The 114,261-nt window shown below is 43.3% G+C and overlaps 4 protein-coding genes across 8 annotated transcripts; 3 read left to right on the forward strand and 1 right to left on the reverse strand.

Moving 5' to 3' along the window:
* The first annotated feature begins 10,907 nt into the window (after nucleotides 1-10,907).
* Nucleotides 10,908-39,647, forward strand: zbtb4 (zinc finger and BTB domain containing 4). 4 transcript variants are annotated; one of them, XM_047385423.1, is made up of 2 exons: nucleotides 10,908-11,027; nucleotides 29,830-39,647. In XM_047385423.1, the coding sequence occupies exon 2, from the start codon at nucleotides 29,846-29,848 to the stop codon at nucleotides 35,264-35,266; it is 5,421 nt and encodes a 1,806-aa protein (XP_047241379.1). In that variant the 5' UTR covers nucleotides 10,908-11,027; nucleotides 29,830-29,845; the 3' UTR covers nucleotides 35,267-39,647. The 4 variants fall into 4 exon arrangements, with proteins under 4 accessions (XP_047241379.1, XP_047241380.1, XP_047241378.1 ...); XM_047385424.1 differs by lacking the exon at nucleotides 10,908-11,027 and adding an exon at nucleotides 11,109-11,133; XM_047385422.1 differs by lacking the exon at nucleotides 10,908-11,027 and adding an exon at nucleotides 17,798-17,915.
* A 2,821-nt stretch (nucleotides 39,648-42,468) lies between these two features.
* shbg (sex hormone-binding globulin) lies at nucleotides 42,469-51,370 on the forward strand. Its single transcript, XM_047385182.1, has 8 exons — nucleotides 42,469-42,632; nucleotides 47,037-47,134; nucleotides 47,270-47,459; nucleotides 47,541-47,702; nucleotides 49,181-49,337; nucleotides 49,535-49,671; nucleotides 49,808-50,012; nucleotides 50,223-51,370. The coding sequence occupies exons 1-8, from the start codon at nucleotides 42,543-42,545 to the stop codon at nucleotides 50,354-50,356; spliced, it is 1,173 nt and encodes a 390-aa protein (XP_047241138.1). The 5' UTR covers nucleotides 42,469-42,542; the 3' UTR covers nucleotides 50,357-51,370.
* A 1,477-nt stretch (nucleotides 51,371-52,847) lies between these two features.
* Nucleotides 52,848-74,222, forward strand: neurl4 (neuralized E3 ubiquitin protein ligase 4). 2 transcript variants are annotated; one of them, XM_047386936.1, is made up of 29 exons: nucleotides 52,848-53,129; nucleotides 60,462-60,975; nucleotides 61,058-61,123; nucleotides 61,208-61,677; nucleotides 61,749-61,860; nucleotides 61,942-62,030; nucleotides 64,472-64,544; nucleotides 64,626-64,899; nucleotides 64,984-65,165; nucleotides 65,397-65,482; nucleotides 65,581-65,743; nucleotides 65,852-66,062; nucleotides 66,766-66,842; nucleotides 66,930-67,008; nucleotides 67,112-67,281; nucleotides 67,364-67,492; nucleotides 67,576-67,718; nucleotides 67,811-68,029; nucleotides 68,223-68,321; nucleotides 68,406-68,558; nucleotides 68,654-68,821; nucleotides 68,905-69,063; nucleotides 69,166-69,345; nucleotides 70,293-70,386; nucleotides 70,469-70,576; nucleotides 70,671-70,815; nucleotides 72,142-72,254; nucleotides 72,399-72,558; nucleotides 72,652-74,222. In XM_047386936.1, exons 1-29 carry the CDS (start codon nucleotides 52,965-52,967, stop codon nucleotides 72,854-72,856), a joined length of 4,806 nt encoding a protein of 1,601 aa, XP_047242892.1. In that variant the 5' UTR covers nucleotides 52,848-52,964; the 3' UTR covers nucleotides 72,857-74,222. The 2 variants fall into 2 exon arrangements, with proteins under 2 accessions (XP_047242892.1, XP_047242891.1); XM_047386935.1 differs by having other exon boundaries at nucleotides 52,849-53,129; nucleotides 67,573-67,718.
* Nucleotides 74,223-74,308: 86 nt separating this feature from the next.
* On the reverse strand, nucleotides 74,309-113,436 carry hdlbpb (high density lipoprotein binding protein b). The gene is made up of 28 exons (XM_047386937.1): nucleotides 113,325-113,436; nucleotides 106,988-107,067; nucleotides 105,914-106,007; nucleotides 105,617-105,768; nucleotides 105,306-105,521; nucleotides 103,068-103,274; nucleotides 100,955-101,170; nucleotides 100,306-100,512; nucleotides 99,083-99,190; nucleotides 98,792-98,896; nucleotides 98,452-98,530; nucleotides 95,868-96,007; nucleotides 95,679-95,783; nucleotides 95,488-95,601; nucleotides 95,325-95,411; nucleotides 95,113-95,244; nucleotides 93,038-93,256; nucleotides 92,721-92,942; nucleotides 92,164-92,382; nucleotides 91,296-91,437; nucleotides 91,031-91,158; nucleotides 90,784-90,888; nucleotides 90,574-90,708; nucleotides 80,348-80,491; nucleotides 80,059-80,238; nucleotides 79,858-79,974; nucleotides 79,361-79,513; nucleotides 74,309-78,202 (listed from the first exon to the last, which is right to left on the reverse strand). The coding sequence occupies exons 3-28, from the start codon at nucleotides 105,987-105,989 to the stop codon at nucleotides 78,110-78,112; spliced, it is 3,801 nt and encodes a 1,266-aa protein (XP_047242893.1). The 5' UTR covers nucleotides 105,990-106,007; nucleotides 106,988-107,067; nucleotides 113,325-113,436; the 3' UTR covers nucleotides 74,309-78,109.
* Between the last annotated feature and the right edge of the window lie 825 nt (nucleotides 113,437-114,261).

Raw genomic sequence — 114,261 nt, forward strand, 5'->3', positions numbered from 1 at the left:
GCCACCATGCGGTAGGATGGATGAGGGCCCAGTCTAGCGCATGTTGCCCCCATGCAGTAGGATGGATGAGGGCCCAGTCTAGCGCATGTTGCCCCCATGCAGTAGGATGGATGAGGGCCCAGTCTAGCGCATGTTGCCCCCATGCAGTAGGATGGATGAGGGCCCAGTCTAGCACATGTTGCTATTATGCAGAAGGATGGATGAGGGCCCAGTCTAGCGCATGTTGCCACCATGCAGAAGGATGGATGAGGGCCCAGTCTAGCACATGTTGCTATTATGCAGAAGGATGGATGAGGGCCCAGTCTAGCGCATGTTGCCACCATGCAGTAGGATGGATGAGGGCCCAGTCTAGCACATGTTTCTATTATGCAGAAGGATGGATGAGGGCCCAGTCTAGCGCATGTTGCCACCATGCAGTAGGATGGATGAGGGCCCAGTCTAGCTCATGTTGCCCCCATGCAGTAGGATGGATGAGGGCCCAGTCTAGCACATGTTGCTATTATGCAGAAGGATGGATGAGGGCCCAGTCTAGCGCATGTTGCCACCATGCAGTAGGATGGATGAGGGCCCAGTCTAGCGCATGTTGCCACCATGCAGTAGGATGGATGAGGGCCCAGTCTAGCGCATGATGCTCCCATGCAGTAGGATGGATGAGGGCCCAGTCTAGCGCATGTTGCTATTATGCAGAAGGATGGATGAGGGCCCAGTCTAGCGCATGTTGCCCCCATGCAGTAGGATGGATGAGGGCCCAGTCTAGCTCATGTTGCCACCATGCAGTAGGATGGATGAGGGCCCAGTCTAGCGCATGTTGCCGCCATGCAGTAGGATGGATGAGGGCCCAGTCTAGCGCATGTTGCTATTATGCAGAAGGATGGATGAGGGCCCAGTCTAGCTCATGTTGCCCCCATGCAGTAGGATGGATGAGGGCCCAGTCTAGCGCATGTTGCTATTATGCAGAAGGATGGATGAGGACCCAGTCTAGCACATGTTGCCACCATGCAGTAGGATGGATGAGGGCCCAGTCTAGCGCATGTTGCCACCATGCAATAGGATGGATGAGGGCCCAGTCTAGCACATGTTGCCACCATGCAGTAGGATGGATGAGGGCCCAGTCTAGCGCATGTTGCCACCATGCAGTAGGATGGATGAGGGCCCAGTCTAGCGCATGTTGCCCCCATGCAGTAGGATGGATGAGGGCCCAGTCTAGCGCATGTTGCCACCATGCAAAAGGATGGATGAGGTCCCAGTCTAGCGCATGTTGCCACCATGCAGTAGGATGGATGAGGGCCCAGTCTACTGCATGTTGCCACCATGCAATAGGATGGATGAGGGCCCAGTCTAGCGCATGTTGCTATTATGCAGTAGGCTGGATGAGGGCCCAGTCTACTGCCTGTCTCCACCATGCAGTAGACTTGATGAGGGCCCAGTCTAGCGCATGTTGCCACCATGCAATAGGATGGATGAGGTCCCAGTCTAGCGCATGTTGCCACCATGCAATAGGATGGATGAGGGCCCAGTCTACTGCATGTTGCCACCATGCAATAGGATGGATGAGGGCCCAGTCTACTGCATGTTGCCACCATGCAATAGGATGGATGAGGGCCCAGTCTACTGCATGTTGCCACCATGCAATAGGATGGATGAGGGCCCAGTCTAGCGCATGTTGCCCCCATGCAGTAGGATGGATGAGGGTCCAGTCTAGCGCATGTTGCCACCATGCAGTAGGATGGATGAGGGCCCAGTCTAGCGCATGTTGCTATTATGCAGTAGGCTGGATGAGGGCCCAGTCTAGTGCATGTTGCCCCCATGCAGTAGGATGGATGAGGGCCCAGTCTAGCGCATGTTGCTATTATGCAATAGGATGGATGAGGGCCCAGTCTAGCGCTTGTTGCCCCCATGCAGTAGGATGGATGAGGGCCCAGTCTAGTGCATGTTGCTATTATGCAATAGGATGGATGAGGGCCCAGTCTAGCGCATGTTGCTATTATGCAATAGGATGGATGAGGGCCCAGTCTAGCGCATGTTGCCCCCATGCAGTAGGATGGATGAGGGCCCAGTCTAGCGCATGTTGCCCCCATGCAGTAGGATGGATGAGGGCCCAGTCTAGCGCATGTTGCCACCATGCAGTATGATGGATTAGGGCCCAGTCTAGCGCATGTTGCCACCATGCAGTAGGATGGATGAGGGCCCAGTCTAGCGCATGTTTCCCCCATGCAGTAGGATGGATGAGGGCCCAGTCTAGCGCATGTTGCCCCCATGCAGAAGGATGGATGAGGACCCAGTCTAGTGCATGTTTCTATTATGCAGAAGGATGGATGAGGGCCCAGTCTAGTGCATGTTGCCACCATGCAGTAGGATGGATGAGGGCCCAGTCTAGCACATGTTGCCACCATGCAGTAGGATGGATGAGGGCCCAGTCTAGCACATGTTGCCACCATGCAGTAGGATGGATGAGGGCCCAGTCTAGCGCATGTTGCTATTATGCAGAAGGATGGATGAGGACCCAGTCTAGCGTATGTTGCCACCATGCAGTAGGATGGATGAGGGCCCAGTCTAGCGCATGTTGCCACCATGCAGTAGGATGGATGAGGGCCCAGTCTAGTGCATGTTGCTCCCATGCAGTAGGATGGACGAGGGCCCAGTCTAGTGCATGTTGCCACCATGCAGTAGGATGGATGAGGGCCCAGTCTAGCGCATGTTGCCCCCATGCAGTAGGATGGATGAGGGCCCAGTCTAGCGCATGTTGCTCCCATGCAGTAGGATGGACGAGGGCCCAGTCTAGCGCATGTTGCCACCATGCGGTAGGATGGATGAGGGCCCAGTCTAGCGCATGTTGCCCCCATGCAGTAGGATGGATGAGGGCCAAGTCTAGCGCATGTTGCCCCCATGCAGTAGGATGGATGAGGGCCCAGTCTAGCGCATGTTGCCCCCATGCAGTAGGATGGATGAAGGCCCAGTCTAGCACATGTTGCTATTATGCAGAAGGATGGATGAGGGCCCAGTCTAGCGCATGTTGCCACCATGCAGAAGGATGGATGAGGGCCCAGTCTAGCACATGTTGCTATTATGCAGAAGGATGGATGAGGGCCCAGTCTAGCGCATGTTGCCACCATGCAGTAGGATGGATGAGGGCCCAGTCTAGCACATGTTGCTATTATGCAGAAGGATGGATGAGGGCCCAGTCTAGCGCATGTTGCCACCATGCAGTAGGATGGATGAGGGCCCAGTCTAGCGCATGTTGCCCCCATGCAGTAGGATGGATGAGGGCCCAGTCTAGCACATGTTGCTATTATGCAGAAGGATGGATGAGGGCCCTGTCTAGCGCATGTTGCCACCATGCAGTAGGATGGATGAGGGCCCAGTCTAGCTCATGTTGCCACCATGCAGAAGGATGGATGAGGGCCCAGTCTAGCGCATGTTGCCACCATGCAGTAGGATGGATGAGGGCCCAGTCTAGCGCATGTTGCTATTATGCAGAAGGATGGATGAGGGCCCAGTCTAGCGCATGTTGCCACCATGCAGTAGGATGGATGAGGGCCCAGTCTAGCTCATGTTGCCACCAAGCAGAAGGATGGATGAGGGCCCAGTCTAGCGCATGTTGCCGCCATGCAGTAGGATGGATGAGGGCCCAGTCTAGCGCATGTTGCTATTATGCAGAAGGATGGATGAGGGCCCAGTCTAGCGCATGTTGCCCCCATGCAGTAGGATGGATGAGGGCCCAGTCTAGCGCATGTTGCTATTATGCAGAAGGATGGATGAGGACCCAGTCTAGCACATGTTGCCACCATGCAGTAGGATGGATGAGGGCCCAGTCTAGCGCATGTTGCCACCATGCAGTAGGATGGATGAGGGCCCAGTCTAGCACATGTTGCCACCATGCAGTAGGATGGATGAGGGCCCAGTCTAGCGCATGTTACCACCATGCAGTAGGATGGATGAGGGCCCAGTCTAGCGCATGTTGCCCCCATGCAGTAGGATGGATGAGGGCCCAGTCTAGCGCATGTTGCCACCATGCAAAAGGATGGATGAGGTCCCAGTCTAGCGCATGTTGCCACCATGCAGTAGGATGGATGAGGGCCCAGTCTACTGCATGTTGCCACCATGCAATAGGATGGATGAGGGCCCAGTCTAGCGCATGTTGCTATTATGCAGTAGGCTGGATGAGGGCCCAATCTACTGCCTGTCTCCACCATGCAGTAGACTTGATGAGGGCCCAGTCTAGCGCATGTTGCCACCATGCAATAGGATGGATGAGGTCCCAGTCTAGCGCATGTTGCCACCATGCAATAGGATGGATGAGGGCCCAGTCTACTGCATGTTGCCACCATGCAATAGGATGGATGAGGGCCCAGTCTACTGCATGTTGCCACCATGCAATAGGATGGATGAGGGCCCAGTCTAGTGCATGTTGCCACCATGCAATAGGATGGATGAGGGCCCAGTCTAGCGCATGTTGCCCCCATGCAGTAGGATGGATGAGGGCCCAGTCTAGCGCATGTTGCCACCATGCAGTAGGATGGATGAGGGCCCAGTCTAGCGCATGTTGCCACCATGCAGTAGGATGGATGAGGGCCCAGTCTAGCGCATGTTGCCCCCATGCAGTAGGATGGACGAGGGCCCAGTCTAGCGCATGTTGCTCCCATGCAGTAGGATGGACGAGGGCCCAGTCTAGCGCATGTTGCCCCCATGCAGTAGGATGGATGAGGGCCCAGTCTAGCGCATGTTGCCCCCATGCAGTAGGATGGATGAGGGCCCAGTCTAGCACATGTTGCTATTATGCAGAAGGATGGATGAGGGCCCTGTCTAGCGCATGTTGCCACCATGCAGTAGGATGAACGAGGGCCCAGTCTAGCGCATGTTGCTATTATGCAGTAGGATGGATGAGGGCCCAGTCTAGCGCATGTTGCCCCCATGCAGTAGGATGGATGAAGGCCCAGTCTAGCACATGTTGCTATTATGCAGAAGGATGGATGAGGGCCCAGTCTAGCGCATGTTGCCACCATGCAGAAGGATGGATGAGGGCCCAGTCTAGCACATGTTGCTATTATGCAGAAGGATGGATGAGGGCCCAGTCTAGCGCATGTTGCCACCATGCAGTAGGATGGATGAGGGCCCAGTCTAGCACATGTTGCTATTATGCAGAAGGATGGATGAGGGCCCAGTCTAGCGCATGTTGCCACCATGCAGTAGGATGGATGAGGGCCCAGTCTAGCTCATGTTGCCCCCATGCAGTAGGATGGATGAGGGCCCAGTCTAGCACATGTTGCTATTATGCAGAAGGATGGATGAGGGCCCAGTCTAGCGCATGTTGCCACCATGCAGTAGGATGGATGAGGGCCCAGTCTAGCTCATGTTGCCACCAAGCAGAAGGATGGATGAGGGCCCAGTCTAGCGCATGTTGCCGCCATGCAGTAGGATGGATGAGGGCCCAGTCTAGCGCATGTTGCTATTATGCAGAAGGATGGATGAGGGCCCAGTCTAGCGCATGTTGCCACCATGCAGTAGGATGGATGAGGGCCCAGTCTAGCTCATGTTGCCACCATGCAGTAGGATGGATGAGGGCCCAGTCTAGCGCATGTTGCCCCCATGCAGTAGGATGGATGAGGGCCCAGTCTAGCGCATGTTGCTATTATGCAGAAGGATGGATGAGGGCCCAGTCTAGCGCATGTTGCCCCCATGCAGTAGGATGGATGAGGGCCCAGTCTAGCGCATGTTGCTATTATGCAGAAGGATGGATGAGGACCCAGTCTAGCACATGTTGCCACCATGCAGTAGGATGGATGAGGGCCCAGTCTAGCGCATGTTGCCACCATGCAATAGGATGGATGAGGGCCCAGTCTAGCACATGTTGCCACCATGCAGTAGGATGGATGAGGGCCCAGTCTAGCGCATGTTACCACCATGCAGTAGGATGGATGAGGGCCCAGTCTAGCGCATGTTGCCCCCATGCAGTAGGATGGATGAGGGCCCAGTCTAGCGCATGTTGCCACCATGCAATAGGATGGATGAGGGCCCAGTCTAGCGCATGTTGCCACCATGCAGTAGGATGGATGAGGGCCCAGTCTACTGCATGTTGCCACCATGCAATAGGATGGATGAGGGCCCAGTCTAGCGCATGTTGCTATTATGCAGTAGGCTGGATGAGGGCCCAGTCTACTGCCTGTCTCCACCATGCAGTAGACTTGATGAGGGCCCAGTCTAGCGCATGTTGCCACCATGCAATAGGATGGATGAGGTCCCAGTCTAGCGCATGTTGCCACCATGCAATAGGATGGATGAGGGCCCAGTCTACTGCATGTTGCCACCATGCAATAGGATGGATGAGGGCCCAGTCTACTGCATGTTGCCACCATGCAATAGGATGGATGAGGGCCCAGTCTACTGCATGTTGCCACCATGCAATAGGATGGATGAGGGCCCAGTCTAGCGCATGTTGCCCCCATGCAGTAGGATGGATGAGGGTCCAGTCTAGCGCATGTTGCCACCATGCAGTAGGATGGATGAGGGCCCAGTCTAGCGCATGTTGCCACCATGCAGTAGGATGGATGAGGGCCCAGTCTAGCGCATGTTGCCCCCATGCAGTAGGATGGACGAGGGCCCAGTCTAGCGCATGTTGCTCCCATGCAGTAGGATGGACGAGGGCCCAGTCTAGCGCATGTTGCCCCCATGCAGTAGGATGGATGAGGGCCCAGTCTAGCGCATGTTGCCCCCATGCAGTAGGATGGATGAGGGCCCAGTCTAGCACATGTTGCTATTATGCAGAAGGATGGATGAGGGCCCAGTCTAGCGCATGTTGCCACCATGCAGTAGGATGAACGAGGGCCCAGTCTAGCGCATGTTGCTATTATGCAGTAGGATGGATGAGGGCCCAGTCTAGCGCATGTTGCCCCCATGCAGTAGGATGGATGAGGGCCCGGTCTAGCGAATGTTGCCACCATGCAAAAGGATGGATGAGGTCCCAGTCTAGTGCATGTTGCTATTATGCAGAAGGATGGATGAGGGCCCAGTCTAGTGCATGTTGCCACCATGCAGTAGGATGGATGAGGGCCCAGTCTAGCACATGTTGCCACCATGCAGTAGGATGGATGAGGGCCCAGTCTAGCGCATGTTGCTATTATGCAGAAGGATGGATGAGGACCCAGTCTAGCGTATGTTGCCACCATGCAGTAGGATGGATGAGGGCCCAGTCTAGCGCATGTTGCCACCATGCAGTAGGATGGATGAGGGCCCAGTCTAGTGCATGTTGCTATTATGCAGTAGGCTGGATGAGGGCCCAGTCTAGCGCATGTTGCTATTATGCAGTAGGCTGGATGAGGGCCCAGTCTAGCGCATGTTGCTATTATGCAATAGGCTGGATGAGGGCCCAGTCTAGCGCATGTTGCTATTATGCAATAGGATGGATGAGGTCCCAGTCTACTGCATGTTGCTATTATGCAGTAGGCTGGATGAGGGCCTAGTCTAGCGCATGTTGCTATTATGCAATAGGCTGGATGAGGGCCCAGTCTAGCGCATGTTGCTATTATGCAATAGGATGGATGAGGGCCCAGTCTAGTGCATGTTGCTATTATGCAGTAGACTGGATGAGGTCACAGTCTACTGCATGTTGCCACAATGCAATAGGATGGATGATGGGCCAGTCTAGCGCATGTTGCTATTATGCAATAGGATGGATGAGGGCCCAGTCTAGCGCATGTTGCTATTATGCAGTAGACTGGATGAGGGCCCAGTCTAGCGCATGTTGCTATTATGCAATAGGCTGGATGAGGTCCCAGTCTAGCGCATGTTGCTATTATGCAGTAGGCTGGATGAGGGCCCAGTCTAGCGCATGTTGCTATTATGCAATAGGCTGGATGAGAGCCCAGTCTAGCGCATGTTGCTATTATGCAGTAGGCTGGATGAGGGCCCAGTCTAGTGCATGTTGCTATTATGCAGTAGACTGGATGAGGGCCCAGTCTAGCGCATGTTGCCACCATGCAATAGGATGGATGAGGTCCCAGTCTAGCGCATGTTGCTATTATGCAGTAGGCTGGATGAGGGCCCAGTCTAGCGCATGTTGCTATTATGCAATAGGATGGATGAGGGCCCAGTCTAGTGCATGTTGCTATTATGCAGTAGACTGGATGAGGTCACAGTCTACTGCATGTTGCCACAATGCAATAGGATGGATGATGGGCCAGTCTAGCGCATGTTGCTATTATGCAATAGGATGGATGAGGTCCCAGTCTACTGCATGTTGCTATTATGCAGTAGGCTGGATGAGGGCCTAGTCTAGCGCATGTTGCTATTATGCAATAGGCTGGATGAGGGCCCAGTCTAGCGCATGTTGCTATTATGCAATAGGATGGATGAGGGCCCAGTCTAGTGCATGTTGCTATTATGCAGTAGACTGGATGAGGTCACAGTCTACTGCATGTTGCCACAATGCAATAGGATGGATGATGGGCCAGTCTAGCGCATGTTGCTATTATGCCATAGGATGGATGAGGGCCCAGTCTAGCGCATGTTGCTATTATGCAGTAGACTGGATGAGGGCCCAGTCTAGCGCATGTTGCTATTATGCAATAGGCTGGATGAGGTCCCAGTCTAGCGCATGTTGCTATTATGCAGTAGGCTGGATGAGGGCCCAGTCTAGCGCATGTTGCTATTATGCAATAGGCTGGATGAGAGCCCAGTCTAGCGCATGTTGCTATTATGCAGTAGGCTGGATGAGGGCCCAGTCTAGTGCATGTTGCTATTATGCAGTAGACTGGATGAGGGCCCAGTCTAGCGCATGTTGCCACCATGCAATAGGATGGATGAGGTCCCAGTCTAGCGCATGTTGCTATTATGCAGTAGGCTGGATGAGGGCCCAGTCTAGCGCATGTTGCTATTATGCAGTAGGCTGGATGAGGGCCCAGTCTAGTGCATGTTGCTATTATGCAGTAGACTGGATGAGGGCCCAGTCTAGCGCATGTTGCCACCATGCAATAGGATGGATGAGGTCCCAGTCTAGCGCATGTTGCTATTATGCAGTAGGCTGGATGAGGGCCCAGTCTAGTGCATGTTGCTATTATGCAGTAGGCTGGATGAGGGCCCAGTCTAGCGCATGTTGCTATTATGCAGTAGGCTGGATGAGGGCCCAGTCTAGCGCATGTTGCTATTATGCAGTAGGCTGGATGAGGGCCCAGTCTAGTGCATGTTGCTATTATGCAGTAGACTGGATGAGGGCCCAGTCTAGCGCATGTTGCCACCATGCAATAGGATGGATGAGGTCCCAGTCTACTGCATGTTGCCACCATGCAATAGGATGGATGAGGGCCCAGTCTAGTGCATGTTGCTATTATGCAGTAGACTGGATGAGGTCCCAGTCTACTGCATGTTGCCACCATGCAATAGGATGGATGATGGGCCAGTCTAGCGCATGTTGCTATTATGTACTGTGAGGAGGATGGGAGGTAAAGAAAACATCTGAAAAAACCCTGTTGGAAACCTTCAAATATAATCTTTTGGACATTTCTAAACTCTACGGGGCTGCGTGGTGGAGCAGTGGTTAGCTTTGTTAACTTGCAGCAAGAAGGTTCCAGGTTTAATTCCTGGCCCGGGATCTTTCTGCAGGGAATTTTCGTTTTCTCATCGGCTCCAAAGACATGTCTGTAAAAGAATAGTTACATTATACTGTCTGAATTTCTCTCAAGTATAAATATGTGTTGATAATCATTTCTCCTGTGTGTCTCTTTGTTACTGATCTGTTCAGGGTGTACCCCATATCCCGTTCAATTGACGCTGGAGACATGCAGCGAACCACCCCCTTTTTGTGCCTTTTGTAAAGTATGGCGGAGGATCTATGATGCTTCGTGGCTGTTTCTCTTTCATTGGTCTTGGGGACCTTTTTAGAGTGCATGAAGTCATAAATTATTTTAAATACCATTATAAATAAAAACAAACAGTATGGAAAACTGAAAATGAGATTTAGTAGTATAAAGATTTGCAACACATAGCCAAATCACTACAGAGAAGGATAACAAGAGCATAAGAAGATCTAGGGAGACCATGTTTACTCCAACTTTGTGAAATGTTATAGATGAAGAGCAACTGGTGTTTTACTGGCAAAATTACAATAAACAAAGTAACAGCAGGGGTGCCAATACTTGCCCTACTAGTGATTTTGTCAAAAACAAACAATTTTTAACATGGGATTTTCCCCCTGGAGTAAATTTTCTCAGATAAAAGGTTGGATTTTACAGATATTTTGGTCAGTGATTACACTACTGCAAGAAACTGCTAAATAATTCAAGGCTTTAACACAAAGGGTGCCAAAAAGTGTAGCTGGTGCTATACACGCAGATAATATCCAAGTGGTTTTAATCAAATAATGTGATCTACAATAAATACATTATGTTCAGGTTTAACCATTAATGAGTTGTTGACTGTTAAATATAACATTTTAATGAACATTAAATCCTTAATCTGCTCTTTATGCATGTTGTGATGTAAAAATACTTTCATATCCATGTTTCAATCAGATTTATCTCCTGTGCTCTGAGGTAAATCCATGTACTAGTTCATAAAAACACTTCATCTTTATTTGAAATGTGGATTCTGCACAGAGAGTCCTTCCTGGTGGAGCTGTTGCACAGCTTTTCTGGTTATGTTGCTGCCCTGATTTAAGCTTCTATAAACAGGGAAGTATTAGCAGAAGGCATGCTCCGGCATGCTTGTCTCTCTCTCCTTCTGTCTGCTAAGGGTTGGTTGCTCTGCACACCTCCTCTGTGTCTGTAGGACAATGCTGTGGGATCAAACAACACTCCGCCTTAGTTTATGCAAGCCTCCAAAAGTAAACAACCCTGATGCTGTGTCTGTACGACCAGAAAATAGCCGTGCCTTGGTTTCATTATTGCATTACTGTGCTTGCGTTTCTCTGTGCAGAGGCAGAGTTGGCTGCTTTGTAAAGCCGCAGCTTCCTCTTTAAGAAGCCAGTGACATCTGAACTCCTCGGAACGTTGTTTGACTTCCCACTTTGATCTCATTCCAAGTCAGCTGGGGAGCAGGTTAGTCATCCCTTCCTGCAGATGACTAGAGATGTTTACTAACATTTGAACATGTCTCGGGATTTCTTCACACTGGTATCCATGACAGGAGGAACACAAGCTGAAAGTAAGAAGAGCACATATATACCACAGATTTGTGTAATGTTTCTGATTGTGATGCAGCTTCCACCAATACTGCTGCTTTTATGCTTGCATTCAAACATCAAGTTGAAGGTCTGACATAAAACAGCTCAGGAAATGCCAGGTTTTTTGTTGCACTGCAACAAAAAAAACAGTCTAACATCAGGTGTGACCGTGCATTCTGGGAGCTGACTGAGTGGTTGAACTTTAGCTTTCTCATCTACAGCAAGACATCTGACTCACGCAGCTGTTTTCTGGAAGCGCTAAGCCCAATTTGCTGGTCAGTTTAGGCCACACTTCAGACCTGAATCATAACATCAGATGGGGTCTTGTTTTACGTGCAAATGTCAAGAACGAGACAATAAAAATCTTGCCTTAAACGTTGTCCCTTCAGATGCTAGACATCCATGAAGATTTTCTTTGTAGCTACTTCAGTTTAGCTGGTTATTGTCCCGATTCAGCCCATCAACATTTGTTTTAAAGGTATATGCAAATATAGTGCAGCTTTATTTTAAAGAGAAAAAGCTGTCAAACAACATTGCAACTTTAAACATCAACAGACGTCTTTTTGTGAACGTCTTCTCACATCTCACAAGTTAAAGATGTCTTTTCTGTGTTTTATTGCTCAGGCTTTCATGTCTGTTTGTTAATACAATTTTTATGTTTTTTGTCAAAGCAATGATTACAAGTATTTCCAAATAAATGTAATTTTCTTTTAGCATTTTTACCTATCAAAGAGGTGAAATAAACAGAAGGCAATTGTAAATTATGCCTCACTGAACAATTTAGTTGCTGGCAATATTTTCTAAAGGTTATTTTCTGTAGCAGCTAGTAATATTTTTACCATCACTTTCCTCGTCCAGCATTGTTAGTCACAGCTTCAGTTGTTTTTAAAACTTTTTAATAATTAATTTAAACTTAAATATTGGCTCGCGTAGGCAAGCAGCTATTTCCCTGTTGCCATTTACTGCTTTATGAGAATCAACACACATGTGCCTTGCCTAAATGGTGTGTTCTCTTGCCATTCCCATTTTTGACAGTGTGTTAGAGAAACAGGGTTCTGTCCAATGTCTTATTTGTATCCTGGGGAAGAAGGAAGCTATTTATTAGTAATTAAAAGTTCCTAGATACAGGAAAGTATTGTTGAAAAAAATGTTTCTATCACATTTATTTTGCAGGATTTTGTGGGGGTGCCAAAATGGTTTATTTTGGAAATAAATATATATTTTTTGTAATATGAGATGTTTTTTGTTCCCAGTGAATTCATGTACTCAAATTAATAGTTAGTTATTAGGTATTATGCCAATGTAATTAAATATACATTTTCTGAGGCTTTTACCATTTTTTTACCGGGATTAGCTAACATAAAATTGATAGAGATATAATTTTGGAGTTTAGGTCTTATTGTGCAAGTGTTTACTTATTTATTGTGCAATTGCTTTAAAAAATGAATACTGACTACCATTAAAAAGGCAGCAGTTTGCATTTAAAACTGCATGCTCCTAATTGATTATTTTGCTTAAAGGCTGAGAAATAATGGTTTTGGTTGAGAGCTTTATAGTATTTATTTATTTATTTGTTTTGCTTTCAGGTTTTAAAATAACACGAGTCGGATAATTTAAAATAAATCTTGAAAGTATCTTTAAAATGAAAGAGAAATAAACCGATGGATGTTGAACAGTCTTACAGCTAAATCTGTAGTTAGTTTGTCACACTTTACCTCATGGATACCATCTGCTCCAGCTATCTGTCTGCCTCAGTCCCTGCTCTGCTCCTTCAGTAATCACAGAAATCCACCACAGATGTTGCAATGAAAAGTATTACAGAGAGGCTCAGTTTGGTAAACTTTAAACTCAGAGTCCTGTTAGGCTGTAATTTATCCAGCCATCGTAATCTAAATAATTCTACTTGATGAGAAGGTGTGAAAGGTGAAAATAAACCAACTCACTAAATGACACGGCTCAGGCTGAGTACCACCTACTACAGCTCACTGCGCTGTAGAGACAAAACCGGTGTCTGTGTCATTGCATGAAAAATTTATAAAACTGCAGATTACTTAATACTTGGGTAATTTAAGTAGTCTGTAATGAAAAAAATACAATATTTTTGAATTTTATCCACCTATACATGCTGGGACTTGGGGTAGCTGGTGTCTATCTCCAGGGGTCATTGGGTTGCCAGTCTATCACAGGACGAATATGTTTTTTATTTTTGGTCCTTGGATAAGCATCTTCCTCATTTATGAGCTAGTAAACCTAGTCCAGTCTGAAAAGTTATTTTAAGTGCTTAATGGAACTGGTAATGTTTGTGTGCCTCTGTAAGAAGTTGTGCTGGTCCATTAAAACCAACCCGCACTGATTTAATGCCGGTTTTTTTTTGCTCAAAGGGAATACCTCAAATAAACCTTAATGAGATAAATGCTCAGAATTTGCACCAAGATGACTTCCTTAGTTGTTACATATTTGCATATTCAGTCGTCTCGCTTTTTATCGCAGCGTGAAAAGCTGTGATCACATTCGGCCGCACAGCCATGAATAGGCATAGATGGACGACGGGGGTGTCTCTGAATAAGAAGCTTGCGACCGGCTGCGGCCACAGAACAATGCTGGAACACATGCGTGGACTGAGCGCCTGCCTTGGTCTAACACACACACACCACACACACATTGTTTTTGCCAACGGGCAGTTTGTGTCTCACACAGAAGACCTATCTTTGCTTTGTCTTTCCATTATTTCACATCTAGTTTTCATGTTTTCTCTCTCTCACACACACACACACCCTGGAAATGCTTTGAAGATGTGCAGGAGTGCTTGAGAGAGGATGGAAGTAGTGGGGGGAGTCGAAGAGAGGAAAAAAAGTTTGTCCAACTCCATGAGCCAGAGAGGTCACAGGAACAACACCCAGTCCCTGAGCGGTTCCCATGGAGACAAGTGTGGCAGCCTACAAAGAGGCTAGGATAGAGTGATGAAAGAGAGGGAGAGAGGGAAAGGCCACGGAGGGGAGGGGGGTAGAGGAGGAGCAGGGCGGGTTGTTGGCGTCATAGTTCACTTGGTGTGTACTTGAGTGAGAGTTGCTGCTGGAGGAAGGGGAGGGGGTGTCTCCACTTGGACGGACAGTGGGAAGTATGATGGTGCCGTAGCAAAACAGGACTTTTTATGAACTTTTATGGCCTCTTCATGCGGCTGAGACAAAATCTAATGCCCCAGAGTGGTCCATAGCGGACAGAGGAAGAACATTTAAATTTCTACCGACCGCAACATGGATTTTTACAGATTAATTCCAAATGACACCTGGTTAAACAAGCCCGGACGGTGTTTGAGTGGCGGTGTTAAATTTGTGCCACAAAGCATAATGGTATCTCGTTCCCAGTAGTTCCGGTCTAGCCCCAGGTAGCTCTAAAAGCAGTTAATTGGCCAGCTTTGTCTCTGGCAACACTTGAACCCTTTTAGCTGAGAGCATGGACTGTCAATGAGTGCCCCAGTTTCTGTTCATGTCAGTCCAACTTTTCCCCACCTCTCTTTTAAACAGGCATTCCACTGATTTTACACTTGAAAACTGGCTGCCCTGGATACTGCTACTAATGCTTTGATGGAGATGTTAAATATGTTGTGGGGGGAGGCTTCAAAAGTCTTAGAAAACATAAAGTTCTGGTCACTGTTTTGATGCATGTTAGCAAAAACGCACGAGTGTTGAGGAAAGACACGAGCCTGGAGCCCGTTTGACCTAGTTTTGCAACCTGAGCTAATTTCTTCCCTGATGGACTGAATTTATTTTAAACTTTTTTCACTGTAACCTGCCAGTTGCCAGGACGCCCTGTGGTTTTTCTTTATCTAACATACTGTGTTAGACAAACACATACAAATATACCAGATAACCACCTTGCAAAAATACCTGGTTAACTTTTTCGCATGTGGTCACATTAGAGCAACAAATTTCAATGTATTTTATTAGGAGTTTTTTGTGATAAATCAGAACAAAGGTGTGTGTAACTGTAAAGTAGAAGAAAATTATGTGCATTTTTCAAAACCTTTTACAAATAAAAATCTCAAGTGTATTGTGCATTTGTATTCAGCCCCCTGTATTTTGATACCCCTAATTACAGTCTAGAGCAACCAATCCCGCACATAAATCACTTTATTAGTAACTAGAGTCCACCTGTGTGTAATTTCATCTCAGCATATTCCGTCGGATATGCGAGGTCATCAGAGGTTTGTTAGAGAACATTAGAGAACAAACAGCACCATGAAGACCAAAGAACATAGCAGGCAGGTCAGGGAGAAAGCTGTAGAGAACTTTAAAGCGGGGTTAGGTTATAAAATTAAATCCCAATATTACAACATCTCACAGAGTCCTTCCATATCTGAAAATGAAGAGTATGGCACAACTCCAGATCTATTAAGACATGGTCATTTAGCTAAACGTACAAGCCCAGCAATGACAGTAATAATTAGAGAAGTAGCCAGAATGCCCATGGTGACTTTGGAGGAGCTGCAGAGTCCAATTGAGTACAGTGATGGTCATTAAACCTGATATTGGTACTTTTATCAGTGTGTTCAGGTTCCAGATCCTGCTGGAAAATGAAATAAAATTCAGTCAACTTTCCTGTTCAACAGCTGTGCTGACATTGACCTCGAAATTGCACAGTGGACAAGCATCAGCAGATGACATAGCTCTCCAAATCATCACTGACTGTGTGGACGTCACTCAGGACCTCCAGTAGTTTGGATGCTGTTCCTCTTCCACCTGAGTCTGGGACCAAATAAAATGTGACACTGAACAACCGTCCAGTCCCTTTTCTTTATAGCCCAGATTAAAGCCCTACCCTAACTAAACCTAACCCTTCTGATGTTGTCTCTGCTTCACGATTGCCTTAAGACAGGGAATGTGTTAGTTGTTGCCCATATCATGGGTACATTTGTGTTGTGGCTCTTGAAGCTCTGGCTTCAGCTGCAGACCACACAATGTGAATCTCTCTAAAACTCTTGAGTGGGCTTTGTGTCACAATCCTCTTAAAGATGCATTTAACACTGTTGCTTCTGCAACAGACTTTTTCCTTCCACTCAACTTTTCATTAACTTGCTTGGATACAGCACTGTGAACAGCCAGCTCCTTTAACAATTAGCTTTTGTGACTTACCCTCCTTGTGAGGGTGTAAATGATCTGTCAGCTGAGCAGCAGTGAAGTCAGCAGGCTTCCCTATGCTTATATAGTCCATAATATGGGTAGGCAAACATTTCTGTATTCTGCATTTTATCATTCTTGTGGAATATTTGTATTTTCTGACAAGCTGGGTTTTTAGGATTTAATCAGCTATAAGCTATAATCATCGAAATTAATAGAAATAAACACTTGGAATAATAAATCTATACAATATAACAGTTAATTTTTTTTTTTTTTTTGAATTAGTGAATTAGTGAAATAAATAAACTTTTCAATGATGCTCTATTTCATTCTAATATAATTAAAGTTGATCTGCACATAATTCACGTTTTTTTATTTGTAGTTCATCTGTACTCCCATGAATTTCTGTGGGAGAAAGGGTTTGATTTTCCTCGGTCGGTTACTGAACACTAGAACATCTACCTGAACTGAATGTGTTATTAACTTGCAACGGATGTGCAGCTGTTCCAGCTTTCACATCCTGGTGTGGACTGTGAGCACTGTATCCTATTAGCAGCCTGACAGCTTGACAGCAGAGTTAGTCCCTCCCATTTTCTGACTGACTTGTCATTGGTCGTCCAAAGTTGCTTATTAAAATAGTTTTTCTTTGACACATTGAAAGGTTTTTGCCTGTAAAGTTATTGCAAATGTCTTACCAGGCATTATTTTATGGTATTTGATCCCTCCCAGCAGGGACCTTGAGTTCCAGCATTGATTTTCACCATTCTTTTAGTTACAAGACTATAAAGGTCCCTAAACTTTATTGAAGCGTGGTGCTAGACGGCAGGAGTGGCCCTTTAACACCTCCATTTTCCCTCAACTTTACTTGTTTTGCTCCCTTCTACCATTTGACTGCGGCCAGTTTGTCCTCTCTCCCCTGTCTCACTTTCCTGCTGTCCCTCCAGCTCACTCCTCTCTCACTCCCCTCTCCGTCCTCTCATCCCTCCATCCGTCTGTCCTTGGTGCCCAGGTTTTTTGGAGTTGGCATGGTTCCTGTTTGTTTTCAGCCATTTTGGGGACTTGCAGTGCTCGTAACAAACTGCTTAAATGGCGTCCTCTTGCTTGCCTGCTCTCCCAGTCTGTCTCCCTCTGCCTCTCCCTCTCCCTCCCTCTCCCTATCGCTGGGCTTTGTGTATATAAAGTATCTGTGTGTGTTGGAGAGAGTGAACAACACTTCCAAATAAAAAGAAGATTGGATTCAGGAGGGGGGGGGAGTCAGTTGAGGGTGTTTAGATGTGTGGAGGATTCACTTGCTGGATAATTTAAAAAAGACCAAAACCAGATAGAATTCCTCTTTTTAAGGAGGCAAGAACTGATGTGAGAGAGGAGGAAAAAGACAGAAAGCAAGAAAAGGGGAGTGAAGGAGAGCAAGCAAGTTCGAGTGTGAGAATCGCTCCTGCCCTCTGTCTTCACACACTGCTGCCTGTATGTGTGTGTGCACCGCCTCTCCCTGCACTCTCCCTCTCTCTCAACACACACACACAGTAGCTCACTCACACACACACACGCACTGAGGCAGGCGTGCGCACTCAGAAACCGAGGGGGAGAGAGGGAGTGTAAGGGGAGAGAACACATCGCAGCAGAGATGCAGCAGGAGGTTTTCCGAGGTACGTTCTCTTCTATGCTCGCCTTCCTGAGAGACAGACAGGGAGAATAAGAGGAAGAGAGGCTGAATTTTGTTGTTTTCCTGCTTGTTTTTTTCTGCTTCACTCCGCTGCTGCTGCTGCTGTGCTGGCGGCTCTGATCCGTGCATGAAGAGGAGGAAAAGGTTTTTATTTTACTCTGCGTGTGTCGGGGTGTGAGGGCTGGTGGGTGTGCGTATTTATGCAGTGTGTTTGTGGAAGACTATTTATGAGTGTGTGTGTGTGTGTGTCTATGCTGGGTCTGTCCTTGTGTGTGTGTGTGTGTGTGTGTGCGTGCGTGCGTGCGTGCGTGTGTGTGTGTGTGCCAGTAACAGGCCTCGTCTCCCTCATCCTCCCCTCTGGTTGCTGACGCACCACGCAGTTCTTTTTCAAGAGCGATGACTCGTTTACAGACGCTGATGAAACTTTTCATTTATTGAAGCCCCTGCGTGTTTGTGATTCAGGTGGGAGATGAGGGGTGACATCGGCTGTATACACCAGAAGGGGCGTTAAACATGATGGGAGGTTTGTTTTGGGGCTCTAAATATCGGTCTCCCACATCTGTCTGTAAACTCAACAACATCATATGAAGTGCTTTGGACATTATATGTAAATAATATGAAACATCAGCCGCTCAGCCGACCAGAACTGTCTCTGGGTTCAGTTCTGGGCCGCCCAGTTAGTCCTCCATTTTGACCAGCCTCGTGTTTTCGCTGGTTGGTTTTCTTTCACGTAGAGCAGCAGAGGGCACATTGATGTCCCTGACTCTGCTGCTGCAGCCCCGAGCCTTGCTTCTTTTCCAAAACAACACAGCATCTGCTGCCAGCTACTCCACATTCCAGGTTTCCATGGATGCCAAGTCAAGCCCCAGTGCTCAATGTATGGAAAATGTGATGCACGCTGCCATAGAGCTGGGAGGGTCACAGGTCGCGCAATAGGAAGAGTTGTTTCTCACTGCTTTGAAGTGTCAAAAAAGATGATGTCTGTTTTTTTATTATTAATTCAAGGGTGACACATCAAAAAAATCATCTGTCTTTGAGCTGTTAAAGTGGCTCGGATGCAATGTTCCCCAACTCTAAAAGTTGTTTTTTTCAATACGAGAAACATGAAGGATTTGGACCCATTCAGGAAGCTGCAGCAGCGCTTTGCTTCACTTTCCTACAACAGTAGAAGTTGCAGTTCCTGGTGATCCCTGCAACCCTCAGCTTTGCTAATTTTGGAAACCCGAGATGCACGGAATAGGTTTTCCCTGACCGATACCGTTTTCTCTAAGGTTTGAGCTACCTTTTTGACTGATTCATAGTTTGTTTCTAAGGAATGCAACACCTACATGTTACAAGGTCCTTAATAAAGGTATTAGTTTTGAAGCTAACAGATAATAAAGAAATCACGAGATTATTCACATTCATGCATCAAAGCATACAGTGAAGCCCAGAATTATACGTACACTTTACAGATTTATGTTTAAAGTCATCTTTTAATTTTACCAACATGTTTTCTCTTACTGGAGGTAACATTAACATTTCAGAGTGGCCCAGCCAGAATCCTGACTTGAATCTGATAGCCAATCTGTGGAGGGAGCTGAAGATTAGGGTGATGGCAAGGAGGCCTTCAAACCTCAAACAATATAAGCTCATTAGCCAAGAGAAATCGTCAGAATACCAGTAAAACATGCGAAAAGGTGGTCAGCAAATATAGAAAGGATTTGATTGCTATAATGCCAGTAGAGGTCTTTAATTATTGAGAAGGGTACAAATAATTTGCAACAATCAATTTTTTAATTATAACATTTTTATTTCTAAATTGATACCTCTTTTACATTGCCTTTGAAAGATCCCTGTCTCATTTTCTATCAGAAATAATAAAGATGATTTTGAATCTAAATCTGCCTGGAGTATGAATAATTCTGGGCCTAACCTTTATCTGATTTTTACAAAATAAAAAAAAGTAAATGTTGCTGGTTGTTGCATTTTTATCCGAAATGTTGAAAGTTCTTAGTTCAGATGCTTTTATGAATAACCAAAATAAACCAGATTTTTCAGTTTTTGAAAATTGGCCAAAATCAATTTCCAATTTTCTTTGAGGTCTGACGTGACAAATCCGACTTTGAATGATTCTGATCGTTTTTTTTTTTTTGTCAGGATAAGTACAAATAAAGAAGAAAAAAATGTGTTTCAGGTTTTTTCTTATATAAGTTTTTGAATCCAACAGAGAAGTAAGAAATTGTTATTATTAACTATTAATGCATTGAAGCAGAAGACCCCTACCTTTACATAAACTTTTACAAACTCGAGAAAGTGCATCAAAGGTCATGCAGCAGGTCAATGCATTTATATCCCCAGAATAGTGGCAGTGTTTAGTTAGGACTTTAATTAATAGGAACCGTTTTCCTGTTTACTAATCAAAGCCGATCAAAGGTGAATTGACTCTAATCTCCTGGCGGTTGATTGGTGCATCTCTACTAAAACATTTCTCGGCCACCTTCAGGAGACATTGCATGTGCAAAGATTATGTAGAGGGAACTTGCCTGAAAAAGGTCACCAGTGTTGTGCCACTGCTCACAAGGAGAACGTTTCTTTTTTGCTTTATGTGTCCCAATGCCTCCCATGATTCTGTTACAGCAAGATGAATTATGAGAGTTACACACTGAGCTAAGAGCTAGCAGAGTGTGGTGAGTGCACCTCTTCGTACATGGGCATGTGTGCTGTTACATAGCATGGCATATGAGGTGGGGGCGCAGCCGCTCATGCTGAGGGGGATGTGAAAGACAAGGAAATCATGAGATAGATGTGTTTGAATTTACCCCAGTGAGCCCCCTGACTCGTGCCCCCTCAACCGCTCCATGAGCCACATCAACTTTCCTTCACCTGCTCCCTCCCCTTCGTCCCATCTGGCTGGCTACACAAGCTATATTGGCCGGGGGGTTGTGCAGAGTTCAGTAGCTGTTGTTACTAACAATGCACCCCCCAACCCCCACCCCCATCTCACACACCAACTGCTGCTTCGATGGTTGGGCCCTTCTGGCTGACCCTCAGTAGGGAGAAAGCCCAGCCAGCTCCTCCCTTCTCCATGACGCTCATCACCGGCTGGAACACCGAGGCCCCCCACATGCCACCTTTTTGGCACTCCACTAACAACTTACCACTTAACCAGATGTCACTGTCAGTCCTTTATCAGTAATAACATTTTAGCTTTTTAGAGTCTTACAACAGAGGTAACAGTAAAAACAAGGTGGGAAAGAGAGTTCTGAGTCCTGACCTGCAGCAGTGTTTTCCTGTAGGTTTGGTTCCTTCACTGACTGACGCTTATTTGACATTTCAGGTGTGTTCACAATCTGGTTGTTTTCACACATGATGTCAAGAGAATCAAGGTCAGAGACTGTCTGAGGTTGTGCTTCTTTTCACATGAAGCTCATAGCAGGTGATTGTCTGTGTCAGACATGTTCTCACAACTGGAAACACTCTGTTTGTGTTAGACGAGGGTGTTGCCTGGTTTAGAGGGTTCAGGAGGCAGAGCGTGGTGCCCACATGTTGGCCACTCTAATCTAAAAACAAAAAAACCTAGACATATTAACCAGTAAACTAGTTGGATAAAATTAAATTCATTGTCCAATCATACATTCCTACATACACTTTTGTTAGGTCATTATTTCCTAGATCTTAGCCCGTCTGTTGCTGAGAGGAATGATGGTTTAAACTTACAAGAGACGTAGTTGTATTGCAAAGTGGTGAGAAATAGTAGGTACACCGTAGACAAATAGATACCTTCATAATCATAGCAATACAATCTTTGAGATATAGATGCAAATGTCAGCTATAAGCATCGTGCACCACATTAGAATGTTCTAGATCAGGGGTCAGCAACCTTCTCAATTCGAAGAGCCACTTTTGCTGCCCCCCCCACACACACACAAGATAAAATTTGTCAAGAGCCGCTAAAAAGATTGATTTTTAACTAGGTACTAACAGAAATGTTTTAATTTAAAAGTTAAGCAAATAAACCAATTTTTTGTTCTATTTTCAGATTCTAGAACAAAATAAATTGTCTAACTTTTACAAGCGGAAAAACAACTTTATTTTGTTGAACGAGGCTAGCTGAGTGAGCGCTTTCCACTAATATGGAAAACAAAGAAAGATAGAAAATATAGAAATATAAAGAAGATAGTTTTGGGTCTGTGTGTCTGTGTGTGTGTGTGTGTGTGTGTGTATGTGTGTGTGTGTGTGTGTGTGTGTGTACAAAAGTTATGGTACCAAAGCCATTACAGCATATTTTATTTGTTAAAATTTCGTTTTAGCCAACTTTAGGTTCACAGTGAGGCACCTGACTTCATTCCTCTACTCTGTTTTAGATGGTTTCTACAAAAAAAATTCATATAACTCTAATCGGCTGAAACCTGAAGAGTTGAGGTTAGAGTTTTTCATGGTTGCAGAGAATAGCAAACTGGGCACGTACTGAAACTGATAAAGAGCAACGTTTTACATTTACATTTTTTGTTTCTGCTGATTCATTTTGGATACAGGGTCACCATGCAACTTTTATGTGGATTTTTAGAAGATGTCATGTGATCCATTTCGCACCTGATTAGGGTGCTAAAAATCTGCCAGAACCTGGATGGTCTTTGGAGGGTCTTGAAGAGGTCTTCTGGCGCACATTAGAAGCATAGTGGGTTTCCATTATGAGTGATAAAGTGTGTTAGAGTTCCCTGGTTGTTTTGAGAACTTACAGAACTTCTGTAGGGAGGCCCTGGTTGTTTATTATTTTAGCTGCAGCATAATTCTGGGTCTTGACTGAAGCATAAGGAAGTGTGGCAACAGTAGAACCAGTATATCCATTCAGTGACACCGCTCTTGTGGGTTATACATCAGAGAATTTAGAGCAGGACTGGTCCTGCTGGCCACAAGATTGCAACGTCATCACACCCACAGCACACAGTAAGCTATTGTATTGCTCTGCTATGAAAATTGTGTCTCGTCAATCCTCTTGCTGCTACCAAACGGATCCAATTGGAGAAGTCGCTATGAACAATCAATTTTTTCTAAGCACACGAAGACACTGTTACAATAAGGTCCCTTGCACGCAAAAATTGGTATGCACTCCCTTCTGTAGTAAGCCTGGGAGAAGTGCCCACACCTCCAAATTGCACCCAGGCTCAGCTGTGGTTGCTGCTCAGAGACTGAAGAAAGTTCTAAGTTTTCTGTCTGCAGTTTAAAGGCAAAGTATACCTGTCAGGTTGTCGAAGATAAGGCCCTAATAGTTTTACAACAGTTCATTAGCAACTCACAAACTAACCACAGGATTTAAATCCTCAGGGTGGCAGAGTCAGGATGATCAGTGAAAAACTACACTCTGCTTAATGCCTTCAGTCTGCCCTTACTAAGGTTTCCTCACAGAGCCCGGCCTTGGATTGGCTTATTGTGCAAGATGGTCGGTAGAGCACTGGGCTTTGTACAAAAAGCTTTCAGAAAAACTGCATCTTCTCATGCTGCTGATAAACCGATGAACGTCCTGTTGCCGTTCTGTCCTTGACAGCGAGGCTGAAACTGACACCAAACTGTACGCAATACTTAGAAAATTCACACATTGTTAGAGGATCAAAGACGCATCCTAGTGCAGGCATAACACCCCTGGCAGTAGCACTGTTGTTGGACAGCAGAGAAAGCAGCAGGAAAAATTTATTTGGAGAGTACTAAGAATGTAGCGGTATCCTGATTACTGGCACACTGAAATTAGGTTTTCCATAATTTGCCGGGATCCACCCACATTCAAAGAGTCATGGAGGTCACAGAGGTCATTGGCACTGCATGGAAATCTTAATCCAGTGTGAAGTTGATCTACCTGACTAAGTCTGGCAAAGCTTTATAAACCATGAACTGTTCTGCAAGTCTAGTTCTCAAAGTTTCTTTAAACTTTACAAGCTAATGTCAAAGCTGCCGGCTAATGTGCTAACCTTAAAGAAAGATAGTGGGTTGTATGTCTTTTTGGCTTCATTTAATAATGCTTCCTTTAACAAATAAAAAAGTATTGCCTTTGTTACTGCAGCTAGAGAAGAAAATCTACAAAGATGGTGTGAATCCAGCATTTTTTCCAGCATTTTTTATGAATGAAAGTTGCTTTGAAAGCAGGATTTCTTCTACTCTTAAGATGAACCTTGACATACTTTTCCCCTGCAAGTCTGAACCACTCACTGGATAAAATATTTCCAAACACAGGCAAACTAAAAAAACTGAAAGGGTTGTTTTTTCCCCTAAACGTTTTGACTTGGTACTGGATCCACACATCATTTCATATGTCACTGTTATCCTATTCACTCTTTAAAATCACATTTTCTGCAATCAAACCATTGCATTACTCCTTAAAGTCTAAAAAAAATCACATTGCTTGTGGAAGCTTTGCAGGGTTTCCTTTAACATGAAGGAAGGGGGTGTGGGGAGAGCACGGCTGCTGGATTCTAACATCTATTTGTCTATCAACACAACTACGAGTTTCAGTGAGGAATAAACAGATTGCTCAACGTCTGGTTCAAGGCCTTGAGTTGATGTAGCAGCCAAGCTCCTATGCCGCCCAGCCTTCTGTTATGCAAGAACAGCAATGAGTGAGGACGCTCCTGGTGACAGGCTGTTTAAATGATAGTTTCCACCATGGAATTATAAAGTCTTTGCTTTGAATTAACCCCAAAACTAAAGCAGGATTTGTGACAAAAATTTAGTTTGAAGTAGATTGTACTTGTTTGTTATTTGGTCTGAATCAGATCGAGCTAAAAGTGCGGCTGTGTTCCTTCTGGCTGTCAGCGATGAGTCTCTATCATACTAAACCTGCATGATGTGCTAAGAGTCTTGTTTATAATTTGTCCTGCACACTCTTAGCACCTACTTTTGCTCTGCGGTTCTGCACTACCACAAGCTGAAATAGATGAACTCTTCATAGACCAACCGCCGTGTTTATTTGTGCAGAACATCCTGTTGCAGTGAGGTTTGGAACCACGGTAGCTGTTTTTTTTGCTTTTTGTGTTCCTTTTTTGCAGACATTATACATTGCTTCAGAGTTCTCATGGTCGCATGGTTTGTCATGGCCTCATGGTTTGTCCATGAGGTGAATAGGCGAATTAGTGCACCTCAATGTCTGTGCCTGCTCGTTGTCACAGATGAAGCAGAGGTTGGAAAAATTTGTTTCCAGCATGTTCTATGCTCTGTTCACATTTCTATGTGTACATGCATAAACTCAGGACATCCAAAAGCTCCCTCTCAAAGTGAGACAGCGTGTCGTGCACCCTCTGCCTCTACAGTGGCTATGTGCGTCACAAGAAGATAAAGGGGGAAAAAAGAGGGGGCGTCATACGCATTTTCCTGTCCACGGCACATGCATCAGATGAGATGGAGAAATTTTTAGCATCAGCTCTGTCTCGCAGTGTGTCCGCCTACTTGTAGCAGCCTGGCGCTTGCCATAAGGGATTTCCTGCACGACATCTATTCCACAGCAAATGTGAGTGACAATAAAGGCTTTTATCAAAACAGAGCGACAAAATGTGGCAGCAGGCCTGGACAAACAGGATTGGGCGTCTGTTCTATTTCAGGCACAGATCTTGGAAAGACATGACTCGGTTTAGGCACTTATTATATTAAAAGACATTTTTTTTTTTTTTGTCCCCCTTTGTTGACATCACTTCAGTGTCCAGCAGCAGGTCAAGCTGCATTCAGATTCACTTTTAAGTTTTGAATGTTATTTATAAAAGGGCCTGTCCATGTGGAGCTACTTTGGTTAAGCCTTTGTACTGCGCCTCAAACCCCATTGTTTTTTTTAATATCATTTTTACATTATTAAGCTTTTATGTGATAATACAACACAAAAATACATAATTATAGCATGCAAAGAAGTTATGACATGGTTTTTGTTGCGCTTTTGTTTTCAGCCCCTTTGACTCAGATTCCCTTAAATAAAATTCAGTACAACTAGTTGCCGTTTGAGTTAATAGTAAATAGAGGTGAGCGGTTTGCAATTTAATTAAAATATAAATACAACTGTTCTGTGAATTCTTCAGAGATCCAAAGCAATAAGATATCCTGTAGCAATTTAGGGGACACAGCAAACATGTAAAAGAAGGTGCTCTGATCAGATGAGAACATAGATGAGTGTTTCTGCCTACTTGCAAAATTGTATCTGTAGTAGAAAGCATAACTCTGAACAGTGAAACATGGTGGTGGCAGCATCATGCTTTGGGCAATCTATTCTTCCAGCTGGAACAGGGAACCTGGTCAGAGTTGATGGGAAGTTTAAACTAAATACAAGTCAATAGTGGAAGAAAACCTGTTAGAAGCTCTTGAGACATTGAACTCTTAATCAGGATAGAAATAATCCTTGAATGATCATTAACTTAAAAAAAATTATTAATATGAAAACTAATTTTGATCATATTTAACAGGCTTTCTGAAAAATGTATATCTGAATATTTTCAAGAAGTATCAATAGAAATGTTTAAAGATGCAAATTTAACGTTAAAGTTCTTGAAATATGTTTCCCCTGGTTACAGTTCATCACTGAGTCATGCTTTTATTCTGAAAGCGCGTCCGTAAACGTGAATGCCTCTTAGTATTTCAGCAAACTGCAGTATTCTCTCAGTTAGAGTCAACAGGAGACAGTAAACTATCCCAACTAACACACTATCTACCACCAAATCCACAACACTCCTGACTTCTTCAGCAAAAACATGACAGAAGTTAGCCACTGGTAGCAATTAAAAGGACAGTAAAATATATATATATTGAAAAATAATACATTTTTGAGGAAGAAAACCTGTTTTAAATATATTTAGGTAATAAATATGAAAGAAATAAAAGGATTTGGAAAAGTAAAACTGCAAAATCTCTCGCAAAACCTTTTATCAAAACACAAAGAAAAAATAGAATGTTCAAGAAAAAAGTATGATTGAAAATTAGTGGTTTAAAAAAAAAAAACTTGAGTTAAAGATTAAAATACAAATACATATTTGTACCTGATTGATCAATTTTTGAATAAATCTCTTCTTTTTATTATTTTGTTGCATTTAATGGCACACTAATTTATATGTCTAGCTACGTTTTGGCCGTGTAAATATTTTATTAAGTCATTAATGTGTTTCTGAATGTATTCTTAATTATGGCAGGATTGGTCCCCTGTATTCGAAGTCCAGAGCTAAATAAATTAAGAATCTTTGCCAAGACTTGAAAGTTGCTGTTCACAGAGGCCCTTCATCCAATCTGACTGAACTCAAGCAGTTTTGCAAATAAGAATAGGGAAGGCTTTCAGTGTCTAGATGTACTCAGCTGGTAGAGACACTCCCCCAAATACTTGCAGTCGTAACGCCGGCAAAAGGTGGGTTCACAATTTGTTGACTCAGCAGGCTGAACATAATTCACACTCCTTTTCAGATTTAATAGAGGAGTGGCAAGATTTTTATTTGAGAAAACGTTTAGTTTTTAATCATGTATTATCTTACTTCCACTTCACAGTGATGCTCTACTTTGTGTTAGTCTATCACAGGGGTGTCCAAAGTGCGGCCCTGGGGGCCATTGCGGCTCCTGGACAGATTTTGTGCAGCCCCCAACTGCAATTCAAGAAAAATACAAATTTGATGCAGATTGACCCATTAAAATTTTTTGCATTCTCTTTTGTTTCATACTAAATAGGACCACATCTATCCAGTGACTTCTTAACAGTAGATTTAGGTGCACTCAAATCTACGTTTCATTTATTTATTGAACTGAAATACAGCACGCGTTTTCAAAGAAAGTGTGACCTAAATTGTGTTGCTGAGAGTAGTTTCTTTAATCTTTTTCAATCAACCCTAAAATAATTGGTAAACTAGATGCCTTTCTTTTTAATAAGGCAAATTATTTTTTAAGTGGTGGATCTACAAGGATTATAACACATTCCTTTGGAACAAAAAATTTGCTACTTTATTTCTTTAATTCAAAAATTGAAAGCTTAGTTTATTCTTAAATTCTAATAAATTGTTGGGCAATTTAGTTTTTGAAAAAATTCTATTTTTGAGGCCCACAAATACGTTTGACTCAATGATTTTGGCCTGTATGACAAAATATTTGGACAACACTTGTCTATCAGATAAAATTGCAACACAAGACACTGACGTTTGTGGCTGTAATGACAGAAAATGTGATAAACAGTTTAAGGCATATGAATACTTTTGAAAGTCACTGTATGTAAGAGTGTATGTACAAAGCATGTATGTGCAGCTCAGGTCAGTGTTTGCCTGGGCTCCTGTGTGTCTGAGGGTGTGTGCTGAGTCTGAGTGTTCCTGTTTCAATGGCCCCGGTCTCCTGTTCTCTCTCACCCACACACTCCTTCTTTCTGTCACCATTGCACTCTCCCTCATCCTCACCCTGTCTCTCCCCACAGTTCTCTGCTCGCTCTCTGTCTCTCTCTCCCCTCTCTCCTCTGCAATAACAGTGCTGACCTAGTTTCTGCCTGTTCAGGGCTGCCTGTGGAATTTTACAGCGGCCTGCCTTCCTGGCAGATTGGCTGCTTCAAAATGAAGGCTCAAAAGCATGACTGTGGATTTTTATTCTAGTCGCATCATAATAGGCCTTATATTGTCTGTTTTCTCCCCGATCCGCTCACCCCAAAGTATGCCCGCTTTTCAGATAACAATCGCAGCCTGTATGTGTGTCTGTAGCTTCTTTTGGAAAACTGTAGCAAATCTGTTGTCTGTTTAAAGTCGCATTTGGATAAGAAAAGAGATGATGGCAGACTGGTGTGAATTTAGATTGGTACCAGCCACTAAGCGTCTTTTCTTTCGCCTCTTCCCTTCTGTCCTTCTCTCCACCTTCACAAATAAATTTTTAGAATCGTGCCTAGCACAATTAAGCCTCTGCTAACAAGACATGTGTTTCGACAAACAGGGAGCAGAGCTATTTTTATGACTGTTAATGTCCCAGATCTATGTCAGCACACTATTCTGGGGGAATCTTGATTAAATCTAACCTTCTTCCAATTGGGCACGGGGAATGTTGTGTCACAGCCCGAGAAAGATGCATCTCTGGAATGCGTTTCTGAAAGCTTGGCTTTGGCACGCTGAAATCTAAACCAGCACTGCCGCACATTCATTCCTTCCCCCTACCCTCTGCCTCTTTTCACTCACCAATCCTGGCCGAGCATTCGGAGTTCAGTATTCATGGATCATTATGTTTGTCTTCCCAAAAAAAGGCTTCATCAGGGTCAGGACTGTTTGTGCAAATTTCTTGGCTTTGGTCTTTGCAGGTTTCCAATGTAGTCTTAAAATGTCTGGAGTAAAAAGTATGGAATTTGATTTTAACATTTTTCAAGTTTGAGCAAGTATGGAAATGAAAATATACGAGTTTGAAAAAAATGTTTCAGTTTCCAGACATTGTTGGTAAATACTGCATTGATATTAGCTGTGATGAATCCACACTCCTCTCTTTCTCATCTATGTTTCCAACACCCTCTGTGACCTTTAGCATATTGGCCAATGTAATCTGTGTCAGGTGTGGGTATCTACTACAGTGAAACTCCATCCAACATGCTGAATATTATATTGCCATCCAAAATGTATGCTTCTGCAAGATATTAAAATTGTCCACATTGATATTGCGACATATTGGGTAACGCTAACGGTCATCCAGATATCCAAAACAACATCCAATCAAAAGTTTTGCATATGACAAATGTCTGCATTTAGTGTGAAAAAGCTAATGGTTTTGTTTTTAAATGTTCACAATGTTATAAAAACAGCAGAAAAAACATCTAAAAATCATGTTCTGGAAAAGTATATAATTTTGAAATATAACATTTGCTTGAACTCTATCTTAGTTGTTTTACTTCTTGCTGATGCAAATGTCCATGTGGTTCATTTATTTTAATATTACTTTTGCTTTGGTATTTCTTTTAGATTTCGGGGACTGGTCATGGTGTCCAGTGCGAAGGTATGGGACCCCCCCCATGTGGGTCTTACTCAGCCACATCTGAGAGAGCAACGCCTGGCTCCTGGTCTTACTCCCCTCTGCAACTCCTCAGATACTGCTGCTAAGGATACTGAACTCCACGAAAGTCGGGAGTTGTCACCTTTGTCTTCCCCTCCTCCGCCGCTGGTGACCCTCAGTACAAGTCACCCAATTCAACATCCACCTGTCAGTTTGTACATTGTGAGTAAGACTGAACCACTAATTAAACCTGCCCACAGTCTTGGTGTGGTCTCTCAATCTGAGGAAGAGGAAGCTGAGCAGTTGAACATGAAGGGAAAAAGACTAGGATATCGTGTAGAGGCCACACTGGACGACAAGCTGGAGGACATGGGTGATGGACCTAAAAATGCAAAAATCACCCTAAGCTTCCCGCTTGGTGCCGCTCCACTCCCAACGTCTCTGACCTCACCTGACCACTGTCACAGCTCTTCTTCAACCTCTCCTTCCCCCCAACGGCGGCGCCTATCATCCAAGAGCTCAGACAGGGGGGCCTTGTGGAAACTGGACGCCACCATGGATGTAAAGCACAGACCCTTTAAGCCGTCAAGACATGACAGCTCCCCGTCCTCCTCGCCCTCCTCCTCCTCCTCTCCCATGGCTACTTTTATCAGGAAGGATCTAAAATCTCCGCCTCCTCTGAAGTGCTCCAAACTCAGTTCAGAGACTCAGATTCACAGGTCACCCCCAAGAGCTTCCAGCGGGCCTTTAGGAGGCTGTTTTGGTGGAGATGGGTGGGATGAAAGGCACAAAGTGGCCAATGGAACAGCCTCACCCTCTCAGACTGCTCAGATCCTCTTCAGTCTGGGCACGTCAGCCTATCAGAGAGGTGTGGATACAGACAGGAAAGAGAAACTGACAGGGAGGCCAGTTGGAAAAACAGGGAGTCCCCACAGACCAAGTCTTCACCCACCCACCCTGGACCTCCCTCCACCTTTACCTCCTCCACCTCCCCCGCCTTCTGAGGGTCTTACTGCACCCCCCCACTCGTCCTCCTACCCCCCTCCTGACGGCATGAAGCCAGAGCTGATTTGTGGTGTGTGCCATCGGCTTTTCAGCTCAGCCTCTTCCCTCACGGTCCACATGCGGCTGCATCGTGGCAGCCGTGCTCTCAGCTGCCGCTACTGTGGCAAAGTATTCATCCACAGCAAGAGACTTCAATCCCATGAGACCTCCTGCGGGGCGCCAGGCCTGCGTCCTCCCGCCCTGACCGTACAGCCAAAGGAGGAGCTGAAGGAGGAGCCGCTGGAGGATGGTGAGGTGAGAGTGGAGGGGGGAGTGATTGTGGGACAAACAGACATCAGCAAAGGGCGGCCCGGAAAGAAAGTGCGGAGCCTCCTGGCGCGCATCCAAGCCGGTGACCCAGCAGCCACAGAGCTGCTGGCGGGTGATGAGAACCATTTTGTGAAGGTGGTGGATGGCAACGTCATCTACTTCTGCTCTGTGTGCGAGCGATCCTACATGACCCTGTCCAGCCTGAAGCGTCATTCTAACGTGCACTCATGGCGGCGCAAATATCCCTGCCATTACTGCGACAAAGTCTTTGCCCTGGCAGAGTACCGCACAAAGCACGAGGTGTGGCACACGGGAGAGCGCCGATACCAGTGCATCTTCTGCTGGGACGCCTTTGCCACCTACTACAATCTCAAGACACATCAGAAGACCATCCACGGAATTAATCCGAGCCTGATCTCCAGTGAAAAGACAGCTAATGGGGGTTATAAACAGAAAGCGAATGCCCTCAAGCTCTACCGCCTTCTCCCCATGCGCTCCCAGAAGAGACCCTACAAGACCTACAGTGACAGCTTACATAATGGCCTTCTTCTTCCACCAGCTGATACCCCCTCCCTCTCCCTGCCTGGCCTTGGCTGTGCTTTGGGCTCGGGGGACCTGCAGAGCATCATCGCAGGAGCCCCCTCTCAGAGTCTAAAGCCTGATCCAGATGCATTTTCCGATGGCTTCCCAATTTCTCTTGCTGCTGAGCACAGAGACTTATCTGAGCTTGCCCTTGAGAGCCAACTTAGAACACATGAAAGTGAGGCCCTAGAGTTAGAGCAGGAGGGAGGTAGTTTCAAAATGTCCCATAACAGCAAACACAAAACTTTAAAAGCAGGGAGAGGCACAGAAACAGGTATGCCCTCTGTTATAACATATGGACATACAAAACCCTCTGTTATAGTTCACGGAGCAGCTGTGTCATCCTCAGTCATTGTGCATAGCAATCAGGTTACTTCTGGAAGTGAGAAAAGCCCAGTAACCAGCCCATCCCCCGAAACTAGTAATAGCCAGATTTCAATCAAGGGCAGTCCTAAAGCAATCAAAAAGCAAAGAGATAATACAGATAATCACAGAAAGAGGTCCAGGGACAGTTTAGATACAGCAAACAAGGGCTCAAAAGGAAGACACAACACTGAGACAGGCAGAGGACTTCACAAATCCCGCAAGTCCCACAATAAGACTACAATCACAATCTCAAAAGGGGTATCAGCATCTGGAAGCTCACAGGCCAAAGAATCAGGGCCACTGTGCCAGATAACTGTTCGCATTGGCGAGGAGGCCATAGTGAAGCGCAGCATCTCTGAGACAGACCTTAAACGAGACAAAAGCCTTTCTCCTCAAAAAATCAAACGAAGTGAAACACCATCTGTAAAGGAGCCACGCCATACCCACTCACACCACCATCACCATAAACACCGCCCACTAAGCAGAGCCAGCATGGATGAAGACGGGGGAAAGGAAGCAGGAGATGATGAGGAGGAGCAGGAAGAGATGGAGGAGCAAGACGGCAGGGATAAAAGCTCCAAATCCCCTGATCAGGTGAGGGAGTACTTCTTTCGTAAGGGGGTGCGGGAGCAGGACAGTGACAATGACATAGAGGATAATCTTTGGCGACCTTACTACACCTACAAGCCTAAGAAAAAGGCCCAAGCACATCTACAGAGAGTTAAGAACTGGCAAAGGAAACTCAAGTACAAGCGCTCCATCCGACTCAAGAGGAGGGCAGAAAGATTGAAGAGGCTTCTGAATAAACAAACTGAGAAATCACAAGATGAGGAGGAGGACAGGACAACTGTAGAGGCTGAGAAACCTAACAAGGATGTTAGACAGGAAAGAAAGAAGGATAATCTCTCTTCCCCTTTAAAGGAGAAAAAACAGGATGTAGAGGAACAGGTTAAAGAGGCCTGTCATGAGGTTTCCACCCCCCCTGTCCGCTCTCCAAAGCCCCCTCTGTCTACCTCAATGGCTCCCACAGGAATAAAGAGGAGGCCTTGGACTAATGGGAATGCAGCAGAGTGTGGCACATGTGGCCGCTGGTTCTCAAGCCCCAGGAAGCGAGACAAACACGAGCTGAGCCATCTGCTAGAGTTTGTATGCCTCTTCTGTCGGGCCACTTTCCCCTCAAGGGAAAAGTTGGAAGACCACCAGAAAGCCCAGCATCCTAAGCCCACTGAGGCACCCTCTGTGGCCACTAAATGTGGTGAACAAACGGCAGGCGTTGGTATCAAATCCGTGCCTGAGATCTCAAAGCATGATGAAGATAAAGAGGGACTGCTTGGACTGGGAGGTAGTAATTCTAGTCCGAGTCGTTTAAGTAGAAGAGCCTTATCAAGACACACTTGTCCACAGTGTCATAAGGTTTGCAAGACATCATCAGCGCTAACTCGCCATATCCGACGTCATGATTTAAGTAGTTCTCCAGAAAGAGAAAAAGAAGATAACAACTCAGAAGCAAAACCCCCTCAAACAGTTAGCGAACCTCTTTGCACAGATCCTGAGACTGATAAAGGACAAACTCCCAGTGCTCTCTCTGTTTCAGTTATCAGTTATTCACCGGCAGAGCTGCCCAGCGGTGGCGACTGTTTGGCATCACAGCAGCATGATGACCATTCAAGTGAACTTATAGACAAACACCTGAAATTAGACTCCAGTGAAGAACCTGAACTCACACAGCTTGCACTTTTTGCTCCAGAGATAGAGCCCATACCACAACCTGTAGATCTTCCATTAGAAAGTCCAGTTAACCTCACACCCACCAAACCTGAAGTTCCACCTGCCACACCCTCCTCTCTCCAGAGTGTGCTCGTCATGAATGAATCCGAATGTCTCGACTACCGCACGACAATTAAAAAGAGCCTAGATGGTCAGAGCCACAGAAAAGCCAGCCCTTTGCACTTTGTGACATCCATCAACACCTCCCTGAATGTGCCCATGACATCACAGACCAGAATAACCCCTGCTGCTCCTCCTGTTTCCATGACAACAGCTCCCAGCTCTGAGGGGGGATTCACGAGATGGGATGGGGTCATTATTGACAGAGAGAGGCAGAGTGGGAGCGGTACAATTTTACACACAGGTTACAAAGAATTGCCTCTGCTCCAAGGTCTCAGAGTCCAGGCCCTATCCCGGAGTCCCTCTCCCAACGAAGCACAAGACCTGACCATGTCCTCTATTTTAGCTCGGGAGAGGGAGATAGAGAGGCAAAGAGAGGCAGAGGTAGAGCTGGACAGACAGAGGGAACGGAGGAGGAACAAGGAAATTGAGAAAGAGAAAATCAGTAGAGTTGCTTATCCTCCACAGGAGCAAACTTCTCTCATTGTCCCTAAAGAGGAGCCTTTGAGCCCTGTAGCATCTCCCCAACATATGTCTACCCAAACCACTATAAATGGACCCTGTTTGCGCAGGCACACTCCCAAGTCCCCCTGCCGGCCCCCTTCAACTACTGGACTGATGGCTCAGGCCAGCCGGCAGGTTCATTTAAGTTCACAAGGACTTGACAGGCTGACGCTGCCCACTGGAGCAGTTGGTGCCACTGACCGCCCCTCTGCACACGCTCTGCTTCTTCCTCGAGCCTCCCAGCCACCTGGGCTGGACCACCAGGACACTTTTTCTGGCATAGATTCACAGCAGGGGGACACCACCCCAGCTGACTACCCCTCCCAGGATTATCCCCTACCCCTCATTGTGCCAGACAGCTACAGATCTGTTAAGAAGCACGAAGAAAACCTGCTCATGTCCACTTATCCACCTGGAGCACTGCCCTTTGGCCCGCTGGGGAAAGTCATAGTACCGGATGGAGGGGACTTAGGCAAGCTGCCGTTCTACCCGGACCCTTACCAGCTGCTCTATGGGCCCCAGCTCTTAGCCTACCCCTATAACTTGGCAGCACTTCCTGTGGCTCTGAACATGATGGCACCAGGAGGGGATAAGGTGGAGCCTCTGCCGTACCTCCCCACCATTTTCAACTACGCAGCCACTGCTGGACCCTACATGGGAGCAGCACCTCACCCGCTTATGGCAAATCCCGGCCTCTACAGCAGCGGCGGCAGTGGCAAAAAGCAGCGAGATGGCAGCAGCAGTAAACAGTAGGACATAGATGCACTATAAGAAGTATAACTCAAAAAGGACAGCCTTATGTGCTCTACCTGGGAGGGGCAGGGTTACCATGCTGACTGGCCCACTTTATTCTACAGAAATCAGAGCTAAGCATTATACAAGTTTGTGTGAAAGGGTGGAGGTGGAGTAAAGAAACAGGGAGGAGAAGTCCATATTAAGGTGACGTATCACTCCTCCACCATTTTTACTCCTGCTCCTCTCCCTCTCCTGTTCCCTTGTAGTTGTTCTGGAGCTTAATTAATTTCCCTCTCTGACTCGTTATTATATCTATAATATAAAAAATACAAACTGTTAACAGGGTGTTTGTTGCTTGGAGAATTAGTCCAGTCTACTTCCCTTTATAGTTGCCACATAACGACGATCTTCAGGGAAGGCGTTGTTTGGGTCCGGATAGGGCATGGAACTCAACACAGTTGGAGCACTAACCGGCTCTGCATATTTTTGTACGAGGGAGTGGGAATGCAGGGTTATCCTGTTGTCATACTGTCCATGAAAGCTGTACTCGAGCACGTACATGCATATATGCGTAGGGCAGTTTGTGCATGCAGTGTTTGGCTGAAGCAGATATGAGTGTATTTCTGAGTACTTATGGATGAATGAATCTAGACCATTCCATGTGTGATTCTCACAGCATTCCTACTCTTGTTGGGATAGCTACTGTAGGTCAGTATGTAGAATTGCTTTTAGAAGAGATCCCTCATATCCAAATCCTTAGAAAGTCAAAACTTTGGTTGGATGGGAGTGGATGACAGTGATGGAGCTTTTCAAAGGGATAGTTTGAGATTTTTGAAACAGGGCTCTGTTAAAAGGTTATAAGCGGTTAATAAATTACCTGCATTCGATTCCTTCTAGGTATCTCCATTTTGCATAAATGTAAATTAGTTGAACCCAGAAGCTGAAACTAAAGCAGCTATTTGTAGAGGGGCAAGACCAAAGCATTATTTTACAATCTAATAAGAGCCTCAAAAATGACATAGCGGTTTATGGGAACACTGTTTTATGAACCTTTAACTCAGCAGTTCTCCAACTTTTCAGTGCGAGTCCCCCTTATTAAGGAAGAAAATTTTCCTGGTCTCCCCACCTCGTTAATACTTGAAAATAAATCGATCAAGTTTAATGTCAGTTTAAGAAAAAACTGTTCTATATTTTTATATGTCAACATGTGAACATGTTTCCGCCTCATTTTTCCATTCATATTTAGACTTTTTTCAAATAAAGATGCGGTCAAATTGTACCCTGGTTAAATAACATAAAACAGTGTAGACACTATTCGTTGGCTGTTTTTATTTATTAACAATGATAAATAAAAGGTAACAATTAGAACTAAAACAAAATGTGTTACCTTTTGATAATCATCAGCCTTTCACCTAAAAACTATGTGGCTTACATGAGGTGTAATAATTCAGTAAATCTTATTTATTTAGTTTTTTAGCTATATGCTGTCACACACAACACACAGACAGTCCCCATCATACCGGCATGAACGATGATAATAATTGATGGTTAGGCTCAAGCCCTGAGCATCACAACTAACAGGTTAAGTCCTGTGATTTGTTGTTTGTTGATTGTGTGGAAACAATTTTGGTTCACAATATTGGAAGACTAAATTATTAGTTCTGTGTGAGATCGAATAAATACCCAGAGGGATCTGATTGTGATACTGGTAGAAGGGCACATTTAACTCCTTTCATGTTTTCATTGGGTCATTATTTATAGCTTATGCTAATTTACATGGGAAATGGAGTGTGGAGGGTGGAGGCTGCAGGGTGGAGGCTGCGCAACATCAGTGATCTTCCTGTGTGAAACTCTTATTGAAAGCAGAAAATGTAAAGTCGTTCCGGTAGCTACCAAATAGCAAGCTAAGGCAGTGTAAAAATCGGCAAAATGGCATTCTCTGAAACCACTTAAATATATTTCTAGACCAGTTTACTCTCACATCAAGCATTTTCTCTCCCCGGAAAGACTTTACATGTTTTGTTCTTAGAACACGTTTCACACAGGAAGATCACTGATAGTGTTCACAACAACAGCTATCACGTTTCTGCGACTTGAGTTGTTTTGACACAGTAGAAGTCTGCTTTGGCCTGGGCCTTCTCAATCTAGCCATTAGCATCAGCCTCTGGGACCAACTAATCTGGATTTATACTAAATGAGGACAACAAGAGAGTCATCCGCTCCATAAGATAATACCTGCTTATAACCTTTTAGAAAATGTTCATTAAAAAAATCCTGAACTATCATTTTAGGTGTCAACAAACCTGGTGACCTTGTGACAGGTTGGCACTGTAGGATCTGTATAGCATTTACAATAGTTTATATTTTATGTGCACAAAATAGACAAGTAGTGGTCACTTAAAGGAGACATATGTAGCTGCTTTGGAAATGTAGCTGGCCACTGGGTAAAACAAAACAAAGGCTGGTAGACCATTGCACTTCCATTTTCATCTCATTTCTTTGAAAATAGGTATTAAAAAGGAAAAGAATAAAGACCAGTCAGCCTTTGTATTGTGTAGTTTTTTTTCCTCTTGCTTGAAAGAGGAAAAGGCCCAATTTTCAAAACCAGAAAGGATTTAGAGTATCGTATTATTTCTTTATAGGAAGACAAATATATAGGGGCACAAAACTGTTGGGCTCTGAATCAGAAGGATAAACAAGAAATGATGCTGAGGAATCAAAAAACAAAACAAAACAAATCCTCAATATTGTAGGGCAGATTGGGAAAAGGTCTGATCTATATCCTGTGTCATTTACTAAGAGGTAGGAAAAGGCTGAGCTTAGCAGCCAAAGGGGTGGACCGAAACTCTCCCGACGCCCTCCTGGGGCCTTTTTGTTACGTGTAAAGTTCTCTATGTGTTGGTTTTGTTAAACTATGTTGTTTTTGTTGTTTAGCCCTCTTACCAGATGGAAGTGGCTTCAGTAAAAAGGAGGGGGGGGGGGGGGGGGGGGGGGTGAACTTAAAAACATGAATGTAAATTTAGTCACGAGGTTAATGAAGTACAGCTGCATTAATGGTAGAGTTGGTTTCAGTTCCTTTTTTTGTTTGTTTTGACACAAGTAACCTGTTGAAGAACCATATAACGTCTGGTATGCATATATACAGTAGTCCTAGGAACATGTCAGTAAACTTGGGTTCGTTATCCACAAAGCATGAGCAACACTCGCTTCCTAACTGTTTATATCCTCAGCAAATTGACTTTGTGCGCACAGCTTTTCTTTACTTTATTTTTTCCTACATTCTGGGTTTTTGTTAATCTTCCATATCTCTGTCGAACTTTAAACCACACTTTAAAAAAAGAAAAATAGCCTGTTAAGAAGTTTTTTATTTAATTGCCCCACCCTGTTTTTGAGCACCTTCTGGCTCGCTGCACCTCCTCTGAATGAAGTACACGTACTTCAGTGTGTGTGCATGTATGCATTTATTGGTTCCTATTAAAAGTGTTAAATAACACAATGTGGCCGACTGCAGGGGAGCATCACAGATCCCCTCCAGTGTGGTTACAAGCCTTTTTTTATGAGTTTGTGAGAGCGTGTGACTGTGCAAATAAGAAAACCAAAATAAATCTGCCTAAGCAGTTTATCGGCCACCTGTTTCTGTTTTTTTGTTATTATTATCATTTCTTTTGGACTCTTCTGTGAGTTAGTTTCATTGTAAAAAAAAAAACAACCTAAAATAATAGTAAAAAGCCTTGCTGTCTCCAATACACTGTCTCAAGCCATTCCTGTAGATGGATACGTTTGTGTTTTTTGGACCATTTCTTATGCCATAGTTTGCCATCATGGTTATCAAACAGACCAAAAGCATGCAAATTGACGTATCGTGGTGACTGGACTGGAATCTGGTGGTAATATACAACTATTTACTGTATGTTTTAGTTCAAATGAATGTGCCTCTGCTGATATTTAAATAACTATCTATAGTAAGACGTGGATCTGCCAGATTTCAACTGCTAAGGTGCCTTGTTATGGCATAAGAAATTTGAATGGTAAATGAGAGTTTTCTTAATATGGTTTGGAGATAGAGTTCATGGCTTTGTTTGCTATGAAGCTGTTCATAGATGTAGGAGTGTGGCTAAACTGTTTCAGTATCGTGTACATGTCTAGGGTAATACTGTGCCATATAGAGCCCACAGAATATGTTAATGTTATTTTTAAAAGCTGTTTTAATGTTGCCTGATGACTTTGTCTTTAGATTTGATACAAAGGCTTGTAGCCACAGCTCTCCCAAAGTCTGTAGTTTCCTTTTTCTGACATTCTTCTTGTCCTTCCTCCCCCCTCCCCTTGTTTTTTGTCTCCCTTTCCTTTCTCTTTGCTGCAATCAAACAAAATAAAGTATTAACCTGATGACCCAATAAAATGTCTGGACTTGTTTTTTTTTTATAGCTTAATCAAGATTTCTTCCATTGAATGCTAGTTTGTTCAGAGTTTTCTTATGATTCTTTTATGGTTTTTATTGTATCCCTCTGTAGTTGTCAGCATTACTGGTAAGATGTGTAAAAGCTCTGAAATAAATAAAACTTTTAGCATAATCTCATAGTACTTCTTCAACTTTATTTTTAAGTACACTTATTCTAAGCTATACTAAGAAATCTTTCTTTCCTTTTTTTAAATTGCACCCCTAAAAACTCCTATAAAATAAATGTAACTAAGGGAATTTTCTGAATGGTTTACCTTTTGACCAGATTGTTTAGAAGCATTTATTAGTAAATCATCACTTCCCGTTTCTTTGGGGTGTGAATACAACGCATCACAGAGGTCTGTTTCTTGTAGCCACTCTTCAAAACGGGAAGGATGGGAGAACATGCCACTTTGAAGGGAAATGATATTGAGAAAATAACTACCAGCCTAAAATTGAACATATTTACTGTCAATAATAAGAAAAGTTGAAACCATTGGAGCTGTGACCAATAAGAGCTGGACAAGCTTACCTTGCCACAGAGCAGTGAGGATGTCAATGAAGGTAGAAAAACCTCCAAAGCTCAATGTTGGAGAACTCTTTCAATTTGAGATTTTCTTCAAATAAAGAATGAGTTTATTTTGAGGCTTTTTTAACACCTCTTTAGTCGCAGTACCAATATCTGGAGGGGGATGGATCTGTGTTGATTAATAATTGCCAGGATTTAGCAGTTTCTTGAGGTAAATATAGTTTTAAATAGTCTGTTTACATATCCTGATGAACTTTGCATGTCTGTGAAAGTTTTTTAATGGTTCTGATTCCCCATGTTCGGTATTTTTGTCTGCTTGTGTTTTTTGTCTGTCCTTTTTTTTAAGTTTTACATTTGTGATTTTTTCCAGAGTAACTCCTCTTCTGATTTTTTTAAAAAATAGACCAAATTCATTTTAAGCAAGACTACCCTTGTTTGCAATAACTATTAATATGGAGCTTTATTCATTATATAAAAGTAACTTTTGGGTTTTAACAATTTAAAGTTATCACTTTATTCTTTCCTACATAGTCTTAATAAATTTTGAAACAAAGAGAATTTACTTATAGTATTTTTCCATATCTATTTAAGTATGGGAAAAAGAAAAACAGATTTTATTCCCTAAATCATTCCTAATAGGTGAAAATCTGGATTTCTAAAACTAAATGTCTTAAACTATTTTCATAGTACTGTTAATTTCATAACAACAAAATGATTTTGCTGTTTTTATAAAGAACAGTCCTTTAGAAATGTGCTATGTGCTAATAAAATACATAAAGTGCTGTAATTTTTTTCAGTTCTCTTGTACAACCTAAATTCACTGCAGTAACACGATGTAAATATTTACAGTACAGAACAGGTGAGAATACGGTAGATTTACTGGGGAAACCACTAAATATACAGCGACCAGCATACATTGCTTCAACGGTATGTGCTATAAAAACCATAATTTTACTTTTAAAACAACATAAATAGTTTATAACATAGGTTTGACTGTGCTGAGTTTTTATTAGAACGGTTATCATAAAGTGAGGTTTTATAATGTGTATATGCTGTAAAATAGGTGCTGTTCCTTTGTAGGAGACTATTGTTTGTTGGCATTAAAGATGGCACCATAAAATCTAAAAGGCTTACGTCTGGAAATGAAGGTAATTCTCAATGAAAGAAATGTAGGAACTCTGTAGTCTGTAATTTGTTTAAAACAGTATTTATCGGGACTAATAAGCATAAGGCAGATAAAACAGTTTGTTCCTTGCAGGATCTTCTGATGTCTGGTTTCCACAAAATGATCTTTCCCACTAGTGACACTCCGTGGTTTTATCAGGAATAGTCAGTCTGGTGAGTCACCAGCTTTACACTCAAAAACGCTGGATTAAAGTCGGAAATATGACTAAATATGTTCACCTTCAGATGTTACGAATACAAATACTGGTGCACTTAAGGTCCTCATTTACTAATTAGAAAAGCTGGAAAACAGTGCAACCATCAGTAATGGTGTTATTTATACCCGTGTTGTCACCCACTGTTACTTTTATCAACATAAGATCAGTGAAGGGGCGTCACGCTATGAAAGCAACCAAGGGAAGGAACAATTTCATGTTCTGCTTTGATTTGACATTTTCAGATCAGCTCCTAATCCTCAACAGCTGAGTAGCAGACTGCATCTCTTTGTGTGTATGTGTGTGTCAGTTGCTCTTTTCCCAGTACTTTCCAGTTATCACAGGCTTCCTGGAAGGAGATGGTATCGGGGGGGTGTTACAGCAAGCAGAACGGAGACAGTAAAGCTTTGTGGCTTGAAGCACAATTTCAATCTCACGTGTACATAGCTGCGGTGTGGGTAAACACACACCAGTGGTTGGTCTGAGGTCGCTGACCCCAACTGGCAGTTGGAGGCTGATTTTAGTTCCTGTAATTACCCTGAATTCAACACTTTTAGGTTAATTTCTATTGATTTGGCTGATAAACATGCCCACCTTAATGTATGTTTTCTTCCAAGGCTGGGTTAGGAAAAGCAATCTTCATTGACCAGTTTTTCTTTTGTCCATACCATGTGTAACAGCTCTTTACTCCATTTCTACCACCCACAAACCTTTTCACCAAACATCCTATTAGTCACAGTCGAAACTTTTCCTCCAGGGGATCGATCGGCTGCAGTACCCGTGCTCTGTTTGCCCTCTGGACCCCATGACAGTGTGCCAAAGCTCACCTACGCTCCACCCACACATACTGTGGCCGAGTCTCTCTGCTCTTTATCCCACAAGAAAGCTCAGAGTGCCAAGACAACCCTAGGGCTTTAGGGAGTGCATACTGGGTGGACCCACTGAAGGATGGCCGTGCTTTGGAAAGCAGTGGCAGGTGGACTGCTCTTCACTGTCTGCCTCATGGGATGGCGAGTTGAAGGGCAGGGGAACAATAAAGTATGTAATGCTTTAGTGTAAGGATTATGTGTATCCAATGCTTGGTGTAAGAATGATGTCTTTAAATATTTGCCGTTGTATTTTTAGCTGTAATATGTCTTAATTTTACTTGCTGTTGATGTTCATAAAAGTTGTTAGATTTAAAGGTTAAAATCGGCTTTTGATGGTCAAAGCATCCAGCAGAGATTTTTGTGTGAAGTATCATATATAAAACGGGCACGTAGGCCTAAAAACGCTTGAATCGACTCATACTGCAGTTCCTGAGCTAGTTAACGAGAGGGGAGTCAGACATTTGTTTAGACTTAGGACTTTGGTCAACAGCGCACTCAAAACATGTTCACTTCAAAAAACTTGTTCGACTCAAAAAATGTGAGAAAAAAACAGTCCACAACATTCTTTAAAGTGCAACTATAAAGATTTATAACAACACAATTTTCAGTCATTTTCTATCGCTTCTTTCATAGTGGGTCACGGAGAAGCTGGTGACTATCTCCAGCAGTCTATGGGCAGGAGGCAGGGTAGACCATGGACGGTCGCCAGTCCATCGCAGGGCAACGCAGACACATACAGGACAAACAATCACGCACACACCCATTCATACCTAAGGGCAATGTAGAGAGACCAATTAACATAGCAGTTATGTTTTTGGACTGTGGGAGGAAGTCAGAGTTCCCGGACAGAACCCACACATGCACGGGGAGAACAAGCAAAATGCATGCAGAAAGACAAACCCAGGACTTTCATGCTGCAAGACAACAGTGCTAACAACTGCGCCATGGTGCAGCCCTTTAATCATTTAATGTCAACTGGAAAGAGGCTTTCTAAACCAAGAATGAACAGCTGACTACAGCAAATTGTTGAAATTCCTTTAACCTGAGCAAGCATGTACAGACAGTGGAGAGCAACCACTCCCTTTAAAAATGAAGAATCCACCAGCAGATTCAGATCGGGCGAGGCCATTCCTCTCGATCACGTCTCTCCAGGTGTCACTGTCGTTTCCCACGTGGGCGTTGAAGTCCCCCTGCAGAATAATGGAGTCCTCAGGAGGGGCACTATCCAACACCCCCGACAGGGACGCCAAGAAGGCCGGTTACTCCGCCCCACTGCCCGGCCCGTAGGCCGAAATGACACTCAGAGACCTGTCCCCAACCCGAAGGCGCAGGGATGCGACCTTCTCATCCACTGAGGTAAACCCCAACACGAGACGGCTGAGCTGGGGGGCAACAAGCAAACCCACCCCAGCCCACTGCTTCTCCCCACAGGCCACTCCAGAGTAAAAGAGGGTCCAGCCCCTCTTGAGGAGATGGGTTCCTGAGCCCACGCTGTGCATGGTGGTGAGCCCGTCTATTTCTTGTCGATATCTCTCGACCTCCCGCACCAGCTCAGGCTCCTTCCCCCCAATGAGGTGACATTCCACATCTCTAGAGCCAGCCTAAGCATGCGGGGATCAGGCCGCCGAGGTCTCCACCTTCGTCTGCCGCGTAAACCTCTTTGCATCGGTCCCTCACGGTTCCCCCTGCAGGTGGTTGGCCCACTGGAGGATGGCCTCGCATCTCTCCTTCGGGCTTGGCCCAGCCGGGTCCTGGCTCCAGGGTGGGACCCCGGCTCCGCCGTACCGGGCGACGTCACGTGCCTCGTTTGTGTAGTCCTCATGAGGGTGTCTTGAACCACTCTTTGTCTGACCCGTCACCTAGAGCCTGTTTGCCATGGGAGACTCTACCAGGGGCATTTAAGCCCCAGACAACATAGCCTCTAGGATCATTCGGGCACTCAAACTCCTCCACCACGTTAAGGTAGCGGTTCAAGGAGGGGCTGCCGCATATTTTGGACACTCGGGTGAAAGGAGGGGCTGAGCTGTCCACTGATCACCACCTGGTGGCGAGTTGGATCCGCTGGAAGAGGAGAAAGCCGGACAGACTTGGCAGGCCCAAGTGCATAGTGAGGGTCTGCTGGGAACGTCTGGCAGAGACCTCGGCCAGGGATGTATTCAACTCCCACCTCCAGGAGAGCTTTGACCAGATTCCGGAGGATGTTGGAGACGTAGAGTCTGTGTGGACCATGTTCTCCGCATCTATTTTCGATGCTGCTGCCCGTAGCTGCGGCCAAAAGGTCTACCTGTCGTGGCGGCAATCCCCAAACCCGGTGGTGGACACCGGCAGTAAGGGACGCTATCAAGCTGAAGAAGGAGTCCTATTCGCTGTGGTTGGCTTGTGGGACTCCTGAGGCAGCGGAAGGGTATCGTGAGGCCAAGCGTGCCGCGGCCCGGGCTGTGGCAGAGGCAAAAACCCGGGCCTGGGAGGAGTTTGGTGAAGTCATGGAGAAGGACTACCAGTTGGCCTCGAAGCGATTCTGGCAAACTGTCCGGCGCCTCAGGAGGGGGAAGCAGTGCTTCGCCAACACTGTTTACAGTGGGGTTGGGAGGCTGCTGACCTCGACTGGAGGCATTATCGGGCGGTGGAAGGAGTACTTCAAGGATCTCCTCAATCCTGCCATCATCCATTCCCTGGTGGAAACAGAGGCTGGGGACTCGGGGTTAGACTCTTTCATCACCCAGGCTTAAGTCACCGAGGTGGTAAAAAAGCTCCGTGGTGGCGGGGCTTCGGGGGTGGATGAGATCCGCCCTGAGTACCTCAAGTCTCTGGATGTTGTAGGGCTGTCATGGTTGACACGCCTCTTCGACATTGCGTGGCGGTCGTGGACAGTGCCTCTGGACTGGCAGGTGGTGGTCCCTCTTCATAAGAAGGATGACCGGAGGGTGTGTTCCAACTACAGGGGGATCACATTCTTCAGCCTCCCTGGTAAGGCCTACACCAGGGTATTGGAGAGGAGAGTCCAGCCGATAGTCGAACCTCGGCTTCAGGAGGAGCAGTGTGGTTTTTGTCCCAGCCGTCGAACACTGGACCAGCTCTACACCCTCTACAGGGTTCATGGGAATTTGCCTGACCGGTCCACATGTGTTTTGTGGACTTGGAGAAGGCATTCGACTGTGTCCCTCGTGGGGGGTGCTCTAGGAGTATGGAATCAGGGGCCCTTTATTAGGGGCCATCCGGTCTCTGTACAAGCAGAGCAGGAGTTTGGCCCGCATTGCCGGCACTAAGTCAGACCTGTTCCCGGTGCATGTTGGACTCTGGCAGGGCTGCCCTTTGTCACCGGTCCTGTTCATAACTTTTATGGACAGGATTTCTAGATGCAGCCAAGGGCCGGAGGGGGTCTGGTTTGGGGACCAGTGGATTTCATCTCTTCTTTTTGCAGATGACGAGGTCCTGCTGGCCCCCTCTAGTCAAGACCTACAGCATGCGCTGGGGCGGTTCTCAGCCGAGTGTGAAGCAGCTGGGATGAGGATCAGTTCCTCCAAGTCCGAGGCCATGGTTCTTGACTGGAAAAGGGTGGCTTGTCCTCTTCAGGTTGGAGGGGAGTTCCTGCCTCAAGTGGAGGAGTTCAAGTATCTCAGGGTCTTGTTCACGAGTGAGGGAAGAATGGAGCAGGAGATCAACAGACGGATAGGTGCGGCTGCCGCAGTAATGGGGACACTGGGCCGGTCCGTTGTGGTGAAGAGAAAGCTGAGCTGAAAAGCGAAGTTCTCGATTTACCGGTTGGTCTACGTTCCTACCCTCACCTATGGCCATGAACTTTGGGTCATGACCGAAAGAATGAGATTCTGGATACAAGCGGCTGAAATGAGCTTCCTCCGTAGGGTGGCCGGGCACTCCCTTAGAGATAGGGTGAGGAGCTCGGCCATCCGGGAGAGGCTCGGAGTAGAGCCGCTGCTAATAGCAGCAATAGTTCTGTTAGAAAGACACAGACAAACAAATAATCACTTGGCCAGGTGTGGCTTGTATGGAGAAAAGAGAGTCAATCATAGTGATTGTACGTAATTAATAAATGGAGAGTAGTAGGAAAAAACAGGAGTGAGGAAAATTAGTCAGTATGTTTTCCTATAACCACACAACTGCTTATTTCTAAAAGAAATAATTTTTTTTCACTCTATATTATTTTTAAGAATAGTATATACTACCAACACTTAGAATGGATAGCTTAATAAACACAATCTTAATAGACTTTTTATGCAAACATTTCTATTTAAAGTAATCAAACAAGTAATTTTATTTGATTTTTGTTGTTTTTTTGTTCCTTCCAGTTTTTCCTGCATTTCTTCCAACTTCACTAGCATGTGAAAATGGCATCAACATTGATTAAGCATCTTATTGCTCAGCCTTATTAAGAATTTTTTCACATCCTTTATGGAACTGTGATTATGCTTTGGGTTTGATCGACATGGTTTTAAAGACTAATCAATGATTATATCTGATTGGAAAACACAATGAACCTTCACTTTGAATAATAGATTGAATAAATTAGTGTTAATTGAGCAGAGAGCCTTATCATCATGCTTGTGCCTTCCAGAAAGAGGTATCGGGGGATTCCATCATCTACCTTGGTCAGGAGAGAAACCCCTGGAGGCCTCTGATCCGCACGACAGCCAACCTCACTGAGATCAGCAGGTGAGCAGCACATTATCCCGGTATTATGAAAAGATTTATGATATTTCTCTCACTATCACTTAAATACAGCTATGACATTTGAATTAGGCCATCTTATTTATCAGTCCCTTCATGTTCTTCTCCTGTTTTTCACAGCATCAAATCGAGTTTTCAGTTTCGGACCTTTGACCCCGAGGGAGTGATTTTCTACGGAGACACCAAAAATGGAAAGGACTGGTTTGTTTTGTCCCTGAAAGAAGGAATTCCCCTCATGCAGATCAGCAAAGAGGACGTACAAGTCAGCGTGACAGGTGGGCCAAAGCTCAATGATGGAAAGTGGCATACGGTGAGTTTCCAGTGAGGGGTTACTGGGAATTAACAGACTTTGTTCTTAATATCTGATTAATGACTTTTCCTTTCTTTGAAGGTGGATTTGAGCAACCACGGAAAGTTTGTGATTCTGGAAGTGGACAGCTCACCTGGACTGGTGGTGGGATTGCACTCCAAACAGACAAAAGAGGTCATTTCTGGGGAACTTCGATTGGCCCTCGGTGGGATCCTGATCACCAAGGACAAGATGATTGTTCAGGTGCTTTATATCTATAGCCCCTGAGGCTGTTGAAGATCAGTTATTTGACCCGGTCATGAGTATACAGCCTTATGTTACAGAAATTACTTTTTAGATTTATTTTAAATGTAAACGTAAACAGTATATGACCCTGAAAAACAATCATAATCAGACTCTTGCAGATTTCTTCCTGCATTTCCTCTAAAAAACAATGCTTTCCAAAGGTTGTCACATCTGTTGCACTTTTCCAAGTGTGGCGTGAATTTTGCTGCAATTACATCCGCTAGTCGTTTGGGTCATGTCTCTACCAGCTTTGAGCATGTAGAGACTGAACCTTTTTCCAGTTCTGACACAGACTGAGAGGCCATTTAGAAACTCAGGAAATCTTTGCAGGTGTTTTGAGTTAATCGGTTGATTAGGGTGTGACTCCATGAGTTTCCAATATTTAACTTTCACAATATTCAAATGTTATTGGGTTTTAATTCTCTGTAAGTCATAATCATCAAAATTAGAAAAAATAAAGGAATTGAAATATTTCACATTATATAATTTTCATTTTCTGAAATGAATGACAAAACATTTAGAGTTTTTTCATGATAGTCTGATTTTTTTAGATGTACCTGTATATTTCAGGTCATTGTCCTGCTGGAAGGAGAACCTTAGCCCCATTCTCAGATCTTCAGCAGCCCATTTCAGGGTCTTCTAGAGTTGCCGTGCATTTAACTCTATTCAACTTGCTTCTTTGCTCCTTCTGAAGAAAATGCATCGCCGCTGTATGACGCTGCCACCATCATGTGTCACTGTGTGTGATTGTGTGTTCAAGGTGATGTTGTGTGTTTTAATTTTCCACTACACAGAGTGTTGTAAATAGGCTAAATCGTCCAAATCTGGTCTCCTCTGACCGGAACCCTCTTTTTCCCAAATCTTTGCAGTATCCTCTACATGGCTGGTGCTAAACTGTTGTAAACCTCTCGATCTCCTCGATTATATTTCAGTTGTTGGATCATTGGTTGGTAAAAGTTAGGGGTGCTTTTTAAAACCTAACTGATTTAAACTTCCCCACAACTTTCTCCCAGACAGGTCTGTTGTGTTCCTTGGTCTTCAGAATGCTTTGTTCTCTAATATTCTCTAACAAACCTCTGATGTCTCCACATAACAGCTGAATTCATAAAGGTGGAGTCTATTTACTAATTAGAGGACTTCTGATGCCAAGTGGTTGCACTGCATTTTATTTAGGGGTCTCAGAATAAAGGGTATGAAGTACAAATGCAGCCCACACTTTTTTGGATTTTGTTTGTAAATGAAAACCAAGTATCATTTTACTTCCACTTCCCAGCTGTGCATTGATCCGTGTTGGTATTTTTACATAAAGTCTAAATAATATAGATTGAAGTTTGAGGTTGCAATGTGAGAAAATCTGAAAAAAATTCAAAGAGTTTAAATAATTTTTGCAAGGTGTTGCGTTACCTCTAAAGGCCTTGTTGACTTTTTGTTTGCAGATGGATCCACAGATGGACGGCTGCATACGGGAAGGCCGCTGGTTAAACCTCAACATACCCTGGGTGGCAGATGCAGAAGAGCTCTGGCTTTGCCATCAGAACATTCGACCTGGCAGCTTCTTTGCTGGCGAAGGATTCAGCATTTTCAACACCTCAGGTTGTAGCACTGTACCGAATTATATAAGATGCAGATGAGTTAAAACACCCACTCATGTGATGACTTGCTCAGCTTGGCTTGGGTATTTGTGCACAACACGAGATCTTAGGTAGCAATATGTTCTGATAAGGTATTCAACTCTAAGAGTGTTTCAGGGATGATCCTGTTAAAGGTGGGATTGCCCTGTTTGTTTGCAGTTTTCAGCATCGATGAAGATCAGGGCTTCAAGGTTGAATTTTGGGGAGACTTCAGTCAGATGGATGGAACCATTCTGAGCATCATGTCCTCACAGGAAGAGTTGCTGGGAGCTTTGGTAGCCAATAATAACACAAATGTGCGTGCCTAAATTTCTCCCAGGTTGTCAGATCACTTTAAACATCATCTTAAATCCCACAAGATTCTCTGATTTGTGAATAAATTAGAGATCAATAATAAAAATACATTTCTGTCTCCCTATCTCTGGGTTACAGGAGATTCATCTCACTATCAGGAAGGAAAAACATGTTGTGAAAAACACTTTGAAGAGGCTGCAGATTACTTTCCTGAAGTATATTGTGAAATGGTTAATTTATTTAGATGAATCAAATGAAATAATGTTTTCTTATGGACCAGAGAGTACTCCTGGAAATCTGACAACGCTGACAGAGGGGCGTTTCGCCATTGGAGGTCTTCTGGGTAAGTATAAACTGATTTTAAAGATTTTATTTTACATCTTTAGAGCTTCAGATCCCATATTATTGTTCAAAAAGAGAAAACTTAAAGAAAGACAAACTGCCAGTAGGAGATGTTGAAGCAAGAAGAGGAAAACAAAACATGGACAGACTGCTTAAGGCTGCACAGTCCACTGTAATAGGTGCTGTCTTCTTTCCATTTTTCACTCCTCAGGTGGTGGTAAAGATATGGTTGGCTCCCATTTCCTGACAGGCTGTCTAGAGAAGATCCAAGTCCAAGGGAAGGATTTGGATCTGGATTCAGCTGTCAAAGACATGTCAGCTTCTTCTCATAGCTGCCCTGCATAGACAACAAACGCATGTGTGCACTGGAATTAATTTCATTAACTATAGGTTCATAATTCATTAAAAATAAGATAACTGCAAATTATTCCCATAATAGTGTGATATTCTGTATGCTAAAAGACTAATGTGTCTTAGCAGAAACCAAAGAAACATGCAGAAAATATGTAAAGAAGTGGAATTAAAAAAATCACCAACATAAGATGCAAAACTCAATTCTGAGAAGCAATTAGTGGCTGCAAAGAGATGCACAAATTTAAATATACTCAAATATAAATTACTAAAATGTAATGAAATCTAATCATTGATGGATTCAAACCATAACATAGAAATGGATGTGTTTATAAATAAAATTGATAAGGTGCCATTAAAAAGGAAAATCACGACAAAAGTGCAAAAATACCAAAAAAGTGGTAGTTGGAGGTGAATGATATTAAAACACAAATAAATCCAGCAAAATGGTAAAATATTAAGTAGACAGAGACACAAACTATATTTCCTAATTATTTGTGCATGACTTCTGGCTGTTTTGTGTCTCCCTCCCAGTCTCAGTCACCGGTTGTTTCATAAGCTGTCCACTTTCTCTACTCATTGTACCAATTAACCTTAATATATATATATATATTAAATCTCTTAAATCTTTAATGAATAAAAAAATAAAAGAATGTTTTTTTTTTCATCTGATACAACATCAGACATGAGTGTTTTTGTCACCATGGTATAACTAGCCTAAATGTGTGGCTATGAATAAAATATGATTGTTCTTTAAATGATTTCTAGTGAATGCTAATTGTGCTGGTGCGTTTAAGGATAAATAAAGGAAAAGTTATGCTGGGGTGTTTTCAATCCGTGGATGAATGATTCGGCGATTGTGTTGTGCCCTCTAGCGGTTCAATTGAGGCAGTGTCAAAGTCATAAAAGTAGATTTACGTCACTGAACCTATAAAACAACAAAAAAGATGTGTCATCGCGAGAAAATAAGAAATTTGCAGTGAATAAAAGAAAATATCACATTTGTCATTAAGTTGGTTATTTTGTTCTCTAACTTTTTGCATTTTCTTACAGTTATGGACTCTGAAAAAGCACCAATAGTTAGTCTTTTTCACACAAAAAAACAAAACAAAAGACAATGTGAAGAAGAAACTAAACAGAGTTCTGGTCATGGTTCACCAAATGCATTGTGGTTGAACCAAGTTAGGAGTAATACATGCCAGATTTAGGGCCATGGTTCTTAAACTCAGCACAATTACAGGAGCTGTATTGATTATTTCTGATATACAAACTAGTTATGTGAAGAAGTGGACAACATTGAGCCAGGAAGTGTCTGTAGTTTCCTTTTCTGCATTATTTACCCTTGAAGTCTGAACTCAGAGTTGAGAATGACATCAGATCTAACTTAACCCTGTTCCAGCTCAAAGTTTGAAAACTATTGAGATTCTCTAATTGATATACTCAGTAATCAAGTTAATTATTATTAGCAATAGAAGCTAAAAACATCTTTTTCTCTGCTGTACGTACCGATTAACAAGAGCTGGTTGTATGGTTCTGTGGGTCTTTTGGAAGATTTAATGAGATGCAAATAACCAGGAGTGCAAATAAATAGTTTTTACTTCAGCTATAGCTGGGTTTTATTTGCAGTGAAGTCAGATTAGTTTTTGAGGTCCAAGTGGGTGAAAAACCTGCAACTTTCTAACTCGGGATTATGAATTCAGGGGACTGTTGTCACCAAAACCACTGCTAATTTTGTAGTGATTTTCATCACTGATTTTTATTCTCCCAGATGAAAATGAGGCAAAAACTAAATAAAAAGAAATACAGAATGACTAGAAGTATGGCAAGAATAATTTTTTTAATGACTAAAAATCTAATGAAAATATTAGATATGATTAATTAATAGATATGAAATCAAATCTAATATTAGTCGTGTTGATAGGAGGGACAAGTTGGAAAAATAGCCAATTATCTTAATCCATATAAAATTATTTCACTAATTATTTAATATTTCCTGTGTTACACGTTATCATAAAACTCGTCAGATTTTGTAACATGAAATATATCTTAAAATCTGATAAACCGGCAGAGCTGTTTACCTCGAGACGAATCACCTTGTCTACAAAAGTACTGCCCCACCTACAAATTTTAATAGATAATAGATGTACTTGATTAAGACTGGATTAATGCAAACTGTACACAGTTTAATTTTAAAGTACAAGGTACATAATTGCACGAAGAAAATGCACAAAAGATAAATAACTGCATGTATTAATTTTTTAATTAATCTGAATCACAAAACTTTGCAAAAACAGCAAACTCAGGTTTTACCTAACGGTTTACGCATTTAAATTTTTTATTATGTATTTTATAGTTTATTCAAAAATTTAGGTAAATATAGAAATGTTTTTTTTTAATTTAACGTATACAAATGTGGTTTTATTTTGGTGATTACATATATAAATATGTATTGTATGACTTACTTATTGTTTGAATTGAGGCACTTCAGGCCTCTATCAGTTTCATATGTAGCTAACTGTATTACCACGGCAACCACTCGACCGTTGAGATAAGGGTGCTGTCGCAAAGCTGGAGTGTCGTGAATCCTGGCCGCCCCCTGAAGATGGCGGCGGAGCTGCATCCGCGGAGCGGAAAGCTGGTTGGCCTGTCCAACTCGAACCGAACCGCCCGGCGCAACCAGCCCGTCCAGGAGTTCAACCACGGCCTGGTGCTCAGTAAGGAGCCCCTGAGGGACCGGGATGTCTTCACCGTCCGTATCGACAAGAAGGTAAACAAGTGCAGGCCCGCCGCTGGCTCTCCTGAGCGGAGTAGGAGCGCTGCTGGTGAGAGCCGGGGGTCTGTCTGTGTGTGTATCTTTGCCCGCAGTGAGGGGCTTCAGCTGCCCAGCTGTGGTCAAACAGCCTGACAGCCTCCGCAGTCTTTTGTGAGCGTCCATGAGTCAGCACACTATATTATCAGAGCCCTGAGAGGAGGAAACAGTGGCCCGATGAGCAGTCTCATGGTGTAGATGTGTTACACGGATCAGTGAAATGAACGATAACCCGCCCGTGTAGCTTCGGTACCGACAGTTAGCCGCGCTAATGAGCCCTTAGCAGCGGGAACACACGGGGGCTGTTCTAGACGAGGCTTTCTGGAAGAGACCATGGAGGGTCAATGGAGTCCGATATAGAAGCAAAGCTTTCATTTCTGCCTGACAGGAGCTTAGTTCGGCAGGGAAACGGGTTTGTTCTGATGGAGGGTTCTGGTGGCAGTGCGGGGCTGGTCTCAGACCGGGTTAGCGTCACTGTATGGCCGAGGCTGTCTGAATGTTGGTAATAATAGGTGAGTTAGAGTTGAGCTGGGCCTCCTGGTCTGCTTCACACCACCTCATATTGTTACTCATTAATTACTGCAGTCATGGCTCACTTTCTTCCCCTGCCTTGTTAATATTCTCTAGAGAAAATCATCATTTCTGTCATTTTGAAAGTCAGATATGTTATTTATTGGGGGGGTGCACAGTATATCCCCAGTAAATTGTCATTACAATATTAGTGTATTCAATAGTTATTTAAAAAAAGTTTAGAAGGCATTGTTTGCATGCTGTTATTTTCCAAGGGTCAGGACTTTCCTCTGTTCATGACAACAATAAATGTATCTTGTTGGAAGGAGTTTCTCCATTAGAGACACAAGTGATGGTGCCCATGATGCTAAAGGTCACAGAGAGTTCCCAAAGAAGAGAGGAAAGGGTGGATTTAATGCAACTTATATCACCATGGTAACAAAAACATCATCACTGGATGATTTTTTTCTATAATATATTATTTAAATTTGTATCAAAATATCGGAAGCATGAGTTCTGTTAAAGCTACCAGCCCTGCCTTTCTATAAAATAAAACAAAAACACTTTAGATACAGTTTCTCGCCTGTGGAGTGGCATCTCAAGGCCAGGTTTTGTATTTTTCCACCTGTTTTGTTTGTAAATCGTTCAGGTCCACATTTCCAGATTATGCTTTGGGGTTTTTTTTTTGTGACCCAACCTGCCCGTTCTGATTTTTTACCTATTCTGTTTTTTTTTTTTCCTAAGTACTATAACATGTAAGTGTACTGGAGCTCTATTTCTGAAGGTAGCAGTTTTAATTTCAACCAAGACTGGTTAAACCTTTATCTGATTTATATTAAACTAAAACAGACATGCTTTAGACTACATGCTGTTGGTTGATACACTTATTTATTTATACATACCATAGTAACATTGACCAAGTCATTCACACACACACACATACATTCACTCTTTCAACATTCACCTGATACATACTAATACAATGCAGTATTTGGATATAAAACAGATAATGTTGACTTTACAGCCTCTATAATATCGTAAGGTATATTAACTCCTTGTGTTCTCCTTTTGGGAGTATATGTCAGTGTTTCCAGACAAAGATACTTTATTGAGTTGTTTTTTTATGCTCTTTAGAAATAGGCATAACAAAAATCGGATTTTTAAAATTAAATGTTCTTTTCAGTATTTGACCTGCTGATCAGAGGCAATCAGGGGAAAATTACCCACTTCTCTGGTAATTTACATAGATTGTTATTACATATTATTTGTTATTTGTAAGCTCAGCAAAAACAAATACTATCAAAAATATGAAATGTTGAACAGTTACTGGTAAATTTACTAGCAATTGATTTTTCTGGAAAAAAAAAAAAAAAACAATGTAAATTTTAAAGAGAAAAAGAGTCATGAAAGAGTGTAAAAAGTGAAAGCGTCAGCTTCTGTTTTTAGCAAACGTTTCGCAGCTTTATTTTTCACCTGTAGAATAATATGTCCTGGTCGCTTTTTTTATTTTGTTGTAAATCATTGACTCTACTTTAAATCTACCCTCCTACATATGAGCCTCCACTTGCACAAACGTCTGGTGACAACATATGAAGTAACTAATCAGAGTTCCTTTCATTGTTTCTGCAGGGTCTTAAGAAAAAATCTTAGGCTTCATAATATCAGTTATGGGCCTTTAAAAAGCCTTAAATGTATCCAGATTTTCCATACTTGGTCTTACTCTGTATTTGTTCATTGCATCGAGGAAAAACAGCTTCAGTGTTCAGTGGTTCCACCTTTGACTTGAACAAAGCCATGAATTTGTCCCCATCTATAAATCTGAGTTTGATTTCCCTGGTTTAGGAAATTCAAACTAAACTGTCATTACGTTTTGTTTTTTGTTTTTTTTATCAGGTCCTTCGTCATTAGAAGGTACTTGCATGTTTAACAAGGTTTTGGTTGAAGGCGGAGACTTCGGTGCTCGGGAAACTGTATCTTCTAAGTACGGCCTTTTGTATTTTTCTTGTTTTGCTCTATTTTTGCACGTGTTTAATCTAATTCCTCCAGCAGAAATAATTTTATGTGTTATTTACGGCTCCAGCTAATCTTTTGATCTGTATGCAAGAACACTGCATACATTTCAGGAAACTCTGTTAACCATAAAACACGTGGAAGCTGATTGTGAGGAGGATCAGGGTAGAATTAAATGACTGGATTCGATTATCAATGATCTGAAGATGATTTTTAAGGCCTTTCAATCTTTACTGCAGAACTGCATCACCTGCTACTAGGGGTGCACCGATTGATCAGCTGGTTGATCGATCGGCCCCGATTCCCTTAATTTTGGGAGATCGGTGATCACCGATACTTACATGAACAACCGATCTTATCCACTGATTTTATCTACTTGCCTAACCTATTGTGCAAGTTTGTTTCTTTTTTAAAATATGAAAAATTAAAGACTAAAGGAACTGCAACGCTCTAAGCGTTTCATTTATATTTGAGAGCAATATCGGCCAAAATCGGAATTGGCAGGTCAGGCTTTTTAAAGGAAGGTGATCGGCCAGAAAACTGCAATCGGTGCACTCCTACCTGCTACTTCTGCTGAAAATGCTCACCAGATATACATTCTTAAATTATGCAAAATCCTACTAGTTGACTCTACCATTCATGGACCTGTGTTACAGCCTATACCAGTAGTCTTCAAGGGCTGGTGTCCTGCATGTTTTAGATCTTTCTCTGGTTCAGATGATGGTTCAATACCAGGACCCTGCAGAACTTGCTAACATGCGGATGCATGTTATGTCATGCATGATGAGGGAATTCAGTTACTTGAATAACCAGTGTCAGAGCAGGGAAACATCTAAAGCATGCAGGATACCAGCCCTCGAGGACTGGAGTTGGACTTCCTTGGCCTATAACCTCACCACTATACCAGTCCCGTAAAAAAATATTCAATTGGTTGGCAGTGAGGAAGAGGGGAGTTGTTTGGATGAGCTAAAGCTGTCTGAGTTGTGTCCTTTTGCACATGGAACCAATCAATCAGACAGCATTATAAACTGATTCCCACCAGTTAAAGTTCTGGAGACGATTATTATGCTTGTTTCCTTCAGCTTCACCATCCACAGCAGTCTCCACAATGACTTGCGGATCACTGCAGATAAACTCTGGCTCAGCCGCGTGGACCCCTGCAGAAACTGCCACAATCCACGTTGAAATCTCTCAAAACATTTGCTCTTCCGCCATAATGTTTGCTGATCAGCTACCCTTCTTGTGCCCCTTGTGATGTCATCAACCCAGACTGACTCTGAGCAGAATGTGTTGTCTCTACTTTGATTTTTTCAGTTCACTTTAAAGGTTTTGTATTTTGGGAAACCCACGCTTCATTACTCAGTTTTGTTTTTATCATCAGTATACATTTGTTAGAGAAAGACTGGCTGCTGGACAGTCTCTTTAAAACCAGATAGTTGAGTTGTATGGTTGCAGGTCCTGAGCATTGAGGCTTTTCGGCCTTCTTCCGCTCTATATGCTGTTATTGCAATATCAGTGTTTACATTTTGGCAGTTTTTTGGGGGAGCAGAATAGCTTCTGTCTCTGCAGCTGAGCTTTTTAACATGTTAGCTCTGAACATCTGCCAATACCAACTGGACCACACACCCCTCTTTACAGTGACAGTGTGTGTCCACCCTTTAGAGAGAGGCCGTTCAGAGCTTCTACAGGGTGCCATCAGCGTGCCCATAAAAAGAAAACATCTGTGTGGAAATCATTAAGCATCCCCTCATGGCGTGCTTTTGTCTGATACAGGCTCTTGTTATCGGCCTCGTGACTGGAGGAAAATCGATTCTTCTTCCATCACGGAGCACCCGCTGCATGACTGAAAACTCTGTTTACTGGCATCTGCTGAGCCGCAGAGAAATATGGGGGGTAAATATAAACACAGGAGGAGAAATGAGGGAGCTTATCTGACGTGAGGCCTAATGCGAGTCGGACGCAGTGAGAGGTTTAGCGTTATTGGGTGAGAATTACTTTGATAGTGGTCTAGGAGGGGATTATAGCTTAAAAGGCCTTCGAGGCAATGCCTTGCAGAAGTATTCACACTCCATGAAGCCTTTTCCATGTTTTTGTGGTGTTACAACCACAAACACCCAGGATTTTATCAGACAGACCAACACAAGGTCATGCAAAAGTGTGAGGTGAAAGCCGAACTTGTGTGGCATGCATTTGCATTCAGCCCCCTTTACTCTGACACCCCCCAAATAATATGTAGTTCCATCTACTGCCTTCAGAAATCCACTAGTTGATAAACCACCAGTGTGTGATTTTCATCTCGGTATAAATCCAGGATGTTGTGTGACGGGCTGAGAACATTAGAGAGCAAACAGCATCGTGAAGACCAAGGAGTACAGAAGACGGGTCAGAGAGGAGGTTGTGGGCAGTTGGCTTATAAATCAACATTCTAGGTTTGAACACCTCACAGTGCACTGTCCATCCAAACCTACAGCACGGATTAGAGATGTAGATAGGAGGCCCATGGTGTGTCTGGAGGAGCTGGAGAGATCCGATGATGGACAACTGCTAGTTATGCACTCCATAAATCTGTCCTTTTATGGAAGAGTGGCCAGAAGATGGCTTAGATGATAGAAAGCATAAAGGAGTTCTGCTTGCAGTTTTGTCATTTAGGGCAGCATTAGCCCACAGCGAATCATGGTGGTGGCAGCATCATACTGCGGTAATGCTTTTCTTTTGCGGGAACAGGTGAGAATTTAGGTGTCTAAATGTGCAAAGCTAGTTGAAAACAAACCCTGAAAGAGTTGCAGGTTTAATCGCAGCAAAGGGTGGTTCTCACGCTTTACTTCTCAGATTTTTGTCTGCATTTCATTGCACTTCACAATCATGCAGTACTTTGTGTGTGTATTTCATAAAACCCCAGTGGAATACATTGAAGTGTGGGATTAGAAAGGGAAAAAGCTACGGGGGGGAATGAGGTCGTCGGCAAGACGGCGTTCAGTTGCTGATGGAGATAAAGTTTTATTAAATCTGGGCAAAGAAGTAGTTGCATACTCCCATGCAATATCAACATTCAAATGCAGCAAATGTGTGTGTTATTAATAGGAATGGTGAGACTGGCAGATAAGCAATAAATTCGATTATTTTAGTCGGAACTGGCAGTAATTCTGTTTGTTTAGCTCGGCTGTTGCTCTTTGTAACCTGCATCGTTTAATCTTAGCCGTGCTTCTTAGAAATTTACACCCTATGAATTTTTCATTCTTTTAAAAGCTGTGGTATATCCCTCCTTGGCATCTCAGCACCGGGACCCTATAATAATTTATCTGACTGGTGAGAGAGAGAGACTGGAGACGCCCACAGGGTGGTGTGCTACATAAACTGGGAAAGGAGATGTCTGTGACCCGGTGAGGCTGAGCCGCTGCTTCTACATGGTTGTTTTTAGCCCAGATCTGACCTAGCTATAGTAGCAACACTGCCTTACATAGCAAAGATCGCCAGTGTTGCTTCTCCTTGTCTCCTGTGGTCTCAGTTATAAGCTGCAGGAAAATGTCCCAGAAGCTTGTGGATCCCGACGCTCCTGTGTCTCACCTGCAACTCTAGAGTCCTGAGGAAATGATATCAATAGTATCACGTTATTTCCAGCTTACGGGGAGTTTAGTGTTTCTGGGGAGAAATGGGTTGTAGTTTGTCTGTTTGGTGATATTAGTCCGATGTCATGAAACAACAGGAGGGGCAAAGTTTATTCCTGGGAGGGGAAAATAAGAGACAAAAAAACGGTTTGGAAAGAAAAGTTGCATCCATCCAACCGTGGATTCTTTATTTAAAGTTTGACCAGAATACAGCATTTTTATTGTTAACTCAGTAATTTACACTTAAAATGAGACCTCTGGAAATTGGAGTCAGGGAAAGTATAGGATTTGTTTCACATCCCCTTCTTTGTGTCCTTTCTTCCTTCCTTGTGTAATACGTCCCTCTGTTCTTTACGTCCTTGTCTCTTTCCTTGTGTAGTACCTTTCTTGGTTTTGTCCTTCCTTTCGTCTTCCTTTGTGTCCTACCTTCCTGTTTCTTTCATTTCTCATCCTCCCTCCATTCCTTCTGCCTTTCCTTGCTTCTTTGTGTCCTATCACCATTCCTTCCTGCTGTCCTCTTTTGTTACCTGTCCCTTTCTTATGGCCTTTTTTGTGCTCTTCTTTCCTTCCTTGTGTCCTACTTTACTTCCTTCTAACCTTCCATCCTTTTGTCATACCTTTCCATCCATCCATCCATCCAGTTTCTCGCCTCTGCTGTGAACATACGTCCTATAAATTCATTACTTTATAATTTAAAGTGAACATGAAGGACCAAGAACTCTGGAAAGTTGTGACTGGAAGAACAGGGCATTGTTAGATGAAAAATGTGTCTTAACTATGTATCCAGACTGGAAATGAAGGAAGCATATTCCAGACTTTTCCAAACTGTCTGTGCTCTGTAAGGATCCTATTTTTAGCTGCATTTTCATCTCTTCCTGTTTGGTTTTCAAAGGACTGTTTCCTGAGCACAGGTACTAAAAATACCAAGTTTGACACAAGATATTTTTCATGCTTAGAATAAAAGCTGCTGAGAGCTGTTTTCTTCTACTCTTGGGTTTATCTTGTGGTGTAGATGTTGTTTCTACATTTTATTGAATCTCTTCAGGATTATTTTCTGTAAAAGTAGTTTTTTTTTAGCCTGACTCTCCAGGAGTATTTTATTAAAATTGTAAACCAACCACATAGCTGATCATAGGTCTCGTGTTTCATGTTTTTCACCCACCAGGTGAACTCCTGGAGCGGCTCGATTGAAATCGGCGTGACGGCTCTGGACCCAGCCTCGCTGGACTTCCCCAGTAGCGCCACCGGCCTCAAGGGCGGCTCCTGGATTGTGTCGGGCTGCTCGGTGCTACGCGACGGCCGCTCCGTCTTGGAGGAGTACGGTCGCGACCTGGACCAGCTGGCCGAGGGCGACCGCGTGGGCATCCAGCGCAGCTCCCACGGGGAACTCCACCTGTGGGTGAACGGGGAGGACTGTGGTGCGGCCGCCAGCGGCCTGCCGCCGAAGTTGTGGGCCGTGGTGGATCTGTACGGGAAGTGCACTCAAGTGACAGTGGTCAGCTGCGAGCCGCCGCCACCCTCCGCAGAGAGGGAGAGAGAGACGATAGAGCGGGACGAGGAGGAAGAGGAAGAAGAAGAGGAGGAGGAGGAAGTGGTTGTGCGTGGGGGTCGGGACAATGGGGGGATAGCAGAACTGATGAATGTGGCAGCAATGAATGGAATGGTGAATGGAGATGAAGGTAAGCCTGTTTTTAAACTTCTTTTTTCTGCAGCCATTTTCTGGGATCGTTTCCATCTCCTGTTTCAACCTTTGTCCTCCAGTGCCTGAGCTCAGCTGCAGTAACAGCCGACCAGACAAGTTTCCCAACAGCCTGGAGTCTGACGCTGGTAAGCAGATCCCCCCCTCTGATCTGGTGTTTTGTAGCTCAGCTCGATCGCTCTGATAACCGTTATCATCTTGTCTCTGCTCAGGTCTCACGGAGCACCAGCTCTTTGACGTGTTCAACAATGCAATAGTTTCATTTTATCGCTCTGAAGACGAGGGAGGAGGGGAGGACGGTGCAGGTGCTGGAGGTGGAGGAGATACTGGAGCTGGAGGAGATGCAGGTACTGACTCCTCTTCCAGAAATGACAGAGGGAGCAGCGGTGGAGGAGGAGGTCCAGCCAGTGGTGAAAGCGGTACAGGGACAGTTGGAGGAGGAGGGGGTGGAGGAGATTGTTGGACCTCTAACAGCAGCCCAGTCGGTAATGAAGGGGCAGCACCAGGCCCAGGGTCAGGCGGAATGATGACCAACGACGCACTACTGTTTCACGAGAAGTGCGGCACGCTGATCAAGCTGAGCAACAACAACAAGACAGCGGAGCGGAGGAGACCTCTGGACGAGTTCAACAACGGCGTGGTGATGACCAACCGGCCGCTCCGACACAACGAGATGTTCGAGGTATTTACACGGTCTTCTACTACCATCATCTGTCTTCAGGCAGCCTGACTAAACCGTGTCTGTGTCATCAGATCCGCATCGATAAGCTCGTGGACAAGTGGTCAGGCTCGATTGAGATTGGCGTGACCACACACAACCCCAACAACCTGGACTATCCTGCAACTATGACCAATCTGCGCTCAGGTAACATCCTATCTTCAGAGTCAGTCCTGAACAACACGGACGTCTATTGTAACGTTGTTTTTCCTTTTGCATTTTCATCAGGTACAATCATGATGAGTGGTTGTGGGATACTAACAAACGGGAAGGGAACCCGTAGGGAATACTGTGAATTCAGCCTGGATGAACTTCAGGTCAGTGGCAACATTAATGGATAATTCAATTCAGTTTTATTTATATAGCGCCAATTCACAACACATGTCGTCTCAAGACACTTTACAAAGTCAGTTCAATCGAATCATCCAGATTTCAAGTCAGGTTCATACATTCCAATTAATCCTAATCATTGAACAGTGCAGTCAGATTCAGTTATTTATTCAAATTGGATAAAAAGTTTTTCTGTCTAAGGAAACCCAACAGATTTAATCCAGTCAGTGACTTGCAGCATTCACTCCTCCCCTTATCCTGAGATAACTCAGGATAAACTAAGCCACTCTAACTATAAGCTTTATCAAAAAGGAAGGTTTTAAGCCTAGCCTTAAAAGTAGACGGGGTGTCTGCCTCACGGACTAAAACTGGGAGCTGGTTCCACAGGAGAGGAGCTCGATAACTAAAAGATCTGCCTCCTATTCTACTTCTAGAGACTCTAGGAACCACCAGTAAACCTGCAGTCTGAGAACGAAGTGCTCTGTTAGGAACATATGGAACAATCAGATCTCTGATGTATGATGGAGCTAGATCATTAAGGGCTTTATATGTGAGGAGGAGAATTTTAAATTATATTCTGGACTTAACAGGGAGCCAATGAAGGGAAGCTAAAGAAATATGATCTCTCTTTTTAATTTTCATCAGAACTCTTGCTGCAGCATTTTGAATCAGCTGAAGGCTTTTAACTGCATTTTGTGGACATCCTGATAGTAAAGAATTACAATAGTCCAGCCTTGAAGTAACTAATGCATGGACTAGTTTTTCAGTGTCACTCCTGGACAGGATATTTCTAATTTTGTCAATGTTCCCAAGGATAAAGAAGGAAATCCTACAAACCTGTTTAATATGGGATTTAAATTACATGTCCTGGTCAAAAATAACACCAAGACTTTTTACTTTATTATCGGAGGTCAATTTAATGCCATCCAGGTTAAGTGATTGACTAAGCAGTTTCTTTTTTAAAGACTCCGGTCCAAAGATGACAACTTCTGTCTTGTCTGAATTTAGAAGCAGAAAATTTAAAGTCATCCAAGTTTTTATATCTTCAAGACATGCTTATAGTCTATCTAACTGGTTGGGCTCATCAGGATTTATGGATAAGTAAAGCTGAGTATCATCAACTTAACAGTGAAAATTTATCCTATGCTGTCTGATAATTTTACCTATTGGAAGCATATATATAGTAAAGAGAATTGGTCCAAGTACTGAACCGTGTGGTACTCCACAATTAACCCTGGAGTTTAAAGATGATTTATCATTTACATGAACTGGCGACCTGTCCAGGGTGTACCCTGCCTCTCGCCCATAGACTGCTGAAGATAGGCACCAGCTCCCCCGCGACCCACTATGGAATAAGCGGTAGAAAATGACTGACTGACTGAACAAACTGGAATCTGTCAGACAGATAAGATTTAAACCAGTCTAGTACTGTTCCCCTGATCCCTACAGCATATTCCAGCCTTTCTAAGAGAATATTATGATCAACTGTATCAAATGCAGCACTGAGATCTAACTGAACCAGAACAGACACAAGTCCATTATCTGAGGCCATAAGAATATCATTAGTGACTTTCAGCAGAACTGTTTCAGTGCTATGATGAGCTCTGAAACCTGACTGAAACTCTTCAAACAGGTCATTGCTGCATAAATGCTCACACATTTGATTAGCAACCAGTTTTATCCTGGCCTTTTCTTGTTTGTGTTTGCACTGTGGGGTCCAAACCGATGCTGTTTATCTACATCACAACCGCTGATTAGGAGCAGATCAGCGCTCCTTCTGTAGTAATGTTGCTGCTTTTTGAATACATAACAAAATTAAGAGGTGAGCTACTTCAGGTCCTTCATAGCCTGTTAACATGTTAACTCTCAGGTGTACAGAGGAAATACTTGTTATTGGTTGCAAACACAACATTCAAACTCTGTCTCCGCTTAATGATTTGAAGAGAGTGAGTCAGTCCCGAGTTGGGAATAAAAAAACAGTGAAATCAAACCACTACAGAATTAAACCCAGACTATGTCATAGCGGTTACACTTTAAAAGCTTGGTAAAGTCATTACAAACTTTCTGGATTGTACACATCAGGAAAAGTTTGGAGCAGGAAAAACAGGCTCTCATTGTGAAATTAAAAGGTTGTTATTTTTAGGAATAAAACTAAGACTGATGACTCTGCTGTCACTGTGATTACTCTTTATACTTTACTAAAAGTCATTTAAAACTCCATTCCCTCTTTTGCTGCAAAATGGAAAAGGGTCTGTTTGCTAAAGTACTTTCCTACTGTGGTATTCTGATTTAACCCTGGTTCCTGCAGTGGAAATGTTGGGTGATAAAAGAATGGCCTCAACAAACTACTATGGTTTCTGTGAAAGGGTTCTAGTAGTTGAAATACACCGTGTGCTGTTTTTCAATATGCTGCTAAATGTCGTTGTAGGAGGGAGATCACATAGGGTTGATGCGGAAAGCCAGCGGTGCTCTCCATTTCTACATCAATGGCATCGATCAAGGCAAGTCTCATCATAAACCAGCAAATCAGCACTCAGAAAGATGGGGTGATGAATTAACCACTTCGTGGTCTTGTTCTCCAGGCGTAGCAGCGGCCCAGACACCCAGCGTGGTTTACGGTGTGGTGGACCTCTACGGCATGGCCGTCAAAGTCACCATAGTCCACAACCACAACCACAGTGAACGCCTCAGGCGCAACAACGCCATCATGAGGGCTCTGTCGCCCGACGTTGGTCGGCCCCGGCCAGCTCTGGCCCTCACTCCGGACTCGGAAGCATCCGACCGTCTGCTGTTTCACCCCAACTGCGGCCAGAAGGCGGCCATCATCTGTGACGGCAGGACGGCGCTGCGTCCGCAGTCAGTCAGTCCTCCTACTTCTGGTTTATACTGACATCATCTTTGCCCTGATTTTTTTAACATGTTTTCTGCTGCTGTATATAGTGCAACCGATGACTTCAACCATGGTGTGGTCCTGAGCAGCCGGCCGCTGCGCTCCAACGAGGTGTTCCAGGTCCGCATCGACAAGATGGTCGACAAGTGGGCGGGCTCCATCGAAATCGGCGTCACGACACACAACCCGGCCTACCTGCAGCTGCCTTCCACCATGACCAACTTGCGGTCAGGTAAGATGGCTTAAAGCAACTTCCTAAAGGGCCGTCCAGGTGGATCAAATATCAGTACCCTATGTGCCAATATTTTGTCCAAACCCCTAATCTCTTTAGATCCTCCAGAGTGCTGAATGTTGGTTTTTGTGTCTGGTGAACTATTTCTGTATTGATCTGGCCCTATCTATATTAGGTGGTTATATTTAGCTGTTTTCAGTGCAGAGATACCTGATCTCTGGTGTTTTTCAGGGACATGGATGATGACCGGTAACGGCGTGATGCACAATGGCACCACAATTCTGGATGAGTATGGACACAACCTGGATCGACTCAAAGTAAAAGGGATTTTGTTACGCATCGCCTTTCTGTTACATGCGTCGTCATTCTTTCTCCGTAATGTTTTATTTGATGAACCTTCGTCTTCCGCCTGCAGGCAGGGGACACAGTCGGAGTTGTTCGCAAAGAAGACGGCAGCCTGCATTTCTTCGTGAATGGCGTGGCGCAGGGCCCGGCGGCCTGGAACGTCCCCCCAAACGTTTACGCTGTGGTGGACCTGTACGGCCAGGCCGCCCAGGCCACCATCATGGATGACATGGGTGAGAGCCGGAGGAGCAGGACGTCAACAGGACGTCAACAGTAATGTATCTGAGATCACACCTCGGAGGACAGCCTGCTGACCTGCTGTGTCTTGTTGGCTGTTTCAGTTGACCTCCCCCCTCTTCCAGAGGACAGCTCAGATGGTCCCACCGCCATGTCCCCTGGGACCCCCTGCTCTGTAGCAGGGGTCACAACAACCAGCGACCTGCGTTTCCACCAGCTGCACGGCACTAACGCCGTCATCACCAACGGGGGGCGCACCGCACTGCGTCAGAACTGCCGCAGCGAGTTTAACGACGCCATCGTTATTTCCAACAGGTAAAAGCACCGGACCGACCAGTAATCAGAACCGTGGCTCTTTAGACAAGCTTGGCTCTAAGGTCTTTGAAGTAACAGAGACGTATGAAGCTGAGATGATTTTGAACCTTCTTAGGATGATACAAAACCTTTTCATGGTTTAATCCTTTTTTATTTTAATAATTCAGATCAATGTTGTCTCTTTATCAGAGACTCTAATCAGGGAACCCACTATTTAACCTTTCTGTGTGTTTAACTCGCCTGTTTAATGAAGACACGTTTCAAATTCATCTAATTTATTTTCTTTATTTTAATTGGTTTAACAACCCCCTAATTGTCAAAATACTTGGAATGTCTTTATTGTAAAAATGCACCCTAGATCTTGCGTTAAGGAGTGAGTTCACATGATATCCATCCATCCCCTCTCCGCTTTTTGCAGGTTCTATATTTAATAGCTGACCAAAGTAGAAAAAAAGGTTTAAATTCACGCTGAACTTCTCTGTTTGTGCTTTAAACAATACCTCAGATTTTAATGTAGAAGCTGTGAATTTTTGGCATGAAAAAGGTGTTAAAATCCTACTTTTTGCATTGAGGATTGATTACTGGGTCTTCTGTCTTTGGTTCGGTTTTCCTTCGGTTAAGAGAGATTATAATAGAAATGTAATTTATGAGCAGATTTCATCAACACACTCAGAGGGTCGCTCCTGTCATTTCTGTGTGGCAGGTGCCTTCGGGAAGGGGAGCTGTTTGAAATTGTAATTCAGAAGATGGTGGACCGCTGGTCAGGTTCAATAGAAGCAGGTGAGATGTTCTTCCGCTTGTTGACGAGCTGTTTCAGCTCTGTCTGGTTGATCCGGTCGGTCTGACTCTGTGTTCCTGTGCAACCAGGAGTGACCGCCATCAGGCCGGAGGAGCTGGAGTTTCCAAACACGATGACTGACATAGACTATGACACCTGGATGCTGAGGTATTGCTGCTCTGTATGAATGTGATGTTTTACAAATGATCTCAAAACGCAAGTTAAATCCAACCCTCCGAATAAATCTGTAATTTTTCTTCTTTTTTTTCAGTGGTACGGCCATCATGCAGGACGGCAACACAATGCGTAACAACTATGGCTGTGACCTAGACTCCCTGACCACAGGCTCACGGATCGGCATGATGCGCACAGTCAACGGCGATCTGCACTATTACATCAACGGCCTGGATCAGGGCGTCGCCTGCTCGGGTCTGCCGGCAGGTAGAGAGGCGCCACTCGCTGCTCAAATTAAAACGAAGGGTTTTATGTTTGGCACTCGTACAGACTCGTATGTCTCTTTCAGAGGTGTTCGCTGTGATCGATCTGTACGGTCAGTGCGTTCAGGTCTCCATCACCAGCTCCTCCGGCCCTCTGGACAACAGCCTCTGCACCAGTAACGTCATTGAGAAGAGCTTCCCCATCCACTCTCCAGGTGCTCAGCAAGGCTCCTCTTTCTTCAGTGCTGAACTGTGAGATCGTTGCATGCTTACGCTTTCCATCCTGTGTTTCTAGTAGCAGGTGTTGCCCATCGGCTCCACATTAAGCACGGTAAGAACGTGGTCCTGCTCGGCGAGGGCTGCCAGGCCATCAGAGTTGGCGGTTACTCTCACGGCATCGTGTTCAGCGCCAAGGAGCTCAAAGCAGACGAGCTGTTTGAGGTTTGCTCGTGGTTATCCTGATAGCTAAAGATTCAATCCACCAGCAGGTTTTTCTCTTTTTCTCTCCTGACCTCTCTCCGACCCTGCTGCAGGTAAGAATCGACGAAGTGGACGAGCAGTGGTGTGGCTCTCTGCACATTGGCCTGACCACGCTGGCGCCTCCAGAGCTGCCGTCCTGCCCGCTGTCCGGTCTCTCCCCCTCCCTTCCGCAGCTCCGCACCAAGGTCAACTGGCTCCTCTGTGGCTCCGAGGTCCGGCGCAACGGCGTGCTGCAGCGGCAGAATTACGGCTACTCGCTGGACCGGCTGACGGTGAGCAGCTGTTCCTGCTTAGAAAAATAATAAACCCAATTAAGTAAATGTTTATTGCTAAAATGTCCATTATATCCTAAAACTGATGGGGGGAAAACTAGGAAATCTGAGCGTGTCGTTTTTAAATGGAGGATTTGTGGGAAGCGTGCTTCCTGAACGCAGCAGAAGAGATGAAGTCTGATTGCGTTTCCAGGTGGGGAACCGTGTGGGCGTGAAGAGGTGCAATGATGACACGATGCACATCTTTGTTGACGGGGAGGACATGGGACCTGCCTCTACTGCAGTACCCAAAGTACGAACATCATTCTTACATTTGACTATAATAAAATACCAATCTGGAGAGTGGCATTCAGCAGCAGCTTCTGGCTTCTTGCAGAACGTATACGCAGTTTTGGACCTCTACGGGAGGATAACGGCGGTCTCCATCGTCAGCTCCTCTCTGACGGAGGACTCGGAGAGCATCAAGGCGCCTTCGCTCACCTCGGAGAGTTGCAGCGAGGGGGAGGAGGACAGCAGCCCCGTCAGAGAGGTTTGAGACTGAAAAGAGAGAACAAGACTGGACCTTTTAACCAGAATTGGATTTTGTAAATGGCATCTTTTTATGTCGTCTCTTCTTTTTTCCAGGTTGAGAGTGAAACATGTTCCCTGGTGCCCACAGTCATGATGTTTCTGGAAAACCATGGCAAAAACATCCAGCTGTCCAACCAGAGCCTGACAGCGGCCCGGGTTTCCAGCTACAACCAAGGCCTACTGGTCACTGCCCAGTCTCTGGCACGTCAGCAGCTCTTCCAGGTAACTGTGCTGTTGTCAAATAAATTAAACTAAATAGATTTTAGTTTACGTTCTGAGTATATTCTTCTTTTTTTCGGCACCAGTTTCAGATCGATCGTCTGAACCCGTCGTGGACGTCGTCTCTGTCGTTAGGGGTGATAGGCCACTCCCCCGACCGGCTTAACTTCCCCTCCACGGCCTGCTGCCTGAAACGATCCGCCTGGCTGCTGCAGCGAGACTCTGTCTTCCACAACTCTCTCAAAGTAAACACTCGGCACATTTTTGTCGTCTTAACTCACAAACCGCTTCATTTTTTCCATCATTTGATTCCATCTTTCTGCCTCTTCCCTCACACCCACCCTCAGATATGTGAGAACTACGGTCCTAACTTGGATACTTGTCCAGAGGGGACAGTGTTGGGTCTGCTGGTGGACACCAACAGCTGTCTCCATCTGTATGTGAACGGCATGGACCAGGGCGTGGCGGCACAGGACATCCCTTCACCCTGTTACCCCTTCATTGACCTCTATGGCCAGTGTGAACAGGTTGGTAGAGATGCAGAGGAACTTGGCCGCAACAGTATTCAGAATTTTGAATTTTTCCACATTTTGTCTTATTACAACCACAAACCTCAGTGTATGTTACTGGGAGTTTATATTGCGACCAACACAAAGCTTAACTGGGAAGGAAAAATGTCAATTTTGTTTTTTTACAAATAAAATCTGAAAACTGTAGTAAGCATTTGTCGTGAGCCCACGCGGTTTGCTGCACTTACAGATTCTCAATAGGATTTAAGTCTACTTTGACTGAGCCATTCTGACATCTGAGTATGATTTGATCTAAACTGCTCCATTTCTACTCTGGCTGTATGTTCAGGGTCATCGTTCTTCTGGAATTTGGACTTCTGGCTAAATGTCAAGCCTTTTTCTAAACCTCGAACAGGTTTTCTTCCAGGATGTTCCTGTCTTTTAGCTCCATCCGTCTTCCCATCAACTATGACTCGCTTCCCTCTCCCCGTTGAACAAAAAACATCCCCGCAACATGCTGGTAACACATCAATGATTAGCCAAAAGGAACGGTGTGTTCAGAGTGAAAAGCAATGTTAGTTTTCTGCCACATAGTCCAATGTCTCTTTAAATGGTGCGTGGCAAATGGAAAACTTCTTATGACTCTTTTGCTTCAGCAATTCTTCCATAAAGGCCCGATTAATGGAGTAGATTGCCACGTCTTGGTAGGTTTGCAGTTGTTTAAACTTAGTTAGTTGTACTTCATTTTGTTTGGGGTATCAGAGTAAAGGGGGTTGAATGCAAATACACGCCACGCTATGATTTCTATTTGCAAATACATTGAAGTTTGTGGTATAAAATGTGAAAAGGTTCAAGAGGTATGAGGGCTTTTGCAAGGCGCTGTATGAGGTCTGTGAGAGAGGCGTGACTAGCCTCTTGAAGAACCAAGATCTTTACTGCTCTAACTGATGATCTCATGATGACAGGTCACGATAGTTACAAACAATGTGCCAGCTGTGGGTGCAGAGAGCAGCGAGACGCGCTTTCAGGGAGACATGGAGAAGGCAGACATGGTTGACGGTACAAAGCGACTCTGTTTTGGTTTTTCAGCTTTGCTGCAGCCTTCAGCCTCCTGAGCAGTTCTGTTTGTTTGTGCATGCAGGCATCAAAGAGAGTGTGTGCTGGACACCCCCTCCAGAGGTCAACCCCAACAAGACCTGCGAGTACCAGGCTCTTTGCTCCCGCTTCAAGGACTTGCTCACCTTACCAGGTTAGCCATAATCTCTTCCACTTTGTTTTTTTTTCATCCAAATTCTTTCCTCCAACGTGTAAAATTATGCGTCTTGCTCCCGTTCTACATAAAGATGGCTACTTCAACGAAGATGCAAAGTACAACCTGTGCTACTGTGAGTCCTGCCACAAGCTCCGGGGGGACGAGGCGTACTACAAGCGCGGAGAGCCACCCCGAGACTATGCCCTGCCGTTTGGATGGTGTTGCTTCGCCCTCAGGTGGGTGGCTGTAGACCGTCCTCTCAGCCACATACACAGCATCACAGTGAGGGGTTGAACCTCATCCACTTTCTGAGCAGGATATAGCACAATCAGTCCTTATTCAAGGAGATGCTTTTCATTAAAGCTCAAATACTGAGTCAAGCTATTTGGTAAGACTTGACATCTCTAAAATGTATGAAATGTTGAAGTAAAAAGCAAGTCATTCAAAATTATAACCACAATTGTACAAAAAACACAGAAGATTCGCAGGAATGTTCTGCTAATCATGAGATGGGTGACAATTAAAAACATACTGATCAAGTATTTCTTGCTTGGAAGGGTTGCCAGGAGAAAACTTCGTCTGTCTATAAACAACATGGCTGCACGCCTTGGGGTTGCAAAGTTGCATCTGAGCTCAGACGGAGACCAATTTAGAGATGTTTGGTCATCATGCACAGCACCATTTTGCTGGAAACCAAACGCAGCAAAAACACATAATATGACCTGTCAAGCATGGTAGTGGAGGGGTGATGGTTTGGGCTTGTTTTGCTCCAGGATCTGGAGACATTGTAGTCACTGCATCAAATCAAGGATTCTTCTGTAAACCGAAGTTTTCTACAGCCCAAGTCCAGTAAATGGTAACGTTAAAGTCCAGACCTACCTAAATCCAACAAAGAATACATGGCAAGACTTGAACAGGGATGTTCAGATGCTGGTTGAGGTTTTTTGCAAAAAATATGAGAAAAGCTTTCTGTCTCTAGATGTACAAAGCTGTGGGAGGCCTAACCTAAAAGAGCTGCAGCAGAAGGCTCTTCTGCAGAGCACTGACTCAGGGGGTATATAAATGCATGCCGCACTTTTTCAGACTTTTTATTTGCAAAAAGAAAAAGTTGAAAATCATGCATCATTTTCCTCCCCATACAGACAAAATTCTACTTTGTGTTGGTTTGTCATAAAGCCTTAATGAAAAGATGAAACATAAAGGTATAAATGCTGTATCATAATCCACTACCAACACGTCTGATGGCAGATTTTTCCCGTGTCTACAGGTTCTGTGTAGTTATGCTCTAACTTAACCTCTTACTGCCTAAACTCTTTTAGATATAGCAAAATTAGGTACAGTTAGTTTATTTGACTATTACACATACAACATATACATTTAGGTTATACATTTTTTAAATGAACTAAATTAGGCATAACTGACCACTAGATGGCAGCAAAGTGATATGTGTTTTAATATGGATGTTTTAGCTGTAATAAATATGTTATTAGCGGCTCTTCAACCAGTGTCTCTATTTATTTATTAGACTCTAGATTTTACTTATACCCTGCCTGCTTTCACAGGATCAAGTCCCACTGTGAGGCTTCTAATGCACTAAAGAAGTGGCACATTGCATACCACGGCACCAGCGTAGGAACCCTGAGACGCACACTGGACCACGGCCAGCTGCTGCCTGGTATAACGAATGCTCATGTCTTTTTTTTTTTATTATTTTATTATATATTAAATGTTTTTATCCTATTTTGGGTCATTGCCCCTCAGTCATTTCTGATTGTTTCCTTTTTTTTTTTTAAATAGTAGTTTTTGTTTTGTTTTGCAGGAACATCGTCCATTTTTTTGGTGTCTCCAGTGAAGACAGAGAGCCAAAACGGCTACACTGAACCAGAGGAGAACAGCGCCCCCGGCAGGGAGGTTCCCAGAGTGCGGCTCTCCCCAACCATGCGCTACTCTGGCGTGGAGACGTTTGCTCCCAAAGTGCAGTAAGTTCATCCTGCACATTGTGGTTGAAAACATTCCCAGAATGAAAACCTGTGAAGAGGATGAAGTGATTTGGTCTTCTCCTCCTCGTGCAGATTTCAGGACCCCCGTTCTCACCGCTGTCACCAGGCTCAGGTGGGTTTCCAGGTGTGCGTGCGGCCAGGCTCCTACAAGGTGGGACCTCAAACGCTCGGCCAAGGTGAGCCTCTAGACCCTCGCTTCAGCAACTCTGAGGTCGAGTGGATCACGAAGGAGCAGGGCGGCACGCTTCTGTACGGACTGCTGATCCGGGTAGAGTGAACCAAGTGGCGGCGAAGGTCTGCGGGCCACTTCTGGTTATTTTTGATAAACAGACAACCAAATCCAACCCTTGCCTTGAGCAAGACACTCCTGGAATCCAGCTGATCCTACAAGCGGATCGTCGACAACTCAGCATTTCGGGTTTTGTTTGGGTCGCTCCCTCTGTGGCTCTTTTACTGGCCGAGAGCCGTGGCCATTACCAAGAACAGACACTGCCTGCACTTTATGTTTCGGACACTAGTGGGCGATTTTTAAACTTCATCGACACAATAAGTTTGTGTATTAGAAATGTTTTTTTTCCTGCCATCAGTTTGTTCTTCCACCCTCGAGTAGCTTTTTTTTTTGTTTGTTTTTGTTTTAGCACTTAGTTTACCACTTTTGACCTCTACTCTGGTGAGGAATATATTATAGGAGGAGGTATTTCTCACCAAACGTTACACAGAAAATGAATGAAGGTAGGTTTAATTAAAAATAAAATAAAATAGGGAGTGTGTTTTAACAGCAATGTAGAAAAGAGGAAACACTTGAATCTGAATATGAGCCCAGGAGCATCATGTGATTGTGACCTTGTTGGCAGGGAGATTTTAAAACTGGAAGGAGGTATAAATATGTTTACACACCTGTCCTTCACTGTGGGTTTCTGTCTTCTTTATGTCTCCATGTGCTGCCTTCCATTGGGTTACACAGAACTCAGTCCAGGTTTCCAAGCTAGAGCTGATTAAAAGCGACCTGGGTTCCTTGAAAAGCAGCGAACTAGCCCTGTACTCCACTGCTGGGTCATGGATTTCCAACAGTTCTGAAATGCATTAGCCAAATTAGGATGCCGTTCAAAGGGAACCACATACTCATCTGTTAAATTCTGGTTTATATTCTGATCCCAAAGTGTCCAGCGTCCCTGCTACAACGTGCAACATCACGGTCCCACCACCTCCCGCAGGGCTTAAATATTTTACACAAACTTGTGTTTACATGTGAATGTTTTGAGTTAGGGCTCTGCATTTATTTTACTCCACAATTGATTTACACTTGTCAAATGTCTAGAATCCAAAACACCCGCTTAGATTGTTTACAATCAGCTTTTTTGGTTGTTTTTTTTTTTTTTGCCAAATTGCATCCAGAGAAAATAAAACGTTTATGGCTGATGCGTCAAACTCTTCTCACGGATGGGGGGGGGGGGAGAAAATCCTAAAATAAAATAGAAAAAATGTGAAAAATGTTATTACATGGGTTATTTACAACCCAGTGCTGCTTTGTACACTTTAATTTGTATTTTTGTTTTGTTTTCTGTATGTTGTGTTGTACAGGCTGTTACATAACAAATCATATCTTCATGATTTATATAAAAAAATAAATGAACTGACAAACATTAATGTTCCAAAGGATGGTTGATGCGTTTGTGTTGATGGGGCTAAAAAAAAAAAAAAAAAAAACACCAAACCTGCTGGGGCTGTGTTGCGTGTGGTTTTCCTTCAGATTTTATTTAAAGTAGGAAAAATAAAGCCGGGTCATTGACATGGTATTGCAGTGTTTCACTCCATCACAACCTGTTCAAAATGTTGTGGACTAAAATGACTCCTTTAAGGCCAATAGTGGGATTATTTTCATAGCTTTTTACAGACGTATTGGCAGCTCTGTCATAATGGACAAACAGATCAACACAAGTTTAATTTAAATTAAAAAGAAGCAGACTTGGACAACATTTGAGCTACTGAGACTTGACACGTGACTCTGCATCACTGACAGATCATCTGCTCTGTGATCTTCCTGGGTTGCATAGAGGGCTTTATGAGAATGGTGTCATTTTTGCTCCAGCTTGGATTTATTTGTCTTTTATTTTTTATTGGACCCTGAGTTTTGACATTTCCTGACAGAGCTGTTTACTCTGACCTGCCTTTCCCACAAATTTAGTTTGTGAGAAGCAATTTAGATAAGTCAGAATTGGATGAGAAGATCATTTCTGTGGGCTAAGAGCTTGGCCATGTCCAAGAAGTATTTTCTCCTACCAGCATCTGTAATCCCCACAAATCACATCAAAGCAGAAGAACGAACAGATTTACCGTAAATAAATAATTTTACAAATTGTTATGTATATTGGGGGGCAAAAAAAGGCCAAAAAGTTCCCAGCTGTTTTAGTAGCTTCAAGTACCATAAGGCCAAATAATCATCTCACCTAATCTCAAGCTACGCTAAGCAGACGCTCTGTCAGCTATGATGAAGATTCACTCACCTCAGCATACCGAATGGTTAAAATGGCTGACAGCTGAGGGGAGTTGGTCCTATTTTATATATAACTCAGCTAATTATTGTTTGATTACATGGGGGTGTTCAATAACTGTATACAGCATTGAACGTTTAGCCCAAGATGGTCAGCTGATTAAGAAAACTTGGGAAAAAATAGAGACTTTCAAAAAAAAAAAAAAAGTCATTTTACACCCTTCTTCCCAATACACATGCACTATACAGGAAATACATACCTTATATGCATGACAGGACATTTAGACCCACAAAAAACAGTTTTTAGACAACATACTTGGAAAAATAGAAAACTGACAGCAGCTTGGAAACTAAACTATTAACCAAGAAAACTACAGGGAAGCTGACTTTAACTCATTAAGCTAGCCCCAGCTCCTTTGGTTGATCCTCCCATCTAATTCTCACAAACCGAAAATAGTTTAGATATTCTTTTAAATCTTCCGCTCACAAAACCGCTTTAGAGAAACTGACTCAAATTCTTTCTTCATCCAAGCAACAGGAAACGAGCTATATTTCAAAACCAGAACAGAGATCGGGGGCAAATTGTTTTGCTACCAATTGTTATCAACAGGCTTGAAGAATGAAAAAAAAAGGTGTTTCATTTTTCACCCTTTTGGGAGGGAAGATCAGAGTTATGCAGCAAGTACGAATGAAAAGCCAAGGGATAAAAAAATCTTTAAATGAGCTTTGAGGACAGATCCCAAAACAAACAAAAAGAAAAGTTAAAACGTTTGGTTCAGCTTCATTCAGATATACATCTTAACCTCCACACGCACATACATACAGGCTTTCAAATATCCCAGAAACCAACAACAAAAAGAAAAAGTCCACACAGTTTTAAAAAAATAGCGAAAAGATCTTTGTACACTTGGACACAGCAACCGGTAAGATGTTCCCGAACCCTGACACACGTTATCCACTCTCTGACATGAGGTCGCAAGCTACAGTGAATGCTTTTTTTCTCGTTTTATATATAGATATATATATATAAAAAACAGATGATCACAGTAGATCAAATGAGATGGCTCCTTTTTTTCAAATAAATAAAACAAAACAGCTGTTGTTTATAGGACTTTTGAGTCAACACGGGTTAAAAACAGAGTACAGCAGCAGTTTTTAGTCCTAGATGAAAATAAATACAAAGAAATATAAACAGGCTCAACACAGCAGGACTGGGTGGAAAACCTCCCAAACCACACAAATACAGAGCTAACGGGTAAACGCATGGTTTGGTTGTTGGATCTCCTTGTTAGAAACCAGCAACAAAAAAAACAAAACCAAACGGAAACCTAGTTGTTTGATTTAACTTTATAAAGTACAAAATATTTAAATTGAAATACAGGCTGTTTATTTATTGTGGTTCATAGATGAGCAGAAGTCTAAATTTGGTTTAATTATCTTTCCATAATCTAACTAATAAAAACCTAAAATCACCAAGAAAAGAATAATTTATATTAAAAATGGGCTGATGTTCTGTTTCTTTTTAAAAATACAACAGAAAGTTTTATGTAGTTTGAATTTCTTTCCATATTTAAAATAGAAGATTTTTCAGAATATGACAAATTCACAGCATGCGACTACAAAAATGATTACAAAAATAAAGACACACATTCTGAAATGTGACCTATTTTCTTCGTTGCAAAAAGATTTTTCCTAATGTGTCATATTTAAAATATTACTAACGTAAGCCTAATGATTTTACGTTTTAATTGAGCAAATAGAACCAATTTATAATTTCTGTTTAACCATTTTGGAAAAAAAAAAAAAAAAAAAAAAGCTTTTACTTTAATTATTTTAAGCTTTTTATTTTATTTTCATGGTAAAAAGAGACGCATAGAAATGTATATTTGGCTTAATTGTGTTTTCATATTTGATATAATAAAAACATGAAATTACCAGCAAAGAGAAACAATGTTTCATAATATTCTGAAAGCGAAAAACAGCTAAATCTAAGCTTTTTATTTTCTATTCTGTGATTGAAAGAGATGACAAGAAATTTACATTTGTTTTAATTCTTCATATGTAAAGTAATAAAAAAATTTAAATCACCAGCAAACAGTATAAAATGTATGTTTATATCCTACAGTGTGACTGTAGGTGGCGCTGTTTCTTTTGTACAGCCCAAGGGCGTATTTTTCCCCCACAAAACAAGCAGGAACAAGAAGCTTTACCAAAAAACATCTAACATTTGAGTTTGGACAAGTTTTTTTTGTGTTTTTTTTTTAAACTGACAAATGTTTTTGATGGCTCCAAAACTGAGATTTTACCATATATAGGCAGTGATGTCATGGCGTGAAGAGTATGAAAACTGACTGCTAATTTATTGTTTTTATAGTATTAAATACGAGAAAAAGATCAAAACAAATTTCGGTTCACCCATTTGTTATATTTAAAAAAAAAAAAAAAACGCGTATTTTAATTTAATATTTTTTAGATTTACAACCAGATTTTTGGTTTTTATTGCTGGTTTCTGATGAGGAAATCTAATCACCGAAACATGCACTGACCTCAATGCCGCACCTGCTACAGCACATTGGTGGGCAAACGAGAAACTAGAGGAAGAAAATAAACTTAAAACATTGTATTTTGTTAAAAACTCTTTTCACGCTAAAAAACAGACTCCCATTTACTTCAGATTTAAGATTAAAAATCCAAGGTTTAGCTGTTGCAACAGGACAAACCACTCAACTTCCTGAAAAGGTCCTGCTTAGGAAGTGTGAGGGAACTGAAGCAGTTCTAATGGACAGCAGTGAAGGGACTTTTTCCCCTCTCTGCCTTCAAGGAAGGAAGGAGTTGAATGAACTACATTAAGAGAGACAAATAAGACTCGTTGTCCCAGAATTCACTGTGGCTGGTTGCGAGAGAATGGCATGAGAAGGGGACACTAAAGAGACGAGGGTTAAGGGGGAAGGCGAGCAGCAAGTTAACTTGAAATATGTTTCTTGTCTCGTACTCTACTGTACAAGAGTTGTGTTGTCGTTTTCCTCCACACAAGCGGCTTCAGAACTTCTTGGGCCCCCAGGCCGACGTCTGCTTCGGGGCCACGCCGGTCCCGAATGTGGGGAAATCCTCAGCGCTGCTCATATCAGGAGCCTGAAACAAACACAAAGGATTATCTCTACAGTCTTTTTTTCATAATAGGGATCGACGGGTCGAAGGAAAAAACTGATCACCAGTGGAGGAAACACCAAGACGAACACAACACCAGCTCTAATCTCCCATTTCAGCTACAGCACCTTCTAACCTTACACATTATGACCACAACCCTTAATGTATTTAGGGGCACTTTATGTGACAGACCAAAACAATCTAGCAGATAATTATGAAGTGCAGCTTTAAGTGTTTTGAGGAATGTCTTCCAGCTTTGTTCATTGTTCTTTGCACAATAGCTCAAGGTCAGATTGGACAGAGAGTCTCTGAACATCAGGTTTCCAGTCTTGCCACAGATTCTCTATCAGATTTAGTTCCGGACTTTGACTGGGCCATTTCAACATAAGAAAATGCTTTAATCTACAGCATTCCAGGGAATAGGTTTTCTTCTAGGATTACCCCGTCTTTAGCTTCAACCTTCTTCTTACCAACTCTGACCAGCCTCCCTGTCTCTGCTGAACAAAAGCAACCCCACAACATGATTCGGCCACCACCAAGTTTCACAGTGGGAATGTGTGAGTTATTTTTAAGCCTCAGTGTTTTTAATGTGGCCAAAAGGTTTGTGGTTGTAACATTTAGAGACCAAAACAAAATTCTGGCCTCATGTGACCAGAGCACATTCCTCCACATGTTTGCCATGACCCCTCCTTGACCTTTCTGTCAGTCATGTCCTTTTACAGCTTTTTTCAACAATGTTTTTCTACTTGCCAGAATAATGGAGAATTGGAATTGTTTTTTTCAACGGCTTCTCCCACCTAAGCGGTCTATCTCTGCAGGTCCTCCAGAGTTACCATCGGCTTCCTGGTTGCTTCTCTGATTAATGCTCTCATTGATCTGCCTGTCAGTTTAGGTCAGGGGTCGGCCATCTGTGGCTCCAGAACTTAATGAAGCTCTTAAAAAAAAAACAAAGTCGTTTTATGACCTTTTATTAAAACACAAGAACGTTCTTTATCGTTTTTGTCTAGAGTTTTTATGTAAAGAACTGCACAGATAAGACCAAACCAAATCAAACTGGGGATTCTGAGAACTCTTCCAACCCAACTTCATATTTGCTCCATATTTTCAAACATGTGTTTAAGAATGAACTCCAGGACAACCCACCTTGTTCCCTGCTGCGTTCCAGGGGGCGTCCCGCACCACAAAGCCCTTAGCCGGACCCCCGCTGCTGTCATCCAATCCTCCCGCTCCACCTCCGTAGCGAGACGGAGGCTTCATGTACGCCGCCAGGGTCTCCGTCTCTGTCACACTGAGCAGCTGAGAGAGGAACGAGGGTAGGAGTGGCTAAAAGCAACAAACACTTCAAGACAACCAAAGGAAGAGTCTGATCTGGACATAATTGGTGCATGTGCAGGCCAACGTTGGGTATGTAAATGATTTAATTTACAGGGAGCTGACAGAAATGGTGTTAACAGGCAGTTGCAGGAGCATCAGACAGTCAGTTAAACAGGGTCTGCTTCAAAACAAGATGCCCCAGATGTAAAAATGTGGATTTAGCATATTTTAGCCCATTAAATGGATACACATACCTCTACTGTTACATCCTGATCTCCAACTGTTGACCTTTACACCTGTTCTAACTTGTAACGCCATAAACTCACGTATTCCTCCTCCAGATTGAGCAGGTGATCTATGGCTGCGTCCACAGTGTCAGGAAGGCCTGTAACTGTCACCTTGTCGGGCTCATCAGAGCCTGGCTGAGGGAACCGGATATCCACCTGGAAACCGACAGCCCGGTCTGATAAGGTCCGTCGGAGTAAACATTCTTCATCAATGTCATGAGACTCAGTGTCTTCCCTCACCTTGAACTCTTCCATCAGCTTGCGGATGGCTTTGCCCCGGGCGCCAATGATGCGAGCGTGAGTCCTCGGGTCCAAGCGAACGTCCTGGCTCACCATCTCCTGCAACTCAGACACCAGCTGCTGGATGACCCGACGGGCCTCCTCCACGTTCCGCTCGTACCCGGAGATCACGATCAGATCCTGGGAGACAGAAAGAGACGGCGGATGGAAAAAAAGAAAAATAAGGAAAGTTGAGCCTAGCTAGAGAAAGGAAAAAAATGCCAATTAAGTTTCTGAAAGCCCTGCAAACCTGCTGCTCGTCTCCTTTGTCGGGGAACTGGATGCTGACATCATGGTCCTTCCTGATCTGAGAGATGACCGCTCCTTTCCGGCCGATAATCTTGGGGTGAAACTTTGGATCTACAGACATGGTGACCCTAAAACTGCGCAGGGCCTTAGAAGAGACAGAGACGTCAGAAATGAAGGCACACATCACCTTTCCTAATTAATAATCATCCTGATTGGGTTTATCAGTTAAGTTCAAATGGTCCAGACTATCTAAAGATAACTTATTAGCATATCATATGAAAACTGATCTTCTTTTGAGTAAAATAAGTCTTCCTCTTCAATCTATTATGTGCTCAGATGTTAATTGCAGTGATATTTCTCACTGTACTGACCTTCATACTATGTATGATGGCATTGTGGATGCTTTGTATGACAGTACAAGACCATACGTTACATGCAGAAAGGCAAATAACATAAGGCCAGGTTGGAATAAACATGTGGCAGGATATCATGCAGAAGCTAAACAGGCATACAAGATGTGGGTACAAGCAGGTAGACCAAGAGAAGGGACTCTCCTAGATTATAAAAAATTCACCAGTGCAAAATTGAAATATGCCATTCGATACATTTCTAAATGTGAACAGAACATGAGAGCAGACTCCATGGCTGAAAAACTGCTTTGTAATAATGCCATTGGCTTCTGGAATGATGTCAGAGCCTTAAACAGGTCTGCTGCATTACTCCCCAGTGCCATAGAGGGCATATGTGGGGCTCATAATATACAGGTCCTTCTCAAAATATTAGCATATTGTGATAAAGTTCATTATTTTCCATAATGTCATGATGAAAATTTAACATTCATATATTTTAGATTCATTGCACACTAACTGAAATATTTCAGGTCTTTTATTGTCTTAATACGGATGATTTTGGCATACAGCTCATGAAAACCCAAAATTCCTATCTCACAAAATTAGCATATCATTAAAAGGGTCTCTAAACGAGCTATGAACCTAATCATCTGAATCAACGAGTTAACTCTAAACACCTGCAAAAGATTCCTGAGGCCTTTAAAACTCCCAGCCTGGTTCATCACTCAAAACCCCAATCATGGGTAAGACTGCCGACCTGACTGCTGTCCAGAAGGCCACTATTGACACCCTCAAGCAAGAGGGTAAGACACAGAAAGAAATTTCTGAATGAATAGGCCGTTCCCAGAGTGCTGTATCAAGGCACCTCAGTGGGAAGTCTGTGGGAAGGAAAAAGTGTGGCAGAAAACGCTGCACAACGAGAAGAGGTGACCGGACCCTGAGGAAGATTTTGGAGAAGGGCCGATTCCAGACCTTGGGGGACCTGCGGAAGCAGTGGACTGAGTCTGGAGTAGAAACATCCAGAGCCACCGTGCACAGGTGTGTGCAGGAAATGGGCTACAGGTGCCGCATTCCCCAGGTCAAGCCACTTTTGAACCAGAAACAGCGGCAGAAGCGCCTGACCTGGGCTACAGAGAAGCAGCACTGGACTGTTGCTCAGTGGTCCAAAGTACTTTTTTTCGGATGAAAGCAAATTCTGCATGTCATTCGGAAATCAAGGTGCCAGAGTCTGGAGGAAGACTGGGGAGAAGGAAATGCCAAAATGCCAGAAGTCCAGTGTCAAGTACCCACAGTCAGTGATGGTCTGGGGTGCCGTGTCAGCTGCTGGTGTTGGTCCACTGTGTTTTATCAAGGGCAGGGTCAATGCAGCTAGCTATCAGGAGATTTTGGAGCACTTCATGCTTCCATCTGCTGAAAAGCTTTATGGAGATGAATATTTCATTTTTCAGCACGACCTGGCACCTGCTCACAGTGCCAAAACCACTGGTAAATGGTTTACTGACCATAGTATCACTGTGCTCAATTGGCCTGCCAACTCTCCTGACCTGAACCCCATAGAGAATCTGTGGGATATTGTGAAGAGAACGTTGAGAGACTCAAGACCCAACACTCTGGATGAGCTAAAGGCCGCTATCGAAGCATCCTGGGCCTCCATAAGACCTCAGCAGTGCCACAGGCTGATTGCCTCCATGCCACGCCGCATTGAAGCAGTCATTTCTGCAAAAGGATTCCCGACCAAGTATTGAGTGCATAACTGTACATGATTATTTGAAGGTTGATGTTTTTTGTATTAAAAACACTTTTCTTTTATTGGTCGGATGAAATATGCTAATTTTGTGAGATAGGAATTTTGGGTTTTCATGAGCTGTATGCCAAAATCATCCATATTAAGACAATAAAAGACCTGAAATATTTCAGTTAGTGTGCAATGAATCTAAAATATATGAATGTTAAATTTTCATCATGACATTATGGAAAATAATGAACTTTATCACAATATGCTAATATTTTGAGAAGGACCTGTAGCAGATCTATGGAGACAGCACTATTCTGCCTTATTTGTGTAAAAAGTGAACCCTATCGACTGGGAAACATTGCTAAGAGTGATGCGGTTAGAATAACCCCTAGTGAAGTCCAGCAAGCTATAGTGTATTTGTGTGAGAATAAGGCAACAGGTTCTGATAGCATTACAGCAGAACACCTGAAATATGCTAGCCAAAAAGTGGCTGTGCTGCTTGCAATGTGCTTTTCTGGGTTTATGACCCACAGGCAGTTGCCTGATTCCTTATTATCAGTTACCCTTGTGTCGGTAATTAAGGACAAAGCTAGTAAGGTTGGTAGCCTTAATAATTATAGACCAATAGCTTTAGCTAGCGTGATATCTAAAGTATTAGAAAAAAATCCTGCTTGGTCGGCTCAATCAGTTTATTAGTACAACAGATAATCAATTTGGTTTTAAAGCCAAGTTGGGAACTGATGTCTGTATTTATAACCTGAAAGAAGCAGCAAGAGCATATCTAAGGAAAAATTCATCGGTGTTGATTGGGTTTATTGATGCCTCTAAGGCCTTTGATCGTGTCAACCACTTTAAGTTATTTGACAAATTAAAACAGAGAGGTGTTCCAGATATTATTACACAAATTTTAGTTTACTGGTACTCTAACCAGAAAATGCATGTAAAATGGGGCAATGACATCTCTGCTTCCTTTGGTGTGAGTAATGGTGTGCGTCAGGGTGGACTTCTTTCGTCTGCCTTGTTTAACTTGTATATGGATGACCTGTCACAAGAAATTAACCTCTGTAAAACTGGATGTATGATTGGTGATACGTTGGTCAATCACTTCATGTATGCTGATGACCTGGCTGTCCTCTCACCCAGCAGTGCAGGTTTTCAGCAGTTATTGAACATCTGCTCTGATTATGGGTTGAGTTTTGATGTGCAGTATAATGCTAAGAAAACTGTTGTACTAGTTTGTAGGACTAAAGCTGACAAACAACTTTGCTTCCCTGATTTTGTTTCTGTCAGGGCAAAAGTTAAATGTTTGTTCCAAAACTAAATATTCAGTTCAATTCAATTCAGTTTATTTATATAGCGCTAATTCACAACACATGTTGTCTCAAGGCACTTCACAAAAGTTAGGTACAAACATTCCAATTAATCCTAACCATTGAACAGTGCAGTCAGATTCAGTTATTTATTCAAATTGGATAAAAAGTTTTTCTGTCTAAGGAAACCCAGCAGATTGCATCCAGTCAGAGACTTGTAACATTTACTCCTCCTGGATGAGCATGTAGAGACAGTGGACAGTCACTGACGTTGACTTTGCAGCAATCCCTCATACTGAACATGCATGTAGCGACAGTGGAGAGGAAAAACTCCCTTTTAACAGGAAGAAACCTCCAGCAGAACCAGGCTCAATGTGAGCGGCCATCTGCAACGACCGACTGGAGGTTTGAGAGAACAGAGCAGAGACACAAAGAGAACAAAGAAGCACTGATCCAGGAGTCCTTTCTATGGGAAGGAAAAGTAAATGTTAATGGATGTAGCTCCTTTAGTCGTTTCACCTAGAAAGAAAGAACAGATAAACTCTGAGCCAGTTTTCAAGGTTAGAGTCTGAAAGAGAGCACATAGAGTTAGTCACAGTAAAAGCTCAGTCAATTTCCATGTCTAGGCGAGAGAAAGGGTTAAACACTGAAAGACAGGGCTATGTGGATCATCTGTAGAGGGTGAGCATTAAGTTGTTGCCAGCAGACGCTCGGATGATTCCCCTCTCCAGAAAGGTGTCACAGGTAGACTCAGAGTCAGGCCAGGTGTAGCTTCTAGGAAGAGAAAAGAGAGAGAACATAAAGTTAAAAACTGAAACAGCAAATAATGCAAAATTGGAGAGTAGTATGAGAATGTAGCCAAGAGGGTGAAAGTGGTCATTATGTCCTCCAGCAGCCTAAGCCTATAGCAGCATAACTACAGAGATAGCTCAGGATAACCTAAGCCACTCTAACTATAAGCTTTATCAAAAAGGAAGGTTTTAAGCCTAGCCTTAAAAGTAGACGGGGTGTCTGCCTCACGGACTAAAACTGGGAGCTGGTTCCACAGGAGAGGAGCCTGATAAATAAAACATCTGCCTCCCATTCTACTTCTAGAGACTCTAGGAACCACCAGTAAACCTGCAGTCTGAAAACGAAGTGCTCTGTTAGGAACATATGGACCAATCAGATCTCTGATGTATGATGGAGCTAGATCATTAAGGGCTTTATATGTGAGGAGGAGAATTTTAAATTATATTCTGGATTTAACAGGGAGCCAATGAAGAGAAGCTAAAATAGGAGAAATATGATCTCTCTTTTTAATTTTCATCAGAACTCTTGCTGCAGCATTTTGAATCAGCTGAAGGCTTTTAACTGCATTTTGTGGACATCCTGATAGTAAAGAATTACAATAGTCCAGCCTTGAAGTAACTAATGCATGGACTAGTTTTTCAGTGTCACTCCTGGACAGGATATTTCTAATTTTGGCAATGTTCCGGAGATGAAAGAAGGAAATCCTAGAAACCTGTTTAATATAGGATTTAAATGACATGTCCTGGTCAAAAATAACACCAAGACTTTTTACTTTATTACCAGAGGTCAATTTAATGCCATCCAGGTTAAGTGATTGACTAAGCAGTTTCTTTTTTAAAGACTCCGGTCCAAAGACGACAACTTCTGTCTTGTCTGAATTTAGAAGCAAAAAATTTAAAGTCATCCAAGTTTTTATATCTTCAAAACATGCTTGTAGTCTATCTAACTGGTTGGGCTCATCAGGATTTATGGATAAGTAAGCTGAGTATCATCAACTTAACAGTGAAAATGTATCCTATGCTGCCTGATAATTTGACCTATTGGAAGCATATATATAGTAAAGAGAATTGGTCCAAGTACTGAACCGTGTGGTACTCCACAATTAACCCTGGAGTTTAAAGATGATTTATCATTTACATGAACTGGCGACCTGTCCAGGGTGTACCCTGCCTCTCGCCCATAGACTGCTGAAGATAGGCACCAGCTCCCCCGCGACCCACTATGGAATAAGCGGTAGAAAATGACTGACTGACTGAACAAACTGGAATCTGTCAGACAGATAAGATTTAAACCAGTCTAGTGCTGTTCCCCTGATCCCTACAGCATATTCCAGCCTTTTTAAGAGAATATTGTGATCGACTGTATTAAATGCAGCACTGAGATCTAACAGAACCAGAACAGACACAAGTCCATTATCTGAGGCTAGAAGAATATCATTAGTGACTCTCAGCAGAGCTGTTTCAGTGCTATGATGAGCTCTGAAGCCTGACTGAAACTCTTCAAACAGGTCATTGCTGCGTAAATGCTCACACATTTGATTAGCAACAAAATATCTGGGTCACTACATCACAGACCAGCTCTGTGATGATGATGACATTTATTTATCGGCAGTGTCGCATGTTGTACGCCCGGGCAAACATTCTGGGGAGGAAATTCCATATGTGCACTGATGAGGTAAAAATAAGCCTATTTAAAGCTTACTGTAGCAGGTTGGAGTAGCTCTGTTACTTTTGATTCTGATTTATTCTTTTTTGGGAACTATTCCTCTTGTGGTGGATACAGTTTATTTTATTTTTTTTTGGATGACTGTCCACTCTAGTGTCAGATGCTGTGCAGCTTGGAGGATTTTTCTTAATACTTTCTATTTTTGGACATTTGTTATGATGCATTGCCATGGCAACGGGGTTGTTTCTTACAACCGAGAGCAGCTGATTAATATCTCAAAAGCCCAAATAATACTTCAGCTACAACCCCAAATCCCTGATGAGTTGAAAAGGAGACGCCGTGGATGCAGAGCAGGAGCTAAGAGAAGAGAGAGAAGGAGGAAGTTCAAACCATCTCTTCCGTCAATTTTGATGGGCAATGTGAGATCGTTGGGAAACAAGTTGGATGAACTCCAAGCCCTACAAAAGGACCCAGCCAGAGTACCGGGCATGCAGTATCATGTGTTTTACTGAGACATGGCTGCAGGATCATATCCCCGACTCCAGCGTCTCTCTGCCGGGCTTTTTAACCATACGAGCAGACAGAGATTTAAAGAGGAGCAGCAAATGTAAAGGAGGTGGACTGGCAGTACTTGTGAACAACAGATGGTGTAATCCAGGACATGTTACTGTGAAGTGTCGTCTCTGCAGTCCAGATATTGAACTGTTGGCAGTATGTTTTCGTCCATAATATTTACCCAGAGAGTTCGCCAGGGTTATTTTGGTAACAGTTTACATTCCAACTTCCGCTGTTGCTGACACTGCATGTGATGCCATCAGCTCAGTTGTTGCTAAGCTACAGACACAAAACCCCAATGCTTTTGTGGCAATTTCTGGTGATTTTAACCATGCTTCACTCTCTGCTACACTTCCAACGTTTCAACAGTTTGTCAGCTGCTCTACCAGAGAAAACAAAACATTGGATTTGTTTTATGCAAATGTCAAGGACTCATACATCTCTACAGCAAGACCTCCTCTAGGCAAATCAGATCACAACCTTGTTTTTCTCTGCTCGAAATATAAGCCCCTTGTTCAGAGGCAACATGTAATAAAGAGGACTGTGAGAAAATGGTCACAAGAAGCTGAAGAAGCTCTGCAAGGTTGCTTTGAGGCTACAGACTGGGATGCACTGTGCCAGCCACATGGAGAGGACATCAATGCCATGACTGAGTGTGTAACCGACTATATAAACGTCTGTGTGGATAACATCATCCCCACCAGAACCGTGAGATGCTTCCCCAATAACAAACCCTGAATCACCAGTGACCTGAAGGACCTGCTTAACAAGAAAAAAAGAGCCTTCAGAGAGGGAGACAGAGAATTATTGAGGATTATAGAGAAGCAACTTAAAGTCAAGATAAGAGACAGCAAGGAGGTGTACGAGAAGAAGCTGGAGAGCAAGCTCCAGCAAAACAATATCAGAGATGTGTGGACAGGGATGAAGAAGATCACAGGCTTCAAGCAGAAGGATGATCAGACCGATGGAGGTCTGGACAGAACCAATGAACTGAACACATTCTTCAATAGGTTCAGTTCAGAAACAAGCTTCGCATCCTCCTCTCCTGCTCACAGCCAAACAGACATTCCACCTTCCTTTGACCCACAGGACCCACAGCTGTCCAGTAACACCTCACATTTTTTATCTTCCACCTCAGCCCTAGACCCTTCAGCTTCTACATGTTTGCCATCAACCATATCAGAAGATGCTGATGCTTCCTTTGCTTCCCCCTTCCACCTGTGTGTCTCAAGAAGTCAGGTGAAGAGACAACTGGAGAGACTGAATAGGAATAAGGCTGTAGGTCCAGATCATGTCAGCCCTAGAGTCCTGAAGGTCTGTGCAGAGCAGCTATGTGGGATTCTGCAGCACCTCTTCAACCTTAGCCTGGTCCAGAAGAAGGTTCCGGTGTTGTGGAAGACCTCCTGTCTTGTTCCGGTACCAAAGAAAACTCACCCATCAGTCCTTAATGACTATAGACCTGTTGCCCTGACATCTCACATCATGAAGGTCCTAGAGAGACTCCTGTTGGCCCACCTGAGTAAGCAAACAGTAAACCATCAGGACCCCCTTCAGTTTGCTTATCTGGACAAAGCCAGCAGCACTGTGAGGATCATGTTCTTTGATTTCTCCAATGCATTTAATACAATTCAACCTGATTTGCTTTGTCAGAAACTCCAGAAGACTCAGGTGGAGGCCTCAACAATCAGACCACAGTTTGTGAGACTGAAGGGTTGTGAGTCTAACCAGGTAGTCAGCAGCGCAGGAGCACCACAGGGAACTGTACTCTCACCATTCCTTTTCACTCTGTACACCTCAGACTTCCAGTACAAGACAGACTCCTGTCATCTGCAGAAATACTCGGATGATTCTGCAGTCATGGGGTGGTTCAGAGATGGACAAGAAGCTGAGTACAGGAAGGTGGTGGACCGCTTTGTGGCATGGTGTGGAAACAATCATCTCATTTTGAACGTGACTAAAACAAAGGAGATGATTGTAGATTTTAAGATCAACAGGAATAAGTCAAAAACTATTTCTTTCATGGGAGAAGAAGTGGAGGAGTATAAATACCTCGGTGTTCACCTGGACAACAGACTAGAGTGGAGATGCAACTGTGAAGCCATCTACAAGAAGGGACAGAGCAGACTGTACTTCTTGAGGAAGCTTAGGTCCTTCGGTGTTTGCAGCAAGATGCTGCATATCTTCTATAAGTCTGTTGTGGGGAGGGTGATCTCTTCTACCATCATCTGCTGGGGAAGGAAGCAGCATCAGAGCCAGGGACTTAAAAAAACTCAACAAGCTGATAAAAAAGGCTGGCTCTGATCTGGGGACTTCTCTGGAACCTCTGGAGATCATTGTGGAAAGATGGATTCTTCATAAAATGAAGAACATTATGGAGAACCCTGAGCATCCTCTTCATGAGACTGTCCTACAACAACAGAGTGTCTTCAGTCAGAGACTTCTTCAGATCTACTGTAAGACGGAGCGCTACAGGAGATCCTTCCTGCCCACAGCCATCAGCATCTACAACGGCTCTTTGAGGAAACCTTCATAATATGAGCTACAACAACATTTAATTTCCCTTTGGGATTAATAAAGTATTTTTGAATTGAATATATATATATATATAAGTTTATGTGTTGTTTGTGCAGCTCATTGAACAGTCTTATTGTAATGTTTTCACATCCATCTCTTAGTGCGCTAAGATACCAGTCGGCTCTGTGGAAACATTGGTATGAAAGTCTTTTATAATTTTTTTTTTTTTTCCTCTCTTCTCTTTTTCATATGTCGTGTTGTTGTTTTCTTGTGGACCATGAGTCTGTTAAATAAAGTAATCACACTATCTGTAGCACATATTGGGTTTTGGCACCGTCACAAGCTGATTTTCACAAAGTCCGCATACTCTCATCATGGGCATGAATGTTAGATTCATTTGGGTCCAATTGTGTATTGTGTGTAAAGTTCTACCTATATGCTCAGCTGAAGCTGTTAATAAGACCTGCTGAAGGTTATTAAATCTCTTAACTTGACGAGGCCAGGGCCTGTTAACTTCTCAAAGGTTACAACGATCGACAGCTCTACTTCATTATGGTTATCAGTTTCGGTGCTTCGATGGCATTTAGACCGAGTTTAAGAACCACGGGTCCTTTTCAACCTTAATATGAAGCTGCCAAGAGACCAAACAGGAAGTAAAACTAACCTTTCATAATATCTGAATGAGTGTTATTTAGCCAGGAAGTGAAAAACCAAAATAATGCGGGGTAGAAATGTTGGCAAAGATAATTCAAGCTAATTTCAGAAAAACATGTAAAATGTGTGCATTTATGAAGCCCTGGTAGATTTTAGAAAACAAAAGAAGGAAAAAAGCCTGAAACAAACATTTTTCCTTAATCCAATTTCTTTTTTTAAAGACGTTTCCAGAATTGCAAAAGGATAAAAGCTAATTCCACACTTGTGCTGGTTTTAAAGACTGTGTAGGACTGTCATTGCTCAGGCCATCATTGACCAGAAGATGCTGGAACACCAGTGTCACACTGAGGCCAGTTTTATGTCAGCATGGTCTGAGAAGATGCTGACCAATAAAGAAGCCCCTACTCCAAAATGAAGCCGTTTTCTTTACAATCATTGAGCTCAAATAAAAAGATCCAAATGAACGATATTCATGCCGCTGATGAATACATGTAGAGCTCTGGCTGCAATTGTTTGTGTATTTCCTTTATAGGAACAGCATTTTTAAAGGGAATATGTGTAGACTGCGTGTAATCGTGTCCAGACAGCAGAGCTTCTGCGCTCATATTGAACAACTATTGATGCAAAACAGCATGATGTGCATGTTTTATACCCTGTCCTCCTGCTCGGCCTGAAGCTCTTTGACCCTCTCCAGGACGCCCAGTTTGGCACGCTCTACGTTGGCTGCCAGGCCCGTCACCTTGATCACATCCAGCTGTTTTTCGGGCTGCGGCACCCAGATGTTCACCTGATTTCCAACATCACACTTTTGAAAATCACATCTTTTATCAAAAAACAGCCTGCACTCCATGCGCCATCTAACCTCGTATTCTTCCATCAGCTTCCTGATTCCACTGCCCTTCTGGCCGATGATGTAGCGGTGCAGATCGTAAGACACTTCCACGTCCTCAGTTATCGGCACCAAGGCCTGCAGAAGGAAAGCCGCAGCAACGAGATAAGAAATGGAAACTAAAAGATGTACGTGTTGAGATATGCTCGATAAAAATCCTACACAGCTAGGGACACATGATCAGACGATGGTTGTCCACCTGAACTAAAACCATGCTCACCAGCAGGGCCGCTTTGGCCAGTTCACACTTCTCCGCCCGTCCAGAGATTGTGATGATGTCACACTTGCGAGGGACAAACTCCGCCTCTGGACTGACGTCGCCGTTCTCCTGTGGCGAGGCGTCCTGACCTGAGTTTAACACAGAAAGCACCCTCTGTCTCTTTTTGAGCAAAATAAAAACACACATTCTCTGGTTAGGATCAGCCAGATTTAGCTGGAAGGTAGGTGAAAACAACAGCAGTAGCCAGAGAGGTTGCGTTTCTTACCAGCAGCACTGTCGTCCCTCTCGGGGAACTTGATTTGGACCTCGTGCTCCCTGGTGATGTGCTGGATCCGGCTGCCTTTAGGCCCCATGATGGCACGGTGGTGCCGCTGAGGGATGGCTACCTCCACGCTCACCTGCGACTCCTGCAACAGAAGACAGAAAAAAAAGCTCAAAGAGTAAAAAAAAAAAAAAAAAAGAACTATCAGACATATGAGGTGTTGAATAAATACAGGCAAAAGAAGTCAACTGATATCTTCTGAAGGTTTATTCCAAGGTTCTTCAACCCCTACAGTCCAAAGAGCATTTCTGCCTTCAGCCCAGCTAAAAAAAAAAAAAGTTTACAAAATCCTCAAAAATCGCTGGAGCGGTCAGATAGTGTGGAGAGCGTATAAGAAAATCAATTTTCAAGTCTTGTCACGGGTTCTAAATTGTGTTTACATTTGGACTTTGACTAGGCCGTTCTAAGGCACGAATATGCTTTGATCTGATTTGAAGGTGAACCTCTGTCTAAGTCTCTAGTCTTTTTAGGGTTACCCTGTATTTATCTCCATCCATCTTCCCATCAACCCACAGCATGATGCTGCCAACACCATGTCTCATTGTGGGACTAGCATGCTCAGGGTGTGTAGACCAAAACTTTAAACTCCTCATCTGACCACATCACCTATTTCCACGGGTTTGTTGCGCCCCCTACATGACTTGTGGCAAACTGCAACAACAACTTCAAATATAATTTTTTTACTCTTAGTATACATGGTCGGACTAAAGCTAGATTCAAATACTGAATTTGTGTTGATTATTTTGCTAATCTGTAAAGGGAATCTCTTGCCAAAATCTCCTTTAACAAAAATCTCTTTTCTCTGGCCTACCAGGTCCTCAATGATCTCCTGGATGCGTTTTGTTGCCGCCTCCACGCAGTCCTTCGCTCCTTTCAAAGTGACCTTCTGGCTGTTGGATCCTGTGCGAGGGAAGCTCACGGCCACACCGCCGTACTCCTCCGCCAGCTCCCGCAGGACCTGGCCTCTGCGACATACGAAATGGCGATGGTGGCGAACGTCCACCTCCATGCTGTCCTCCACTACGTCATCCTGGAGGGTCGACAACGAGAGTGCAGTGAGAGGAGAGCATCAACGTGAAGGAAAAAGGCTCTCAAACGGTTACATGTGGTTGAAACTGTAGAAACGTAGTCAAATCTTGAGCAGTAATGCAGAAGTTTTCAACCAATACGTAATAATCGAACAATTGAGCAACAAAACTGTATCAGACTTCAAATTGCAAATGTTAACTTAAAGTTGTCTAGTTAAACAGCTGCAAAAAAGCAAAAGTGAAGTAGCGTTTCATAATGGCGAAAACATAAAACATTCAAGCTGCTAATAAACGTAGAATTAGGTATGAGAGCGAGCAGAGACATTTGGTTAGCAGTTACCAGGTTTTTGACCAGAATTTCCAGCTCTTTCTGGGCCTGACGAACAGCTTCCTCCTTCCCCACAATGGTGATCAGCTCCTGCTCGGTGTCATCGGGCGACGGGAAGATGATGCGGGCCCCCGTCCTGTCCCTGACGCGTCGGATGTTGGCCCCGCCTCGCCCGATCAGAAACTTGTGGTACTCTGGTTTGGCCTGCAGCTCCACTGTGAAGTTGTTGACTTGCTGGAAAGGGGAGCAGGAACACGGAAAAGTGACAAACTCACCTGTTTGAATCCATCTAATAATGTTTTGGGGGTTTTTTTTTTTTTTGCACCGACCTTCTCTTCTGCCAGCTGCAGCAGCTGTTTCTTGGCCTTCTCCACTTCGCTGGCGGGGCCCCTGATGGTGACCTTGTCTGAACCGGATCCCTCAGAAGGGAAGTGGATGTGGACGCCCCCGCAGTCCTCCATGATGGAGCGCACAAGGCAGCCTTTGGAGCCGATCAGAGAGTTGTGCAGCTTAGCTGGGATGCTGACTTCTGCCTCCTTAATGTTGGCCTGAAAACAGGTTTAAAATTATAAACTATTTGGACTAAAGAAGGAGAACATTTCCGTTTGTCTGACCATTTTGTCTATAAATTAACTTCTTCCTGTACTGAGACCAAAACATCCTTCTGTGTGCTGGCTTCAGTAGGAAGGACCTATGAGGACTTCTTAGCACTCCTCCACTTAAGTTCTTGTAAAGTATGAAATGTCCAGGCCATAAAAAGAACTTTGATCTCGTTCTTAAACTTGAGTAAAAGATCAAGTTTCTCTGTTCTTGGCCTTCCTAATTCATCTGTAAGCTCTTTTTTTTTTATTTTCCAGCTCCTGATAATCCTGACGTTATCAGCAGCTGGAAAGTTCATATTAACCTCGAAACAGCAACGACAGAACTAAAAAGGGATGTGGTGACATTTTTAGAGACATGCAGGAGAAAAAGCTGCTAAAAAAATGCATCAAAAATAAATGACATGATACCTCAAAGCATCGTCTGGTTTTAATCTATCCATCACATATAACATCACATTACTGTACGATGAAATCTGTGCTACTTTTGACAGAAAAAAAAACTCCAAGTTAGAGCTCAATAGAAGCCCTAGAAAGAAAATATTTTTTTAAATCAACAGCAAAATCTCACACTGAACATTTTATAAAAACCCAGCATTGAATTTAAGAACAGTCCTTCAATCAAGGTAAAAAATCCCACACTCAGAAATACTTGAAGAATAATAATTTTGTTGTTTTCTTTTACTCTTTTACTTTGTACAGTCCATTTCTTGCCACCAGGACAGAACAGTCTTCTCCTACAATATTTCAATATTTGTCAACTTAGGAGATCTTTGACCTCCTTTTTGCACAATCTCTATAATTCATCCAAAGTCCCAGGTCCTCCCTTGTTCACTCTTGTTTTCAGCTCACTTTACAGCTTTTCTACAAGACGTACGTTTGGGGACTGAGGCAGCTTATGAAAAGAGATATTTTATGTCTGGTGAACCATTTCTGTGTTGATTTGCCATTTGTATTGATTTCTTCCCAGTTTTTGTATCCATGTTGTCCCTGAGAGATAATTTATCCATGCCAGGAAAACAGTCAACCTCTCCTGACTGTGTTTCTTTAAAAGGAGCATCATGGTTGTTTTTGTTTTTGTTCTTTTACTCTTGATCTGACGAATTGTTTTTCTCGTCTGCTGTGTCTCTGGCGCCACCCTCTGACTAACAGTACTCTAGCTGATGTGTGCTCACAAAAAATCTGGTCTGCACGCGGCTTTCAGGTCAAGCGGACGGTAGTGGAGGCTAGGAGGTCGTCACATCTGACCGATGCACACAGGTGCAGTGAAGGTCTCAGTAAGGTTTAGCAAACTCCACATGTTTGTGATGGTAGGACAGAAAAGCTTCTTCCTGGCACCACAACCAAACAACTGGTAGCCATGTAGATAGTGTCTAATATGTTTTTTTTTTTAGCTCAACACATCCTTGCTTGAACAGCATGTTCTCTTGTTTTTCCCATTTTATAGCATGGCTAGAGAAATGGGAGTCTGTGTCATTTCATATTTAGACACCGTGAGGAACAGGAAGCGATGGATTTCTCATTAGAAATTCCTACAAACTGTCCAACTTAGAGTAAAGTATAAACTAAAGGTGCTTCAGCTACATTTATTCAATTACGGTGCCGATAGCTGTAGTGATTGTTAAAAACATTTAACACTGAATAATTTTTATAAATTCTTTAAAGCAGATGATGCTGTAGTAAAAAAGATGAATTATTTAACGTTTTGATGCTTCTCTACACATCTTCAGCCAGGATGCCAGTAGCCAGTAGGTGAGTGGTGGTCTATACACTCAGAAAGGGTTTGGTTGTGTTCATCATCTCACCAGGTCTCTCTGGATGGCGAGGATTCGATCTCTGGCGGCCTCACAGTTGCTCCTCTTCCCTGTGATGATGATCATCTCAGAGTTGCTGTTCTCCATCGGCAGGTCGATCTTAGTGTTGGTCTCCTCACGGATCTGATGGCACAAACATCCCCCGTTGCTTACGCCATGTCTGTGACATTAATGCGTTAAACCTGATAACCCTCTGTCTTCACCTTTTTGATGTTGGCGCCGCCCTTTCCGATTATGTTTTTGTGGAACTGTTTGAAGATGGGAACGGAGAGCGAGAAGCTGTTCTCGATCTACAAACAGAAGACAGAACGCGTCCGTGAGGCTGAGACGTTAACAGGCAGAGGTTCAGAGAGGCACGGGTCGTACCAGATCGGCGATGATTTTCTGCAGGAACTTGGCACATTTCTCCACCTCGTTCTTGGGCCCTCTCAGCTGGACGATGTCACTTTTCTGCGATGGGTCGGGAAACGTAATAATGACCTAAAATTCAAAGTTAAAGAAATTACATTGAGAGTAATAATAAAGTCAGATAATCTGCCGGCTCAGAAGAATCTCACCTCAGGAAACTTGTCCCGAACTTCTTTGATCTTTTCCCCCTTCTGTCCGATGATTGTCCGATGGAACTTCTGCTCCACGATCAGGTCTTTGGTGCGCTCGTTTTCCTGGAATTGAGACAAGCTTTCTTTAGTTTATGTAAAAAAAAAAAAAAGAATAAACCAACTTAAACCTTTTGAACCCGCTCTCACCATTCTCTGGACCATCTCAATGAGCTCTCTGCAGGCCATCTGCACTCCTTTAGGGTCTCCTTCGATGCGGACCAGGTTGCTTCTCTCAGAGTCCTGTGGGATTCTCACCGACACTTTGTACTGCTCCTTGATCCGATTGACTGGGAGAAGAAGTATAAAAAAAGATAAAGAAATGTATCCGATCTGTCCTCTAGCATCTGGATGTTTGATGCATGCTGCTGCCTTGAGCGACATTAACATTGCATTTCAATAAAACTTTATCTCAGTAAATTAATTCAAAAGGTGAAACTCCTATTACATAGATTCGTTACACACAAAGAGATATATTTCAAGCTGTTATTTCTGTACATTTTAAAGATTATGGATTACAGGCCACAAAAAACCCAAATTCAGTTTCTCAGAAAAGTTCAACATTACTTGAAAATTAACTTTATACAGAAATGTATGTTCATCAACAAGCTGGTTGTTCTCAGAGTGCTTTATCCAAGCGTAATGAAGGAAAGTTAGGTGGAAGGAAAAAGTATGGTAGAAAACAGCCCACAAGCAACAGGAATAACATGTTTATGATTCAGCAGCAGAGCCCATTGAACGCTATGGCCTACATCTGTCATGTTTCTTAATTTAAGCCATTGCTGGACCAAAAACATCAGAAATAAAAGGTCCAAACCATGCCAGGCTGCATTGATGCAGTAATTCAAGCAAAAAGAGCCCAGACGAAGTATCGTGTGCATATGCTGTACAGTAAATAGACATCATTTTAAGTAGGCTGACATTTCTGTATTGCAAACTCTGTTTTATTGATCTTATGTTTTCATTAGTTATAAGCCATAACAATCCGGGATAATTCACTACTCAAAAAAAATAAAGGGAACACTTAAACAACACAATATAACTCCAAGTAAATCAAACTTCTGTGAAATCAAACTGTCCACTTAGGAAGCAACACTGATTGACAATCAGTTTAACATGATGTTGTGTAAATAGACAACAAGGGGAAATCTTTGGTGATTATCAAGACTCACTCAATAAAGGAGTGGTTCTGCAGGTGGGGACCACAGACCACTTCTCAGTATCTATGCTTTCTGGCTGATGTTTTGGTCACTTTTGAATGTTGGTGGTGCTTTCACACTCGTGGCAGCATGAGACGGACTCTACAACCCACACAAGTGGCTCAGGTAGTGCAGCTCATCCAGGATGGCACATCAATGCGAGCTGTGGCAAGAAGGTTTGCTGTGTCTGTCAGCATAGCGTCCAGAGCCTGGAGGCGCTACCAGGAGACAGGCCAGTACACCAGGAGACGTGGAGGAGGACGTAGGAGGGCAACAACCCAGCAGCAGGACCGCTACCTCTGCCTTTGTACAAGGAGGAACAGGAGGAGCACTGCCAGAGCCCTGCAAAATGACCTCCAGCAGGCCACAAATGTGCATGTGTCTGCACAAACGGTTAGAAACTGACTCCATGAGGATGATATGAGGGCCTGACGTCCACAAATGGGGGTTGTGCTCACAGCCCAACACCGTGCAGGATGCTTGGCATTTGCCAGAGAACACCAGGATTGACAAATTCGCCACTGGCGCCCTGTGCTCTTCACAGATGAAAGCAGGTTCACACTGAGCACATGTGACAGACGTGACACAGTCTGGAGACACCGTGGAGAGCGATCTGCTGCCTGCAACATCCTTCAGCATGACTGGTTTGGCAGTGGGTCAGTAATGGTGTGGGGTGGCATTTCTTTGGAGGGCAGCATGGCCCTCCATGTGCTCGCCAGAGGTAGCCTGACTGCCATTAGGTACCGAGATGAGATCCTCAGACCCCTTGTGAGACCATATGCAGGTGTGGTTGGTCCTGGGTTCCTCCTAATGCAGGACAATGTTAGACCTCATGTGGCTGGAGTGTGTCAGCAGTTCCTGCAAGATGAAGACATTGAAGCTATGGACTGGCCCGCCCGTTCTCCAGACCTGAATCCCATTGAGCACATCTGGGACATCATGTCTCGCTCCATCCACCAACGTCACGTTGCACCACAGACTGTCCAGGAGTTGGTGGATGCTTTAGTCCAGGTGTGGGAGGAGATCCCTCAGGAGACCATCCACCGTCTCATCAGGAGCATGTCCAGGCGTTGTAGGGAGGTCATACAGGAACATGGAGGCCACACACAATACTGAGCCTCATTTTGACTTGTTTTAAGGACATTACATCAAAGTTGGATCAGCCTGTAGTGTGTTTTTCAACTTTAATTTTGTGTGTGACTCCAAATCCAGGCCTCCATTGGTTCATAAATTAGATTTCCATTGATGATTTTTGTGTGATTTTGTTGTCAGCACATTCAACTTTGTACAGAACAAAGTATTCAATGAGAATATTTCATTCCTTCAGATCTAGGATGTGTTATTTGAGTGTTCCCTTTATTTTTTTGAGCAGCGTCGAACAAATGCATCACTCTGTAAGTGATAAATAAATCTGGACGACTTTCACTTTTTGAATTCTGTTACTGAAAGAAGTTAACTTTTTGATGATAAAAACAAAAACAAAGGATCTACACATCAGGCAGCTTTTTTCAGAAGAAAAAAAAAAAAAACCTCACTGTTGGCTCCGTTCTTCCCAATGAGGTGTCTGTGGAAACGCTGATCGATGTTGACTTCGGTGTAGTCCATCCTCACCAGCTGGACAGCACGCATGGACAGGAAGATGAGACAGTTAATATTCTTTTTGTAAACAAATCTCAAACTTAACTTTGATTAGAAATCTCAGGAAATTCTCAAACAGCTTCTTAGAAATGAAATTGTTGGTCCAAAATGGTTTAACTTTTAAATGTAATTTGAAATGTATCTTAAATTGCACATAAAAATGCAGGTGTTAGTATTGCACTGGCAACAATGTGTGTGTGTGTGTGTGTGTGTGTGTGTTTGTGTGTGTAAACCAACCAGGTCGTTGATAATCTCTTGTATCTGAGCCTGAGCTTGCTCCACCTCCTCTGTCGGCCCCTCCAGACTGATGCGCTCTTCGCCGTCTGTGAACTCTATGTGAACCTGTGCACATGTGAGCAAACGTGACCCAGTGAAAGACCTTGCTCTACAGCGCCATCTTGTGTTGCGCAACTTGTTCCGTCAACGTTACATGTTCAAAACACAAAAACTAAATAAAGTTTTTAGCTTTCTGCGTCCCCTTGTTCAACGTTCACACTGATCAGAGACTCCAGGGTGTCGCCTCCCTACCCGCGGTAGCTGCTGTGTGATCCGCCCGATGTTCTGCCCTTTCTTGCCGATGATGAAGCGATGGAGCCAAGCTGGAGCACTGACCTCCAACACCATCACGCTCTTCGCCTGAAAGTATGGCACAGGTAAAACATTGTTCCAACACTAAACACAACTCCAACCTGTTTCACATGCTGGTCAGAAACAGTTTGTAACAACAGAGGATTAAATTACTGTTTGTAATGAAAGGATGAAAGACGGCCCTGAGGAAAATCCACATAAACCTGGATATTTCTACACCTTTTATAGACAGGATAAACACATGTATATATGTATAAGTGTCTGAAAAACTCTGCTCATGTTTTGAAAAGTTAGACACAATTTCCAAAAAGGATTGCAATAAAGATGATAGATTCTTATTAAGTCAGAGCCGGCCCATGATTTTATCGAGCCCAGTGCAGAGTTTGACTTTCAGATGAGCCCCTGACACACAACAGCATCAAAATCATTGTTTATTTGGGCATTTAGGCCGCATAGCTTCATGGTTTACTTGTAAACCAACAATAATTTGGAGCCTGTTGCCCAACAACTTTTGCCCTGCCCTCACCTTAGGGCTGGGCAGGGAAAATAAATTGTGGAGGAAAGTTTTTTTTTCTTCTGAGATCTTGTAAAAAGCTTGCTGAGACCAGTCCACTTAAATTTCTGTTTAAGAACTATAATAAAGAAAAGACATAAGAACAGCATTCATATTTCTTTTTATTACATACGGTCACTAATTACTTATGTCGGGCCCGGAGACGGTTTATTTGAGAGAGCAGTAGCTTTAAAACAGGGTTTTAATCCTTTAAACTGGATTTTCACAGTTAGTGTGGATAGCGTTAGTAAAACTGCTCCGTTTGCATTCTAGAGAATGTGGGCCCTTCTTAAAACCCCATTTTAAAAAGGGACTGTTCTCTGATACACACAGTGTGACGTCGCCCCTGCTCCTCGTATTAATAATTAATGATCGCTCATGGCAGAAAGGCAACAAAAACATATTCTGAATGCGGTTCTTATATCCTATATTAGAGTTCTTCAAAAACAAATTGGACTTGGTTATAATTGGTGTTGGAAATTAGCCAAAACCTTTGTTGGTGCATCTCTAATTTAATAGCAGCATCTGCCACACCATAGCAACTAGAGTCTAGAATGTACAGAAAAAACATCTCTCCGTTTTACTCCTTGTTTTCCTCCCTGCTCCTCACCTTGGCGTAGACTTGTGTGAGTGCTGGTCCCAGTTTGTCCGGCTCCCCTCTGAGGATGATGGTCTCTGAGGCAGAGTCCAGAGGAGGCATCTCCACAGACACCCCGGTGGCCTCCAGGATGTCCTGCAGAGTGTTGCCCTTTGGACCGATAATGTACCTGTGCTGGGACTTCTTCACCTCCACAGAGATGGTCGTGGTCTTCCTCTTCTGCGGGTCGCAAAACGACAAGATTAGAACCGATGATCTGAATGGAAACAGCATTGGTAGCAACTGGAGTAGAAGTGGGGAGCACAGCGAGAAACGGGGAGGAACTGAATAGAAACAGATTCGCGCAGAAGCTGAAAGAGTTTAGAGAGCAGAAAACATGTTTTCATCTCTCATATTACTGCACTAAACAGCTTCAGCATTCCCATCCAATTTACTCTCCATCCCACTTATCAGAGGGGCTCATCTAGCGAACATGTACAAACCCTTCCTCTCCATGTTGGACCATTCGTCTACTGCACTTCTTTTAATCTCAGGGTCCCAATAACCATTGGGGAGCAGTGAAGAAACAAACACAGCAAAACCATGCAAACAAACAACATGCTTAACACAGAGGGACGACTCAGTGATTGAGGTGCGACCCAGGAGCCAGCTGCAACCTCACCTTGTCTTCATAGATGGCTCGGATGCGGTTGACGGCCAGAGCGACAGCTTCCTTCTCTCCGGTGATGACGATCTCGTCCTTCGGCAGGCTCGGCGGCGGGATGCTGATGCGCGCGCCTGTCTCCTGGCTCAGTTCCTGAACCAGCCTGTTGTGGACGCCGGCGATGAAGGGGTGGAAGGCCTTCTCCAGAGAAAGGCGCTCCACCGCACGCTTGTCCTGCAGAGCAGGTGAGAACAAAGAGGACAGGGAGAGATTGAAGAAAAGAAACTATATCCTGGAACATGAGGTGGGGACACCAGTCAAATATTTTGTAATTCAGACATTGCTAAATAAAAATACTAATAGTATTTTATAAACCGATTTCGGTTCTGGTTTCTGAGCTGCTGACTCCCACAAATATTTTTTTAATCTTCATATTTTGTTCCACTTCTGCCTATTTTTCTAATGCTTACAGTAAAAAACTCAACACATGGATGTTCTCCAGGTTATTGCTCCTCAAAAAAATGTGTTTCCACAAATCAAACCAAAAGAAAATCCTTTTTTTCCCCCCAATCTGAAGTAAATGAAGTAGCCCCTCACAGTTCCTAGAGGATAAATAAATCTTAAGTACTTTTATATTTTATACTTTACTTTTTAGTAGGTCAGAGGGTCTGGAGACTTCTAACTACTAATCCATGACTTCCTGTTTCCTGACATATAAGCATGGATAAAACAGGAAAGATAGGAGAACATGTCGTGAAAATAAGGCAGGAATTGCTGCAAGAAAACAACTACTAACCAAAACCTGCTACTCTTTGCAGTCAGAGCAATAAATGAAAAGTTTAAAGCAACAGAACTGTGACTGGACCAGGACCCAACTTTATTTTTCCACCATGCACAGTTAGGAGGATGGCAGGGAGAGAAACATGTCCAAAAATCAACATCAGTCCTGTCCTAAAGATGAGTTTATCTTAAAGCTTTTTATACATCTAAACCAGGGGGGTAAGATGTAAGGCAGCTGTAGTATTTAGAGGATAAATCAAGAAAAACTCTGATCTACTTTTACATTATTTAAATTTGTAAACCATTCGTTCCCTTTGCTTGGTCCAAGCCGCTGGAGCAAGACTGTGGAATGAACTACCACATTATTCCTGTCGGTGCTTTTAAAAAGCAACTGTGTTAAACAAGCACCTCACTGGTCCCTGGGCTGCTATGACTGTGTGTTGTTATTATGTATTTATTTTTATCTTATTTGTTTCCTGCCTTAACTTTATTTTTACTATGAAACACTTTGTGACTGCAGTCTGAGAAAGGTACTATATAGATAAAATGTACTTACTTTTATGGTCAATATATGCAAGAAAACATACAGTTTGATAATTATTACAAAAGTGATTATTAAATTCTTATTGGTATTTGTCTCTTAGTTGCATGTTTTACATGTCACAGAGTAAGCAGGACATCTCTCTGTCAAAAGTCCAGCTCCCTTTTCGTTTCCACGTAGCTTCTTCCATGACCTGGCTTAATGTCTTCTGTATTATTAACATTCAGCTCACCTCGGGTCTTTTTACTGTTGCTATAGCAATAATCTGTCTCGAAGATATGGAGAGTTCAATGATTGGGAAAGTAATGATTTTTTTTATAGACTTAAAAAGAAACTGAAATACATATACATCTGGAGCATCTGAGTGCACCTAAAAAAAAACAACAATAATAATAATAATAATAAAAATCAGGTGTTTCTGATCCTGGATGAGTTCCTAGAGACGGGCTTGGACAACATTTTAACAGAAACTTTACTTTTTCTTCATTTTCATCAAGTTATTTTAAAAATACTACTTCCAGAATCAGCACAGAGATAGCTTCAGTTTGTGTTCATATCTTTACCTGGAAAGTGCTTAAATAAAATTCCAAACCTTTCCAGACTGCATGGAAACCCTGTTTAAATAGCATCTTAGATGTAGAAATTGCCTGTGTCCATTTTACCAACTGACATCATCAGTCTATGCAGACAATAAGTGGTTTGCATTGACGTCTAGAACCTTTACCAGTAAAATCTAACTTGTAAATGAAGTTTAATGAATAATCGTTACCTAGAACCAGCTTTATGAATCCAACCAAGCCTCCGACTGACCTGCTCCGCTGAGATCAGAAGGATCTCGTGGCGAGCCTTCTCAATGCCCTCCTTGGTGCCGGTGATGCGGATGTTGGCGCTGGGGTCGTCGGGTCGCGGAATAGCAATCTTGGTGGCGGTCTTCAGCTCCAGCTCCTGCAGCTTCTCACCGTTCTTACCGATGACAAAACGGTGGTGCTCCTTGGGGATGGCGACCGTAGCGGAGGCCTGCAGAAGCAGCAGGAAAAGCGAGGTAGATTAAAACCAGAACCTTGATTAGCATTCTTTAAACCCAACAATCTGAGTTTGGAAGGAAGATTGCAAAACAAAGACCCGTGAACATGTGGGTTATCAACCAAAATAAGGGTACAAAGAGGACGAAATGTTTTTTTGCAATGTTGGCCCAACCACCACAGCTCAGCTAAACAGGTGAACTTCAATGCAGCAGCTGAAGTGGAAATGAGCAGGTTTGCTGCTGAAGCCTTGAAAGGGACGCCCCTGGGAGCTGACGATCAATTTTCAGCTCCACTTTTCATCCTTAGACCACCGGCCTGCAGAGACAGCAGGTTTTTTTTTCGTTTGTTTGTTTTTGTTGAATCTCCTCACACTTACTAACCCTCAGATACCATCAGGTGCTGCGAAACGTAAACTAAATCTTATCTGAAATCTTGTTTTGTTTTTGTAACAAGAGGCCAAGAAAATCTGAGTTTAAAAGATTAAATCGTCGGATCGATTATCAGCAGGTAACATATCTACAGAAAGGTAAAGCCTGCATCACAAGAAGAGAGAGTGGACATGGGTGAAGACATCATAATCATTTTTACAATTAAATATTCAGATGATGATCCATTTTAAAAAGGAGCACTAAAGCAGTAAAGGCTCAAACTATCTGTTCTGAGACATTTACAGGTGCAGCAGCTCAAAGTTTAAAAAGGGGCCATTTAGAAAAAAAAAACCCCCAGCTCAGAGAACATTAAACAACCCACGTTGAAACATGATACCAACATATATGTCGTCTGCATCTCCTCTTCTGAACGATCCCCTCCTTCCCTTCTCAGCAATGTTAACAGAACCTGCTCTGTGCAACAGCTTTGACTAACAGCGTGCAAAACAACCTTTTTCCCTCGTAAATCAGGGGTGTCCAAAGTTTTTGTGACATGGGTCAAAATCTAAAAGCTGAAAGTGCTCGCAGGCCACAGAAATAGGATTTTTCTTTGTTTTTGCATTATAAAAATTGTGAAATAAATTTGCCAAATATTTACCATTCTTGAACGGTGGTCGGGGGCCACACAAAATCAGTCCAGGGCCACGCATTTTGGACAACCCCGGTGTAAATCTTATTCCCACTTGCTGTCCTGTAGTTGTTCCTCACGCTCCTTACTACAACTGGGCTGATCCGATCTCAGATAACAGCTGAAGGTCCCGACCGAGGTTTTGTTAAGTCACCAATATTGGGTAGAACTGGAAAAACTCAACTCGCAGTACCTGTTGTTGATTTTGTCAGCTGCACCGTTATGTGTAATTTCTATAAATAAAAAAATAAATCACTGCCAATTTTTATGTGCACAGCTTACAAAACCGTGTTCAACATCTGTTTCCTGATCTAATACATCTGGATTTTCCCAAATAAAGAACATTCTTCACCCTTTACATTAGGTTGAACCTGCTACAGCTTCCTGTCATGTGACCTGCTCTGTATGCTGCGCATGTCATGAGCTCCACAGAGGGCAGCTGAAACACTAATCAATACTTTTTATGGCTCCCATGTTCACTAAGCAGGAGGCCAGCTTCTCCTGTCAGTTTTCTCTTCACGTGATTAACTGGAACTGCTTAGAAATTTCTTACAAGCTGAATCATTTAGGAGTCAGAGCTAAACAGAAAGGAAGCGTGCTAACGTTCAGTAAGCTGCTCATTGTCTGATGCATTGTCGGAGCATTAGAGCAGCCTTCCTAACTAAGTTAGCCCATGTTGGAAATGCATATTGAGGCCGACTTGCCTGGACAAAAAACTGATACAGCAGCATCCTGAGCGCTGCTGGTTAGTGAATCGTGCAGCACAGTCACATTATTCATGTAGACCACTGTTTACATGCATGTCCTCACACATTTGTACATGAGAGAATGAGTGAACATGCGAGCGGGCCGGAAGGCGGGTGGGTGTTTTTCCACATAAGGAGGTCTTCCTAAAAGGACTGAACTTTTATTTGGTTTTTCCACAACTTCAGAAAACCAACACTATGAGAGGTGTTTATGGGTTTACCTGCGTCTGCAGGCGGGCTACGATTTCCTTGCGAGCCTTCATAACCGAATCCAGTTTGCCAGTAACCATGATGGATAGGCCCTGGTCCTTTGCCAGGGACAGCTCAATGTGTGCTCCAGTCCTGTGCATGATGTCAAGGCACACCTTGGCCTCCTCTCCTTCCCCAAACTGGCTGTTATCCTTGTAGCGCCGCTCCTCCAGGGGGACATGGAACACCTGAATGAAAACGGGTTTATGTTTCCTTAGACTTTCTTTTAATGGTGCTGATTCATCTAAGTCTTTGTGCGTGTGTACTACAATGATATGCTCACCTGGGTGATAACAGAGGCCTTGATGGGACGGATCTTGCTCCCCCATGCCGAAGCCGGCTCCCCGCTCTTTTCCCCTGGAGCCCCTTTCTCCGGCAGCGGAGGGAAGGCCTCCAGGTAGGTGGGAATGTAGGCCTCATCCTCCGGGACGCAACCTGGCCCAGGGAGGCCAACAAAAACACAGTAAGCAAGGAGACAGTTTGGAAACGACTACAATAAAAAACAATAAGCAGCAGATAGGAGGAGAAATCCTCACCAGGAGCGGTGGATATTTATAAATCAAGGATAGAAGGATGTTACCTGTAATCTCCTGGTCTTTGAGACCACTGCGATGCTCGGCAAAGCTCTCCGGGGTCAACACAGCCACTGAGCTCATGGTTCAAGACTTATTCCACTTTTCACAAAAACAAACACAAAATAAGGTCCAACGGGTATGAATGAAGAAAGTATCAACTGCGAACCAAAAATAAAAAGGCTCATTTGGAATAACATCTTGTCTCATAACTCATCCTGTCCCTGATGGGTGCTTTGAGGTTTGCTGTTCGCAAACCCCCAGAAGACCCCTCGCTGCCTCTGAGGCTGCATCTCCACCTGAGATTCTCCAATTAGCAATTCTACAAGCCTCAGACAAACACACTCCCTCGCCGCCTCGGGGACAGGGTTATCACGAGACAAAAGAGCGGATCGGTGGCTGACGTTCTTCTGATGCATGATCACTACCCGCGCTCATGTTGTCCTTGAGGGGTTCAGAGCTGCAGATCCTGGAAGGGTTGGACCGGCTGTATGTGAAAGACCGGTGTGTGTGTGTGTGTGTGTGTGTACATGCAGCCTGGTGATCTAGAGATAGTATTGCACATTTATTGGCTGCCAACTCCAGCATGCATTGAGAAAATGAAGTGCATAATATCAGGAAGCTGTTCATGCCGAAGGGACAGTCCACATTATCAAAAATACTTCTAATAATCATGTAAATATGGCACATTTGATGTCAACAGGTTTATGTAAAGCATTGAATCTACTGACACACCACTAAACACATCCAACTTGGTTTTTTGCTTTCTAAATCCAAAATAAAAGCTGAACTGAAAGTTTTTAAACACGCTGTCCAGGGTGTGTCCTCTTTTAAAAACAAAGAAATTCTTCGCTGTGTCACTGCAGCAAAGCTCAGAAGCGTCTTTTTATTATTATTATCTCAACATCCGATAAACGTTCCAGCCCAATGCGTCCCCCCTGAAAGATTACCATGTGCCCTTATTAAAAAAAATACAAACTGGAATATTTATATCACTGCAAGGAAAACACACACCCTGACCTAAAAGCTTTAAAAATGTAATCCCAATAAAAGGTGAAGGGGTGAAGCTAACACAGGCTTACCTGCAAAAGGTCAATTGCCAGAGAGTCCGTCCAGTTAGCGGCTACCGAAGGCGCTTCAGTGTGAGTGTGTGTTTCAGCTCCTGGGCGCACGGGGAGGAAGACAAAGAGGCGGAAAGTCAATCCCGTATATCAGATAGAGCTTCAGCATGAATGCTGGGTTAGTGTTGCCACACTGCACTGCACCTTCCACAGGCTGGGAGTGATTCCCTCATTGCTTGCTTCAGAACCTCGCTCACATCCCTCCCTCTGTGATTTAAACTAACAAACCCAGGAAATTTCAGGACAGGGGGGGAGATGCTGCAACATACTGCACCGCAGCAAAGCTTTAGTTGTTTTTCCTTCTAAAAAAGGAGTCTGTGCAAGACCCCCCCCGAACCCACTCATATATACAGGTCCTTCTCAAAATATTAGCATATTGTGATAAAGTTCATTATTTTCCATAATGTCATGATGAAAATTTAACATTCATATATTTTAGATTCATTGCACACTAACTGAAATATTTCAGGTCTTTCATTGTCATAATATGGATGATTTTGGCATACAGCTCATGAAAACCCAAAATTCCTATCTCACAAAATTAGCATATTTCATCCGACCAATAAAAGAAAAGTGTTTTAATACAAAAAACGTCAACCTTCAAATAATCATGTACAGTTATGCACTCAATACTTGGTCGGGAATCCTTTTGCAGAAATGACTGCTTCAATGCGGCGTGGCATGGAGGCAATCAGCCTGTGGCACTGCTGAGGTCTTATGGAGGCCCAGGATGCTTCGATAGCGGCCTTTAGCTCATTCAGAGTGTTGGGTCTTGAGTCTCTCAACGTTCTCTTCACAATATCCCACAGATTCTCTATGGGGTTCAGGTCAGGAGAGTTGGCAGGCCAATTGAGCACAGTGATACCATGGTCAGTAAACCATTTACCAGTGGTTTTGGCACTGTGAGCAGGTGCCAGGTCGTGCTGAAAAATGAAATCTTCATCTCCATAAAGTTTTTCAGCAGATGGAAGCATGATGTGCTCCAAAATCTCCTGATAGCTAGCTGCATTGACCCTGCCCTTGATAAAACACAGTGGACCAACACCAGCAGCTGACACGGCACCCAGACCATCACTGACTGTGGGTACTTGACACTGGACTTCTGGCATTTTGGCATTTCCTTCTCCCCAGTCTTCCTCTAGACTCTGGCACCTTGATTTCTGAATGACATGCAGAATTAGCTTTCATCCGAAAAAAGTACTTTGGACCACTGAGCAACAGTCCAGTGCTGCTTCTCTGTAGCCCAGGTCTGGGGAATGCAGCACCTGTAGCCCATTTCCTGCACACGCCTGTGCACGGTGGCTCTGGATGTTTCTACTCCAGACTCAGTCCACTGCTTCCACAGGTCCCCCAAGGTCTGGAATCGGCCCTTCTCCACAATCTTCCTCAGGGTCCGGTCACCTCTTCTCGTTGTGCAGCGTTTTCTGCCACACGTTTTCCTTCCCACAGACTTCCCACTGAGGTGCCTTGATACAGCACTCTGGGAACAGCCTATTCGTTCAGAAATTTCTTTCTGTGTCTTACCCTCTTGCTTGAGGGTGTCAATAGTGGCCTTCTGGACAGCAGTCAGGTCGGCAGTCTTACCCATGATTGGGGTTTTGAGTGATGAACCAGGCTGGGAGTTTTAAAGGCCTCAGGAATCTATTGCAGGTGTTTAGAGTTAACTCGTTGATTCAGATGATTAGGTTCATAGCTCGTTTAGAGACCCTTTTAATGATATGCTAATTTTGTGAGATAGGAATTTTGGGTTTTCATGAGCTGTATGCCAAAATCATCCGTATTAAGACAATAAAAGACCTGAAATATTTCAGTTAGTGTGCAATGAATCTAAAATATATGAATGTTAAATTTTCATCATGACATTATGGAAAATAATGAACTTTATCACAATATGCTAATATTTTGAGAAGGACCTGTAGAGCCTGGAGTAAGTGTTCATTTTCCCTTTCTCTTTTCCAGTTTTGGTCCCATTGCAACCACAAACCCTCAATGTGTTTTACTGGGATGTCATGTAATAGACCAACACAAAGTAAGGCATAATTGGAAAGAGAAGGGGAATGGCGCGTGTGTTTCCAAATGTTTTACTGATGAAAATAAAAATAAAAACACTGTGAAACCAAAGTATGTGAAGTAATTTATCTGATTTTATTGCACAAGTCCCTCATCCGTGTTCGCTCAACAACATGCAACATAAATTTATGGCTGCAGGTAAAGATTATTTTGCTAATCTACTAATCTGTCGATTTTTATTTTCTGTTAATCGATTAATAATCGGATAGTAAAAAGGTGCTTCATAGGAGATTTGATTTTTACAGGATTTGAAGCAGGTGAAGCTAAAGCTAAGCCACCTGATGAGTTCTGGATGGAGCATATTTACCAACAAATTGAATATATTTTGTTGCAAAATTGTGGCCTAATTGCTGCTCTGAGTGGGTTGTTCTGTCAGCAAATGGCCCGTTTCAGAGTCTGTAACGATTATTGGATTACAAAATTAGTTGATGATTATTTCAATAATCGATTCATCGAGTAATTGTTTCAGCCCTACGTAAATTAAACAATTTCTATATTTTTGTCATTTGTTGTATATATTATTTTTCTGAATCTTATTATTTTTTTTGTTGTTGTAGATGTTTAATGCTTTAAAAACGTCTAAACAATTCAACTCCCTGTGTTGACCATCTCCTCATTACTCTGATGAATATATCTCTTTAAATACAACACTGACTTTTACACTAGTCACATGATCTTCAGGAGATTTTTAGACAGAAATCTTCATACCGATGCTGCAAAGCGTAACATCCTCTCAGCTCACCATTCAGCCTCATTTACTCCGATAATCCTAAATCAAATCCAGAGCAATTACCTTCAGAAGCCCCCAATTAGCAAACAGAGTCCAGCTGTGTGTAAGTTAATCTCCGTTTTCTTGCAGTTCAATCCCTGATCTGACAATAGAAATAGAGTACAGGACCGCTCTGAAAGGCCATGAAAGGAGCGACATATAAACAAAGAAGCAGCCAAGAGGCCCATGGTAGCTCTGGAGGAGCTGCAGAGATCCACAGCTCAGGTGGAGGAATCCATTAACATGCCAAATATTACTTGTGCACTCCACTAATCTGGCCCCTTATGAAAGAATGGCGAAAGAAAGCCCAACGATGTCCTGTTTAACGTTTGATACGTCATGCAGGAGACACAGCAAACATGACCAAAGTTTAACGTTTTGGTCTATATGCAAAACTATACGTGTGGAGGAAAACAACCATCGCACATCGACCCGAATGCACCAACTCCTGGATGAAACACGGTGGTGGCAGCATCATGCTTTGAGGATGCGTTTGTTTCAGCAGAAACCTGGAAGCTGGTAAGAGTAGGTGGAGAGATTGATGGAGTCAAACACAGGTTAATGCTGAAGAAAACCGGTAAGAAGCTGCAAAAGACTTGAGACTGAGGGGGGCCGGGGTGTGAGGTTCAACCCTCCAGCAGGACGACAGCTCTAGATTTTATGTTTTTGAACCCTAATGTTAAAAAGATTCAAAACTCGCACAAACATCACATGCCGCAAAAGCTTTTTACTGAAAGATAAATCAGGAATCAATACAATATTGACTTTTATGTCTAATGTTCAGGAAAAGAATGAAGCCTTAAGACTAATCCCACAGAGGGATCGCAAATATCAGCGGATGACAAGGAACTGACGCTGCTTCACTCTGACCCGACCCCAGCGAGGAGGCCTGGGTAGCTTCCTCCGCTCAGATAAAGTTTCTCCATGTGTCTACTCTGCATGATAGATGCTGAACTGGGTCTCATCTGACAGCCCGACTAAATGAGACACATCTGACTGGCAGGAAACAGCACCGGGAAGCAGCTTCAGGACAGAAAGCTCATCCTAAAACCAAATCAGGACGTCTGAAAGCACTGTCAGAAAGATTAGAAAAGCCCCACAGAACCTCAACCCAGCAGAGTCTTTAAGGTTGAATTCAAGTGCTTCAATCTGCACGGAGGAAATACTATCAGCTACTTCCAAAACGTTTCGCAGCAAATATCATGCTCACAAATGGGAAATTATGGAATTCATGAAACTTTTCCCAATCTAATTTATCTCTTTGGGGCTGATAAAAAAAGAAAAAAAGAAAATCAGCATCATCTCATCATACTCGCTCCCAAATGTCCACCTGTAACGGCACACCTGCTTTTTCAACAGAGGCATCTCCAGAAAAAAAAAGTGACAAATCCGTTATGGTGCTCTCAGCTATTATTAGCAGATGTGTCCAAAAACCTGAAAATAAGTTGTTAGGAACACCTGGTGATCTCAGATGTCGGCATTTTTCTAAGAAAGTGAGCTTTGAAGAGGTTTTACGTCTCTTAACATTCCTCCTCACTGTGTGTTGTAGAAAGATGAACCTGGATCCTCAGCCTTGTTTGACACAGTTTCAGTTGGTTAAAACTTTTTAGTTACTTCCTGATTTACAGAGTCTTCACGCCCCTTGAGGTTTTTCCACATTTTTTTACTTTACAATCACAATCTTCAGTGAATTTTATTGGGATTTTATAAATCTGTATTCAGCCTCTTTCAGTCCAGTGCAACTGATTGCTTTCAGAAGTTATCTGATTACTAAACAGAGTCCATTCGTGTGTAATTTAATATCAGCATAAATCCAGCCATTTGCTAGAGAACGTTAGCAGACAAACATCTTCATGAGGTCTGAGGAGCACAGCAAGAATGTCAGGAATCAAATTATGGAAGCAGGGATCCGACAAAGTAAAAGCTAAGAACATCTCATAGAGAACTGCTGAATGTATCATCCCAAGGCGGGCACCACTGCAGTGTATAAAGACAACAGGCGGAGCACAGAGAGCATCGGTTAGAGAAGCAGCCAAGAGACCCATGGTAAGTCTGGAGGAGCTGCACAGATACATAGCTCAGTTATAAGAATCTATAAGTCAAAAAACTGGCTTTTATGGACGGTATAAATACTTTTACAAGGCAGAGTAAGATCAATACAAATCTGTGAGACTTGAATGGCATGTTCTCTTGTATTTCTCATAGTACCTAAAGAAATGGGCCTATGCGTTATGCAGTATGTATTCCCAAGGAAAATAAGGAAGATAAACTCTGATCAATTTAAAAGCATTAATTACAAAACAATAATTATATTATTTTGATGCTAAAGGCAATAATTTCCTCAACTGTTGTTTTTTTTCTTCCACTGAATAAATATTCTCAAATTAAAGGATGGATATTTCTATTTTTTTTTTTTTTTTTTTTGAGTGGGAGACTATACTACTCAAATTAAAGGTTAGTTTTGTTTTAAAGCTTTTTACACATCTTTAACCAGGGAGCCAATACCTGTGTAGGGCGCTGTGTGTAAACCTTTAAAATAATCATGTTGAATTTACCAATCAGAAACCTCGATGTTATCTTTTCTTTAGGAAATCATATTTTCAAGAAGAAAATAAGGATAACGTTTTACGCTTGGAAGTGTATTTTGTGTCAGGCTTTGATAATCTGAAGCCCTGCATGGGGCCTTAAGGCTAAAACAAATAGGTTATTATACATCTATTACATTGTAATATTAGCCTGTAAAACATGTGGCTCAAGGACAAACAATTGATAGGGTTAAAAAAAAAATTAAGAAAAAATCGGCCCCCGGCTGCACAGATTTCTATCGCTCGGTACTGGGCATTAAAGTAAACCCATCCTTCGACCTCTATTTGTAACGGAGTCGAACACTGCGAAAAATCCCATTGATCGTGGCTACTGACTTGCTGGAGGTATAAAAACACGGAAAACAAAGGAAAAGGAAACTCAAAAGGACAAACAGACTGCAGATATATTTGATTTGGTAGTGAGCATCAGTTGCACCGTGCCATCAGTGCTCTCCAGATAATTAAGAACCATTGAGCAGCTCAACGCACCTCGACGCTGCATCTGCATGGTTGCTCCCTGTTAGCCACTCGGCTAAGATAACCTCTGCTAACACGGGAAACCCCAGGCTGATGATTTCTCCGTCCGACCGGGTCCGCTATGCGAACACGCATCACACTGAGCCGACCTCAACAAGAGATGATTAGGCACAAGGACTTCCCGATAATCGGCTAAAAAAAAAAAAAACAAGCCTGGCGCGGGGATAGATAACCAGCTCCAGCTAGCTAGCTCCGGGGGCGCAACCTCGCTATCCCCACATCCTTCTCCTAAATAGACGAGCCGGGTTATTAGTCAGGTATAGCTACACCCTGACCGTATATGTTTCGCTCCTGTTTGCGTAAAATAAGTGGTTAAAAATAAGCAGAGAAATCCTACCTTTCAGAGAGAAATGTAGCAGAGTTGTTTGACAGGTGACGGTGTAAACACAGACGTGATTGGTCTACGAGCGCTTCCTCTCCCCGCGGAACGATACGAGCGGGTACTGCGGCCGCAAGTACCCGCGAATGCCGCAGTATTTATGCGCAGCAGGAGCAAACAAGTTAAATAGATGTTTATTTCTGTACAGGATAAAGGACATACATGTGTTGTTTAATCGATTGTCTCTATTTTAAGCAATACGGTGGAGCTATAAGCAGGTGTAGACTTTCATGTCTGCCTCTGTATCTACTTGCCATTCATGATTTCCTGCGCACTCCTCAATAGTGAGAAAGCATTGAGTTCATTGAAGGTATGGTGCAAGGAAGGCTGCTACAGCGAGCATTCAGGACAATGAGGGGAAAAAATGCAGGATGTCAAGAAATCCCCCTCCATTATTAGTTTTTGTGAGCCTTTTCTCAACAATAATACATGATGCAAAATAATTAAAAGAGAACATTCCGGACAAAAAATATATATATATATATATATATATATTTAGCTGGGGAAAACACTGAGTCAAAGTGGAGAGGGTGATTTAATGAGAAATGTCTAATTTTTCAAATCGTTTACTGTTTTGTTTTTTCGTGATTAAACAATAAAGATGTTAGGTGCGCATGAAATTTGGGTCAAAGTAAACCTACGTCTCTATGTTTGATTTGTTTTAACACGTCAGGAGAACCCGTTTCACGTTGAAACATACAAGCAATTTCTATTTACTGGCAGATGTCTTTAATTAAAGAAAAAAATTGATTAAAATGAAGGGACATTATTTGAAATGTAAGTGTTTGGAGGGTTTGTTTTTACACCTTATAAATGTCTCTAAATTTCCGTTTTTCAAGCAATGCAAATCACAATTATAGTCATTTTTACAAACAAAATATGAAAGTGAATTGAA

The sequence above is a fragment of the Girardinichthys multiradiatus genome, chromosome 14 (genome assembly GCF_021462225.1).
Source record: "Girardinichthys multiradiatus isolate DD_20200921_A chromosome 14, DD_fGirMul_XY1, whole genome shotgun sequence".
In the NCBI taxonomy this organism is placed as follows: Eukaryota; Metazoa; Chordata; class Actinopteri; order Cyprinodontiformes; family Goodeidae; genus Girardinichthys; species Girardinichthys multiradiatus.

Bases quoted from the DNA above. Each gene is read 5' to 3' on its own strand.
- shbg (XM_047385182.1), top strand. From the start codon at position 42,543: ATGGCCGTGCTTTGGAAAGCAGTGGCAGGTGGACTGCTCTTCACTGTC. The intron at 47,135-47,269 runs GTGAGCAGCACA...TGTTTTTCACAG, and splicing joins AACCTCACTGAGATCAGCAG to CATCAAATCGAGTTTTCAGT. The intron at 49,338-49,534 runs GTTGTAGCACTG...GTTTGTTTGCAG, and splicing joins CAGCATTTTCAACACCTCAG to TTTTCAGCATCGATGAAGAT.
- neurl4 (XM_047386935.1), top strand. From the start codon at position 52,965: ATGGCGGCGGAGCTGCATCCGCGGAGCGGAAAGCTGGTTGGCCTGTCC. The intron at 65,166-65,396 runs GTAAGATGGCTT...GGTGTTTTTCAG, and splicing joins CATGACCAACTTGCGGTCAG to GGACATGGATGATGACCGGT. The intron at 69,346-70,292 runs GTTGGTAGAGAT...TCATGATGACAG, and splicing joins TCTATGGCCAGTGTGAACAG to GTCACGATAGTTACAAACAA.
- hdlbpb (XM_047386937.1), bottom strand. From the start codon at position 105,989: ATGAGCTCAGTGGCTGTGTTGACCCCGGAGAGCTTTGCCGAGCATCGC. The intron at 99,191-100,305 runs GTGAGGAGCAGG...CCATACTTTCAG, and splicing joins TCACACAAGTCTACGCCAAG to GCGAAGAGCGTGATGGTGTT. The intron at 90,709-90,783 runs GTTAGATGGCGC...GTTGGAAATCAG, and splicing joins AGCTGATGGAAGAATACGAG to GTGAACATCTGGGTGCCGCA.